This window comes from Dipodomys merriami, unplaced genomic scaffold, assembly GCF_024711535.1.
Source record: "Dipodomys merriami isolate MVZ:Mamm:240054 unplaced genomic scaffold, mDipMer1.0.p SCAF_650, whole genome shotgun sequence".
NCBI classification, from domain to species: Eukaryota; Metazoa; Chordata; class Mammalia; order Rodentia; family Heteromyidae; genus Dipodomys; species Dipodomys merriami.
Window position 1 is genome coordinate 310,511 of NW_027206236.1, and position 144,179 is coordinate 454,689.

Sequence of the window (144,179 nt, forward strand, 5' to 3'; positions counted from 1 at the left end):
GCTATCAGGCTTGTTTGTATAACTTACTTTTTGACAAATGACATATGAGAAGTGATGACGTGTCTTTTCTGAGTTTTAGTCATGTGGTTTTCACACTGTTCTCTTCCCTTTGGAACCTCCAGCAGTCAGTCTGAATCCCAGAATGGACACCATGCTGAGTGGAAGTGGACATGGATTAGGCTTGTAGCATGACAGAGTAATGAAAGTTGTAAGCTATTGCATCATTGGGGTTGGTTTGCCAATTAAGCTCACATTGAGGTCCCAAATCTAGGTAATCTAGGCCTTTCTCTCCATTCCCTCCTGTCCCCTTCTCATTTTTCCTGAATATTCCCTCTTCTACCAGCTTCTCCTCAGGTGACACAAAGTCCTGAGTCTCCTTATCCTAGACACTGTTTTTAGGCTTAATCATTATGGATTCCTTTCTTACATTTTCTCTTAGCTGTTTCTTCACTTTTGTCTTTCTGGAGTTTTCAGCCAGAAGCTCTCAAGTGTGATGGAGCCTCAGATAAAATCCCTCTGCCACATCTGCCTTGCTTGCTTTCACTCTTCTCATGTTGGCATACTATGAAACCAGAATAAGAAGAAGCTCCAGAAACCCTTTGGATAGAAAAAGAAACCACCGCATGGGAGTGAGGGGTGTGTTAGAAGAGATTGGGAGCTGAACACAGGCAGGAAGGCTCATAGCTTCAGCCTCAGCTGTCTTCTGAATCATTGCCCAGGTACCAGCTGTAATTCTTTGCTCCAAAGTCAATGTGGCAAATTCTGCCATTCTTATTGACTCATCCACATTCACAGACCTAGTTAGGCATCCAAAATGACTTAAAATATAGACTCCCCAAATCATAGAAATCTGTATCAGAGAAAATGGGCAGAAAGAACTTCAGTTAATCAGGTTCAATTCATTTTTACATGCTTATAATTTAACTGAGAGAAAAATATCAAATTCACTCAGCCTTCACAAAATCAAAATATCAAAGCAACTACTTCTTATAGGAAGTAAATATTCACATCATAAATCAGAATTTCTGAAGGGGTGGTGTTCTCAGAAAGTAAGGAATTAGGGCTCAGGACACATTTCAGACACATTTCACATCAGCATCAAGATTAAATTCATTAGCACAGGCTGCAAAAGTTGCTTACTCTCAGCAGGTAAGAACCTATAATTTTTTTTCTGGCCCTTAGTAAAAAAATGATGGAAGAGTTTGATTTCCTTTCTCAATTTCAATCTTCAAAGTCACATTGTCTTCTAAGGAAGTCATTTATCTCACTCACCTGAAAATACAGAATATGTCTTCAAAGGAAGGTCTTCTGGGCATCTGGAAGCAAAATAGGAGGAGTGAAACAGGCTGCAAGATACTTGATTGTTCAGGAATAGAATGTTTGTCTTCTTCCACAGCCAAGCTAGTTTTGAGGGCTTGTCCTTTCCACAAGCCAGGTGGGACGGTGGTTAGGTAGGACGGGAGAAATGTCATAGAGTTTCAGAAAAAGGCAAAAGAAAGGTGCATGGCTTTTCTTCTCAGAACAGAACCTTTAAATAGGATATGGTTTTTCTCTTTACATAACACTTAATTATACAGTAGTCCCCTTCACTGTAATTTCCCCTTATGTAGTTAGTTACCTGTGATTAACTGTGATCTGAAAAGATTAAATGGAAAACTCTCATATTTTGGAAGAGACCACATTCACATAATACCTTTTTTGTTTTTTATTTTTGGTTTTTTGGATGTAAGGTCTCACTGTATATCTCTCTCATTATCTTCCTGCCTTAGCTTCAGTTTCCTAGGATTACAGGTGTGCACTTCCACACCCATTTCACATTACATTTTTACAGCATATTGTTACAATTCTTCTATTTTATTAGTTACTGTTATTATTGTCTTACTGAACCTAATTTATAACTTTAGCTTTATTGTAGCTATAATTGTCTGGGAAAAAACATAGTATATATGGTCATCTTGGTATTAATATGGTTGCTTTCAGAACTGATTGAGCATACTAAAATCAGCATAGGATCCAATCCCATATAGAAAATAGCATATTTCATACAAAATAAGTTACACTTTAAATCGCATCAAGGTTATATCTATTACCAACATACATGTAAAGGTATGTAAATAGTTGCTATATTGTCTGTTTAGGGAACAACAAATTTTTCCTATTTTAAATTTCTGGTTGGTTGAACTCCTAGATGTGGAAATTCTGGATACCTACGGTTAACTGTATAAAGTACTTCACTGATTTCACGTACTCACTTGGAATGCATCTCCAGAGGCTAATCTGGAACTACTATAAACATCAAAAAGACAGAAACTTGACCTTCTTATTTTGCCATAATTACTCACTAAAGAAAATATGGATAAATTTCATTCTGTACCTTCTCCTCCTCTTCCTCCTCCTCCTCTTCTACCTCCTCCTCCTCCTCCTTCTCCTCCTCCTCCATCATCCTCCTCCTTCTTATACTTCTTCCTTTTTTCAGTGCTGAGGGCCTTGCACATGCTAGGCTTGTTCTCTACCACAGTTTTACATCCCAACCCTCTAGAGCTTCTCAAAAGCCTAAGATGTTGATTTGGGTTTCCTGAGAGAAATTCATGTTTAATTCCTTGTTTTTTTAAGGTTATCAAATGAATAACTTTATATTTGTAAGATGTTATTATAGTAAATATGAAATAATATTTTTATGTTACTAGGTGGTGCCCAGTTTCCTTTTAGATAGAAAATATGTGGCTGGCTTCCAACCAAAATCTTTACATCTCAGCTTCCTGAGTACCTAGGATTGCAGGCATCAGTCACCTCTCCTGGCTGAGACAAATAATTTTGGTAAGGAAAATCACTATGATATGGAATATGAGGCATGAAGAATGTGGACTAAACAGGAATATTTTGAAAGCTTGAACAAAACTGAAGTTATCACAAATTTGCAGTCTTCAGTGATGAAAAAAATGAAAAAGAAGTTACAGAAGCAGAGAATTGAAAACTAAAAAGAAGTTAGTGAATAATTCCTTGTTAGCAGAAGTACTGATGATTTCTTTTTAGAAAAAGAAATAAAAAAAATCTGTTTGATATAGTGGTACATGCCTATAATTCTAACTACTTGTGAGGTAGACACTGGATTTTTCTGTTGGTATGGTAAAAATATAATACTGAAGTGCCAATCTCTAAAACAAACTGGTGCCACATGTTGATAAGAGAGGGAGAAGTTGGAGGACCATGGTTTGAGGCAGTTAAGATAAGACTATCTGAAAAGCAAACTAAAGCTCAACAAAGTGCTAGGGATTTGGATCAAGAGCAATTATCCAGCCAGGTTGAGGCCCTGAATTCCATCCCTTCTACTGAGAAAGTAAAGACAAGAAAAAGGAAAAAGATTCTTGATACAATTTTCAAGGTATTTTCTATGCAATTTTCTGCTATAATTTCCTTCTTCAATTGCCTTAAAAGTTTTGAGAAGTCATTTACACAAATGACTACCATCATTTGGGGAAATCAAGGGAAAGTCTTTGCAACCAGTTTTGTAAGACAGAACAACTCTGTAAAACTGAGTTCAATGAGAATAAAATGAGAGGTAATGGTTTCATGAAAATGCACTTAATAACTACATGTCAGAAGGTGAGGAGCTCATAAAGAGGATTTACTTCTTAAAAGAACAGGAGGGTTGAGTTGATTTCATTTCAATTTATTTTTATTTTTATTTTTTGGGTCCAGTCGTGGGGCCTGAACTCTGGGCCTGGGTGTTGTACCTCAGTTCTTCAGCTCAAGGCTAGCGCTTTACCACTTCAGCCACAGCGCCACTTTCCTCTTTTTCTTTCTGCTTATGTGGTGCTGAGGAATTGAACCCAGGAACTCAGGCATGCATGGCAAGCGCTCTACCACTGAGCCACCTTCCAGGCCCTCAATTTTTAAAATTAGGGTAAATTTGGTTGGTACTTTAACACCTTTAAGCAAGGTGTTAAGACAATAAAATTATTGTTGAGATTTTTATAAACACTATAAAGCAATTGTTACATAGATTTTTTTTTTTATAGAAACTATTCAACAATTGTTGGATAAATCCCAACAATGTAAATGTGTTCTGTGTCATCTGATGGTGTTGCATATCTCATTATCTAAGGTTGGGAGAATATTATCTTCATTTTCAGAATACAGAAATGGAGGCAAGAAGTATAAATTACTGAAGAAGGATGAAGTATAAATTACAATTAAGACTGAGTAGAAACCAGAATCCATGGCTCAAATTCAATTCATTATTTGCAAACCCTGGGACTATACTAATATCTAAAACTCTTCTGCTAGCTGGGTGACATTGGACATGTTTCTTAGAGTTGTCATGTGTTGCTTTTTTTCTGTAAAAAGCTAAAAATATTGGTGTTTTCTAGAATTAAAGATTATGTCTTTTGTAAAGTGTTATGCATAGAACATGAAACAAGAATTCCATGAACTCTGAAGTTCTTTATGCAGTTTTTAAAAAAATTATTATTTGAAGAATCAAGATAGTGAAATTATTCACATTCCTTTCATTCCAGAAAGCATTATCTGAACACATTTGAGAAGAATTTCTACAACAGTCTTGTAATGTATAGGCTTTTTATGTACTTATTTGCCTTCTCTCTGTATCTTCTTAACGGGGTTATTATTGTCTTATTCATGAGTTTAAGAGTTCTTTATATATTATGAATAAAAACTATTTGTCAAGAACTTTATATTTTGCTTCATTAGCAAAAATGTCTGCTATGTGGTTGAACAGAAATGGATGACATCTTTGCCTGATTTCTGAGCAACTGGAATTCTTTCATTCTAATGCAGTACTCTATATCAGGTCAAGAAAGTTCCCATATAGGGGTTGGGAAGGTGGCTCAGTGGTAGAGTGCTTGCCTTGCATGCATGAGGCCCTGGGTTTGATTCCTCAGCACCATATAAGCAGAAAAAAAAGCCAGAAGTGGCACTGTTTCTCAAGTGGTAGAGCGCTAGCCTTGAGCTGAAGAGCTGAGGGACAGCGCCCAGGCCCAGAGTTCAGGCCCACAACCGGACCCTCCCCTACCCCCCCCCCCCCAAAAAAAGAAAGTTCCCATATAATAAGTTTGACAAATTTTTACCATCCTGCTATTTTGAACAGGACAGAATTATTTTAGGGTCACAAGTAGGGAATTCCCCTGTGACCTGTCTCCTGTACAGGCATGGAACCCCAATTTGCAAACTGCTGATCATACTGAAAACAAATTTTTGCTTGTTAGGACTGTCAGATTTTTTGCATATGTGCTCAGGATGTTTTTCCAGAAAACATAAATCCACACATAGAAATTAGATAGTCACAGCTGTTTGAATTGGCATTAGTAATAATATTTTTATTCTTGATGTGCCATATCTCTATATAAAACAGAATGAAAAACACAGTTTGTAACAGAATAAACATGAGTATATCACCTAGAATCTGGATATGGTTAGTAAACTCTAGGGGATTTTCTCATAGCTTTCAGACTTTTCATAAACATAAATAATAGAAACCAAGTGAGATGGTTTATACCTATAATCCTAGCTACTCTGAAAATGGACCTGTGGATAGTGGGAGTTCAAGGTCAAGCTGGAAAACATACAAGAGACCTCCATTTCAATCAAGAAAAGATGGGTCTGCCAATGTGTGGCTTGTCATCCTACTGGACATCCAACTAGGAAGTTCACTATCCAGGGAGTCTAGGAATAAACAAATGCAAGACTCTATCTCAAAAACAACCAAAGCATGCTGGATGTGGCATGATTCAAGAGGTAAGGTGCTTGCCTGGCAAATGCAAGGCTCTGAATTGAAACCCAAGACCCTACCAAAAAAAATAAAAATAAATAATATGAAATAATTCTCTAGATAACTACACACTTACTTTAATTATCTTATGTATTCTCCAAATAATCTTGTAGTGAAAGCAGCGAATTGAATAAGCCAGATCAATATAATACTCCAAAATCACAGAGTGTCCCAGAGGTCAGCTTTAAGATCATTCAATGTCTGGATCTTCCTGTTCTTAGATACACAATCTTATGTGTGTGTGTGTGGGGGGGGGACAAATGTATAAGAACAATGCATTTATTTACACCCTTCATCCAGTTTCACTTATGGAAATCCTATCTCAAATGTAATGTTATAGAAGTGGTCCTTTGTGTGTATGTGGATGGTAATTAAGTCATGGAAGCAAGCCTTCATGAATGGGATTTAAATAAACAAAACCAAATAGATTTCACTCCTGATCTTTAATACAGAGCATCACTCAGAAAAAAAAATCCTGACTATGCTGGCATTTCAATCTTGGATCACCAGGCTCCAGAATGTAGAAATAAATTTAGTATTTATAACCAATACAGTGTCTGGTAATTTGCCATCATAGGTCAAAAAGATGAACAGTAAGCCAGCTGAAAAGGACTGTTGTGGTTTCTCTATGTTTTATTCTTCCATCTTTCCAGAGTCCCTGTGATGTAGAAAAATGTGAAGATTCCATAGGGAAAAGTTTTAAAACTGCCTTCTTGTCCAACTCTGACTTCAAAACTTTTGGAATGTAAAGAATGACATCAAGTACTCAAGAGACCTAAGACAAGACAGTTGATCCTCGTCTGCTTTGCTCTTCAGCACCTGGTGAAAATTTACACTATATAAACAGGTCAACTAAAGGTAGTTATAATAAATTTTAAAATGCGTAGCCAGAAAACACTTTATGAACACTCTCACTATAGTCTCATTGGCTCCCATGTCCAAAATAGGAAACTAAGGCTGAAAGAGAGGTAGGTAATTTACCCAAGTTTGCAAAATTGGTATATTTGTACATTTAAATGCAGACTAAACTATATCCATACTTAGGCTGACATACCATGTGCATTTATTTTTCTGCAGAAATAAAAGGCTCACGAACTTTTTTCCATGTTCTACACTCATATGTGCTACCATGATATCTCTATCCTTGCTGCCACCAAGTCATATCAGCTGATGTTGATACATCTGTACCCACTCAAATACAAATGGCTGAGACTTGGGCAACTGTACTTTTAAATCTCCCATGCAGTAATAATGTGTAAATAACAGTATGAAATCCTGAGCTAGAGAATAAAACTTCTATGATGGTGCTAGATCCACCTCACATATCTTTGTCTCTTTCTTCCTTCCTTTTTAGTGCTGGGGATTGAACCCAGGGCCTTGTGCATATTAAGCAAGTGCAACAACAGTAAGCTACATGGCCATTTCCATCTCTCCAATTTGATTCACTGCTACCCTGTTCCTGGTACTTTGCATTCCTTGGTCATAATATTTGGAGATTAGTAAACTTCATAAGCTTTTCATGTTTTTTCTTCCTTCCCATGTATCAAGACACTGTGCAAGAAGGGTTTTCCTGACCTCCCAAGGCAGAATTCATGGCTCATTATCAGGTTCTATTTTACCATGCATATCACTCTATTATTACATTTATAATAACAACTCACTTAAATAATTGTTCTCTTCTTCAGACTATTGGTAGACTATTGTTCAATCTTATTTTTTATATAACCAGGAATAGAATTTTTTTTGTCTTGTTTTCCTCTTTTTGACTTGGTAAAATTTTCCTGATTTTGAAGAACTATTTATTCTCCATGAATATTGTCTCAGGACATTTCTGCATAATGTCTATAATAAAATTAAGAGATTTCCAGCCAAAGAAGACAACTCAGCATTCTAGAGGTTAATGACTGTACTCTGGATTCCTGTGCATTGGGCACTGCATTTGGCATCTCTGTTTTACAACAATGGACAATCTATATTGAAAGTTGCTTTTTTTTGTTTCCTATTTTGAGCCATATGAAGTATTTAAGGTGTACAGCAAGTTAATTGTGGAAGTATGAGCTGGTAATCTTTTTAAAATTATTATTTATTGTAAAGATACTGTATAGAGTTGTTACAGATACATGAATAAGGTAATGAGTGCATTTCCTATTGAGCATTGTTACCCTTCCTTTGTTTTCCCTCTATATTCCCTCCTCCCTACTTCCCCAACTCCTCCTTCCCCCTACTCCCGAAGTTGTAAAATTCATTTTCAATGTCTTGTACATTCCATTGTTACAATGGTCAACCTGAATCCTTGTTTCAGCATTTTTTTTATTTCCCTGCCCCTTCCCAAATTAGAAAAATGTATATACAAGATGCAGGGCACTGGAACGAGGGTTATATGAACTGGTAATCTTTAGCCTTCAAATCTTAAAATGAGAATAAGCAATGCATGATGAAATTTGTTCATGAGGATACTCTCAACCTCCTGATTGATGCTCTGATTCTACCATTAAAGTATAATCTTGTTAGAATCAAGTTTTGATCCAGGTTAAAATGCAAATACCCGTGGAAATGATGACATTAAGTTGGTATTAGTTAATTATGCCTTCCTATTAATGAAATAACTTAGAAAAGGTTTTTAAAAAACTGGATGATAGCAAGAGGGATTTTAGAAAAGGCTTTATAGTGGGTAATGTATATAAAATTGTACAAAACTGGAACTGCATGATGGGAAAAGAATAAATTCACAGGCAGGTGTAACTTACTTTTCTAGATGAGCCAAGTTAAGATGAATTATTATGTAAGAAGAAAGTTTGTATTTGGTTCTTTCTAACAACTAGCAGATACTTATTTATAAAAAAATAAATACTAGAATGAAAAATTCAAAAGAACTTTGATGATGCATTTAATATTTTGGGGACACAAAAGATTTTTAGTGTAGAGACAATTCAATAAATTATGGTATTTATAAGCACTGGACTCCCATGTAATCATTATAAATGATGTTCTTAGAACAGTGCAATTTCTTAGGATGTTATTAGATAGGAAATATATGCATGATATGATGCCATGAAATGTCAAATTATAAAGTAGGCTCACACCTATAATCCTACCTACTCATAAGGGTGAGATTTGAGGATCATGGTTCAAAGCCAGCCCCCGCAGGAAAATCCATTTAACCACCAAAATGCCAGAAGTGGACCTGTGGCTAGCCTTGAGAGAAAAAAAAAATCTGAGAACAATGCCCAGGCCCTGAATTCAAGCTCCAATTTGGCAATAAACAAATGAATAATCAAACAAATATATGACCCCAAAGTTGTAGGAAAATATGTATATGCATCTATGCATGGCAGAAAGGTCTAATCGTGTGTTCCAATGTTCACCTTGTGGAAGTCCAAAATGGGATCAACATAAACATTTACTTAAAGAAAATCAAGAGTGACAATATATTGGAAATGATCTGTACAACTTGTGGGGCATTGAGAGAGGGAGGGAAAGAGGAAAAAATGAGGGAGTTGGTAATAAGTTAGACAAGAAAGTAATAACTACCTTATTATATAACTGTAACCCCTCTGTACATCACCTTGACAATAAAATTAAAACAAAAAAACTAAAAAAGAAAACTAAAAGCTTTTTTTTTTTTTTACAAAAATCTAGGCCAGTTTTAATACTAATAATGATAATATGAATGATAATGAATGAGTAATAATGTTGCCTGACAACTTCAATCAGTTTCCACCAGAATGTAGAACTGTCCATTTCCCTTTTATTTTTATTTTTATTTTTTTTTAATATTATTTTATTTTATTTGAGAACATACTGTACAGAGGGGCTACAATTACATGGGCAGGATAATGCATACATTTCTTACCAAGCATTGCAGCCTCCTCCTTTGTTTACCCTTCACCTCCCTTCCCAGTCTCCCCCCTCCCCCCACCCAATTATACCCCCCTCCCCCCCCACATTGACATTGTAAAGCTGGTTTTGACATGACATTTTGTACTTCTCATTGTTGCAACAGGTCCACCTGAATCCTTAAACGACTTGTTTGCCCCCATCTCCTCCACATGTTATACTGACATCAAATATAGTGAAAGCGGGGGTTACACTGTGGGGGAGAGACATACAAAGCAACAAAGAAATAATCTTATAAATGCGTTAGAAACATATGCATGAAGGAAATGAAAACATTAAAATACATATTTAAGGGTTCATTTTCCTAACATCACATTATCTGACCTTTTCTGCTTGACTCATACCTATACTAGATATTGCAAATAAGGGAAACCATGGGACCTATGCTTCTTTGGGCCTGGCTTACTTCACTTAATATAATTTTTTCCAAGCCTTTCCATTTCCTAACAAATGGGGAAATGTCATTCTTTCTGATGGAGGCATAGAATTCCATTGTGTATATATACCACATTTTCTTGATCCATTCATCTACTGAGGGGCATCTGGGTTGGTTCCATATCTTAGCTATGGTAAATAATGCTGCAATAAACATAGTTGTGCTGGTAGCTTTAGTGTGGTCTTGTTTGTAAACATTTGGGTAAATGCCCAAAAGTGGGATTGCTGGATCATAGGGGTGATCTATGTGAAGTCTTTTGAGGAACCTCCATACTGCTTTCCAAAGTGGTTGAACAAGTTTACATTCCCACCAACAATGAAGTAAGGTTCCTTTCTGTCCACATCCCCTCCAGCATCTGTTGTTGTTAGAGTTCTTGATTTTTGCTGTTCTAACTGGAGTGAGGTGATATCTCAATGTTGTTTTGATTTGCATTTCTTTTATGGCTAGGGATGTTGAACATTTCTTCATGTGTCTATTGGCCATCCTTCTTTCTTCTTCAGAGAAGCTTCTCTTTAAGTCTTTCGCCCACTTATTTATTGGGCAGTTGTTTCTTTGAGGATTTGTTGTTGGGTGGTTTAATTTTTTGAGTTCCAAGTATATTTTAGATATGAGACCCTTGTCTGTTGTATGGCTAGTAAAGATCTTCTCCCAATCGGTGGGCTTTCTATTGATCTTGCTAGCTATGTCATTTGCCCTGCAGAAGCTCTGCAACCGTATGCAATCCCATTTGTCCAACCTTTCTTTGATTTGTTGTGCTTCCGGGTCTCTATTCAGAAAGTTTCGGCCTGAGCCAAGGAGACCTAAGGTTTCTCCTATTCCATCCTGTAATATTTTCAGAGTGTCTTCTTTGACTTGGAAGTCTTTGATCCATTTGGAGTTGATTCTGGTGCAGGGTGATATATAAGGATCTAGCTTTAGTTTTCTACATGTAGTTAACCAATTTTGCCAGCACCATTTACTGAAGAGGCTGTCTTTCTTCCATTCTATTGTTTTAGCTTCCTTATCGAAGATTAGATGGCTATAGGTCTGTAGGTTCATTTCTGGGTTTTCAATTCTATTCCATTGGTCCTGAGGTCTGTTCTTATGCCAATACCAAGCTGTTTTGATTACTATGGCTTTATAGTAGAGTTTGAAATTTGGTATTGATATTCCTCCAGCAGTGTTCTTTCCATTGAGACGCGTTTTTGCTATTCGGGGTCTTTTATTGTTGCATATGAATTTTTGGATTGCCTCCTCTATTTCCTTGAAGAATGAGGGTGGAATTTTGATAGGTATCGCATTGAATTTGTAGATAGCCTTGGGGAGTATTGCCATTTTCACGATGTTAATCTTGCCAATCCAGGAGCATGGGAGGTTTTGCCATTTTTTAAGTTCTGTGTTGATTTCCTTTTTCAAGATTTTAAAGTTTTCATCATAGAGGTCCTTCACTTCTTTGGTTAAGTTAATTCCTAGGTATTTTTTTTTGTGGGGCTATTACAAATGGAGTTGCTTTCCTAATTTCAGCCACACTTTTCTCATTGTTGGCATATAGAAAAGCCATTGATTTTTGGGGGTTAATTTTATAACCTGCTACTTTGCCAAAGTTTTGAATCAGCTTGAGTAATTTGGGAGTCGAGTCCATGGGATTCTTTAAATACAAGATCATGTCATCAACTAAAAGCTTTTACTTATTGTATTTAAAACTATATTTTAAAAGAATTATAGGCATGTTTAAAAGTTCTAATGCATTGCCCCACTCTACTGGACTGGAATATGGGGAGAATTATTTACACGAGTCCATGAGTAAGAGCCCCAATAAGAATTCTACAAAGAAATGTCAACATGACCAAAGGATCCTACTCATAATACCTTGCTTCTACAGCAAATCACACAACCCCCCAATCCATAATTTGATCATTTAAAGGGAAATGATGAACCTATTTCTCCATTTGTAGAAATACATACCTGTGACAAGGATGGAAAAGGCACTGAGAGCCAAAGTGAATGATACACAATTTTGAGGAAGAGTCCATAGATAGATGTGTCCCACACATTTCCAACCCTCAGTCTAGGAAAGTCAGTCATTCTTGTCATACTAATAAAAACCACAAAAATGCTAACTGTGGGATTCAAAAAGATTGCATGAGAACATGTGTTCATTGTGACAGCACAGCAACTTCAGCAAAAATTACTATGTCTCTCTTTCCTTGCCTTATTCCCACCTCATTCTTCAATTCTGAAGGTGAGATTCTGGGGAGCCACTTCTCTTTGCTCCAATAATTAATGAAAGGACACAGGTTATTGGAGATAAAATTTCTACACACATAGTTCTTGCATTCTCATTCTTTATTAAGCTTACTGAGTACTAATGGGATTCTAAAACACAAGAAAGTCTTAATTTTTCCACTAATTTTTAAAATGCCTCCTGTAAGAAGAATCAAAATTAATGAAAGAAATAACTCAGAAACAATATAAAGATATTTGTGGTGTATTGATACCAGGAGAAATTGAAATGTCACATGTAAATACCAAATGACATTTACAAAGCACAGACCATAATTATTCTGTGAGCTAATGTGGTAATTACAGATTTATACTTTCCAAAAAAATCACCATTGAGAATACCACAGCCAATTTCAATCACAGAAACAAAGCTGCAAAGAATTGCTGAAATGCTCACCTATTCAGTCCTAAAATTGAGAGGGTTGATTCTGTTGATGTGGATGGTTTGATCCTCTTCCTCCTCACAAATGAATATGCCTATGTAGAACAATATATAACTATATTTTAACTTTACGGGTGTCTTGCCTTTCTGGTCTGATCTTCAGTCTGAGTACCGCTATTGAGCATATGTAGTTTAGAAACATGGGCCATCCCTTAACAAGCAGAAGCACGCTCTAAAACAGTTCTAACAGAAACTCTGTGATAATGGCAATATTCTATACATGTATTGTCTAACAGACTAGCCACTGGCTACATGTAGCTACTGAATATCAAATGTGAATAGTGTCAGAAATTAATTCTTCCAATTTTAGTTAAGTTAAATGAAATTTTAAACTGAGCTGGACAGCTCAGTTTCCAAATAAGGAAGCTGAAGTTCTCGCAATGATAGTGATAAAATATAATCCAAGCTGGGCAAAGGTGGCTAACACTTGTAATCCTAGTTACTCAGGAGGCTGAGATCTGAGGATCTTGGTTCAAAGCCAGCCCAGGCAGGAAAGTCAGTGAGTCTCTTATCTCCAATAAACCACTAGAAAACCAAAAGTAGCTCTGTGGCTCAAGCGGTAGAGTACTCACCTTGAGCTGAAGAGTGCAGGGACAGCGCCCAAGACCAGAGTTCAAGCCCCACAACCGACCAAAATATCTATATCTATCTATATATATACATATATGTACATGTATATATACATATACATGTACATATGTATATATATATACATATGTACAAATATATACATATTTATATACACATATATACATATACATACATATATATATATATATATATATATATATATATATATATATATATATATATATATATATAATCCAAGTGAAGAAGTTTCCATTGGATACTAACTGCATGTCTGTGAATTATCTGAGTTTTTCTGTCTTATAGAATTCAGTCATCACTCACCTAGATTGACCGCTGGGTGGAAAGGGGTGGGGAGAAACACAAGCTACTTGGGATACTGAGAACTGCTCCTTGAAGGTGAGGGTTGTGCATGAATCTTTTCTATATTTAGTAGACAGCGAAGTGTCTAGAATGCTGTAGAAAAATGTATTTCAAAGTGTAAAACAGGTGCTCTGTTTATCAAAATAGGAGAGAAATCAGACAGATGAATTCTATAAATATACAAGTAATATATAGAAAATTTGCTACATTCTATTCCATGATAGGTTCTGGAATAAACTTTAGTTTTATGTACATACTCTGTAAATATTCACAGGCTAACATACAGAAATGTAATCCTTTATTACTGTTAAAATACATAGAATATCTTCATAAAATATATTTGTGGACCTATCTTTTCCTTAATTTCTTCCACACCTGCATTAAAAAATGGCTCTAAGAGAAAAGTTTCTAGATGTGTAAAATATGAACTCCATCTATTTCTTTTGTTGAATTTGTATTCTAGTTAAGATTTAAGTCCCTATTTCATCTTAAGGCTTAGGGCTAGAAAAAGAATAAGTAATCTCAACAAATTGTCATGCCTCATTTTTAAGGAGAGCTATATATTTATTAGGAGAAATATGTATGGGTCTTGGTAGCTAGGAACATTCAAGAAACAAAAGAAAAAGAACAATTCCACAGCAGTCTCAAGTATTTGCATATCTTCAAGTGAACACTAGTTGCTCTTTATTCTATAGTATATTTACAAAGATATTTTTACAAGCTATTTCTAAGCTAGTGTCATCCTCCAGAGTAAAGTTCAGGCATGCCTATTGCTCATTATATAGATTGCAGTTGCTCAAACTCAGAACCCGTTGTTTATTTAGGTTTCATCTGGCTATCTTTACCTCACTCAGTAGCACTGAGGGCTGGGATATTTACTTCAAATATATAAATACACACATACACATCACTAACTTTCACTATTGCTGTAAAAATTAAGTGCCTTTTGTCTCTGACCCAAGAGTATCACAAATTGTCTAGCATCCATGAAAATGTGACAAGTTCATTATTAACTTGCAAGTAGTTTAAATTTCTAGCTTCATGGAAGTCTAAATACTCATATGAAGAAAAATATATACCTAGAGTTTTGGTGTGCTTCTACATTACAAAGCTCTCAATTTTCATCTTTTTTTAAAATAAATTTTTAATTGTAAAAATACTGTACAGAGGGGTTACAGTTACATGAGCAAAGCAATGAATACATTTCCTATCAAGCATTGCAAAACAACTCATGGGTACAGTGTTTACCTTGCATGCATGAGGCCCTGGGCTTGATTCCTCAGTACCACATACACAGAAAAGGCCAGAAGTGGCACTGTAGCTCAAGTGGTAGAGCACTAGCCTTGAGCTGAAGAGCTGAGGGACAGTGCCCAAGCCCAGAGTTCAGGCCTTATGACTGGCAATTAAAAAAATATTCTGTATCAATTTTCATATTATTTGCCTTATTTTAGAAATTAGAAGTCACATATTTCAATCAGAACTAACTAAATTTAATGGCTGCAACTTTCTACAGGGTGTTTAGGTCCTAATAAGTTGTGGACATGCCCCCAAGGCTTTTTACTAAAAGCCGAGGGAAAGAGATCCAAAAATGGGAGCCGATAGGCAACCAGAGCATTATTATGTAGCTTTAGTTCATTGTTACAAAAACAGGTGTGCAAATCAATATGATGGTTCATAGTTACAGGACCAGAAGACATACTGAAAACTGACATCAGAGAAGGGTCAGTCACTGTAGGAAAACACAAAACAGGATGCACCAAAGGATGCAATCATCAATGTCCAAATAAGCAACACAAAATGGGATAAAGCCATTGTAAGCATATATTTGATGAGTGGTTCACATCAAGAATATACAAAGAACATCCTCCCAACAACAACAAACAACCTGATTTTACAATGTGCAAAGAACTCAGATGTTTCTCCAGAGAAGACCATTAAAGTGTTAACAAGCACATGAAGAAGTTGTTTAACATCACTATTCACCAGGAAAGTGTAAGTCAAAACAATGAAGAATATGACCATTTCATATGAATTAGTATAACTACAAAAAACAAAGTAACAATACTGACAAAAGTGTGATAAAATTGGAACCTTTCTATGGGAAATAGAATGGCATCTTTTCTTTTTTTTAAAATTTTATTTTATTTTATTTGTGAACATACTAGTATGGCATCTTTTCAAACAATTAAAAACAAGATCATTCATGCCTATAATCCTAACCACTCAGGAGAGGAAGCTGAAATCCAAGGATGGAGGTTCAAAGCTAGCCTGGGTAGAAAACAGGAAGTGGATCTGTGGTTTAAAGTAGTAGAACACTAGCCTTGAGGAAAAGTTCAGAGACAGTGACCTGGCCCTGAGTTCAAGCCCATGAAAAAGATAGAAAGAAAGAAAAGAGAATTGTCATATTATACAATGGCTCCACTTTTGGTCATATACTCTGAAGATCTAAGCAAGGTCTTGAAGAAATCTTTGAACACACATATTCATTTTTTACAATACTAAAACATGGAGGCAATCCAAATGGCCATCAACAAATGAATAGATAAAATAAATGTGGTTTAAACATACAATGGTATATAACTTCAACTTTAAAAAGGGTAAACAAAGGAGGAGGCTGCAATGCTTGGTAAGAAATGTACCCATTATCCTGCCCATGTAATTGTAACTCCTCTGTACAGTGTGTTCACAAATAAAATAAAATTAAATTAAAAAAAAAGAACTATGTTGTGACAGATGCTATATTATGGATGAATCTTGGGGACACTGCTAAATGAAATAAGCTGTAAAACTGAATTCAGAAATCCTTACACAAAAAACCATCAGAAACATTCACCAATGTAAAAGCAAAGGAGTTCTTATTGCAAGCTCCAGCTTGGTCCTCCACGCACCAGGTAATGTTAAGAGGCCCTGAGCCCAGGGTTATAGTAATTTTTATACACATTTTTAGGGAAGGCTGGGACTTTGTATACATCACAGCATCTTACAACAAATTATTACAAGTCGCGGGGAAATGATAATAAAATTCTATAGTATGATTGGCACACTACAAAGCAGAAACAGACTGTTGGGTAGATCAGAGGGCTGACACACTTTTTTTTGGGGGGGGGGTCCGGTCGTGCGGCATGAACTCTGGGCCTGGGCCCTGACCCTTAGCTCTTCAGCTCAAGGCTAGAACTCTACCACTTGAGCCACAGCGCCAATTCGGCTTTTTTCTTTTTGCTTATGTGGTGCTGACGAATCGAACCCAGGGCCTTATGCATGCAAGGCAAATGCTCTACCACTGAGCCACCTTTCCAGCCCCTAGGGCTGACACACTTTAAATGGTTGGCTTCCACAACAGGGAGTCTCATGGAGGTTTGTGCTAAACTGCAGAGTTCCTTTCTTAAACAAACACCACCTGTGGCCTGAGTGTTGGGGTCACCATGCCCTCCAGCACCTGCCTGCCTGCGATTTTCTCAAGGATTGTTCATGTTCCTAGTGGCCAAGAATTGCCTCTTCTGTTCCTTCCTATGCCAGGTTCATCTTCAGCTGCATAACTCATACTTCAGAAGATGACAGCTAGCTCAACAGGGAGTCACTCAGGCCTCAGTCTCCTCAAAGTCAGTGATAAAAAGATCAAATATTGCATAATTCTACTTATATCAGTTACATAGAACAGTCAAATTGATAGGAAGTAAAATCGTACTTGATGGAGATCTTGAAGCAGAGGAGAGTGGAAAATTATTTTAATGAATATAGAATTTTAATCTTGGAGGATGAAAAGAGTGTGGACATCGAATGTATACAATATTTTGACTATACTTACTACTACTATGCTGTATTCTTAAAATAATTAAGATAAGAAAACCTGGGAGAGGAGAAGAAATAGAATGATGAAGGAGTAAATATAATCAGGGTACACTGTATACCTATGTGGATATATCAAAATGAAATCCACTTATATAACTAGGTAATGCTAATACAAAGTGTAAAAAAGATGATAAATTTTGAGTTGCTTGCATTTGACCACAATTACTGATAAAAAAAGAAAAAACAACCCCAGGTTGGGAAAACATTTAAATTGCCAGTAAGCAATAAACCTGGGTTCAAAACTATATCTCACTTAAGTGTGTGAAGCTGTTTTTTTTTAATGTAAAGAGAGAAGGCTCAGGGAAATCATCTCTTTTGTACAAAATAGTCAATTTGCCGTAATTTGGATGTTATCATACACATTTAAAAAATATAATAGCATATGTAGCATCTGAGATATGTTTCCTCTTTTTTTTAAGCTTCAAAGTAGTTTCTAGTTGCACAGAAAATGCATCATCTATTCTGTTTACAAAACAGTAAAACATTAGAGGTGAGGTCCATAGCCCTTGATATACATGGCCAAACATCTCAGGTGCCTACCATAATATCCACCCTTCCTTTCTGAATCAATAGAGACACCTTTCCATTTAACTGAACCCCAGGCTAAGTAAAATAGTGATAACATTTCCCAATGGTGATAATATTTAGATAACGATACAGAGAAAAATGTTACCTGATAGCTTCTAGAATACTGTCTTAAAGGACAGTCTGCACATGTTCTGTATTTCTTTATTTCCTTCTTTCTGTTCCTTCACCTCACTTCCTGGAACTTGAAAGTGATTAAGGGCATTTTAGCCTTCACCTTGGGCCAAGACAGTGAGGGCTGTATCCTAACGTTGGGGTATGCCTCCATGCTCTTGGAATCTTCATGCTTTTACTGTCTTCCTCTGGACTTTCAACAGATAAGAGATTAAACCATTATTAGTTGTATTGTTATGATACATTTGAGTTCTCCTTTCCTTAAGATACCTACACTGTGGATATGCACTCACAGAAAATACATTGTATTGCTTTTATATATATATATATATATACATATATATATATATGTATATATATATATATATATATATATAATCCTTTAGGTAGTGTACAAAGGGTCATCACTCAACAAGTCAGTTATTGGTCCTTCATGATTTTTCTTTCAAAATGACATTACCGGTTATATAAAGAACACATGTTCTGCTACTAAGAACTTGCTTCATCTGCAGTTAAATTCCTAAGTATATGCTTTCAGATGCACAAATATGATCTTCGGCCTGAATTTAGCTCACAATGTACCTTCAGGAAAAAGTACTTCCCACAACAAAATACAGGACTATGAAGATAATACAAGCACTCAGGAATGGTGGCCCTTACTTCACCTGACTTTAGAAATACAGTCCAGTTATTTCTCTGCCCTAGATTTGCTAACGGTATCTTACCATATTGGCTCAAAGCAGAACTGAATTTGCCTTCTGTAAGGAGAAATCAAGTTGCATTCAAGGTAAGTATACAAGTTTATGTCAGAGGGCTTTGCTGCTTCAAACAGCTATTTAGCCATTCAATCTCTCTGTCAGCATGGTGTTTCATGGGAGACCAGAACCCTGTGAGTAACAAGTGTAGATGTGCCACTCCGAGAGAGTTGAACCACTTCAGCTGGGTAGTTATGGATAACAGGTGATGGTTGGAATTGGCTCCAACACGGCGGGGATGAATGACTCAGCAAAAAATACACACCTTGTTCCCATCAGGCTTCAGGTGCTAATGCATGTGCTGTTTCTGACTATGGTCTGGGGCGTGTCCCTTTACCTTCCATCCAACAAAAGTGTTTTCCCCACTTGTGCTTTGAGATGGGGCATCCAATAAGGAAACTTCCTACTCATGCTCCGAGACTGGGACACCAATCATGAGATGCCATGCAGCACAAGCCCACCCCTTGACCAATCAATCCAGGAACACGCCCTACGGGGCAGAGTCAAAGGGCTGTACATATACTCAGGGATGTGGGCTTCTTCAGATCCGCTTTTGGCTTCTCCTTTTGCTGAGGGGTCTCTTTCACTGCTCTCTTTTCGCTTTGAAGAAAACCTGTTTTAGGGGGGAGATAGGAAGGGAAAAATACAAATTGAATCAATAGGGATACAGTGAGATGAGATGTACAACACGCTATGGCGAAAAACAAACTTTACAACTTTTGAAGCAGGGTGGTGGTGGGGTTCAAATGGAGAGGTGGGGAGGTGAAATGGGGAGGTGGGGGTGAAATGGGGAGGTGGGGGTGAAATGGGGAGGTAAGTTGAATTGGGGGGAGTTTGGGTGGAGGAAGTGTAGTCGTGGAGATGGGAGGGCAGAGATGGTAGGGGAAAAACAAAGGAGGAGGCAACAATGCTCATGTAATTATAACCCCTCTGTACGGTATTTTCACAAGAAAAAACTTATCTTTAAAAAAAAATTTCTGCTCTCGAATTCTTTAAAGAAAACAAACCTGAGGGGCTGGGGGTTTAGCCCAGCTGAAGGGCACCCTGAAGAATGTAATGAGCACCCTGTAAGACTTCTTAAAAGCTGCTTAACTCCGGTAAGAGGGAATAGAAGACTGCCAGGCAGGCAGGATTGACTAAGATGTGGGAAGTGTTCTCATACTCTTCATCTAGAGGGCTAGAAAACATGTTGATCTGCTTGCTGCCTCAAACAATTCAGAAAGTGGCTTGCATTTTCTAAAACCTAAATCCAAACTTTCAACTTTTCCTTCCCACCAAGAATTCTCCTTCAGGCATCTTCCTACCATAGTGTCTTGGCAGCTTGGAAATGCTCTGCCTCAGAAATGTGGCATCAAGAAGGTGCCCTGTGGTCAGCCAAGCAGCTAGGATCTAACTGATTCATCTATATCTCTTAAAATGCTACAGCCCACTCTGTGTTCTTTGCTCTGTGTTCAATATGTATGCTTAAGTCCACAGCTACGTGCCTGCTCTTTCTAGTAGTCATAGGAGCAGAAGTACAAGGCAGGTTCTTTATATGAAGCAGCCACACACAGCTGTTGGTTTCATAACCATCCACTGAGGTGGGTTTGCATAAGGGAACCAAGGCAATATGTGAATAAGCTCATAAGCTTATTGTTTTTTTTTTGGTCCGGTCGTGGGGCCTGAACTCTGGGCCTGGGCGCTGTCCCTCAGCTCTTCAGCTCAAGGCTAGCACTCTACCACTTGAGCCACAGCACCACTTCCTGCTTTTTTCTTATGTGGTGCTGAGGAATCGAACCCAGGGCCTCGAGCATGCAAGGCAAGTGCTCTCCCACTGATCCACCTTCCCAGCCACTAAGCTCATAAGCTTATAAGCCTCCATTCCAAAGAGTGAGCTGCTGACAATAAATTCTGTCTGGGAATGGATTCTGTAGGAGTTAGAATCTTTTCTCTCAAAGTGATTGCTTGAACTAAAGCAACTAAGAGTAGCCATCTTACAAAAAGCTATTTTAACTAAAGTATATCCTGTTACTAGAATGGTTCTAGGGACTTTTTAGGCATGGATTAACTCATAGAGCACAAGCTAAGATTTTTCTAAAAATTTGTGGCCTGGTTGTCCTGGTTTAGTTGTTTGCTCTGAAACTGTTAACCCCTTTGAAAATAGCCAGCTGAGCTTCAAAATTGACAATTGAACAAGACTGTGAGCACAACTTCTGATCAAGAAAAGTAGTAGCTCATTAAGGGTAAAACCTGTTCAGAATCCCACTCAGCACTCTGGAACTGCATGTCCACCCCCTCCCCAATGCCACACCGGCCTAGCCTGGCACATACACAACCCAAGCCTTGGGCTGGCAGGGGTGTGCTTGTGAGAGGCCCGCCAGCCACACAGATGCGAGAGTGGAGAGAGAGCAAGGGGAAGGAGGAGGCCCCACCCCAAAAGGATGGATGGGAAGGGGACCGCCCCCAATCCCCACCCCACTGGTATGGGAAGGGCTCAGGACAATTGCCTGCCCATGTGGGGGTGGGGGTGAAAAGACAAACCCTTGTGTGGAGGGCTGACTTTCAATAGATTGCAGCGAGGGAGCTGCTCTCCTACTTATGAAACCCCGACTCAGAAGCAGATCGTCTATGAATGGCTTTGTGCCAGGTTCCACACAAAGGTGCATTGCATGACAGGAGGGAGGCAGTGCCCTTTCCAGCCTCACCCTGTTTCCCAGGATGAGAGGCTTTCAGCACTGGACCCCAGTCCCAACGCGCGGTGGTGGGGCAACGACCCCGTGTGGACGCCGGGCTGGTTGCTTAATTGGCTTCCTGTCAGTAACATGCCCTTTGACAGAACTAAACTTTGCCATGCAAAGTTCTTTCAAGTTGATGGTCTTTCTTGAGATATTGGGGTACACTATGGGAGTATTCCCAACAATTTGGGGACTTGTCCAGGATCCTTGTTACTCAAGGGGATCCTGGGAATCCCTCAGGAGGAGACACATCCTACCTTGTTGAGGTAGCTCAAGCTTGGTTAAACACCCTCCCATGTGGTTAATGATGAACCCAAGATGGAAAGTTTATCAGCCATGTCAGGAAGGGGCCCAAGGAAACACCCAATAAAAAGTAACCTCATGCATTGACCATGAGAAGAAAAATTGGACTAGAGTTTAGTACCTTGTTGGTGAGAATTTTCATGGGCTGAGTGTGTCTTAGGCACAAAGAGAATTTGAGTCTTGACCTGCGTGTTCATTCTCTGGCCCAAGAAAAAAATGTGGGAGCTGGAGGAAGACATACTTGACAAATCCCAATAAGGGGAGAGTTGAATATGAAAGGGTTGCACAAGAAACTTACAATAGGGAGGATTAAGTGCACCCAAAACTGAAATCACAAGAGACCTGCTAAAATGGGGAATAAGAATTGTAGACCTAAGGAACCCAAGAAAAATGGATCCATAGACCTGCTCCTGATAATCCACTGGAAGAATGTTGAAAAATGTCTGAGAACACTATGAATGATTTTCATTTTTGAGCTCTAGAATATGCACTTGTCCAAACAAAAACTTGTGTATATGTGCTTGCATGTTTGTGTTAAATCCTATATCCGGAAGGGAGAACTCAAAATATCCTACTCACTAAACTCCTTCAGCTGACCCACTTTGACTCTGAGGCTTGGATGGATCCTCTAGCTGATCCACAGATGTATGGCATTGGAAACTGTTTCAGAAGCAGACTTTCAGGGTAGACTTAAAATTTAGGTCAAAAGCCAGGTGCCAATGGCTTGCATCTGTAATCCTACCTACTCAGGATCTGAGGGTTGGGGTTCAAAACCAGCCCAGGCAGGAAAGCCCTTGAGACTCTTGTCTCCAATTAACCACCAGAAAACTGGGAGTGGTTCTGTGGCTCAAGTGGTAGGGCATTTGCCTTGAGCTAAAGAGCTCAGAGACAGCACCCAGGCCCAGAGTTCAAGTCCCACAACCAACAACAAGAAAAATGCTTGGGTGAAATGGATTAAATATTCTGTCCACCATTACTGTTAAGATTGTGTGGCACAAAGGCCAGAAAAACAAGTGGTCCACTTCCCACTGTGATGAACCTCTGACCCCCAAGGGCATGTGGTGCATGATCTGTTGGTCAAACACGGCCTGGGGAAACTTGTAAGACCCTGCTGTTCCTGTTCGCAAGAGTAAGGATCTAAGACAAAAACCCCATCTTCCCAAGGCCAACTATACCCCTTGCCTCTCTAGGTTGGGGGGACAATTGGCATTTCTGGGAAACTTATCAGGATGAGTGAAGGCCGATCCTGTGAAGAGATGAGCAGTATGCACTAACCATAGCCAGGGGAAATGTCTGATGGTATTGTGGAGGACCAGAGTTTGAGACCTTCCTGGCCAACTAGAGAAGAACCTGTGCTTTGGTTCAATTGGCCATCCCTTTCACCCTAGCATTTCACCTACCTGTCCATTCTCAAACATTTTATACTAGGTAAGGAGACAGCCCTTCCCTAGTGGGTCATTCATATCTCATATTTTCATGGGTGCTATTCAGGATTCCCCAAAAGTTTCCAAAAAGTTCAAAGCCAGAAACCAAATAGCAGCTTATGAATCAGTTTTATTCTGATGATTACTATAAATAAAAAATGTAGTTTGGGGGCTGGTAAACTATTTAACTAGCATTCATATGAAGTCCTGGGTTTTATTCCTCAGCACCACATAAACAGAAGAGGCTGGAAGTGGCACTGTGGCTCAACTGGTAGAGCACTAGCCTTCAGCAAAAGAAGCTGAGGGACAGTGCCCAGGCCCTGAGTTCAAGCCCCAGGACTGGCAAAAAAAGAGGGTTGTTAAAAGATTTTTTTAAGCCATAAACTAAATGCTCTAGTAGGATAGCATGGGAAAATTAGTTCTAGAAATGTTATCTGAAAAGGGAAGAGTTCATGTGGTGATTGGAGGCCAAAGCTGCACAAAGGCCTTAGAACAATTGAACATTGGAAACTAAGTTAACTAAAAACTCAGATGAAGTGCTGGGAAGTTGACCCAGTGGTAGAGTGCTTGCCTTGCATGCATGAGGACCTGGGTTCGATTCTTCAGCACCATGTAAGCAGAAAAAGCCAGAAGTGGCGCTGTGGCTCAAGTGGTAGAGCGCTAGCCTTGAGCTGAAGGGCTGAGTGACAATGCCCAGCCCCAGAGTTCAGGCCTCACAACCGACAAAAAAAGGGAAAATATTAAAAACCAGGATAACAACAGATGGCTGGAGGGGATGTGGACAGAAGGGAACCTTACTGCATTGTTGGAGGGAGTGTAAACTTGTTCAACCACTTTGGAAAGTAGTATGGAGGTTCCTCAAAAGACTCCACATAGAGCTCCCCTATGACACAGCAATTCCGCTTTTGGGCATTTACCCAAATGTTTACAAACAAGACCACACTAAAGCTACCAGCACGATTATATTTATTGCAGCATTATTTACCAAAGCTAATATATGGAATCAACCCAGATGCCCCTCAGTAGATGAATGGATCAAGAAAATGTGGTATATATACACAATGGAATTCTATGCCTCCATCAGAAAGAATGACATTGCCCCATTTGTTAAGAAATGGAAAGACTTGGAAAGAAATTATATTAAGTGAAGTAAGCCAGGCCCAAAGAAACATAGGTCCCATGGTTTCCCTTAGTTTCAATAACTATATATCTGAGTAAAGCAGAAAAGGTCAGTTAAGTTGATGTTAGGGAAATTAACCCTAAGATATGTATTGAAATGTTTTCTTTTCTTTCATGCGATTATTTCTAACACATAAGATTATTTCTTTGTTGCTTTGTATGTCCCTCCGCCATGGTATAACCCCTGATTCCACTGTATTTGATATTATAATTTGTGGAGGGGAAGGGAAAAAACAAATCGTTTAAATAGAGACACAGGTGGACCCATTGAAATATTGAGATGTACAAGTCGTTATGTCGAAAACGAACTTTACAACTTTGGTGGGGGGGGTGAGGAGAGGAAGGTGGTGGGTGGAGGGAGGATGGGATGGGAAGGGAAACCAAAGGAGGAGGCTACAATGGTTGATAAGAAATGTACTCATTATCTTGCCCATGTAATTGTAAACCCCTCTGTACAGTATTTCCACAATAAAAAAGAAAGAAAAGAAAATAGAAGTAACAATAAAAAATAAAAAAGGTGTTGGTTGCTCACACCTGTAATACTAGCTACTCAGGAGGCTAAAATCTGAGGATCACGATTCAAAGCCAAGCTGGGCACGGAAATTCCATGAGACTTTTTGCCAATAAACCACTCAGAAAACCAGAAGTGGTGCTGTGGCTAAAGTGGTAGAGCACTAGCCTTGAGCTAAAGGAGAGCACCCAGGCCCAGAGTTCAGCCCCAAGACCTACCAAAAAAAAAAAAAAAAAAAAAAAAAAAAAAAAAAAAAAAAAAAGCTACACCTAAATGGTTTCCGACAAAGAGGGAAGGAGTCTTGGGGGTTTCTATCTAGCAGGAAAGCAGGTTTCCCTTCTAGTTGGGAGGGGGATTGCCTTCTAGTAAAGAGGGGGCTTCTGATCAAATTGATTCAGTTTCATACTGCCCAAATAAGTGTCTAATGTTTGTCAGGTATTGACTTGTGAAAACATCCTGCATGGGGAACTCCAGTCTTAATGACCTTATGGTGACCATGCTTGGCTCCAGGGCCTCAATCCACCCTCTAGTTAATCCTACAATATGGTTGCCACTTCAGTCTTGGAGCAGACACTGTGTATGACTTCCAATTTTGAGTCTACCAGGACTGAAATTGAAACGGATAAGCGAGGTAAATACTGTGGTGATTCTGTCCACAGTCTAAGTACTGCTATGACTGTGTGGCAGGGAGGCCACACAAGTGGTCCTATTTGTGCTGTCATGGATCTCAGACCCCATGGGCATGAAATGCATGATAAGTCATCAAGACAATTTGGAACAACCTGTTGCTCTTCTCAAAAGGAAGAGTCTATTTCAAAAACCCCTGAAACTGATCAGCTCCATTCTTTCCAGGCCAATTATACCTGGGGAAAATTTGACATTTCTGGGAAACTTACCTGGATGTAGTGAAGGCCAACCCTTTGAGATGAGCAATAAGCACTAATCATAGCCAAGAGAAATATCTGGTGGTATTGCAGAAGACCAATGTAGAAGATATTACTGGCCAACTGGAGTGGAATCTGTGCTTTGGTTCAATTGTCCAACCTGCACCTGACCATTCTCAAATACCTTAGGTAAGAAGAGACTTCATAGTAGATCATTCAAGAATCATATTTACAAATATGGTATTTAGGAGCCCCTAAAATTTTCCCAGAAACCAGAAACAGCAGTTCAAATTAGTTTTATTCTGTTGATCTCCACAATCGATTATTCCAATATATGTTTTTATTTATCAGCAGGGTTTGTAATTGGAAATGCCGCCAAGGGGGGGGGGATTAGGAGCCACTGGAAGGATTGAGTGGGAGAAATTAGCTCTAAGTATAAGCATCTCCCATTACTTATTCTGAAAACATAGGCACCCATTGTTGGTGAGCCTGTCTGTTAGTGAGCAAGGGTATTTTTCATTTTATTGGAGCTTTGGTTCTGGTTATAGTTTATCTGCTTCTCCCTCTGCAATTTGCTTTTCGCTCTGCAGTCTTTCCTGGAAAAAAGCTGAGCATGAATGACCTCCACTGATGCACTTTTTCATCCTATTTCCATCCATTTCTTTGGCTTTCCCCCACCCTTCAGAAGATACCCTTGTGATTATAACATACATAATTAAAAACATATGTTTTTATTTCAAAGATGAAGTAAGAAAATGTATTTATCACAGCTTTATTTCTCATATTGATTTCTAGAAAGTTTGTCCTGGGATTTACTTTCAATGTGTCTCTCTTGGTAAATGTAACACCATAGTACTTTATAAATAGTAATTAGGTTAAGATAATGCCATCCATTTATGTGTTCCTGTTCATTTTTTTTTTTGTCGGTCATGGCCTTGAACTCTGGGCTTGGTGCTGTCCCTGCACTCTTCAGCTCAAGGCGAGCACTCTACCGCTTGAGCCACAGCACCACTTCCTGTTTTCTAGTGGTTTATTGGAGATATGAGTTTCACGGACTTTCCTGCCTGGGCTGGCTTTGAACCGCAATCCTCAGATCTCAGCCTCCTGAGTAGCTAGGATTACAGGCATGAGCCACCAGCACCCGGCTCCTGCTCACTTTTTGTCTGGCCATTCTATCAGTACAAGGATTAGTTCTCCAGTAGTAAAGGTAGATTAAAAAAATTGTATGGCCTTTTAAACGTGTCCTTGGAGACTTTGCTTTTCAGCATAAAACTTTTACTATTGAGATATATGACCTGTTCATTATCAATGGTCTGTGGTGTGTTCATACAATTTCTGCTGATGTTTATTCCATTTCATATTATCATTACTTGCATTGTTCATTACTGATTTTGCTTATGTTATCTTTGTATTTATTTTTATATTTAGTGTATGTCTCTTTTGATACATATCATAGGGAAACCATATTATTAATGACTAAGTTAAAATAGAAGCATACATTTCTACTTTGATATTTCCTTCTCCCATTGTATAGATTACAACACAGCAAGCTCTAGATATTTTATGTAAAACAAAAACATACATACAGGAAAATGAAATTCCAGACTTGGTGTTCTCATGATTACTTGATGTAAATGTACCCTTATAAAAGCTGTTGCCATTTGATGATGTAGCTGTGGACTTCAGCTGGGAGGAGTGGCAGGACCTGGACATTGCTCAGAGTACCTGGTATGGGGATATAATGATGGAGATCTACAGTAACCTGGTGTTCTTGGGTGATCAAAAGTCACATTAACTTGCTAGGGTCAAGTGGTTCATTTTTAGTATATATGTGAATATTTATCAAACTTTCAATTCTATTAGACATGAGTCCAGTCTGTAAGAAGTTTAATTTCTTTCTAAAGACAACTTCAACTTGATGATATAACTCCTGAGGCAATTTTATTCTCATTCTTCAAGAATACAAACCAGCAGGTTGACAAAAGTTCTAAACTATGTTCCACGGACAGGAGACTGTCTTCCCAAACCTGAGGTAATTTTTGTATGTTGATTACAATCTAGGATAGAATGTATATCACTATTGGAAGTATGCTTTGTAAATCACCAATTTAAAGTGGGTATTTATAATCCAAACCTGGCACTGGGTACAGTTTTTCATACCTGTAATCCTAGCTATTCAGGTGGCTGAAATCTGAGGATTTTGGTTTGAAGCCAGCAATGGCCAAAAATTCCACATAAGACTCTTATCTCCAATTACTCTTCAAAAACTGGAAGTGGGCCGAGTGCCAGTGGCTCATGGTTGTAATCCTAGCTACTCAGGAGGCTGAGATCTGAGGTTTGTGGTTCAAAGCCAACCTGGGCAGGAAAGTCTGTGAAATTCTCATTTACAATAAACTGCTATAAAACCAGAAGCAGTGCTGTGACTCAAATGGTAGAGCACTAGCCTTGAGCTGAAGCACTGAGGGAGAATTCCCAGGCTCAGAGTACAAGACCCACAACCAATAAAAGAAAAAAAACAAAACTGGAGTAGAACTGGGACTCAAAACTGGTAGAATGCTAGCCTTGAATGAAAGAGCTGATTTCAAGCCACACAACCAGCAAAATAGATCCAAGTCTGGGAGCCAAGGAGCCAGTGAGCAATGAGAAATATGATTTAGGAACAACATTCTGAACAGGATATCTGAGATCTTAGACCAATGATTACCCAGCATGAGCAACGGTTCTCCACTACTTCTTATTAACAGGGCACTGTGTTCCTAAGTCTAAATTGATTGTCATTTGGAGCATGGTGCAGAACCATGGATAGGAGTAGCCTCAGACAAGAATTTCACAGGTGAGTTAATTCATCTGGGATAGTGATGTTGGAGCCTGAGCCCAGTTGATAAGTTAATCTTGTGTTATACTGAGCAATAATGTTTGTAATTCCCCTGAGTCCTGTTTGTGGGAGAGAACTAGGTGATCCTTTGTCTCAAATACTTATGAATTAATACTTTATATGGAGACATACTGAACTCTATGTGGCAGTAGAGTTCAAGTTAGGAATTCTCTTTCTTTTTGTGGAAATCATACTGAAACAAAAGAAAGAAAATTCAAATGTAGAAAATGAGATTTCATTTTCTTTGAAGCTAGGACTATGCAGGTATAGTAATTGAGTACACCAGAGCTGCTCTCATATGATAAGGAAAGTAGCAATTGGTGATGCACTGAGACTGAGAGTTAGACCAATGCTTTTAGTCTACAGAGAATGATTGAGTAGGAGGTGAGCTGGCATATTTTTGGTCTTCCATGGTTGTGAGGGGATGGAATGCCAGAAAAGGAAATCTGAAGAGACTTTGTCTAAGATGGGGAGAAATGAATTTTAAAATTCCCACAGATACCCAAAGTAATTCTTAGTGAGAATTTAGAATTGAAGAGATGTAATTATAAATCCTTGCTCTCAGGAAACATTACTGCTTAAGCAAAAGCTAAAGGGATGCCTAAAACATCCTATGTTCTCCAAATCTACAAAATCAGAGAAGTCCAATGAGCATAAGCAATGTACAAAAGCTGCCTCTCAGAAGTCAGACCTGAAGAGAAGACACAGAAGAGAAACCCTATGAAAATGAGGAATGTAAGAAATTTTCCACCCATAAGTCAGCTCTTAGCATGCATCAGAGAACTGACACAGAAGAGACACCTCTGAATGTGGCTTAGACACTTGGCCAAGCTTTCTGGGGTCCTGAAGCCCCCACACAGGCCCCGTGGCCTGAACAGCAGAATCTAAGCCTCTGGATTGGCCACTCACGTGGGTAGGAATGAATTACCCAGTGTTGGATGGGCAGAAGTTACAGCACTTGATTAGGAGAAAGTTACCTTGGTGGTCCTCTGGTGATTCCATTGTAGGACCATGGGCTAAGGCCCAGAGCAGCTGGTCAGTACCCTGTCTGAAGTGGAGGGGGAACATATCTACTGGGGAACCTATCCCAGGTTTTGTGCACCAAATGTAAGAATCTGTCATGACCATCACAGGGGACCACAGGGATGCAGGCACAGGAGAAAGATTATTAGAGGGGCTATATCTGTTGTAAGGTAAATCATCCAAAAGCCACATTTTAAAAAATAGAGTATTGGAGTCTTTATTATACAGTGAACAGGCTGCAGGCCGCCAGTTGTTACAAAGGCCTACAGCACGCAAATACACATAACCCAGCTAGGAAACATACTAAAGAGGAAAGTAATAACAAGAACAATACCAACAAGCCAATTCAGCTCCAATGGAGAGCTGAATTGGGACTCCATGATGACAGGAGATAAGCCAGGAGACAGGACACATGACAGGATCACAGAGACACAAGTGTCATGGAGTCCAGTGGCTAGGCTGGTCCAGGCCTAAAATATGTTGGCACAGAGGGCAGATCCTCAGAAAATTCCCAGTCCCTGATTCAGTAACCTATCAGCCAAGTGCCTGTCCCTGCCTCCAGGGGTCTGAGCATGTCTATTACTTGCTAGGCAGGTGATGGGGGTGGGGGAAGGTTCCTTCCCCCAGCATGAAGATAAGATGCCAGACCCTACCATCCACCATGTGGCCAATATGGCACTGGCCAGACTTGGCCTCCTTACTTCATATCTCCTCAGGAAAGAGAGCAGTTGGCATCTGCCCCTATCCAGGTTGCAGGAGCGTCTAGAGGAGAAAGTGAGAGCTGAAGTGAGGTAAGTGCTTGCTAGGTAGATCTGAGTGAAGGGATGGAGTGGTCAGCTGCTTGGAAGGAATTCAAGGGCAGGGAGTGAAGTGGATTCTGAGATGGGGCCCAAGCTGGTATGATTCCATTTTGAGCTTTGTCTTTGTTTTAAGAATTTTAGACTTGATAGGCCTAGTTCCTGGAATGAAGAAAATGCATCTGATCCTCCTCCCCTTAACAACCTAACCCACTCTTGATTGTTCAGTTAAAGACTGACCCATAAGGGGCTGGGAAGGTGGCTCAGTGGTAGAGCGCTTGCCTTGCATGCCTGAGGCCCTGGGTTTGATTTCTCAGCACCACATAAGCAAAAAGAAAAAAGCCGGAAGTGGCACTGTGGCTAGCCTTGAGCTGAAGAGCTGAGGGACAGTGCCCAGGCCCAGAGTTCAGGCCTCACGACGGGACCAAAAAAAAAAAAAGACAGACCCATAAAACAGGTTGTAATCTGGCTCCAACTGGCAAGCATCACATGCTTATGGTAAACCCTTACTTTTGCACATGCTTACAGTAAACTCTGCCTATTGGCCACCTGTGTGGTCTGGTATGATTGTACAATCCTTTGTGTGTGTTACGATTCCGTTGGTCAGCTGTTCATGACCAGACTCAACCTCATGGATTTTGCCTTTAAAAACCAAAGAATGGGGGCCGCTTGGGGGGGCCGCTTGGGGTTGCAGTATCAGCTCCCGCAGTTGCTTCAGCCCTGACTGGTCCGTGTAGGAACCTTCTCAATAAAGTTACTTCTTTGTTAACAACTTCCTTGTGGTGGGCTCTGTCACTTTGGACGATTAGGTGGGCTTGCCTGCCTGAGTAGGCCTCCTACTATAGGAGGCCCCGGGTCTAGGTTGAGCTGAGGACCAAATGTGTGGATAATACTAACAGATACCAGTTATGCATTTTCCTGAATTGTTAGTGGCAAGAGATATTTTTGCCAAGCTTACTCCTGCAGATGACTAAGATTTAAGACAAACTTTTAAGCAAATTACCTTAGCTTGGCAATATTTTTCCAGGGTCCGCTGCTTGTGACCTGGCTCAACCTCATATTAGCATATTAAATACTTCTATTGAAGAATGCTGGGTGGGGATTCCCTGGAGCCCACCCAGTAACTGACTCTACTTTTTTGTCCCAATTGTCTAGAGCATTTTACATATCAATTGACCTTTGAATACCTTCACTTGGATGAAGCTACTCTCTCTACTCACCTGGCAACCTGACTTTCTTTTGCCAATTTTAGCAGGGAGCACTTTACAATTTTTAAGCTGCTAAGATTAGCTAGTTGTTTTGAACCAGGTCCTCAGCTTCTGGCACACTCTCAACTGCCTCCTGGCAGAGTAGGACACAGCACATAGCAGGATCTGCTTTCCCCCATAGAGAAGACACAAGACCAAACACAACAATAGGCTCAAGACCAAGACAAACACAGAAAAAAGCCAGCTAAGGTCAGGCAAACCCCAACACAAACATATCCAGATTTTTCTTCTGTATGAGAGCACTTTTGGTGGGACTTGATCCACAGATCTTCCCACTAGAGGCTGCAGAATTCTCCACAGAATGAGAGTCTGTTGAGTGAGTGACTCCCATTCAGGGCCACCAAAACATCTCAGCACCCATCAATGGGAGAACACATCACCCAATACCACTTCAGTTTACAGATGGACTGTGTGGTCTCAGGTTTCAGAAAAATACATAAACAAAATATAGGACAAAGAAACAGTTTCAGAAGATTTTTTTTTTAATTTTTTTTGGGTGGTCTGGTCATGGGGCCTGAAATCTGGGTCTGGGCGCTGTCCCTCAGCTCTTCAGCCCAAGGCTAGTGCTCTACCACTTGAGCCACAGCACTACTTCTGACTTTTTTCTTTTTGCTTATGTGGTGCTGAGGAATTGAACCCAGGGCCTCATGCATGCAAGGCAAATGCTCTACCACAGCCACCTTCCCAGCCCCTTCCAGAAGATTTCTAAGCCACTCCAAATAGATGTTTGGATGAAATTTCAAGCATTGATGAGTTGGCTGTCAGAGTGGTGGAAAGACTACTGGGCCCTAGAACTTCACAGGGGGGCATATCTTTCCTATATGGGTTTCCTTCCCTTGGCAGCTGACCCACCAAGACCATCTGCCAGTGGCTTCAAGGAACCCAGATGCCCTCCTTGGCACTGGGATCCGCAATGAGACCCCATTTTTTGTAAGGTGAAATGATCCCAGAAGGCACATTTTGGAAGATGGGATATTGGAGTCTTTATTACACCACTAGCAGTCAGCAGGCAGCCCATTGTTATGACGGCCTACAGGCCCCCAAATACACATAACATGGCTAGGAAATAGGCCAGAGAGAAATGAAAAAAAAAAACCAAAACAATACCAACAAACCAATTCACCTCCCATGGAGAGCTGAATTGGGATACCATGATGACTGGAGATGAGCCAGGAGACAGGACACAGTACACAATCATGGAGACACATGTGGTATGGCCTAAAGAAGGTTCTAATAGGGGGCAGGCCCAACAGAAATTCCTAGTCCCAGGCTGACAGGTTCAGTAAACTATACCTATCAGCCAAGTGCCTGCCCCTGCCTCCAAGGATCATCTGGACAAGCCTTCTCACGGGAGATGGGGCACTTCCAAAAACAGAGAATAGTGTCTCAAGGTGTAGAGTGAAGGACTAAGCTAATTCCATTCTAAAAGCAAGCCATCATTTCCTGTACAACTGGCCTCAGGTTGAATTTAAGGGACAAAACAGTTATTGGAAAAACCAGCTCTCGAAAAGTTATCAGAAAGCCCACAATTGAAACTGCAATTATACCCCTAGCAACCATCAGTTAGACAAGGGTTGAGAAACACAACCCCAGTTACTGGAAAATGGGCGGGATGGTCAGATTCCTGGTAGAAGAGGCTGTAGAGTCAGGGCCACCTAACCCAGCCACCAGGAGCCACCTTAAACAGTGAACTCCTGGCCACAACTGATAAACAGTTTAAAAATATATTGTTGCCTGCATTCCTGTGGTCAGTATTATGTATCCCAACTAATGATCTGCTTGCTATGTATGATTTAACGAATCCTGTAACTACTAAGTTGGAAAGCCCCTACCTTTACTGAAAATGATTATACTCCTAAGCAATGAGCCTACCCTGAAATTTGCTCTCAAAATGCTAACCAATTATGTAGAAACTCACGAACCTTAAACTCCCTCCTATATGCTGGAAACCCTATAACAACCCTGCTGAACATGTGGTCGGGGCTCACAACTCTGACACACTACATCATTGACAATTGTGAATCCAGGCTCAAGCTTGCAAATAAACAACTCTTTTGCCATTTGCATTGGTCGTGGTCTCTGGGGGTCGCTTGGGGGTCTCGAGTTCGAGTCTAATATAGAGTACCACCGTTGAGTGGAAAATATCAAGGAGAGACCTTAAATTCTGAGTTCAATCCCCAGTATTGGCAATAATAATAATAATAATAAATATGTTACCAGCTGAACTCCTTTGAATAAATGGGATGTTGTGATTCATACATATAATTCCAGCTATATGAGAGGCCTAAGTAGGAGTACTTCAGTCTGTGAACCAGCCCTTTTTTATAGAACACAGTTTATAGAAGACAGATGGGAAAGTGAATGACTCCCAAATGGCCATGTGTGTGTTTATGTGTGTATTTTTGCCTGTGTCTATGTGTATGTTTCTGTGTCTGTCAGTATGGTGTAAAAATAGAAGAGCCAAGGCTACATGTGACTGACTGCCAATCTCCCTATTTTTTGCTAAGGTTCTATAGAAGAGGCAGTGGAGTGAACAGGGTGACTGGTAGGAATAAGCTAGCAATAGCAAATCTTGCTATGTAAATCCACTGTCTTTTTCTTATAGATGTAGACATGGCCAGTACTTAAAGACTCTGTTGGAAAAAAATAAAATAAATATTGGAATTATGGTAGACCTAGGAAGCCTGAGGTGAGACTCTGAGTGAAACCTCTTTTTCCTAAAGAGAAAAGACTCTTTCAGCTTGCCCCTGAGGGCTCATGCTTTTATTCTTAGCTTCTCCAGAGGCCAAGATTTGAGAATCTTGGTTTGAAGCTAGCCTTGGCAGAAAAGTTAATTGACCACCTAAAAATTGTGAAGTGGAGCTGTAGCTCAAGTGGTAGAGTGCTAGTGTTAGTTAAAAAAATAGCCAGAAGCTGGGTGCCGGTGGCTCACACCTGTAATCCTAGCTACTCAGGAGGCTGAGATCTGAGGATTGCAGTTCAAAGCCTGCACAGGCAGGAAAGTCAGTGAAACTCTTATCTCTAATAAACCACCAGTAAAACCGGAAGTGGCACTGTAGCTCAAGTGGTAGAGCGCTAGCCTTGAGCTGAAGAGCTGAGGGACAGCGCTCAGGCCCAGAGTTCAAGGCCCACGGCTGGCAAAAAATAAAAAATAGCTGGGGGGTCTGGGAAGGTGGCTCAGTGGTAGAGCCCTTGCCTTTCATGAATGAGGCCCTGGGTTCTATTCCTCAGCACCACATAAGAGGGAAAAAAACCCCAGAAGTGGCACTGTGGCTCAAGTAGTAGAGCGCTAGCCTTGAGCTGAAGAGCTGAGGGACAGTGCCCAGGCCCAGAGTTTAGGCCCATGACCAGGCCCACATGCCCCCAAAAATAGCCGGGTGCCAGTGGCTCAAGCCTATAATCCTAGCTATTCAGGAGGCTGAGATCTAAAGATCATGGTTCAAAGCCAGCCTGGGAAGGAAAGTCCATGAAATTCTTATCTACAATAAACCACTAGAAAACTGGAAGTGGTGCAGTGGCTCATGCAGTAGAGCACTGGCTTTGAGCTGAAGAGTCCAGGAACAGCATTCAAGCCCAGAGTTCAAGCCCTATGACCACCACCACCACCAACAAAAAAGATAAAAGGTCAAGGATGACACTCAGGTCCTGAGTTTGGCACAAGAAAGAAAGAGTTCTTTATGAACAATTTCTTTTAATTCAAGCAAACAGTTCAGGCCTTATTAGGGATGACTGGGTTATATAGGATTTGGATTCCTGGTCTTGGTTTACTAAGCACTTCCTGAGGTTACACAAACATGTTTCTAAACTCCTACAGGATGTATTTAATTACTTAACCCTATAATGGCATCCATTTTGGTTCTAGGAATTCCAAACTTAGTTAATATTTCTGTGTATGTATAGATGGAAATGTTTTATTCTAACATTCCATAAAATATTTGATCCTCTATATTATTTTCAAAAGGGTTAAAGAAGTTCCTTCTTTTTTCTGGTCATGGGGCTTGAACTCTGCACATCGGCACTGTACTTCAGCTCTTCATCTCAAGGCAAGTGCTCTACTGCTTGAGCCACAGCACCACCTTCAGTTTTCTGGTGGTTAATTGGAGATAAGAGTCTCACAAACCTTTGTGTCTGGGCTGGCTTTGAACCATGATACTCAGTTCTCAGCCTCATGAGTAGCTAGGATTACAGGCATGAACCATTGGTCCCCGACAGTATTTTATTTTGTAAAAGCCATTTTTCTTGAGCCCAACCTCTAAAAGTATTATTCTTTTATTCACCAAAAATAAGAATTCTAACTGTGCACTGTGCAGTATTAAAGCCATCCTCTGAGACATTTAAAATTTTTTATTTTATTATTTTTTTTGGGTCCGGTCATGGGGCCTGAACTCTGGGCCTGGGCACGGTCCCTCAGCTCTTCAGTTCAGGGCTAGCCCTCTACCACTTGAGCCACAGCGCCACTGCTGGCTTTTTTCTTTTTGCTTATGTGGTGCTGAGGAATTGAACCCAGGGCCTCAGGCATGCAAGGCAAGTGCTCTACCACTGAGCTACCTTCTCAGCCCTCTGAGACATTTAAAATTTTTTAAACAAAAATGGATAAAATGTAATAGTATGTGGTGAGATCTTCTGGGTAGCTAATTTTCCCTTTTTTATTTTCCGAATTTGATTTTTTAAAGTAGTATGGGCATGCTCCACAATGCCCTGTCCTTGTGGATTATAGGGGATACCCATGGTAAGAGTAATATGTAGTTGTGAGCACAATGTTTTAAAGGCTTGAGAAATACAAGTAGGACCATTATTAGTTTTAATTTGTAGGGGCAATTCCATAAAGGCAATAGCTCAAATAAATGTTTAGTAACATCTCTATAAGCCTTTCCTATGAGATAGGAGGCAAGAAGTAATCTAGAGTAAGTATCTAAAGAAACATGAATATAGGACAAGTAGCCAAAAGAGGGAACAGGAGTCACATCCATTTGCCATAGCTGCCCCTGCAGAAGACCCTGTGGGTTAACCCCAATGGTGTGGGAAGCATGTGCAAGTGGATAACGGGCACATTGGTAAACTATTGCACAGGCTTGTTTATGAGTTAATCTAAACTGCTTACAAAGGGCAGCTGCATTTTGATGAAATTTTTGATGGGCCTCAAGTGCTGCATCAACAGGGGATTGAATAAGCATCACAAACTGAGTTAATTTATCAGCAAGGGCATTGCCAAATGTTAAAGATTCAGGTAAAAGAGAATGAGAGCATACATGGCAAATAAATACAGGAGTTGTGTACCATAAAAGTTGCTGTTGGTGGGTAGTAAAAAGATGTAACAATTCCTCATTTGAGGTGGGGATAATGGCATCACAAATGTGTTGTATATCAGAAACAACAAACTGACAATCTGAGTACAAATTTATAGCAAAAGGGTACTGTTGTAAAGCCAAAGTATCAGAAAACACCTCCACCCTTTGTGCAAAAGTGTTATTATATTGTACCTGTATGGTGGAAGGATTACAATACGAGCTCCACCTTTTTATTTTTAGACCCATCAATAAACATATTGGGGACATTAGCAATGGGCTTAGAATAAATAAAGGAAGGGCTGGGGAAATGGCTCAGTGGTAGAGTGCTTGACTTGCATGCATGAGGCTCTGATTCAATTCCTCAGCACCACATAAGCAGAAAAAGTTGGAAGTAGCACTGTGGCTTAAGTGGTAGAGCACTAATCTTGAGCTGAAGAGCTGAGGAACAGTGCTCAGGCCCAAGTTTAGGCCCCATGACAGACAAAAAAAAAATAAATAAATAAAGGAGCAGGCAGTAATAAAATGATCTCAGCAAAATGTAATGGTGATGTAGGCAAGTGAAAAAGTACTTGCCCAGAAAAATTGGCCATAGAAATTTGTCATTTTAAGGAGGTCTGTAATAGGCTATTAAACTCCATTCTAGTTATGTGCTAGCCCAAGGCATTAGGCTCACGCCCAGTCAATTGAATAAAATGCCTATGTCCCTTAGAAATAAGTAAGGAAATTGAAGCAATTAAAGGGTTAATAAAATTTATGGAATGCAAGTCCAAAAATATCCATTTAATTGGAGTATCCTGCCAAAGGACAGCAATAGGGAATTTACTAGGATTTAAAATATATAAAACAATTGTTTAGATCTATATGCACAAGTGGGCCTCACCAACTGTACATTTAACAACTTTTTTTTTTTTAAAGTTGGGTGTGGTACTTGAACTCTTTCTGGGTGCTGTCCCTGAGCTCTTCAGCTCAAAGCTAGTGCTTGAGCCACAGTGACACTTCCAGCTTTTGTTTGCTTATGTGGTGCTGAGGAATCGAACCCAGGGCCTCATGAATGCAAGGCAAGCACTCTACCACTGAGCCACATTCCCAGCCCCCATTTAACAACTTTTAGGGCTTTAACAGCTTTAGGCGTTGGGGAGGCTGAGTTAGAGTCATCCTGTAAAATCTGAAAAAGAGATTGTAACTGCTTTGAATTAATTTGTAATGAGGGGAGAATCCAATTGATGTCCCCCAATAACTTTTGAAAATCACTCAGTGTTTGTAATTGCTCAGTCCTTATTTTTAGTTCTTGGAGAGTAACTTTGCTGTGGAAAATGTGATACCCTAGATATGAAAGGGGATATTGTCTCTGAACATTTCAGGGGCCATAATCAGTTTGTACAGCCATAAAGACTGTTGCATATATTAAAAAATAAGATCAGCTTGTTTTTTATTTGATACTCCAATCAGGATATCATACATGTAATGGATTATATAGGCAGAGGGGTACTTTTTACATGGGCTGTATGGCTTTGTACACAGAGGGTTGGTATTCCATGGGGCTGTTGGCCATTTTCTGGGGCAGCACTGTCCATTTATATTTGTCATAGGGCTTAATCATATTGATGCTGAGAACAGAAAAAGCAAATATTTTCCCATTCCCTGTATAAAGAAGTATGGTTAAAAAAATAAAAAAAACAACAATCCTTTCAATCAAATACCATAGAGAAAAAGATAATGGAATAGCTGTTGGTGAGGGCAAGCCAGGTTGCAAGGCACCTATAGGAAACAGCTTTATTATTCTCTCACAAGTCCTGAAGAAGTCTCCATTTCCCTGGTTTTTAAAAAAATAATAAAGACAGGGATATTTCAGGAACTAGTGGAAGGTTTAACTAGACCCTTGGCAGCTTTAAGTTTTTTAGTTTTTTTAGGCAAGGGCCACTCAATGACCCATAGAGGTGTTGAGGTCTTTCAATGTATAGGTTTTGCATGTAGAGCTGCCATTATCAGTGAGGCCCTGTGGAAAACCTAAGCCCTGTCTGTCTGGGTTTGCAACAGGCTGGTAAGGTTTGAACCTTCCTTTCCCTCGTGGAACATTTTATCATACCCTTGATTAAGCATTTGTTGAGTAACAACTGGGCTGGGACTGTTGATGGAAGCACCCATCAGAGACAACTCGTTCTGGCCCCACAGATTTACTGGAAGATCAGGCAAAACAAAGGGTTGAAAGACACCCAGATGACCTTCCTTGGTCAGCCACCACAGCATGGCAGAACCTTTTTGAGTAACTTTGGACATGCCTGTACCCTGCAGCAGGGCGAGGCTATCTTCTTTTGGCCAGGAGGGAGGCCATTGTAGGTCAGATATAACAGAAACATTAGCTCCAGTGCCAATTAGGCCTGTAAAAAGCTTCCCTCCTATGTAGAGTCCAAACTTAAGTTGCTCTTGTCCAATTTTTGAAGTGAAAGGCCTTATCTGTGGAGCCAAAGCCTCTATCTTCCCTGTTAGATTGAAGAGACTTATTAGAAGGAGAAACTAAAGAAAGCAAAATCAATTGAGCAATGGAAGTATGAGCAGGAACAAGCAAGGTTCCTTTTTTTTAAGCCATCCATAATTTTAATCTCTCTGATATAATCATTATCAATACACCAGGGTAAACAATCAGTCCTTTTATAGTCCAGCTAGACTTGCTCAACACCTGTCCCAGGTAGCAAAGGTCCCCGACCCCTTTAGGAATGGCAACTGGAGTTCTCCCCCCCCAAATACAGCCTCTGTTGTTTGTCTCCATCTTGTAACACAGGAAAATGTTGGAAATCCCCAGTATCCTCCCACCACATCTTAAGCAGTCAATATAGATGATTGTACTGCGAACATAGGAGTCTGAATTAAGATCAGGTGGTAATTGCCTTCCCCTTTATCATAGGAAAAGTAGCTCTCACAGGGATAGGCATAGGAGTGGTTGTGGCCTTGGAGGATTTTTGTCTTTTTTTCTAGGTTGTGGGGCTTGAACTCTGGGTTTGGGCACTGTCTCTGTGCTCTTCAGCTCAAGGTGAGCACTCTACCACTTGAGCCAAAGCACCACTTCTGGTTTTCTAGTAGTTTATTGGAAATAAGAGTCTCATGGATTTTCCTGCCCAGGCTGGCTTTGAATCATGATCCTCAGATCTCAGCCTCCTGAGTAGCTAGGATTACAGGTGTGAGCCACTGGCACCTGGCTCTTTGTCTTCTTTACAGAGAGTGTCAAAAATCTGAACCAGATTTCTAATGTTTCTAACACTCCCACAGTAGGGCTGACAATCCTCTCTCTCCACATCTGATGTACAAAGGAGGGTCTCTTTATTCTTCCCCTCAGACAAGGATTTTATAGAAATAATTTCAATCTGGTGATTGGGACCAAGACTCTCTCGAATTATATTGCAAACAGAAAATGTCTGAGGAGGGATAGCATGTTTTCCTCTGATTTTTATATGATTTTTAAAATTCTTGATCTACTTTTTGCCATATAGCCAAATCCACTGTTCCCTCTTTGGGGAACCATGGGCAGAGATCATCCACAACCTCAAAAGATTCCTCTAGCCCATTTGAATTAATCTTGCAGCCTTTTTGCCTCACACGGGCCAAGAAGGCCATCACAGTCACCTTTCTTTGCTGTGTTTCATGGACTTTCCTGCCCAGGCTGGCATTGAAGTGGGATCTTCAGGTCTCAGCCTCCTGAGTAGTTATGATTACAGGCGTGAGCCACCACTGCCTGGCTTTGTTCTGCTTTCTAATTTTTTTTGTAAATGTGATGTTCAGAATAGTCATAGTTACATAGTCATGCAGTGTACATTTCTTTTTGAACTGTGCTATTATTTTTTATTTATATTAGGTGTGCAAATTAGTTTCATTTAGCTATTTCAAAATACATGTATTTACTTTAATCAGATTAACTCATTCTGTGGTCATCTCTTCACTTGTTCACACCCTCCTTTCCCACTTCTATTATTCAAATAATTTCAGTGAGTTCCTGTATGCAGTCTTCATACTTTAGAATCCTGTATATCAGTGTTATAATCCTGTATATCAGTGTATATCAGTATATCTGTCATTCCTGTTCCTTCTATTACTCCCCTTGGCATCCTGAGATATATTGGATATTATAATTTTGGGTTAAGGATGTGATTATATACACACACACACAGGAATGCATATGTATATTTTTAGGACTCCATTCCATATTTTTTTTGGTTGTGGGGCTTGAACTCTGGGCCTGGTTGCTGTAGCTGAACTCTTCACCTCAAGGCAAGCACTCTACTACTTGAGCCACAGTGCCACTTCTGGTTTTCTGGTGCTTACTTGGAATAAGAGTCTCAAGGAAGCTGGGCATCCATGGCTCACACCTGTAATCTTATCTACTTAGGAGGCTGAGATCTGAGGATTTCAGGAAGCTGCAGCGTGCTGGATCTGGGAACAATGCAAAGATGGCTTCAGAGCAGACAGTGGGAGGACTAGAGATCGGATTTTTACATAATTGGCTAATGCCTGTCTCTTTTTTTTGCCAGTACCTGAGCTAGAACTCAGGTTTGTGCTTCTTCAGTTTCCTCTCTCAAAGCTGTCTCTCTAGTCCCTGAGCCATGCCTCCCACTCAGCTTTTTGCTGGTTAATTGAAGCTAAATTCTTGTAGTCTTTTTGGCCCCCGCTAGCTTTTTTGATCTTTCAGATCAAAAGCTTTCCACATTTGTAATATTTTAAAGATTTCTCCCCTGTGTGTCCTATGAACTTGGATCCATGAATATTTGGTAAAGAAGGACTTTCCTCATTTGTTACATTAGTATTTTCTTGCCTGTGTCTGTTCTCTGATGCTGTGTCTTCCGGTTGAAGGACTCCACATCTGCTATATCTTAAGGTTTCTATCTTGTGTGGATTCTGTGTTGCAATCTCAATTTTCTTAAAGATGAAAGACTTTCCCCATTTGGACTTTCCTAAGTTATTGCATTTGTGTGAATCAACTTATGTGTGTTCAGCTGTGAGCTCCATGTCTTTCCACATTTGTTACATTCATAAGGTTTCTCTCCTGTGTGTTCTGTGATGGATGCTAAGGTGTGTCTTCCTGCTGAAAGAATTTCCATTTCCTGCTACATACATAAGATTTCCCTGGAAGCTAGTAAACACTGAGAAGTTCAGTTCACAAGACCTTCTCTTATCCTGCAATTTCTAGTTAGTCTCATTGAAGACTAGAACACACTAAATTGAGGGCATATTTTACTCCTTGCTAGCAGAATAGGCTGGGTGTGCCTTTCTGCTGTGCCCTTTCCTGTAAACCAACCCCAGCCCCCAATGTTTGAGCACCTTTGAAGGGGGAAGACTTGTAAAACAGTTGATTCTTTTTTCAGATAGTTGACAGGATTTGCCATAAAAGCTTTTCCATTCTTGGGGCACCTGTCTTTAGGTACCCTCCTATCGGGGCACAACAAGAGTGTTATACAGGAATTCAATCACAAGATAGAAGCCCATTTTGAGAAGTCCAGTTGGAAGTCTATCAGAAAGCTGGCGAATGCAAGCAGACATATGTCCCTAAAAACCTTGCAGCCTTGAATGCACTTAATACTGCTAGGAAACTGAGCCAAGAGGGTTGTAAAGAGCAGAAGAGTAGAAAAGCAATCTCAACAAACTAGATCAATTCTAATGGAGAGTTGAAAAAGGACACCATGGTGACCTGAGGACAGTAAGGAGACAAGGCATGACTCAATGGCAAGCTGAGTTGGTCAGGGCATAAATGGGGTCATGGTCAGGTGACAGGTTCACCTGGGAGGAGCTTGAGAATTCTCAAGTTCCTGGTACAGAGCTAGCAGGTGTGGTAACTTATTGTCCAAGTTCCTGCCCCTGCCTCTAGGAATTCAGATGAGCCTATTACTGGGGGTGGAGTTTTACCTCTACGAGTTTTCACACCAAGATGCCAAGATGGCACCAATCTCAAAAAGTGCAAAATTTTATGATTCAAGAGCTCAACCAGGTCTAAAGTTTTGGTATATATTGGAAACTGTTTTGCTGATAACCAAAGCTCAGTAACGTTCTCTGCTCAGCGATTTGCCCTAGAACAAAAAATTCCTGATCCACAAAACTTAACTATATAACCTGTAAAAAATAGAAGCAACAATTTTCCCTCAAACCAGGATTTCGTTTCAATGCGTTTTATTTGTTTTTAGTTTAATTTTGTAAAGGTGATGTATAGAATGGTTACAGTTACATAAGTAAAGAGTACATTTCTTTTTGGAAAATGTCACCCCTTCTCTCACCCAGCTTTTATCTCCCTGTAAGCAGCAGTTCTCCAGGTACCAACTGAAGCCACAATAGTTCTGATGTACTGAAATCAGCAGGAATGTTCTAAAAACAAAAGACCACTGGCAAATTGGATGCCACCGAACAAATCAACAAAACCTAAGCATTATCAAAAGGTAGTCAACAGAGGAAAGACATGGCAATAAGAGGTGTATAATGAGTCCTGGGGTACCCTTTGAAGTCAATCCCAAGTCTTTCAAGAAGAGAAAGGGATCTTAGTTTGCTAGGTGCTGGACACTGCTTCCTCTTACTCCTCATCCTCTTTCCTGTCTAGTTCAGAAGTATCAGATGACTCATGGAGCAAGACATACTCTCTGCTACTGAACCCAAACTCAAGGACATCCATCTCTTTGAGTTTGTAGTATCTCTGTGACTCAGTGCACTGATTTCATAGCGGCTCAGCTGCTCCTCAGAAAATGAAGAAACTAGGATCTGCATCTTTTGAATCTCCTCTTCATCCACTTTTTTCTTCCTCTCTTTCTTTTCTCTGGTATCTATCTTCAGCTTTTTGGCAGCAGGAGTAGGTAGTGATGTGTCTTCCCTTTCAGTTGCTGTCAAATCTGAGGCATCCCGACTCTCGCCTTCCTCCGCTGCTGCCACCTTCGGGTCCGCGTCTCTGTCGCTCTCCGTTTCTTCAGGTGCTCCTTCGGTGTCCGGGTCTCTGGGTGCCCTGGGTCTCTGGGAGCAGCGATTGTCTCCTCTGACTCGCCAGTCTCCCCACTTTTGTCTGCGGGTGACTCCCCTCTATCCATCTCCGGAAGTTGAGAAATCGCGGCTTGGTCGGGACATGGAGATGAGAGTACCACCACCACCACCACCGCACTCTTGACCACAGTTGCCATAGGAGTCGTGGTCCTGGCATCCTTCCCCCTCAGCAGCCTGGACCGGGAAATGAAGCCTGGGCTGTGCAGCTCTCCTTTATAGACAGGACGGGAAGAGCCCGCCCCCCCCCACTTCCGCTTCCCCTTCCTGGATGGCAGGCCCTGGCAGAAACCTCAGGCGGGCCCTGCCTTTAATCCTCTCTGCTCAGGGGCTGAGATCTGAGACATTGGGGCAGGAAAGTCTGAGAGACTCTCATCTCCAGTGCACTACAAGAGAAGGCAGAAGTGAGCTGGGGGTCAAGTGGTAGAGGACGAGCCTGGAGCACAGAAGCTTAGGGCCCAGGACCAGAGTTGAAGACAAAACCTTCACGAATTTGAGTTTGTTGAAAGCAAGGATCTCAGCTTCGGCAATGTAGACACGTCTCATTGGATCCTGATTACCTTTGGTAGAGACAGTCTTAGTCATGTTCTGGAGTTGAACGGCCTCCTGGGGGAGAAAGGAGGTGGCAGTAGAGTTACCACAGGTGTGATGGTGAGGGCAGAGCCTCCACTTGCCCAGAAGGTTTGGAGGCCACCTAGGTCAAGGCAGTCGTACGCCTAGCATCCACCTGACAGGTAGATGGTGCAGGAGTTTCAGTGACATTGGGTGTTGCAGGAAGAGGATTCTTAATTCCTGAGTGGTGGAATCCAGGTGCCATTTAGAACAGTCTTCTGAGATTATCCAAACCTCGGACACAGGTTTGGATTCTAGGAATGCTGGAATCTAGCAGAGCTGATACTGTTGACACAAAAATGTGTGTGGGGTCTGTTATCCACGGAAAGGTCAGGAGCCAATGTAGAAGATTCTGAAGCTTGGTGCCAGGTGTCTAGTACCCTTGGTGAAATGAATTTGGCACATTATTCAACTTAAAATACTGGCACAGTATAGCATATTCTTGATAAGATAGCTGTAGTGGGAGCGTGTTTCTTGAATTCAGGGTGTTTGTGGTGGGTGGAGCTGCTATGGAACCATGGGGAGTATTCCTTGGTTTTCTTGGATAATGACTCCTCATTCAGATCTTACCTTTACGGTGTAGTGAAGAAGAAAGTACTGAGTTCTGCAAAAAATGAAGCTTGCCTGAAGGAATGCTTGGGTAGAAATAGGATTGGGGCTGGGTGTGGCTGAAGGAGAGCTGAAGGGGGCCTCTCATGGCATTGAGAAAGGCTCTTGGGACTTCAAACATGATGCAGGTAGATTTAGATGGTCAGAGTTGCTACTGCAAATCATGTGGGATGGAGGAAATAAGACTGGAGACAGGAGGACCACTGTGATGCTGGACTGCTCTGGTGTGAGTGACTTGTTGCTCACCAGATGGAGACGAGACTGATATGTGGTCCAAGCTACAGCATTACATGGTCTTGAATGGGGATGGAGAGGAACTCATTGTTGATTGTCTGGTTTAAGTTGATAGGTGGGTGAGCCCCGTTATTTAAAGGCAAACCATAGCCTCAAGGGCCCTGACTGTAAGCACTGAGTTGACTATTCTGTGTTAGCAACTTCCCAGGTTTTTTTGTGTGTGTGTCGTATGCTTAAAAGCATACTATCAGCAAAAATGTTGCATGTGAAATGTTTGTTTAGAAGGAATATCTGTTAACTTTCATGGAATAATCATCACAGTTCCATGATAACAGCTCCATTTCTCTTACACTGAGGAATAATGAGTACTGGCATATGGTAGACTAATGGCAAAATCTTTGGGTATTAAAGTGATAGCAACATCAGCCTCTATCCTGGGCAGGTATCTGTCCCAGCAGGCAGGGAAACAGTCCTGCTTGAGTTATTTTGAGGTGGGTCCTGACAGTGCTCTTAAGAGCCTATTCTAGTGCTTTGTGTCCAGTATTGTCCTTACTTGGTACACATTGTTGAAGAACACTGCTGTCTTTCTGACCATGTACTTTGAAATGTGGCCACTTCTCCTGGAAGTCCTTCCATACTATTTTCAGTGTTTGTTGAATTTATAGTGGGAATGCTCTCCTGACTTTGATCAGAACTAAGATATCTGTAGACTTTGCTTTGTATTCTGAGGTTCTCCATGTCTCTGAAAGCATGGAGAATAAGTGGAAGTTTCTCTGCAGTTTTTTTTTGGGGGGTGTCTGGTTGTGGGGCCTGAACTCTGGGCCTGAGAGCTGGACCCCAACTCTTCAGCTCAAGGCTAGTCCTCTACCACTTGAGCCACAGCGCCACTTCTGGCTTTTTTTTGCTTATGTGGTGCTGAGGAATTGAACCGAGGGCCTCAGGCATGCAAGGCAAGAGCTCTACCACTGAGCCACCTTCCCACCCTCTGCATTTCTTATAAAGTCTCTTCTATGTGTTTCTGACCTAAAGCTTGTGTCTAATGTAAGCTCTGAAAGTCATCTTCAGAGGTAAACTCACATGTGGATTTTCCATGATGATAACTCCAGGAAGAGTGTTCTTCACAGCAGCCTTGAGTCTATTAATTCTCCCTACTGAATACCTTGTTTTCTTCTGTGTTGTTCATAGTCTGCAGGACTTGTGATTAAGACAACTTTGGTTTTAATTTTGTTTCATGTCCAATAGGGACTTGTGACCTTGAATGGACTAAGGCTTCTGTTCGGCTCTTTCATATCTTTATTTAAAAAGATAATCTGATATCTTTATTTAAAAAGATAATCTCTAGAATTCAGCCATAGTTGTATGCTGCACAACGAGAAAGAGTTCTGGTGGCACTCTGGCTGTGAGTCCACCAGCCACAGTCTGAGCTTCCTGGAAATGCTCCATTAGGGTGTAGGTATTCCTTGTGGAATTGGCGTCCTTCTGGGATATGAAAACCATTTGCTGTTTGAGATGGCTGTGGCGTGAACCTGTACTTCTTGCCTGGCCAATGTCAGAGTTGTCTTCTGCTATGTGAGGGGCTCAAGGTAGGAAACTGTGTTATAGGGTGTGCCTCTGGAATGAAGACAAACTTATCCTCATCATCCTGTTGAGGACTATGATCATTTTACAAATGTTTAAGATCACTTTATGAATGTTTACAGGTGTGTGGGCATTGGGATGCCTCTATATCAAGACATATCTAAATGCAATGCTTTATATCCTGGGATTCTCTCTGAATAGGAAGGTGACTATTGATATGAGGGACATCAGGAAGGGAGGGCCATGCTCTTTCCATCATCCTTGAAAATGGACTGTGCTCAGCTAAGGGCTCTTGAAGTTACTTTTTGCTCCATGGTCTGCCTGAGCAGACCTGGGGAGGTTCCTTCGGCCTGCTGGGGTGAGGTGAGCCCTTTCTTCCTATGTGGTTCCCTTATCACTTCTGAACAAATCTTCCTGGATCCCTGAGATTTCCAAGAAGTCACCGTTGATTGCTGTTCCTTACATAACTTGATGCATAAGCCCTTCTGAATATGAGTACTCTGGTAGAATTGTGTAAAGTGAAAGGAAAGGAGGGCAGTCCAGGTAGCCTATGGATAGTAAGTTGAATGTAGAACACCCCCCCACACCCTGCCACAGGTCTCTAGCCTAACACCCAGATTTCTGCAGTCACATGCTGGCATGATCTAGACAGTCTTCTGTATTGCTTGTAAGTTCACATACTAATCTGACTGTCCTAAGAACTTGTAGTTGGACAAAACTTGAGTTCAACTTGAAGATTCATGAGCTGAGCTTCATCAAGGTGATCTATGGTAATCCAGGTCTCCTCTGCACTTCCAGTAGTGGGATTATGATTGAAGAATAAATCACGAAATCCCTTCAGCTTAGATGTATGAGGCCTTTCAGCTCCACGACCTTGTCTGTTGACCTGTAAATGTATCCCATTCTAGATGGCAGTAGATGTGACAAACTCATCACCTTTACTGGCTTATATCTTTTTATTCTTGCTCCTCCCATTATTGTGGGTACATTTTAGAGTCTAAAAATGGCATTGCAGCAAGATTTTTCCTCCACCATGCACCTTGAATGAACACTAAATCTGTTGTGCTTCTACAACTCTTGTCTCTTTAACTTGGACTTTTTGGTAAGGACACAAAGAAATGTACTGTCTACTTGCTCTTGCATGATACAGTGGGTTTTAAGACTGAGGAATTTGGATATGCTATAAGCTAGTGCAATATACTCCTTGATGTGCTGCCATCCATTTAACAAAAGCTTTCTCCAAATCTCACCTGAATAACCTGGTTGGTGTATTCAGGGATAGTGGGAAATTTTCTGTGATAAGCAGATGCTTTGTTTCTGGTAGGCTCAGTCACCTTTGAAGATAAAGATCCTCCAATCAGGGGTGTTGTTGCCAGATCATCAAGCCACTCTACTCACAGGAGTCATCCAGAAGGGACCTGCAAGCCCTGCTCAACGTGATGGCTGGGTACTTGTATGGCAAGGCAAGCACCCATGGCAAAGCTGATGCACCTTTCTAGAGAAGGGGTTTCATGATCTCAGCATGTCTCATCTCCATGTATGCATACATAATGGGGGTGGTTCTTTGTATTTCCCCACTTTACTAGAAGTGTGGGCTCTAAGCTATGTGGACTAAACCAGTGGCAAGGAAGGATATATAGCTGGTACAATGAACATTCCCAGGTGTATTTTTGAAGCTGAGTAGCTGTTGAGTGGTCTAGGATGGCACTTGAGAGGAAGCTGTTGCCAGGTCTGGTGGTGCCGGACCTTCTGGAGAATTGTCTTCTGTGGAGTGTGCCATTTCAGGTACAAATTCTGCATTCAGTTTTGCATCTTCCCATTCAAAACTAGTAACTTCATGTCTTCCAGCAGAAAGCCCAGGCAGTCTCATGGAGTGTGCACAGGGACCAGGTGGCTCCCATGATCTCTGTGGGGTGGGTTGTAAGATTTCAGAATGACATGATCCCTATGAGAGCACTGTGTTGCAATCTACTCCATATTTGTGTGTACATTAAACATACAGACAGTTGTGAGCCACCCTGGTGTCTTACATGGTAGACATGGACTCTTGGAACATGAGGATACATGGACATATAAACACTTGATTTTAGGCTGAGGACACGAGGGAACCATCTGAAGAAGTGGCTTTGGTTTGTCTTCAAAGACTGTCTTACAATGGGTGTTTTCCATATCAGTGACTCCTTGCTCCTTACAGCTCTAATCTTATACAGTGATTATTCCTCAGATCACAACTTGGCAAGAGAGTTGCCTTGAGAGGGGGCAGCCCTGTGCGCAGCGGGCCCAAGGCTCATTTCTCTTGACTGCCAAGGGAGGGCCTTGCCTAGGTCAAGGGACCCTGGTGATCTGTCACTAAGAGGCTTTGCTTTCAGAGGTTGAGACCTGGCTGATGCAATGGTACTCCAGTTACTTCCTTCTAAAGGGGTGCTGTCTGTGCCCCTCTGCTGGGGAGACTGAGTTGTAAAAGAGCTTTGAAGTTGAATTTCCACTAGATGCCATAGGCTTTTCTAGATTGGATGTGTTGATGCATAATACAGCTCTTGGCTCAAAGAGTTTGTTAGCCAGATAGGAGTGCTTATGGCCAGGGAACATGGATTTCAGGTTACCCTGGAAATGTTCCAGCGTAGAAGAGATGAAATTTCAGGACAAAGTCATAAATACAGTGATGGAGGCATCAAGTAGGTGAGTTTAATAGCAGAGGAAAAATCTCTTCTATAGATTTCACATGGTACGCTAGACTAGCTTTTAGGTTTCAAAAGTGGCTTCACCTACAGACATTAGATCAGATAGAGGTCTGGTGGTAAAGTAGCTGTTACAGTGCATGTAGATGAGCCAAGATGACTTTGGCTGCTAGATCTGTAACATTCCACCAGGAAGTTCTACTGTCCACAGGATCTTCACGGGGAAGAAATGCAAACTTCTAAGGGTTTCCAGTCTCCATTTTTGTGGCTGTTTTACCTCATGGCCACTAAGTGGCACCAAAGGACTCCTTTGAGCTAAATGCCAAACGGAAAAAGGAAGGAATGGGCTAAGTGCTCTGGAGGGGTACGGAGAAGAACGATCTTTTGGATGGATTTGAGGATGACAGTGTTTGATATTTCAAACACGGTTCCTTCTTCTAGGAGAGTCTTCATCCCGTGTGAACTACTGTATTACTAAGCTCAGATCCTTTAGAAACACAGGTGATTCTGTCTTCTGGTGGAGATATGGCTAATGAGCAGGATGGCATACTCACAGAAACCTCGGCACATCACTTGGCCTTCTCGCTGCCCTGCCCCCTCTATTTGGTGGTGCACACTAAGCAGATAAACTTCTTTACTCTGAGTGGACATTTTGTGTTGGATGTTAGTTGTGACCTTAAAAGCAACTTGATCTTTATTGAGAATTTTAAGTATTGTAAATTCAAAGTTTGGCTTGGGAACTACATTTAAAAAATCTCAACTGGGCAAAGGTAAATTAAGCAAAGGGAGGATGTGATGCTATAGAATACACTCTTAAGAATGGTAAATGCCTATATGGTAAATTATAGCAATTCCATCAAGCAGCAATCACAACAGTGTATTGGTCCTAAGCCTAAGTCTTATAAGGTGTTGGGAGATGCTGTATAACAATGAAGTGCATACAGATGAGTAGGTAATAGACAAATGCTGGCAATTGCCTGTAATGATGTGAACTGGAGCTGAAACCTTTTTACTGATGTCTTACAAATATAAAACACTGGCTAGCCACACTCAGTGGTCTAGACCTATACTCAGTGCATGATGGCAGTTGGCTAGGGGTGGAGTGTTTGCTTTTCATCTGAATCGGTGACTGGCTCTTCTGTCTTTGAGGGCTGGAACAAAGAGTGCCACATCCACAGAAAGTTACCTTTTAGCCCCTGGGTTCTGGAAGTATACCCTGGCTGCTAAGCTTTTGCTGCTACATTCTTGCATCTCCTTGCTTAGATGATTTTGGGAAAGACAGATACAAGTGGTGGGGCTGTTGTCTCCAGACTTCAATCCTTTTGGGTGACATCACTAAGTAGATTTGAATGATGTGGAAACTTCAGATCTTGTTCTTAAATGCAATTGTATTACTGATATGTCCTGATAAACCCAGAAGGCCTACTCTATACATTTGAAGAACAAGATTTCCCTGATTGCAGGTCTCATTTGTATTATGGGACTAAAATAGTAGGCATGTGAACAGCCACTAGTGAGTAATTCGGGTTTCCTACAGGCAGACGGGGACATGACAACTCACAGGTGTTAGGCGAGTGCATGGAGACAGGAAGATTATAGCAAGCTTGTGGAGTGGGAGTCAAACCTTATTTTGCCATTCTCACAGCGAGCTGTGTATCTGTGGCAAAAATCCTGGAGTGAATATTCAAACACAAAAATAAGCATTCTGCTGCTGAATGGTATTTTACTAGCTTAATAATTTGGGCTTGCCCTTGGCATTGAGAAGCTTGAGCACTAGTCACGAGATTTTTGTTCACAAGTGGAGAACTTTTATTTTTAAAAAATGAATTTAGAGAAAGGGCTTCTCCAGGCCTGCTGTGGCAGTAGGCTTCTCTTCACGGGTGATGAGAATGGTGCGTCCTGGGCCAGAGGTCTGTTTCCTTGGCCCATTCAGAGTGAGGATCCCATCAGGGGGACAGGGTCATCACCGTCGTCGTCGGGGGTGGGATGAGAGGGTCCATTTCAGCTGGGATCCAGTATTTCATGTAGCTCCTTGGAGATAAAGCCAGGCCCCTCCTTGTCCTGAAGGCTTTTGTATGGGGGGTGGAGTCATGAGATGGCGAAGTCTCCTGCCTGGCGTTCTTCATGCTTGCCAGGTATCACAATCACATCTCCTAGCACCTTGATCTTGAGTTTCTCTGGAGAAAACTCCTTTCCATCCAGCTTGACAGAGAACCTATCTTTCTCCATGGTATCTACTCAGTTGGGAATGTTCTGCTGGTATTGCTTGTTCTTCCTGAAAGCTCCATCCTGGAAGAATGCAAAGGAACCACAACATATCTGACTAGGCTCAACATATTGCTGAATTGGACTCTTAATTCCAAGGCCACATCCTTCCTATGAAAGGTAACAAGCTGGAGGAAGGGAGCTTCTAGTGTGCCACCTCCATTTGCACCACTGGGCAGAATTCGCAGCAAGAAGAGCAAGGAGGTGAACAGACTGAAGCAGATATGGAAGGGGGAGAGCCTTTGCAATGCCTTAAGCCTTCCATCCTGTTTGTTCATACTCTTAACCGTCCTTGCTAGTGTAAAAACTTGCTCTCTATCTCTGAGGTTTACATCCAACTTCAGTACTCACCTTCGGTTTCCAATGAAATTCTGATTCTTCACACTTAAAAACCCAGACCACTCAAACAGCCAAATCCCAGGAAATCATCTTGGCTCATAATGAACTCGCTGTTTGTCTGGCAACTACACTTCACTAGATTGTAGTCGTTAAGTGGAGAAATGCTTATCCTGCTTGCCTTCTTGTTTTAAAATTATCCAGAACCCTCCAGTCTTGTCTACAGAAGTTTTGGGAAACACTATCTTGATCTTGGGAATGCCTTGGTAATTTGGGAGACCGACATAATTGAGAATGATGTTTCCTTCATTTTGAGGCTAGCCGTCAGGAAGGCTGTGTCCACATTCTGGGCTCAGGCTAGAAGGAGTTGGTTGTCATGGTGGAGAGGAAAGGCAGCCCTGGTGATTGCTTTTGAAACACTGTGCCATAGTATTTTCAGGACACCATCCTGGGGGTAGGCTACAGGTAGGCCACACTATTGGTGTCAGGACCTATTGTTTCATTGAATTTGTCCTGTACAATTAATATTTCATATGGCAGTTGTCACCAAAGCTAAGTTCTGTGATTTCATGGGCATCTCCGAATTCAGACTCTAAGCTGTGTAATCCTGACCTGGCGCTGCCTGTATTCTTTCCAGTAATATAGCAGACAAGCTCTGCCAAAGGCTAAGCATTTGGTAGATTCAGAATCTAAGCTTCAGTGTGTTTCCCACCAACTGGACAGACAACTGTAAGTGATGGAAAGTTGCACCTAAGTAGGTACTGCCTAGACAAAAGCCATCTTGCTTCTGGAGCCAAAAGTGTTCAAGAATCAGAATTCCATTGGAAATTGAAGATGGTTAGTGTTTAATGCTTGAGATTTGATCATAATACCAGGGAGGTTCAGGATGTTGATAGGCTTCAGCTCGCATGATAGTGAATATGGGCAGATGATCAGAAAGGATAGGCTCTCTCAGAAAATGCCTACAAATGGACTACAGGATTTTGAACATGGAATACTATGTCTCTACAGACATAGTATTGAAGGAAGAGCTGGTGAATCTAGGGAAGCTGACTTGGAGGCCAGATGTTGATTGCTGTATTTGAGCAAGTGATATGGTTTGTCCTAAAATGGGACACTGGGTATGAGGAATGAGACTGAACCCATGAGGCCCATCTCTGGTCAAGCAGTTTCTGTGGAGACAAATGGATTTAGGCCTTGTTAAGGTCTGGGTTTTCTGTGCTTGCTGTCCTGCAGTATTCTTCCTGTCATCTTGAGCTGGAAAACAGGTTCTATGTCCATTCTGTTCTGATTAGAAAGGGTAGGCCGCTTCATACCTTGGGAATGGAAGAGGTCAAGCTGGAAACCAGACTCGTTATCTACAAAACTGTTTCTCCACAACATAGTATCTAGACCTTCATAGGATCTAGGAAATACCTGGGTGGTTTGGGAGATTGCTGATGTCATTGGAGCATAATCACCCCTAAATCCATCAAAGCTGAAAGTCAACCCACTTGTGTGTTATGTTCTTCTGATTTGTCTGCTAAATTTTTGCCTCCTTTTTGTACTCAGAAGTAGAGGCAAGAATCCAGAGAATGTGGCTGGATACTTTAACTCCTTATTTTCCCACGACTTTTTAACTAGAGATAAATTGGGGGTAACTTTCTGGAGTTGTTTAGTATTTTCCTTTCACTTTCTTCATGATGGGAGATATGGCTACTATTTTTGCTGTAGGGCACTTAGGAGTTTGTATGAAACTTCTTACCTGCAGATGTGAAACTACTTACCTAATGATGTGGCTCTTCTGACCTCATCTTAGGCAACCTTTGTCCATTTGGGATGATATATTGAGTGGCAACTTGCTATAGTATTTTCAGGATTGCAAAGATGGCTTGCATGATTCTAAGATCAGGACCCAGGAATACCTTAGTTATCCCACAGGGAACAAATTTTCTCACCCTTTGCACAGAAGTTGCCTTCAATAACAATGATGGGTTCTTGGGACTACTGAGGAATAGACTCTGACTTCATACTGTAAAGTTGTTTCCTATGCTGGTCTGCTTATTTTCAGAGGAAATGCATGTAGTATATGGAAACTAAGCAGAACAAAGTGTATTTTGCAGAACCACAGGGTGGTGCTATGGGAGCTGACATCTGGTCAAGTGGAGTAGGTTCCCCAGGTTGTTTGCAAGAGGTTGAAATGTGGCTGGTCTGGAAAGTGGGAAATAGACACCTTCACACTGTTACCTTCATATGTATGAACTATGGAAAGTAGCATTGCTCAGCAGAGGACAGGTGTTGAGCAAATTTAGCATGAATTTAGCTGAGTCATCTCTGGGATGCTGCAGTCCCTAAGGTAGCAATTGTCTTTTTTTTCTTCAATAACTTATTGTCATAAAGTAAAATGAACAGACTAAGCAACTTCATCAGGAAGTGGCCATTTCTATAGAACCATCCAGGAAACAAGGATTCCCTCTTGTTCCTCCCAGGCTGAATCCACTCCAGATTCCTTTGTTGAGACCATTGTTCCTAGCATTGAAACTAGAAAGCAGAGGAAACTGTCCTCTTTTCTTTATCCTTGGGGATTGGCATGGGGTTTGTGACCCTTCTAGAAGGTACAGTGTCCTAAAGAGCACACTCACGTTCATTTCCAAGGGACTACAGGAAATGACATGGACTATTGACATGCACAAACCTACATTTTCTAATCTCCCTTGAAAAGGGATATATATTCCTCTGTGATTGCCCAGTTAGCACTGCGTGCAAGGTTGTAGAATTGGCACTTATTACAGCTCTTAAAGGAGTGCAGATCTGGACCTTAGGGTCTGGCTGTATGTCCCTCAGGATCTGCTTCAAGCTCACAGAAACCTGAGAAAATCTCTCCTTTTTTACTTCACACCGATACAGACATGGGTGGTCATAAGTCTCCAGAGGGGTTGGATACAACCCTTGGCTTAACCGGCTTAGTCTGGCTGTGTGGCTCGGCAGGTTCTGCAGGGAGGCTCTGGAGATGTGGTTCCCATAGAAACTGAACAAACTGAGCTGGGAGCACTGGCTTAGGGTGGGCAGGATGGCAGAGAGCTGGGCCTCAGTGACCCCACAGTGCTCTAAAGCCAGGGTCTCCAGGGTGCCAGCCACTTCCTCCAGCAGAGCTCGGAGGAGCTCAGGACTGAAGTGATCCATGCATGCCCTGCTGAGATGCCAGTGCTTGAGCTGACTGGTGCAGGGACACTGGGACAGATAGCTCAAGTCTGCACCATTCAGTGGACATGAGCTCAAAGTCATCAAGGGCTTCAGAGTCCTGAACACCTTAGGCAGCTCTCCATAAAGGAAGACATGATGTGTATGAAGTTGGGAGATTTTTGTGCTGCAGTAGTTGGATGAAGAAGGAATCGAATCCAGAAGTATGATGTTTGCGCTCATCTTGGAGAGAGAGAGGATGGAAAGTTTTGTCCAGATAAAGGACCATGTTTTCCATTGTTAATCCCACAAATCGCCCATGTCCGTCTCCAGGATGGAGTCCAGATGAAGCACACTCAGCATGCTTTGTATTTTAGAGGTGCAGTTTGACAGACTCTGCAGCTTCTTGGAGCATAGCTGAACTTGGACTTTTCTTGTCTTGACCCACCGGAGCAAGTGGGCTAGGAAACCCCGTATCGTCTTTGACAACATCTATGAATATCCCAAAGAGCGGCTCCCCCATTTCTGTACACTGAACTACTGCTTGTCGGGGCCATTGCTGAGCAGGCTCAAGACCCCACTATGTATCCTGAGGTCCAGATGGCCAGGGACATATTCCACAGATCTATCACCTGCTTTTTGCATTTACTGGGCCACACTCTCTGCTCAAGCAGCCTATCGAGCCCCTCCAAGGTGACTTGTAAGATCTCCAGGTCAGTCTGCCATCATGTGCCCCAGGGGAAGGCAGGCAAAGGGTCAGGTCTGCACCCTGGCCTTCAGTATCTCCATATGTCTCTGACAACCACTGCCCCTGAACAAAGTAGAAAAGAGATCCAAGGTTAGGACATCCAGAGCAGAGATGGCCAAGGCCCGGTCCTCTTAGCAGGCTCTGCTACAGTGTAGGCGGGGACATGGTGGTCAATGTGGTGGACCAGGTAAGAGGGGCTTTCGGAAGGCAGCAGGCTCAGGCAGTGACTTGCCAGCATTCCAGCAGTTACCTCTTGTCTGTCTGTCTGGCATACAATCTGAAAGATGGGTGGTAGTACATGTGAACCTGTGCATCTTACAAAGACTTCAGGGTGTTTCTCACTTGTTTATTGTCATCTAGAGTATAAGAACTGATACTTGAGAGAGAGTGATTCATGATCATAAAGCGGGAGGCAGGGGGCTGTCTTGTGCACTCTTGACAATACTCCCCAACTGACGAGAACAAATTTCTGCCATTACCATAACTTGAGAACCATTTTGATTTTACTTGAGCTCAGCTCCCACTGGTGCCTGATAGTCTTGTTTTTCCATGGTGTCATTATGGATGGAGTACTAAAAGCTTGTGTATTTTTTCTCAAAGTTGAAAGGAAGATATTTTAGAGAATACAACTCTAGAAATTTTGCCCCTGAAAGAATCCATTCTTCAATTTTTAGAAGCTAGGCCAGGTAGATCATTTACATAGCAAGATGGCAAGACTGTACTGGAGTCTTGTCATCAAACTCACAGCTCAGGGTTGAAATAATACTCGGGCACATCTCCATGTCTTACTTTTGGATCTGACTTTGACTGACCTTTTGGTCTTCTTGGGACTCACTCTGGGTCTTGATTAGAATGACACTAGTGGATCTGTTGTCTGCATTGGCCTAGATAGCTATGGATGACATGAAGGGTATCCTTGAACTGTTTTCCTTGTGCTTTGAGAAGGCCTCTTGTACTCAAATGGCCCCAAATAGTCTGTTAGTTGAATGTCAACAACCAACTATGTATCCTATTTGAAACTGTTTCTAATACAAGACCTATAGATCAGCTCTGCTTCTTAGCTGATAGCAAAAGAGGACATTTTTAGCATTTCTGTTTTCTTTAGAGAACAGCATTTCTGGGGGACAGAGTCAGTGATAGTTCCTTCATCCTCTAGCTCTTTGGATAGGGATATTACTGGGACTAAAAGGTATTTTAATACCACATGTAATATCAAGCCATCAGTAGGCTTTAGGGTCCAAGTAGGCTGGTGGTTGTACAGTATATCTGTTCAAGTAGCCTCTTGGTAGGGTTGGTACTTCACACCTTCAGCGCTCTCTCTGCTACAGAGAATAGCAGAAGCTCTAAGAATTGACTTCATGGTTCAGTGAAATGAAGACTGATAAGATAGTGGGGTGTTAGAAATTGAGCAAGCCTCTATTCTGTGCTGTTTGCTCCTGGGTATAAAGTTCATCAGGATGTCAGAGGATTGCCAGGTTTGAGGTTGCTACGACACATCTCTCCTGGTGAGTGGACAGGGTGTGTTGTGTCTTACACAACACAGCAACTCTATGGTGATCCTTGGTGGCAGTGGCCGGATGACTCAGGGATTCAAGTAGCTGGAGAGATGGGAAGAAGCCAGATGCATCTTCAGATGCTCTTAGGTTTGAATGTGAAATGTCTCCCCACAGGCTCCCATGTTATATATTTGGTTCCAAGGTGGTGGTGCTCTCTTGGGAATTCTGGACAGTTTAGGTGGTGTGGGAAATAGGTGGCTGGGGGGTTGGACCCTTTGTTTCTTGATGGCCACGATGTGAGTTGCTCTGCTTTTCCATGCCATCCTGACCCTTAAGTGCTAGTGGATGTTTTATATCTATTGGGTACGTTGGTCCCAGGTATGAAGACTTTCCATGAGGTTCAAGTAGCTCACTTGATCCTTAGTGATGCTCTCATAACCTCCACACGTGTTGGGCAGTATAGCTATATGGTAGCACTTCAGTTGAGGCCTGCAGCCTACGCTCAGAATCGATAAGATAGCAGTCATGTGAAATCAGCAGAGATAACTCCTGACACAGAAAGGATATGGCCCAGTGCTGTTTTTGATGCTGACCTGAATGCAGGAAAATGGTTTCGTTGTCACTTACAAGTGGAGGCTGAGACCAGTTGGTACAGGCCTTTTAACTGCCTATGTACATTCCTTTGAAGGCAGAAATGCATGGTATAGGAAGGGATTTTAGGGGGAAGTTTTGAGATGAGCAAAAGATGCTTTATCGCTTTTCTTCTGGGTACCAACAGTTGAGTTGGTTCTTGTTTATCTTCCAGCTCCTGGAGAAACTGCAAAATGTATGATATTCTCTCCTGAAAGAAGATTCTTGTCTAAGCTCAATACTATTGATGTTAAAAAGTAGGTCACGTCTTTGTAGGGTTGTGCTGTGTACTGTAGGAGTATCAGCATCCCAGACTGAATGCTATTAGCATCCATCTGTGGAGGCTGTGGCCACTGGCGCATTCGTGCATGGTGCAGACTGGGGTGGATAGCCAGTGGAAGCCAGCAATGTTCTTGCCTTTCGTAGCATTTCTTCCAAAGGACAGACAGTAGGAAAAGGCTAGATGATGGAATAAGTTTTCTATTGATTCCAGAAACTGGCCAGTTTGGTCTCTTTTATTTGTTGTTGGAAGCCATATGTTTCCCAAGAGAACAGGATCTTGAGCTTCTTGCATTTTTCCTTAAAACTGTTTTTCCTTAACCTGTTTTTCAAACAATTTTGAGTTTAAATGATACCTTCATGTTTCTTTACTCAGTACGGATTTAGAATTGGGATTCATTTCCTCATAGAGGCTGCTGTCATGTCCTAGCTGGTCTGAGTAAATGCAGCATGGGAGAAATACATGTGTCTTGTGCTGTAATTTGGTTATCTTAAGTGACAGTCTCTGCTTTCTAGCTGTTGCAGAGACAATAGCCATCCTGGGCTAGTGGCTGACCACCCCCAGGAACTTGATAGATCATCTCTGAGGACAGTTGTACAATTTTTTTCTTTCAACATTGGTCACAGTCTAGCCATTCCTAGCAGAATGATAGAAGTTCCTATTCCTAGTCCATACTTGCCTGGATGCTTTTGCTCATGGAAGAAGGCTTACTGAGAATAGAAAACGAATGTTGGGAAACATGGTAGTTGGCTATTCCTACCCATAGAGATGTGTTCTTAGCCAAGGGTAGATCAGATGTACTGAAATGTCCCAGAGGCTATTCAGTGTGAGGTGAGTGTAGAGGAGGGGGAGATGACCTTATTAAAATAGGTCAAAGAGCTACTTGGTCACTAGGCAGATGATTCAAGTGTTTGAAGAGCTAAGGAGAAGAAATCTTTAGTTGCCTTTGGATCACTTGGGCCTGACATGAGCCGATGAATCATTGCTCAGTGCAACGTGAATGATTGTTGGCAAGTTCATGATAAGATAAAATTGTTGGAAAGAAGTTGGTGATCATAGCACAGGTGTGGTCGTAGAATGCTCTAAATGGAACTGTGACAAATGTTCTGCTTTCCCATCCCTTTTCTCTCTGTCTCTCAAGTGTCACCAGTCACCACTCCATCTGAGAGTACTCTAGTGCTAGATTGCATAATGTTCAGGTAGATACTCCCCACACAGTTAAAATAAGGGCCTACTTGTTTCTCACACCTAATAGGAACCATGATCAAAACATGAATTCTGTGATTGTTGCAGTTGATCAATGTCTACTCCCTGACAAATGGAGAATAGTTGTCAGCTTGTGGAATACTTGGGATTCAAATATCCAGCCATCTCTCTGCGTTTTCCTTTATTCCCTCACACCATGTCCCTCCATGAATATAGGACTACTAACTTTATTTTAAAAAGCCTAGGTGTCATCTCATAGGTTTTGACCTCTGTTAAGAGACTTAGCTGGATCTAGAACCAAAGGATTCAGAGATATGGAATCATTCTGTGATGGTGGCAGAGCACGGGAGTGGCCCCTATCACCAAGCAGCTGGCATAGAAAGCAATCAGCTTACTCTGACAGTGGAGGGGGCAGGTATGTGACTGGAGATTTTCAGCTCAAAATGCTTGCTTTAGGGCAAGCAGTGGGGTGTCGGGACTTCGAACCTGATCTTCTTATCTTCCCTGATCCGTGGGGGACTTGGATTACTTATTCTGACATTTAAAGGTAACTTCTACCATGAGCTTTCAAGACAGGAGCTTTCAGAAGGTGGTAGTGGTGTCTGTAAGTGCAAATTATGGGCAGACCCCTTGTTAGTATGCCTGGGCTTTGGGAAGGTAGGGTATTAATGCACTTGAAGTACATCTGACTGCAGTCTGGATTCAGATAATCCTTACCTGAGCTCTGCAGTGAGTTAGCAATCACATGTTTATGATGGGATTTGTCTTGTGAACCAGACAATGGCCTGTTGAATGTGAGGGGTGATGGACTTGGACTCTGTACTCCCCAGGAGAGACCTCTGTGCTTTTACATGTGCAACATGACTGGTTTTGAGCTTCAGACACTGGTTCCTTTTCTATGTCTTCATGGCCAGTATAGCTTGAGCTCTATTTCCAACAGCTATGTGGCTCTTGGTGGGCTTGTGTGTAGGGTAGACTTGAGGTGTATGCAGGTGATTCTGAACCCCAGGACAAAGATCAGTTATATATAACTCCAAGGAGGCATCGAGACTGCCCTTCAGAGTAGAAGATACTTGTAGGAGATTTGCATCTCAGTTCCCATAGTGAGGTCCTGGGGGCCTCATCTAGCATAAAAACATTGCAGGCCTGAACTTGGGGGGAAAGAGAGCATGATGGACATAGATAAGATACCACTCTGTGGTCACCATCATCAGCATGCCTAGCGGGAAATGGAAAACACAACATGTTTAGTATACCTCAGTCTGTACCCAGATTCTCCAGGTTATAGGCCATGGCAGAGAGGAAACAGTGAATAGCGGGTGCTTCTCTCTAGACGAAGGCTTCTACAGGGGCTCTCTTGTGAACTGCTTTACTGTGCAGAGTTGTTAGAAATATTCAAGCACTAACTTTTGCCCCTGTATGATGCCAGAGTCTTGAAATGAGCATGCTTATCTGTGTCAAAACTGCAAACTAGCTCACAAGTATTTAAGTTCTTGAATGACTTTGAGCTGGAAGATTCTTCATTGTTACAGATGTCCCTGGCATGATGGGAAGTTCCAAAGTCCCCCTTCACTACGGCACTGTGTTTGTCAGAATCCCCCACCTCCCCAGCATGAAGAGGGTAATTTTCTTCTCACGTGGTTATATTTTTACTGGCTTGCAAATTATAGCCAGGCAGATAATACTACCTATAGTTTTTCCAAGGAATACCTGTTTGGTATTTTTATCTCATGGAGCCTTCAATAAATGGGTGCTTGAAACGTGTGCAACTTTCCCCCCATGATCTGAGGCAGGAAAATAGAAATTTTGAAGAGTCGTTAGTTCAATACATCCATAAAAAGTTACTTCTGTAACTTTTGGAAATGTCCCCTAAATTTGGGCACTGGGAGTTTACTTTGTGTTCCCCTTCAGACCAATATTGCTCATGGCTGATGTGATGAAAATGTTCTCATGTCTCCACTGTATGTGTCACACATTCTGGATGTCTTACAGCAAGGGGAAAGATGGCATCCCACGGGAAATGATCTAGGTAATTCTCATTCTGCTTGTATTGTCAGGTGCATGCTGAGTGAGACAAGTGTATCCCCATGATACCTTGCTATGTCTGAATCTATGTCTGAATCTTTGGTGGGTGACCAAAGGAACTTGACTTGCTACAGGCCTCACATGGCCAAATTATAGACCTTATTATCCTCATGTGGATTTGGGCTGGGAGCTCATTCAAAATTTCTTGATGGGGTTTCAGGGGTACTTGGGAAGGCATGGGCTGGGACTCTTTGGAGGTAAATGTGGAATCTCTCCACCAGCATTACAGGCAGGTCTTCAGGAAAGACTTGTCTCTGCTTTTCAGGCCCCTCAACTGATTGAATTGGGCCCCTCAATGCTAAAATGATCTTTCCAAAAAATCAACTGATTGATGACACTGATCACTTCTCCAGGTACTAATCCACCTTAGACCAGTGTTTGGTTAGAGTTCATGGAAATACAGTGATCTCTTTTCTGGAGAACCTAGTCTCTGAAGAGAAGACAGATCTGTTTTACGGTGTGACTCTTCTGTATAGCTGCATTTCGAACTCTCCAGTTATTTAGTTACCAGGACACTGTGACCAGAGCAGAAGTTAAAAATCCCAGTAGGTCTCCGACCTCTCTAGCAGCATCTCAGAATACTTGCACAGAATGAACTAGCTTCTGGTATCTAGGTGTGTGTACAGTGTATTTCCAGTTGTCCTGTGAATTATCCCGTATTGCTATAGCCAATGCCATTTCTAGAGGCATCTATGGATCTAGACCTATAGATGATACAGTAAAGTTTCAGTGGTAGATATTTAACTTATCTAGCATACTGTTGGGCATCTTTATTTTTTTATGTGATTAGTAGTTGTCTAGCTCTTAGGTGGTTAATGTTATATGGCCTTGGTAATTACCATGTGAGTAATTTCAGAACCAAGGAAGTAGGTTCTGTGCCTCTCTAGTGATCATATCTGGTTTGTATACTTCAGTCAGTCTTCTGTACCTTGCACATGTCTCTGGTCTACAGAAGTTAGCTGTTGACTGTAGGCAGACCATTAAGAGTTCTGGAATCATCACTTCAAAGATGAAGACTGACCAGGGGTGAGCCCTTGGAATGTGTGAAGATAGATCCAAGCACCAGCTTGGCCCAGGGATGAATCTTTCCTTCCCATTGCAATTATTTTTGGAGTACTGGTGAAATGCAATGGGTTTAAACATTCTGCTCAACTAATGTGGGGTTTCTTGCTGGTCTCCTGTACCTGTGCCTGACCTCTTGCCAGAGTGGGAAGTTCTCTAGTCACTTCCCTCTGGGAGATACAGCTAGTCATTCTCAGTGCAAAACCTAGGTGAGCTGTGTTAGGCCTTGGTGACATGGACTTCTTTCTGGGCGAATCCTATTCTTCTGTGTGTCTCCAGGAAATGTTGGCTTGAAAAGTATTTTTGTAATCTTACCCATGGCCATTCTGTGTCCTGCTGGTTCCACTCCTGAGATAGAAACAGAGTGAGGCTTGCTGGATCTATTTCCTATCCTTTTAGGAATGTCTATAAGGTGAATTGCAGTTTCCTGGCCAAATATGAAGCAGTAATTGCAGGCTAGCTTTGATAAGTACTGATTGATGTTGCTGATGATTAGGGCATACTGTTCAATTTGTTGTGCTCCCAGTAGGCAGAGGAAACAACTTGAACTATCCAAGAATGGACTAGTGACCTTCTCTTCGGTATCAAAAGACAGGAGTAGGCCCAGAGAGGCCGGTCTGTATTCAGGCAGTCTGTAGACATGGGTGGTGTCTATAGATGGTCTCATATCTGATTTTACTTAAGGTGTGGTCTTGCTGTTATCAGCATCATAGAACCTTCTCTCTGTCCAAAAATACCTTCTAGATGAAATTCTTATCCTATGACTGAAGAATAGACCACTGTAGCTGGAGGAAGTGTGTGCGTGGGGGGGGGGGTAGATGCATGCCTAAGCTGGCTGTGATGTCAGCTTCTAGGGATAGGTCATGTAGATGTTAAAATGTAGGCCATTTGATACATTTCTTTTCAGTGGTAGGGCTGGGAGAGGCCCAGTGCCTGTTAGGGTGACATAGCCTGGGTGGGATCTGTGTCTTAAGTGCTTGTAGATCTCTCTGAAAGAATGAAGATCTCTTCTGTCTCAAGATGGTTGGTATACTCTACTCTGTCCCTGGAATGGGTGACTTGTATGGTGGTTTAGTCTTCCAAATACCTAGATTATACATAAACAGTGTACACCATAAGCTATGAGGGAGGAGATGTCTACTAAGAATAAATATCTACCACAGCATTGAAAAACACTTCTCCTGGTTTAAAGGTCAGATGCAATCGCCATTCCAGTGAGAGGCAGTTGAATGATCTCAGTGTGGTACCTTATGGAGAGTTTGGAGTCTGTGTCATTTGCTGACAGAACCAGAGTGGGAAGTCTGAGTATGGACTCATTGGGTGCCCAAATGCAAAGCTGTCTGAGTGCTAGGCAAGTCACCCTGTCTACTTGACAGTAAGTAAAACCCAGGTTCTGGCCTTGGCACACCCTACTTTAAGTTACGATAATCCCGTAATTCCCTCTGTCTCTTCAGACTTACTTGTGTTTCATCTTCTAGGCTCTGACAAGCCAGCCAATCCAATGGCTATTAGTATACATGATTGACTATCCTTATGTTAGACTGTTTCTCTTAACAAAAGATGAAGTATATCTTTGCTCATTGGGTGGACTTTGAATAACTGTTTTGGGTGCCTTCTAAGAAGCCACAATATCATAGCAGCTCATTTTTGGTTCTATTTTACACTGAGCCAATCTATGTAACAGGACTCTTCCTCCTTGTCATAGAAATATCATCATGAGTCCAAAGGTGCAGACTGAGATCTGATAGCTGGGTCATTGGGAATCTGAGCTGCCTGTTCTTGAAATTTAAATGACAGATTTGCTACTTATAGTAGTTGTATTCATTGGAGCTCCCAATAGTCAGGAAAAGAGAGAATGGTTTGTCAGGTATACCTTTCCTACTGATTCCTGCATGGACCTCCTTCCAGTATTGTCCCCTTTACTCTGTCAAACCCCATGAGAGTTAGGGCAGAAAGTAAAGGTAAAAGACCAGTTATCTTTTGCTCCTTCAGACTGACCCTAGTTTCTGAGCTCACTCGAAGATGTCTTCGAGCAGTATTCCAAAATGTCATGTGTGCTATAAATATCTTCAAAACTGGAGAGTCCTTTGACTTTGTGGTAAAGGAAGAAAATGCATCCTTGTTACTTAGGTGGAAGTCAGAAGTGATATTTCTGTGTACCTTAGGCATCTAAAACCATCACTAAAGATAATAGGGCTCCAAGGCTTTCCTTGTAGCTCTATCTCCAATAATGTAGCATCTAGGTGCTTTTCAGAGCACTTGCTACTTCCTCATCCTAAAATCTAACTGCTGCAGTGTCAGTAACATGATCTGTGGTATACTAATGATCAGTGATTTTTCTATTGACCATGTTGGGACAGGGAACAAGAGAGCTGGGTGAAACTGAGGCCTCACCTAAGGCCTGTTGGCCTTCCCATAAAAACACCAAAGTAACACAGTCACTGAGGAATAAGAGAAGGTATTGTCCATATTTATTGATATGTACTAAAAGGCCGGGAGGATGGTAGTGCTCAAGGTTTCTTGGGCATGACAGCTATGAAAGCTTAATATGGGCTAGTATCTGCCTTTCAGCAAGAGACTCCAAATTCTGAACTGGAAAAAACCTGGTAAAATGCCAAGGGGGACTTCCCTTCAGCACTTAGCTTCTTTTTGTGCATCTCTTCCAATAGTTACCTTGAACCACCTTTTGAATGAACTTCCTCGTTCTAGATGGCCATAAAGGAAATGCAAGTCAAGACAATATTAAAATTCCCTTTCGCTTCAGTCAGAATGACAAGCATATGAATCTGATTTGGGGTGTGTGTGTAGGGAGGAATTTGGTAATAGTGGGAATGTAAATTAGTATGACCACTATAGAAGACAGTATGAGATTCCCCAAATTAAGAACAGAACCATTGCAAATCAGGATATAGTAAAGGCACCTGCCCACACGTTCATTGCAGTACTCGCAATAGCCAAGTTATAGAAGCAGCCCAGGTGCAAAAGGATCAAGAAAATATGTGTGTATATTTATATATCTTTATATAGATTGCCACTGACACCCTTGACTGCACTTGTGCTTATTACCTTGTACCTCCTCAGAATGAAAGCTTGATCTACATTTCATCTGGTGCAAAGCGTTTCCTGGACTAAATTGGGCTTGAAATATATGGAATATACTAAGCCTGTTCCTGAGGGGATTTTGCATTGTACAAGCTGACACATACTGTGAATGTGAGAGAAATTCTTCAACTACAGTCCCTACACTCACAATGGAAGGAGTGACCTTATAGTTAACGTCAGCTTCTTAAACTTCCTGAAGCAGACTGGGTACTTCCTGCAGTCATCCCATGGTTCATGACTAGTTTGGGTGAAGGGCAGACTCAAGTTGAGAAAGGCATCTCTCAATTGATGAAGATAAACTGTGTCCCTTTAGGAAGGAATCTTGAATGCCCTTCTGGGTGGGCAACTTTCTTCACCATGGGTCAAATTGCCCCGCTCTAATTTTCCTGTGCCTATTTTGAACTACCTGAGACTTGAACAGAATTATCTTGAAGTAGTTGTACAAAGGGGTTTCAATTCCACTTGTAAGTTTGAGTACAATGCTTCTTGGACAATTAGTCCCCTTCATCACTCTCCTCCATCTCTCCCTCCCACTCCTTTCTGTGCTAGTGAAAGAATGCCTGTGTGTAGCATTGGTTTTGTTCAGGAAGTAACACACTTGGTCGAGTCCTTTAACTTTACTGATGTTCTCACAATCTCCACAGGAGTTTTCACTCCTATGTTATCCCAGAATCAGAGTGAATATTACCTAAAGTGCCACATGGGATGAGGCTAAACCAAACTGCAGCAAGTCAGAACACTGGTGTCTCTTCAGGTATGTCCTATACCTAATTTCAGACATTGGAAGCTCCAGGTCAAGGGTAGATTACAATGCTGTTTTCATGGTAGCTGCCTTCCATTTTCTTCAGGAAATTTTTAATCTTTTGCCAGGCTGTAGAAATTGCCTGGGAGGCAAATTGGCAGGATCTACCGATAACCTGCTATTGATGCTGCCATTTGCAAACTTGAGGAATTTCTTTTCTCTGAATAGTCTGGTTGGTATTAAGCTGGGGCAGAATCTGGTATCTATGGCTATGGAGATTTTAATTCTGAGTAATCCTGGTAACATTAAACACACTGCAACCCAACTTCTGTATAACAAGTGAGTGTTTTTGATAACACGAGTCATTCTGTAGGAAACCAGAGCTGTCAGCCTGAGGTGCTCCTTTCTGAGAGGCTGGCAAAGAGCACTTTGGATACAGACAGCCAATAATCAGGTCCCTCCTCCTCACTTTGGAGTGACATGCCATTTGGTCAGTCACAACCATAAATGGTAAGAGGACCCCCTCAAGGTAGCTGACCTTGTTTGGTCAGCTGCAGCTACATGGTGGAAATGACAGGTCCCTTATCTACCATTTGGGCAGCTACCAAAATCTCAGCCACCATAATGAAGTCCTCTGCTCATATGGCTGCATGAATTTGCCCACATCTAGCATCTCCAGATGGTAAAAATCACCCCAGACGAAGACAGGTGAGAGAATTAGCCTTGTCTGTGTCCTTGTAGGTTTCTGGGCTGGTACTTTCCAAAGCTACTTTATTAAGAACAGATGTATAGTACATTGAGTTGGAGATTGCACATTAGCTGCTGTGTCAGTGACTTAGACTCTGGTTCCTACCTGTATAATAAACTGACCTGGGCTTCACTCATAACAGAATATGGACTAGTTGCTCCATAGTGGTATGCTGCTGGGGTCTTGAATTCTAGGATGTCGACTTTTCTCCTGTGGATTTCTGGATTACTTCATAGATCCTTAGTTTCTCTGTCACTCAAGACTCTGGGAATATACCAGACAAACGGCCTGAGTGATCTTGAAATATCATTCCAAGTGGGTGCTTGACTATGCATTGGGGTAAAGATTTTCTTGTCATTATGGATAAGAACAGAAGACTAAGGTAGCCTTGAAGGACAACTCACAGTTCCTTATGGGGCTAGGTATAGCTTCAACAGCAAATGAATTGCAGGTCATTGACAAAGCCTTTTTATTCTATTGAGATTACACGTATTTTCTACTGAAAAGGGGCCTCATCTTGGCTTGGGGTCTATTAGAATATGGGTCATCCTTGGAAGAGCTGCCTATCATCGCAGTACTCATCCAGATACCAGGAAAGAAGGATCTTTTTTTTTACCAGAGGAAACAATGTGCAGTGTCCATGGATGAAAGCTTGATAGTTCTCTGGCTGTGTCTTCCAGTATTTGGTGAGAAGTGTAGGCATGCCACTGCTTTGAGGACTGAGCACACTTCTTTCCAGGATTTTCAGAGTGTGTGTCTGTATCCTTGTTTTAACCTGTCTTCCTGATTTGCACAGGGAAATGCCTTGTGTTGCATCTAAAGGAAAAGCAGACAGGAAGTGGGCAGAGATTCTCTGGCTGTCTTGATCTAGTTCCTTGTTTGTCTAGAAGGAAGTTGTGTGGTTAGGTCAAACTGTTGACCTTTCTGAACTCTCTTGTCCTTTTGGCTTGATAGCAGACATTATCCCTGAATTTTAATTGTGAAGGGAACATTACCACCTGATTCTGCTTAGGTGGCCCACGTTGATCAGTGAAGTTTCACTTGGGCACCAGGAGTTGTTGAATGATTCTGGGTCACAACGTTTTTAGGACACCTTCCTGGGTATACGTTGTTGACATGACACTGTCAGTGAACAGATGTGGTGGGTCATTGAATCTATCCTAAATATTTGTGATCCTGACTAGAGGCTTTCGATACAAGTGCATATGTCCCTTCTGTATTCCTCTTAGCAATATGTAGTAGATCATCTTGGCCAAAGTCAAAGCACTTCTGGGTTCAGAATCTAAGATCCAGGTAGTCCTAGACACCTGTGGTATTGGGGAAAAAAGGGGACACTTTGTGATAATTCTAAGAAAAAAGTGTTCAGAGCAAATAGTGGGAAAGAAACTTGCTTCTGCAGTTGTATGCTGTTCTCTCCATAGATACTTTCTTTGGAGGGGGGCTGTGATTCTTCCACATCAAGAAACTTAGAAATCCTAAGCTGTATTCCTATGCATCCTTCTGTTATATGGGAAACTGATTGTGTGATACACAGAACCCATGTTTTGAGAGGTTGAATTGTGCATTTTTATTAGAAAGCCAGTAATGCAAATGGACCTGTGTCCTCCAAAGAATTTGCAGCCTCCAGTACATTTAATACTCTTGGGAAACTGAGATATGAGAGTACTGAGCTATGAAGGTACTAAAGAAAGAGCAGAACACAATCTCCGCAGACCAGATGAACTCTAATGGAGTGTTGAAGCAGAGGTAGAGAGGCTTAGCTAGGGTCACGGTTAGGGGGCAGGTTCCCAGGGAGGTTGAGAGTTCAGAGTCTTGCAAGTTCATGGCACAGGTCTGGCAGGTTCTGGGACCTATTGTCCGAGTCCCCCACCCCATCTGCCTCGAGGAATTCAGGTGCCAATCACCCAGGGGTGAGGGCAGGGAAGTGGAACCCACCTCCAGAGTTTTTGGAAAGTCCACATCATCCACCAAGATGGCACTGAGGATGAGCTGGCAACACTGAACCGTGTCCATAATTCTAACATTGCAAAGTGTTTGAACTACAAGGTCAAACTACCAATTTGGTAGGATTCTTCAGCCTTTTTAATGCTGACATTTTGGGGCTGGATCTTTATCATGGTAGGTGTCTTCTGTGCATACTGTAGGGCATTTATCAGCAGCTATTGACTAAACTTCCTAAGGACTAGCAGTTTATACCTCCCTGGTATGGCAAAATGACCTTCAGAAGTTGCAGGACTTGAGTGGTGTTTCAGAGGCCTGTTTGTCTAAGTCATTATCCTTTGGGATTTTATGACTGACACTTTGGATTCTTTTACTCATGATGATTGAGTTCGAGGCAAGTAGCACATGCAAGATGGTTCCCTCCTCAGAGCTGCTGATCTTCCTTGGAGAATTAGTTTAGTTTGGTTCATCCTCTAAGCTAGTGGTCCTTACTGGGGACTTTTTGCATACAGAGACAATGTGTACTCACTAGTCCTTCCACCAGTAACTAGCAGACTAGCTCACTCAAAGGCTAAGCACTGGCGGGTTCAGAATCTAAGCTTCAGTAGTGTTGTCTACCTGAAGCATACTGAAGCTGTGGGAGTTATAAAGGCCACACCTGAATAGCTAGTACTCGGAGCAAGACATTTTTCTTCAGCCCAAATGGTTCAATCATTTCCTTGAAGTATGAGAAGACATAGGTGGAATTCTTCATTAGGATATTACCAGAGGACCAGGGATGTCAGGACTGTTGTAAGGACTGTCTTCATGTGATAGAGAAAGAGGCAGGTGATCGGATAACGGGTCAATTGCATTTATTTCTATAGAAAATGCCTATAAATTGCCTATTTTAGCCATAGAATATGAATCTGTGTTGACTTGCCTTGAAAGAGCTAGTAAACCCATAGCAGCTGGTTATCAGGAATTATCTGCCTTGTGTTAGAGCAAGTGGCATGTCTTGTCCTATGATAGGCTCAGTGGCTTTGAGTTGAGACTGAACCCCGAGACTCATCTCAGATTGGATCAAGTAGATTCTATGTAGATACAGATGACTCCAGACATTGTCCTTAAAAATCTGTTTTCTTGATGGCTGTCATATGGTATTCCCCTTATGTTGAGCTGATGTGCAGGTTTTATATGTCCATCCTAGGTTCTGATTATGAATGGGTCAATGAGTAACATTGGGAATAACAGGAGAGGCCAGCCTGGCTAGATGTCTATAACATTGTCTTAGTATCTAGACCCTCATTTGATCTAGAAAAATATGGATGTTTTGGGGGTACTGCTGGTATTATTGGAGCATTATCACACCTAAAATGATCAAAGCTCAGTCTATGCAAGCACCAAAGAGCTCTGTGGGCTTCACTTGCTGTTAAGAAATAATCATATAGGCTCTTGTCTCATGATACCATCCCTATGTGCAGCCCCAGTGGCTCTCACACATGGCCTGACCTCTATTCTTTGGTGTCGCAGGATGTCCCTGTCATCCTGACGCTGGCTGGAAGGAGGGCTTATGTCCGCTTTGTGTCCTGTCTAGGAGTTGTCCATTGGAAAGATGGACATGCTAATTGTCATGGCTCTGTGGCGATGGGAGTTCAAGTACTGGCTCTTGGGTCTGCCCAATGCTGTGGTTTTGGTCAGGAAATCTTTTCTGTGATATGTCTCTGATCTTGAGTGACTGGTAGGAGAACTTTGGGATGTGGTGCTTTGTAAAGGTCGTTGTTCCTTTTCAGTTACTTCAGTAAGGCTGAGTATCTGGAAATTTCCTCATGTACTTGGGCTGAATTACCTATGATGATTTCCATGGGAAGGTCAAGCAGGTTCTCACTAGCAACAAGGTCAGACTAGTATTCATGTGCTGGACAGAATTAACCACATTTTCCCCATGCTTGTAATGAACAAACTGTGCATCTCTGTCTGATGTTGCACAAAGGGAGTATTGTGAACAGCTTATGGGTTTCTTGGGTTCCTGAAGAGTATCGTGTTGGTGGAACTGAGTCTCTTCAGAGAAGTGTCCCCTAGAGTTGTTCATGCTCTTACAGTGAGCAATTCCTCATGATGATGAGCTGCATTACAAGTGCCTTCTGCACTCTGAGGGCCCTATATCCACTGTGAAATGCTTACATGGGGGAAGACATCCAGTTTCCATAAAGGACTTGCTATTTCTCTATAGTCAAAGATGCGGCTGTTGACAGTCTGTTTTGTTTGGATTTTAAGAAAGGTAACAGAAGTATCTTTTCAGCTTCCTGATTCCATGCAGGTGGTGAACCTGCTCTTCAGGGTCTAATGACCTCAGCTCATGTTAGCTGGCAGCAGCCTGGCTATTGTATTTTCAGGACATTATCAAGCATGTATTCTGTAATGTGCTACATTGTCAATCTTGTAACCATGTCAGCATCTTGAATTCTGTGTGAAGTGAAAGAATCATTTCACTTGCAAAGTGCCATTGAAGTATTCCTTAATTTCCTGAATGCTTGAACTATGAAAGGCAAAAGTGACCTTACTGTTCAGAAGCTCTTGAACTAAGATGTCCTACTGATTGTTGGATAAAACAGGTTTGCAGAGAAAAGGCCGTTGGTTAAGACTGCAGAGCTTGCATTCCTGGGGTCTAAGACTTGTCCTAACACTAAGGAGTAGCCCAGATGGAAAGCATGATGGGAAATGGTCCCTCATCATAGCTTGTAAAGACATCACTGTTTGGTCACTGCATTGTACACATTCCTAGAAGAACACAGAACACTAAGCTTGCAATTATGTGCAGTGTCCAGAGGACAGCAGTCTATAGCTGAGGGAACTGTTGAATAACAGTTCAAGGAAAATGAGCAAAAGTTGCTTAATCTCTCAACCCCAGAAGCATAAGCCTCAGCAAACTGAGTGTGGCTGTGTTACCTTTGTGAACTCCCTTAATGCCTCCTATTCATGCAAAGTAGCACGGCTTCAAGGAAATAACAAAAGCTGTTGCTCTGAACGACCATGGCTTAGGAACAGATTCAAGTTAGGAATGATAGTCTTGCTTGGCAAAGGGTACTTGAGCTTTTGAAGTCATAAAAAAGTAGGTGGGCACTCCAAAGAGGGATTCTGATAATTGCCTTTACAAGGCCAGAAAATCTATAGGACTTAACAGATTTTGTCTTTACAGGGTGAAGAAATCTTTTACCTAAGTTGGATGTTCTTCAGTAGAAGATCTCTGGCTTTTTCCCCAGAGAACTCTGCTCACAATACTGGTAATCAGAGTTTGAAGGCACTGCCTGTGGTCCTATGCAGCAAAGACCTCAGAGTATTTGGCCTTTCTGTGTGAAAACTGACAGCTATGTCAGGACCCTTCTACCTCATTAGTGCTGGGCTACCCTTTACCATTGGGACCTGTCCTAAGTATTAGTTTAATTCACATCTTCTGGATAATGGAGGTATATTCCATTGTGACAAAATGTCTATAGACATCTAACTGGTGGAGGGGTGAGTGTTTGCAGAGAACTGGGTGAGATACTTCTGGAGCACCTCTGTGGTAAGACATGCTGCACAGCTCTGGTATGGTGCTAGATGAGGTACTAGAATGTAAGCATTTCCTCTATAAATTAGGAAGGAAAGTCTAATATTCTAGAGAGGATGTGTCAGTTTCTCCACTGAAAATAATTTAGACCCCCTTGGAAATACTTTCTCTTTTGGGCCTGAGAGTTATTTCCTCTTCCCGTTTCCCATTCACTGCTAATTCTTGTGGAACTTGTTACTCATGTCATGTTTTCTGGACTGGGCTATGCACAAATATACCTACTAAGGAATCTGAATGGCCATGAACTTCATAGCCTTGTGTGGGCTACTTTTGCTCATATCATCTGCCTACAGGATCTAGATAAGAGGTGCTGGGCCTTATTGATGTTTTTCTCTGCCTGAGTGACATGAGAACTGCTTCTTAACTACCTTGCCCAAGCCAGCTTCACAGTTTTTCACTCCTCTCAAGTCGTGGTGCTACATCTGTATTGTGCCAGAGGAGCAAACATCAGGCAACTTGCTTCAGGGAGCTGTTTGATAGTTGTGGGGGCTTCTTAGCACATGTTTGATATACTGGGACTGGGGGGCATTCCTTGCTGGAAAGGGCTTAATTATTACAGTAGCTCCCCCCCTCCCCTTACAAGATATCTGTGGCCTGAGTCGATTTATTTGGACCTCAGAGTATGAGAATGAACCATGAAGTTCTAGTGTTACTAAGAGTTCCCTTCAGGTAGAGACGGATGTCTTTGGACCTGTGCCTCATTGTGAGAAGGTCGAGCATACATTCTTGGTTTGTTGTATGCCTGTAAGTGTTCCCTGAACATTCTGGTTGGAAGAATTCCATCCTGTCTCTCACCAGGACAGGCTACCGTGGCTGGTGATAACAGAAATAGGCAACAAACTGGTTGTGTGTAGATGTGAGCTTGGGTGCATTTGTCAGACTCCTTGGCTGAAATGACACATCTCTCTAGGGTAGGATTTTTCCCTGCTCTGTAACTTCCAGAACATGGCCCAGGTGAGGGCTGCCCTGTGAGAAGGTTTGGGATTCCATGCTCCTTTTTCTGCTGCCGCCTTGGTTGATTGCTATGGAGCTGAAATGTCTTCCTGTGCTAGGCTTGCTATATGTGCTGTGCTATTTTGAAGGAGAATGTCTTTTGTCAGGCATGTGATGATTTTTTAAATAAGTTTTTTTTATTGGGAAAATACTGTACAGAAGGTTTACAGTTACATTAGAAGGTAATGAGTACATTTCTTATCAAGGATTTTTGCCTCCTCCTTTGTTTTTTCCCCTACCATCCTTTCCCTCCCACCTCCACAACTTGTGATGTTTTTATATTAATGCTGCTAGGTGCCTCTTGACTTTCCTATCACAGGATTAGGGCTTCACGTGCTCATCAGGTTGTGTTGCTTTGTGAAACCATTGTCATGTGCTCCACTGTACCCAAACAGAACATGATTCATTCTTGGTGCTGAAAACCCAGCTTTGTGTTAAGGACATCTTTTGGAGTCCTCCTTTTCCATTCAGTATGACAGATCTGGTTCCAGGTTTGATGAAAACTTGGAACTCAGTATTCTCCCTTTTAGGATGTGGCTGATTTTTGAGCACATGGCCAGTTCAGGCTCCATTGATCTCACTCCAGCCCTCTAAATGCAGGCTTTATTTGAAACAGGGAGTAGTATAGCCAGATCGATTAGCAGGCCAGCTACTTCTACCAACACAATTAGCCAGGGGGATCTATGGTCTCTGCTTGGGTGTTGTCACCTCAGCTGTGACCCTCCAAAGTCAGACTTCGCATGATGTGGATGCTGCTCCAGACTTTTAGCTTGGTTGGTACTTCGGGCACATGAGATGTTGTAATGGTATTGAGAGAATAAAACACAAAATGGCAACAGCCATTTTGAAGGATGGAGGACTGCTGAGGTTAGAAACTGAGGAGCCTTTAGTTCTGGGTGTTTCTAGGACCTGATCATCTACATCAAGGAAAGGGAGGACTTGGTCAGGCTTGAGGTTGTTGCTAAAGACAGCTTCTAGTGAGTATATGGGATATTTAGTGTCTTCCATATTGATCTGTTCCCACTGCTATTCAAAGGGTTATGATTTACTGCATGGTAGGAGACAATTGCAGCTTCTGGAGGTGGCCCATTCAGTTCAGCTTGGCATAAAATGGTTTGAACCTTATCAGAATGAGGAGGATATTGTCACCTGACTTTGTAATTTTGGACCAATGTTGGCCATTGAAGTTGGCCGATTGAGGCCATTTCATCTGTGCCGTCCAGCACATCTATAGGATTTGCAGGATGGCAGCTATAGAGAGGCATAAAAGATCTCTCCTTCCATCAACGTAGCAAGACCCAGTACTGCATTTGATGTTACCTTGCATGAAAGAGAATGATTTTCCAATTACAGTGGAGCATTGTGAAGACTGCAGAAGTACCCTGGTCTACTGAAGCTTAGAATTTGAATCGCCCTTAAAGAAGCCATGGTTGGAAGTGGCACTGTGGCTCAGTGTTAGAGTGCAAGTTTTGAGCAAAAAGAGCTTAGGGGCAGTGGACAGGTATAAGCCCTATGACTGACAAAAAAATGCCTTGGTCAGTACCTGTCTGCCTCCAGTTGGGGAAGAGAGACAATAAACACAAATCTCAGCACAGAAAGGGCACCTGATTGGGTCTGGGTCTAGCCTGTGGTGGATGAGTGACTTGGTCCCCTTTGATTTCTAGATGGCATAGAGGTCTCTATAGACTGAAGAGGGTAGCAGGGAGCACAGTTTTCATGATCAACTCTGATTTGTTTGTCAATTGTTGAAGGCAGCAGTGGCTAGCACAGAAGAGTCTTCAAACTTGGTGTAGAGATAGGCAGGAGGCCTTATCTTGCTGCTCTGACCAAAACCGGTTTTGGCATTTGGTTGTAGAATTCTCTATATTCCTCTCCTGATTTTTAAGTAATATTTCAAAAATTGAAAGGTTTTCTTGGTCTCTGGACAGACTGAAAAGTTGGAATTGTTTAGATTTTCTCTTAAAGAACCAGTTTGTCTATCCCACTACTGAGCTGCTCGGCCTGCCCAGTCTTGTCTTTTAGGCTCCATGCTTTATCTGTGGAGATGTTACAAATGACAGGATTTTTAGCAACATTGTCCTCTTCTTCCTGATGCCATTATGTAGATGCTGTACTAAAACAATATCCCTCTGGAATCAAGACAGTCTGTGCGGTGGAGTTGATGTCAGTGCATTGTTTTAAAAGGCCATGTCATGGGCAGAAGCTGGATAGAAATTTCCAATGATTTCTAGTAATGAGAAAGTCCATGTAGCTTTGGTCAGATGCCAGGAGAGTTCCCCAAGACAACAGGTTCTCCATCTCCTTTGCTGGTTTACCTAAATGTCTAAGGGCTATAGCAGTTGTCTGATTTTTCTTCCCCTTCTCAATTTGAGGGAAATCTCTGAAGCTGATGAATGTGACTAACAACTGGAAGTCCTTATCCTTCTCCATGGTTTAAGTGCCCTGGTTTCCTTTGTTTGCATGCATATGTTCAGACACATTCGGATATCTCAGTGGCTATGTGACTCCCAGTTGGCTTTTGAGCAGAACAGATGCAAGTGTTTTCATGCAAGTCAGAACAAAGGAGTAATGGGGCTTGTCCTTGTTTAAGCATTTTGTTACACCCCTTCCCCAAATGAGATAAACGTATATACAGGACAGAGTACCGAAATCAAAGACTGATTGCCAGGGATAAGCCAATGGAAAAAGAAAAATGAAATAAAATTAAAAAAAAAAACTAGATACAGCACATTGGTTACAAGTTCAACCAAATAAAGACAAAGGAGTGGGTAACAATGTTTGACAAGAAATATCTTACTCATGCAACTTCATGTAACCGTAACCCTTTGTTAGCACATATTTCCAATTAAAAAGAAAAAGTGAAGGAACATCAAGCTCTGAACAACTTGAGTTGAGCAGGGTTTTTTCCTTCTGGTGTTCAGATGGTATCTTTTGTTCAAAGGGAGACAAGAAATGGGAAAGGGCCCATGAATCTTCTCATGAATCTTTCAGCTTTTACAAACAAATACTCTAGATCATTCCTCGGGTCATCTAGCAAACCCTTGGCTGATTCTAGATTGTTCTAGTTGGTTTCCATTTTGAGAGGATGTGACCAAACTATCCAGAGTTCCTGAGCATCTTCAAGTCCGACTCCACTTGACTCACTGAGGATGTCAGGTTGCCCAGAGAAGCAAGTTTGGCCAGGATCTCCTGAGGAAGCAGACAGGCGGCCTGGGCCGGGTCCTGGCCAAGCAGTGTGTGCACCGCGCAGGGGTCTTTAAAGGCAGAAAAGCTTAGTTGTTGCCAGGTAGGTACTGACCAACCAGGGAGATACGTACTGACCAACCAGGGAGATACGTACTGACCAACCAAGGAGATACGTGAGGCAGTAGGGAACTGACCAGGCCAGGGAGGTGGTGGTCTTTTCTTTAACTCCAGATGGACATTATCATGGCCCTTTTTTTGTGAAACTGCAGTCAGTCTCCTAGAATGGAGTCAGTCCTGTTTGGCATTTCAGAAGGCGGAGAAAAGTAATGTTCTTTTTTTGCCTTAAGATTAAAGTGAACTTTATCTCAGAGTGAAGGGTAATTGGGGTTGTCTACTAAACGTGAGACTGCTTTCTCACTGATTCTATTTGTTTGAGGTTTTGGTCCTAATATAATATCAAATCTGCACTTTGTGCCCTCGGATGTGTGATGGGCAAGTTATGTCCTTGTCATAGCTCGTAAGGTTACATTCTGGCTACTGTACCAATAAACCCCATGGGAGGAGAGACTACATATCTGTCATGATACCCCAATGTCTAGGGCCTCAGTAAACTGAGGAAATGAAGGGTACTTCTCTCTGGATATTGCCTCAGTAGCTAGGGTGGGGTTGCTGTGTCTTTGTGTGCTGCTTCAGCTTGAAAGGAAGTACTTCAGAATTTTTCCCATGCTGCTGGAATGCTCTAGAACCTTCAAATTCTGTGTACACCCTGTGTCTTTGTAGCCACCTAGCTCGTGAGTACTCATCTTTATCGGCTAATGATGCAAGAATTGCATTATTGGAAATTTAGCAGCCTCCCTTGACTATTGAACAAGACATTTAAAGAACTCTTCAGTTTTCGAAGGGAAACATTGTCTGTGAGGAGCCAAATATCCCCTGGTGGAGAAGCAATCCGAGGTTCTCAAGGAAGATCTATCTTGTTCCTGCGTCCCCGTAGTGCCTTCAAGGATAGAATGGTAGATACTTGTCAATTTTCTTGATACCTAGAAAGTTGGAAGGGCAGACTATTTTTGAGAGGATATATCAGTACCTCCCACAGATAATACCCTTCTCTGGAAACTGTTGAGCTCCTTAGTACTTATTTCCCATTCTATGTGGTCTGGATGTGAGGAATCATTTTTTCCACTGACCCCTGTGGTGAAATGCAGCTCAAATCTGTCTCAACTGGGTATCTTTCAGCTTTCCTGTTTGACACCAGGGTCAGAATCTGAATGACCTTGGTATATTGCTGTAGGATACCTTGAGGATTCTGGGTTGGTGCCAAGGAAAAGACCACTGAGGATTGAGGTACTGCAACTTGAACACTATGTGCTTGCCCCTGTGGGGTTTTCTAGCAAACTCTTTGAAACTGCTGGTGAACTTGGGTGTCCAATGGAAAGAACACCAGGAGTCTGCCTCCTGTTCCCATTTGGCCTATGCTAAGTAAACCGTTAACTCTTCTTTGTGATATTTGTGAGGTTGTGCTCTGTTGGTAGAGGATACGGTATTAAGATGGAAAAAAAGACCCTGCTAAAGGTTCAAATACTAAAATCTGAAAAGAGGTTAGAAATTAGGATTAGGCAGAAGATGTCAGATCAGAGTGAACTTGGGGGGGAGCTTCAGATAGAGCAGCAACCACTGGAATTGTCACATGCCAGGGTGGCTAGGATTTCTACAGTAGTTCAGCTTGTAACTCACTGTGGTCTGCTTGTGGACAGACTGTTTTATGTGCCAAACACAAGACTCTGTCTTGTGAAGGATTTGTCTCATGCATTTTCACTTCTTTCATAAGTACACCATTTTGCACTTCAGTTGCAGGCACTCTCCCGACTGATACTTTGCTTGGCATTTAAGATGTAGCAATATTGTCAGGCCTGCATGATGTATAATAGGAGTCTGTCTGCTTCCATTGTCTCACTATAGTATGGGGTGCATGTTCCAGGTGAGTTGTATGGGATTTTTTGTAGTAAATGAGCTATTGTGAAAATGGTGGGATAATGATGTTGCCATAGACAGTTAGGTATGAGAAATGTAAACTCCCATGCAGAATACATATCTGTCATGGTAGGATGAATGTGTCCTTCTCCAGGGTGGAAGGTGAGATGTAATTGCCTTGTCAACCAGACGTGATTTGGTCTAAGTAATGGCATTTCATGGAGAGCTTAGCTTGCTTCTGGTGATGGGTCAGGACTATAATGTGGAGAATATGGTTAGGTTAACTGCTAAATGCAGATGTTGTATCCTTCCAGAGAAGCCATCCTGCCAACTTGATGTTACAGTGCATTCTTTGCACTGAGTGCATCATGCTAAGTACTGAATGAGGTACATCTCGCTTTGGTCACTCCTATTCTGTAGAGACCTTTTGGCATATCTTACTCAGATTTCCTTGACACTCATGTAATCTTTAGTCTCTGACAAGACAGTGAATCATTTGCTAATTCACATGATTGCATGCACTCCTCTTGCACGCCTTTCTCCCCTTAACAAATGAGTGACAATGAAGTGTATTGGTTATTGAACTTTTGTCCCTGGGGACTTTTCCCTTAGAAGTCATAAGGGTGTCTCCAAGGACCCATGCTGTGATAGTGGTCTATTTTAGTTTGGTTTTATATATGGAGTCATGTGTAAAATCATGCATGAGTCATAGATGAAGCAAATAATTTTTTCCTAGCTTCTCACTGAACTCAAGCTGAAGTGAGTTGACAGGTCTTAGAGGTACAAGGGATTTGGAACCAAGGAGCCATCTAACCTTGTAACTGGAGTCCTCTTTACAATGCACAGGTCTTTGAATTCATGGAATGGAGCAATATTTACCTGAATGATGAATGTTTCTCAAAATCTAGAGACTGCCAAATTTACACTTCATTTCAGAAGAGAAACAATGTTGCCATCTGTCCTTTAATCTGAGAGTTGGAAGTCTTTGGATGCCTTTAGATAGGCACTGTGAAGAGCAACCTTCAACAGCTAGGTGAGAATCCTTTGTGTTTCTCCTGCCTGAAGAATTTTAGAAATCTTAGAGGAACTTCTATTTGTATCCTCTTAAGATTTCCAAGTATTTGGACTTCAACAGTTGGTTAGGGCTCTTCCACATTTTCAGTGTTGACATTCAGGGTTGGATGATCATCACAGTGGTAGAATGTTCTGTGCATTTTATGGTGCTTATTCCTTGACTCCTATGTACTGGAAGTCTGTACTCCAGTAAAATATGACCAATGAGTTGCACTTTCTAGGCATGTCCAAAGAAACTATCTCTAACCCCACAGGTTGGGGCTTGGCTTAATGGTACTCAAAAAAATGAAGTGTTTTGAGTTAATCCTCCCTTAGGCTTTTATGGATGGTGTGTTAGATACCTAATACTTTTTGTCCATAACCTTATCATTCTAAGAAAGTATATTTTCTAAGTTCTGGTTGGTGTCTCTCTTGGGGAAAGCTCCCTTAGTTTGGTTCCTGTGTCTCAGGACTTGATTTTTTTGTGTGTTCTTTTTTTCCTAAGGAATTCTTTGACCGTTGGACTTTTGTCATGAAACTTGTAGGTCTGATGTCTTCATTGTGCACATTCAAGACCACACCAGTTACTATTTGGGGCTCTGTACCTGAATGACTGTGGTCTCCATTTGTGTGACCCATTCTGGGTCTTACATAGTTTGGGCAGATGCCAAGTGGAGAACTGTGCTGCCTCTGGCTAAAACTGTGGCTGACATAAAGACAGTTCCTGAAGTAGTATTGTATGCAAAGCTCTTGAAATCAAGAAACAAATGTTTCCTGTACAACTAAAAATGTGCCATATACCTATCACGAAGCAAAGTTCAATTTCATTGGAAAGTATTACAGATTGGAGGGCCTTGCTCAGTGGTACTCAAGGAGCTGTGAGTCTTACAACCATTCTGCCTTGGGCTTTTATGGCTAATGTGCTGAATGCTTTTAAAGTATATGTTTAGCATATTCAGAATTGCTCATCAAAGCTGACTTTCCTTGGAGTCACCTTTAGTTTGGCTTAGGATGTATGATCTTGACTAGGTGTTATCTTAGTACAAAGATATTCTCTTGGTGTTCCTCAGAATCTAACCTTCAGTTATGCTGTGTATGTACGGAATGTTTAAGTTGTGATTGTAAGTGTGGTACCTGAATAAGTTTATAAACCAAAGACATTCTTGTTGAGCCCATAACAGCTTCCCTGTGTATCTGAAGCTGGAAAGGCATGAGCAGAGCTTTTGATCACTTAGGATCACACAGAAGAACAGACATGTCAGGGCATTCATTGCAAGGATTGACCTGACATGATTTGACTGAAAGGGTAGGCTGGATCAAGGTTTTCTCTATACAAGATGCCTATAAATTGATTGCCTACTGAACACTAAATCTCTGCAGACTCAGCTTGTTGGAGGGGCTAGTGAACCCTGGTAGCTGGTTACTAAGGATTATCTGCCTTCAAGACATGTCCATTTGAGTAAATCAGGTTGATTTTCACAATGTAGTCTCAGTGGCCTTGACTTGGCCATAGGAGGTCTGAAACAACCATAAAGACCTATCTCTTGACCCATTGTAACAATGAAATGTACAAGACACTATATTGAAAATGAACTTTACAACTTTGGTGGGGTGGGGAGGGTTGTGGAGCTGGGGAGGTAGGGAAGGAAGGGAGGGTAGGGGAAAAACAAAGGAGATGGGAAATGTACTTATTACCTTACTCATGTAACTGTAACCCCTCTGTACCGTATTTTAACAATAAAAAAATTTAAAAAGATCCATCTCTCTTGAAGCAGTCCATCTTCAAATGAAATCTACATTTTCATGTTACTGTCATGTGACTGTCCGTATCGCCTTGAGCTGGCATGTAAGTTGTATATGTCCATTCTATCCTCTGGTTAGGTCATTGGGTGCCATTGGGGATAATTAGAAACTTGGCTAGCTGCGACTAGATGTCAACTTGATATTACCACAGAATCTTCTGAAATCCAGTATAATCAGTGGGTTCTCTCCTTTCAGATATCCTGTGACTTCTTGGAAATCATAGCTTGGGAGAATACTTCCATTGGCTATGATTGCCTTTACACTATTTAAAGCCATGATTCTTGAGGATCATCACTTAGTAGGATCTGCTATAGGTAGCTGTGCTATTTCTAGAAAGGTCTCTCTGAGGGGAAGATCCTAACTATGGACTGTAGTCCTACTAGATTGGTCATTGGTGTGGCCTTATGTCTTTGATTTCTTCATAGACCTGTAGGATTTTTCTCCAGTAGATCAGGTTGCTTCATAAATGTCTTCTATTCTCCCATGGCCCCAGTATTGTGCATTTGTGGAATGTCTATGGTCAACTATGATTTCTTTTAGGAGTCTCCTCAAATACATTTGCCTGGCTTGCTTCTGAGCTAGGGAACAGTTGACCATGAATAGTCACTTGGAGTGGTGGCAAGTGAGCTACTTCTGCCTTTGTCCCTTGGTGCCAGATACTCTGTTGAATTGTGACTGTGCTACTTAAATATACTTGAATGACAATGTGTGCTACTTCTTGGAGTGCAAATGTTGAATGCATAATTGAGAACCATTTTAACTCTTGAGTTTTACAGCTGATCATACAATTGTTGGCTACTCATGTAACTTTTCCAGCAAAGTGTAAGCCCCGATCTGTGGGCCATCATTATTTACAGGCTGAATAGAATGCTTAGGGAGCAAATCTGGTTAAGTACTTATGGGTAGGGAATTAATCTACTGGGAATGTATCTGTGTTGAAACCATATAACTGGCTTTTCTAGGACTGCAGAATTCCACTGTAGCTAATCTAAGCAGCCAGTAGTTTAGCTACCATGAATAGAGCTATTGTTGGAGTGTGTCACTGATCATTTGAGCTGGAAGGTGCAGAGGTGGTAGTAAGTAGATTAGTGTTCACAAATGGAAGTTCTTTCTACTGAAGCCATGTCCAGCTTTCATCTGAAACTGTGGCTGTTTTGCCTTCAACCACTCTAAGCTGACTTGATGGCTATATTAATGCATATCAACTGGTAAAATCAGTTTGTCTTAATTGGTCATGCATTCTTCCCAGAGGTAGGTGTTCTCACTAGAGAGCAAATAGTGTAATCTTTTCATGCCCTTACCCAAAATAGAAATTCATAGCCTAACTTTGGACTACTTTTTTTTAACGTGTATTAATCTCTTAGGAATGTCAATTCAGTGAGACGCAATAGGAACAATATTATAAACCCTCTCCAATGTGCAATTAAAGTCTGAACTTTGTTCCAGGTAGGAGCTGAGGAAATAGGCATGTTCAGGTTGCATAGGATGTTTTCAAGACTGCTGACCTTTCTACTACAGAAAATGATTGAGAGTACTGATGTCGGAGTAACTTTTATATATGGTCTTTGAAGGTCACTTGTTCTAGCTGGCAGCCATTTTAACCTAGCCTTTTTTATCCCTCCTGCTATCTGTATTCTCAGGTTTGGGAATAGAGGTAAACTAGGAAAGAGGTTACTGGTTTAACAGTGGAGCCAAGGCAGGGGGAGGGGGGCCTACAGCTTGTGTCCTCTAATGCTTTTGCGAAGTCCTCATACAGATGATTGTTGCTGGGACCTTCGATCTCATGCAATCATGTGGTGGATAGAGCTCAGCTAATGATAACTTTAGGCTCTGTGGTCATTTGATGCTGCATGGTTAAGTGTTCCCCCTCTACCAGGGTCTAGCTGTGGGCTAGAGTGGATTTTACAAAAGCTTATGGAAAAGTTAGGTGATGCCACTCATGATTTTTTCCTATACACTTGGACACTTCATAGTGACCTATATGATACTTTCCCCCCAAGATACTGATAGGTGGCCCAAGCTTGATAGTTCACTGGATCTTTAGAGATAAAATTGCACTGGGCTTGCATTGATAGATCTCTGCATCTAGGCTACTCCCAGAAGGAATTACCTTAGGTAAGGATGTCTAAAGCTGCCTGCAGATGTACCTAAAAGCAAAAGACAATCTGCAGATGACCCTTGCAGCAGCGGGGCGGGGCACAGGGGACATCATGTCCTCTCTTGATAAAATATCTGGGTGATATCTTGGAGTGCTACAGACCACGATCAGCATTTGCTCTGCTGCTGTCCTTTCCATCCTAGATTATACTATGGATCCCTTACTTGCTGATCTTAATGCTAGCTCTCTTCCCGTCCTACATTTATAACGGAGCAAACCAGTGTTGAGCAATGCCAGTAGTGATGGAGCCATCACAAATGCTGGCTATGAATTTCTGCTGACTGTCTGCCGGTCATCTTGTTTTAGAGGGAAGAAAATACAACTGGGGAGTGTTTTCCCTAGAGTGTTAGGGTAAGATTCCTTTTAAGAACATTTTCTTCAGGTTGAATAGACTATTATTTCTAAATCTATTTTTACTAATCTTGGCCATCTGCACAAGGTACACTGTGGTTTTTAAGTATGGAGAATATGATGAATCCTTGGATCACAGCTGACATGACCAACAAAGGATGGAGTCCGTTAACTTGGGCAGTCTTCTAAGACAAGAATGAGACTATCCTCAAAGCACAAAAGCCCAGACAATATAGCCAAACAGACATGTATACCCACAAGTATGGGAGATTTGGAGGCTCTAGGTAAAACACAACTTTTAATGTTTAACCTTACTTTCTCACCAAATAGCCAAATGGTTACCTTTCTCTTTGGCCATCTTCAAGAGCTAGACCTTCAGAAAGGGAAAATGATCCTTTCAATTATGTGTACTTTGGATGTACATGGACCTGCTGGGCTACTTCATGAACAGACTTAATTTTTCTGGTGATTTGTCCATAAATCTTGGGCTTTTTATTAGCAACCATTTTCCCTTTCTCTTTGAATATACTTGTCTAGAGGCTTATAGTAGTACCAGAACATGAGATTGCTTCTGGCAGTTGATGTTTCTGGCATTTGATACTTTTAAAGGAATCAATTTGGTGCATGTCCTCAAGTTATTTAGCGGGCACAACTCTTGTGTAGTTGGATTTGTTCTTGCTCTTGTTCTTGGTTTGGAAGGAAATACGGGGACCTATGTCCCTGGAAAGCTGCCTTTTGTCATTAGCTTCTTTACTTGTCTAATTCTTTGAGGTTTTCTGGACTGGATGCAATGTGGATAACACTGTAATCCCAGTTTCTGGGAAGAGAGAAATTGAGAGAACTGGGCAAAAACTTAGGGAGATTGGATATCAAGAGAAAAATAAAAGTGGTCCTTGCCACTACTATGTAGGAGACGTACATAGGAGAATCCAAGCCCAGCCCCCACCCCAAGAAGGGAAACCTTCTCTGAAAAGTAAAAGGGGGCTGAAGGTGTGGCTCAAGTGGAAGAAAGCTACTTAGGAAGCGCAATGCCCTGTGTTCAGAATCCCTGTACTACCAAATTGAGATAGAATTACTTCATCATAATTTTGTATGAACCAGTACTACTTGTTGACAAGGCTTTTATCTAAGGTATGATTTTTGGCTTGTCAAAAATCACCTGACTGTTGCTATGTGGGCTACTTCTGGGCCCTTCTGTCCCATGTCATTGTTCTTTGTGTCTGTTTCTGTGAAGTAACACTGTTTTTGTTACTGTGGCTTTGTAGTATAATGTGAAGGATGGTATTGGGATACATCGAGTATTACGGTTTTTGATTAGGATAACATTTTCTATTTTCAATTTCAGTACTTGTTTTTCTATTTTAGTGAAGAATGACCTTGAAATTTTGATGGGAAGTGTGTTGAATCTGTAGAAGACTTTCAGGACAACATAGCAATGTTGACAATATTCTGCCAACCATCTTACTGGGAGATTTTCTCCATCTTCAAATGAAGCTACTGTCCATGCTTCATAAGGCTGATAGTTGTATCCAGCCAGCTCTGCTTCCATCCCTTTGAAGCTACAGGACTGAAATGAGTTTTCTGTTGGCATCACTGCCTATAGTCAAAGGGCTTCTTTAATCATTGTCTTAAAATAAGGCGTTCTATGGCCACATTTATGGAGAAAGAGTTACACTTAAAAATTTTCATTTCCTTAAGTGGTAGATTTTTATTTAAAAGCTTGATTTTCTGGTGCTTACAGAGATCTCTTACTATATGCTAGAAATCCATGATTGTAGGTTTGGGAAACTATTTGCTCCCCAGCTTATAAAGGCTTCCACTTTTTTTTTGACCTGCTGAGTACCAGCTGGTTACATCAATTACTAGGTTCTTAAAGGTGTAAAATGGCACGTAAGACTTCGTATTGATAGTTGAGCGGATGCCAATGTTCTCTATCCTTTGTCTGGCCCATGAAACTTCCCTTACCCTCCCCAAACCACTTAGTGGGTCTCTCATATCCTATGTATTCTAAAAGCATCTCTAGTTCTGGTTAATTCCTGGTCAGTCCTAGAGAAAGCACTCACTGGGAGCACTGGGTGCCAGTACTCTTGGCTCAAGGCTCTTAACATGAGTCAAAACAGAAGATCAGAGCAGGGAGAACTTAAGCTTGACAGCCTCGCTGGTGCCTCTATTTCTGACTTCCAGTGTTGGTTTGTTCTGTTCATGTTTATGCTAGCAGTACATAACAGGGCATGGCTCATATTGAGCTAGCACCTCTTGAGGTGGAAGAGTTGACCTTAGGGAATCCTTGTTGCTAAAATTTCCTGTTGCTCCCAAGAATAGAGCAGTTGTGTTCAGCAAAAAACCTGATTTTTTTTTCAGTCACTAGGAGGTCATCTCGGGCAAGGAGTTATTGTAAGTCCCCTAAGTAGAGGGGATGCTAGCTTTCTGTCTGTGGCTATATTAGTGGGTCAGGACCTGTCTGTGACATTCTTTGGCAGCAATAACCTATTTTGTTGCTCCTTAGCAGAATCATCTTGAGATTGCAGGTCTGCTCAGTTTCTCCCCCTGTTCTATTCTGGATCTTCCCAAGAATATTCCTCAATGGACTTCATGCTGTAGAGTACCTTTTAGTTGGCCACTTGGGGAAACTATCCTGCGATACAGCCTTGATGCCCACCACCATGATCAAGCCTATAAGCAAGCACTGAGTGATGCAGGCTAACATCCCAATCCCCATGCACATCTCTACCCATCGTCTGTTTTGTATTGCCCAGCAACATTGCTAGGTGTGACAATGAACCACCTCCATGCAAAGCAGATGCAGTACGTACTGTCTGAAAGTCTGCTTGTTGTAGCTTTCACTTCCCCAACCTTTCAGTCCCTTCAGTGAGTGGGGATATGGTCCAGCGACTGTCAGCTTCCTAGTGTGGCTGGCATACCCTGAAAATGGTATCACCTACCCATCTTGGCATATTTCTTCCAAGTGAACACTTTGAAAAGGTGTAGTAGGTTGACAAAAATGGAAGCAAGAAGAAAAGGATGCCTTAGGATTTTAACTGAACTTCATGTGAATGCCTGTTTCCTGGGGTTATTCAGAATTGATATTCCTGAGTTTTCTTTTATAGTACCTTATCCTGGTGCTTGCCTAGCTTTGTGAGCTGAGCTGTCCATGAAGTAGGTTTTATCTGAGCCATAACTGCCTCCCCCCCCCATCATAGTGTACTTTGACTTTGGCTTCTAGTAGAGTATCCGGAAACTCATTCAGGAAAAGAGGAATGAAATTATTCTAGTACCATCAGTATCTAGATAGGGTCTTCTTAAACTATGATTGTATGAGTTTCCGTACAACATTTTTGATTTATGAATTCCTTGTTATGAAAATTTCCTTTTTAAACTCACAAGAAATGAGTAGCTCCACTCAGAAAAGGTCTTGCTTTTTACTCAGTAAGAGGCCATCTGGTAGAGGAGTGCCCTTAAGTCCCAGAAAGGGAAAAGGATGCTAGTTTCACTGTTAGTCTATCTACAGGCCTGGGAACTGAGTTCTCTATTCGATAAGGCCCAAGTGGTCAAACATCTTATACCTACTATTGAGTCCACTCATGCTCTTGATTACACTTCAACCTGGCAACATAAGGATTACTTGGTAAATGGGTCTGCGTTGTGCTGAAATATGTGTAGGCATCCAGAAGTTCATGTTACCTCCAAAGTCCAAAAATTCTTGAAACACATGTACTCAGTGCCAGATGCAAGGTAGAGACTTGTGACTAACTTCAGAAGATGTTCCCATAGGCACAGGCCACTGGTACAGCAGGACCAAACCTTGGGGAAACAATGGTCTTCTCGTAGTACTTGTATATCCTGGTAAGTCGTGCAAGGTCTTTATGAAATGCTGTGGACCCAATGGAGTAAAGAATGAGAATTGATGTAATCAACTTTGAAAAGGCATGTTTATGTCCATGTCCATGGTATAGCTTTTATTTTAAATAAGTTTTTTTTACTGTGAAAATACTGTACAAAGGGGTTACAGTTTACATGAGCAAGGTACAGCTTTATATGAAGGCAAACTTTAGAGTATGGTAAATAGCCCTTGCTAGCCTATTGTCTTTGTATATCTTCATATTTCATCAAGGTCATAATAGAAAAAGATAAGGCATGGAAATATTTAGTCTCAACGGATTAAATATTTTTTGTGTCTGTCCTGGGGCGTAACTCAGGACTCAGGAACTGTTTGAGTTTTGTTACTCAAGGCTGGTGCTCTGCCACTTGAGTTTGGCCTTCTTGGGGTTGATGAAGATAAGAGTCTCAGGAACTTGTTGTCTGGGCTGGCTTTCCACTGAGGTCCAGACATCTTGGCCTCCCACCACTAGCATCTGGCTGAAACTATTTTTAATGTCTCTCACTTTGACGTTTCTTGCCTAGTTGTATTTCTTTAAGAGGCACCTGCAAGCATCTTTTGAGTGTTATCACCTATATGAACTGGGGCAACTACAATTACATTTAGGCATGAGTGTAGCGGGTCAGGTGTATGAAGGTCTATATTGAGTTCAATGTTTTCAGTATCTGTAGGTTTCTCTCACTGAAGTAAAAAAAAGTTTTAAAGTGCTTAAGGAGTTCAAATCTTAATAAAATTTCAAGTGCTCCATGCAGTATGAACTGTGGTTAAGTGCAACAGTTCTTTAGTGAAAGGACTTAGACGAGGAAAGAACACACAGGAGGTTTTAAAGGTGAAAAGTTTACTGGGTGATGCTCCCGGGCAAACTCCCTGGATGGATCAGAGAGGTCGCCCATAGTCTGATTGTAGCAGAGTTTTTATGGCTGGGGTCAGCAGGGACTTGTAGCACATAACTTGTTTTGCGAGTTGGAACAGTGTCAGGCTAGTGCCCCTGAAGAAGGATTGGGATAGGTGCTGTGTAATTGGGACAGGTGGTGTATAAGGAAGTGAGTTTTTCTCAGCTGCCTCTGTCCTCCAGTAGCCTGTCATTTAGAACTTGCTATGTTTAACTGAAGACTGAGGACTTACTAAACAGTCCCATTGATTCATGGTGGCTTCCTGGTACCAATGGTAAGAGGGATTTGGGTGAGCAATATTGCTACCAATTGCAGAGCTCATTGCCAAGCTCACCTTTGCCTATGGAAAAATAGGCATCTTTGGAGCAAAGTCGGCTTGGATCTCATTTTAAGCAGGGAGCAGTTGACTTTCTGTTATGGAATCCTGCATGTCTCAGGATGTGTTGGGCTCAGCATCTAATGTTGCTTATTTGCAGAAGTTCTGGATAGATCAGATACAAATGATAAATGATTTTCTGAAAATGGTAGAAATATGGTTTCATAGGTCATGGTATAATCTTGACATGGCATCATTGCAAAGCCATTTGCTGGTCTTTGGACTTGGAATCATATGTATGTGGCTCACATGTAAGTTAGGGTCTCAGTTATTCCAGGTGATCCAGAAGGTAAATGTCCACCTGGAATATTGGGAGAAGGATATTTCCTTTTGAACCAGAAAAGTTACTGCTTTATTCAAGCTTCTCTAGTGAAGCAAAGAGGATATATAAATACATAATTAGGGGGGCTGACAAGTTTCAACCCCAGCCATTGGCGAGCTGGAAAGCCAGGAAGGCTCAAGATACAATTCAGAGTGGGTACAAAAGCCCAAGAGCCAGGGGATCTGGTGGTGAGAGTCTTACTAGGGAGCTGCTTAGGAACCCAGACTTCTAAGATGGATATACCAGCTTAATGTCCACTTAGGTTAATTTATAAGGATAGCTCTTTATTTACTGATTCAAATGCTAGTGCCTTCCAGACATACCCTAAGGTAAAGTGCTGACCAGCTTTCTGGATGTGCCTTAGTCTCACTAAGTAATTAACTTCTAAAACTACACAGCAGTGCTGTTGCCTTAAATATTGACCACCTTGGAACTTCAGTCTCAGCTCCTGAGTTGGGGTAGATCTCACAGATATGAACTTGAGAACATGTTGACAGAACTTGGGTTCTGGACCATGATTCTGAGTACTTCTTCAGACCTAGCAGTTTCTAGGGAGACTCCTAGATGCAATGAGCATTAGCAGATCAGAGATGGCTGCTCAGCTTCCAGAAGGGTGTTTTGCACCTCCACCTGCTCATGGAGGTATCAGGCAGGATGTATCATAAAACGGCAGGTTCTGAGTTTTGCAAACCTTTTCTTCATGACTTTTAAAAGGATATAAATAAAATTATAGTCTAGTCTCACCCTGAGATCTTTATCCTGAGGACTCTGTAGACAGTGAGAGGAGCCAATATTCTGGGGAGAATAAAATAATAAGGGAAAGGCCAGGACAGTGGTGTGTACTAAGATCACCATTTAGGGACAAAAGCAAAGAACCTGTGAGCCACAACAGCAAACAAACCTGAAGGCTCAGTGGTCTACAAATCAAGACTGTTGATATCTTCTCCTGTCTATACAGTCTGTGGGCTGGTGGAGTTTGTCTGTGTATTCCTGTGGTCCCCAATATACGTACAGCAAAAATGCTACTGAGCATTTCTGAGTGTGGAGTCATTTGGTTAGGTTTTCCCTAAGTGTTCTTTCTTTTTCAGTATGCTCTGGGAGAGAGACTGCACAATGACATGAAGCAGTACTTTTGGAAGAAGGAGAGACTCAACAGTCACATTCCAGACAGCACTTTAGTACTCAGGTTTTAATAGATGCAAAAGTGCATCTTTGGTGGCCGTCTTGGGAAGGAGTGTAGGGAAGAGATTGTTCTTCCACTGAGAGGAGGATGGCTACCCAGAGAAGGCCAAGCTTGTGGGTTTGGATCCCTCATTTTCTCCCCTACCCCACATACCTTCCTCCGAAGGAATAGAGATGGATTAAAGGGAACCTACATTTAGGGATCAACCTTCCACCTGCTTTGGGTCTGACCAAGAAGCCATTACAATCTTGACTAGCCAGGGCTAGGATAAGTGGCATGACTGTGAACACAGGTAAACAAAATCTCAGTTTCTGATGGTCAGTTTGACTATAGAATGCTTAGAAGTTTTTTCTCTTCAGTCACCTTGACTGTAATGTTTCTCTCAATCCTCTATAGGTTTTGATGAGATGCCAGCAGTTGTGCTGAGTATCCGTTGTGTGTGATGAGCCGTGCCTCTCTTGTGACTTGCTGTGGATCTGAATTTATCCCACGTGGTCTTCAGTGATTGACTGAGGTGCGTATGTAGGGAATGTTTGCTATAAAATGCAGTAAAGTTTTCAGCCATGGCTACTTAAATATTCAGTCCACCTTATTCTATCCTTTTGGAAATACCATTATGAATACGTTGGCAGGTTGGGTATTCCAAAAGAATTCCAAAGGCATTCCAAAGTCTGGGACTGTTGAATTTGTTAGGCTGTAGGATCGCAAATGACTTACTGTTTGATTTACTCTTTAGTTTGAATCTGGTGTTGAGTCCCTCTAGGAGTTGGGTCATTTCAGTTACTGTGTTTTTCAAATTTAGAGTTACTATGTGGTTTGTAAAGACTGTTTTCAATTTCCTTATTGATACTGAGCTACTGGCTCTCAACTATATTTTACTTCAATGGCATTTAGAATGTCTGAAGTTCTTATCTAGCAAATAGAAGATACAGGCCTCCTCATTAACCCCAGTAGTGGCATTGTGGACTACCTGTTTTATGGGCCACATGTTCTTAATTCTTTGCAGACCGAATAATTTTAAAGTTGAGTGACCTCATCATAAAGCTGGAGATTTGACCAATAGCTACTGTTTTGACTAGGTCTGTAAAGTGTGTTTTTGTGTAGTCATATAATCCTGAAGTTATGCTTCACCTTTCTAATTATGTAGCAGCTGTTTTGCCCCTTTTCCTTCAGCTGTGAGGAGTCTGAAGGTCAGCTAAAAGTGAGCTAGAAGGGTTTCACAGGTTCTTACTGGATACGTGCACAGCCAAGAATATGTATATGGCCTTTGAAAGTTTACCAAAGCATGCAGCTCTCTTAAGTCCCAATATTATCTATGAAAGATCTTCTACCCAGTCATAGTTTGATAAGAATCATCCTTGACAAGAAAATGAAAAAAACGGTAAAGGATAGAATTTGGTGGCAATTTGAATAGCAAGAAATGAGCAAGACTGACCACCATAAGCAGAGTTATGATGTTACCATGTGCTAAACGGGAATTTGATATTTGATTGTGAGATAGAGAAGCCACATTTTGAGAGGTTGAATTGGGAGTGTCTATTACAAAGCCGTCGACTGTGAGCAGACTCAGGTTCCAAAGCCTTGCAGCCTGAAATGCAGTTAATACTGTTAGGAAACTGAGCTATGAGGGCATTAGAGTCAATAAAGAGCAGAAAGCAGTTTTAACAAACCAGATAAACTCTAACAGAGTTGAGGAGGGACACCATGGTGACCAGAGGAGAGTCAGACAGGAGGCATGGCAGAAGGGTGGCAGGGGTGGGGAGGCTTAATGAGGGTCATAGCCACAAGGACTTGCCAGTTCATGGTAAAGGTCTCTCAGATGGCATTTCTTAGCCTGGGTATCCACATTTCCTTCCCCACTGGTTTTACGTACATAAAATCAAATCATTGATGCGTCAGTGAGTGAGAGGGATGTATTGGGTTCTTAGAACCATGAGCTTAACTGAGTTAATACGATTTTGAGCATAGTTTACATGGACCTACAAGGTTATACCCAAAAGAAGTACAATTAAGAGCCCCATGAGTGTAGATATCAGTTGCTAGTCACAGGGACCAACAAAAGTTTCTGAAACCAGCTGTGGCAATGCGCCACAGCTTTGTTTCTATGTTCTGTCTCATCAGAGAGGCTCTCCTGTATTAGACCTGTTAGCATAAAAACACATTTCTCCTAAAGCTGTGAAGAAGTCCCCCTCTTCAGTTTTGCCTGGGCTGATCCCAGCTGCAACCTGAGGTGTCTCCAGCAGTTAAAAGTTGGCTCAGTATAACTGATGGCCACATTATAATGAGGATTTGAACTTAAAGATAACTAGCAACCCTTTCCCAGATCAGGAGGGAAAATGTTTACAAACCTATGTACTGCAGAAATAGTGTCACACAAGACTCTGGCGGGGTGGGGGAGGGTCTTAGTTGTTCCCTGGTGAGTTGCTTGGTGTACCTGGTCACTCAAGGTTTAGCCCAGAGCTTTGGGTAGAAAATCCTATGGTCTGGCAAGATCAACCACTGTCCAGAGTCTTATTTTCCGTTCATCTTCTTGGTTAGATAATTTTTCCTCTGAGCAAACTGGCTTGGATGGCAGGCTGGGTTGGGGCTGCGCTGGCTTTAAGTTAGCTTTTCAGGCGGTGGCTGTACATTCCCTTTACTACTACAGAATCCCCTTTTGGATTCCCTAGACAATGCACCAGGGGAGCGGCTTTTGGGGACCAGATTTCCTCCAATAAGGCTAGGATTTCCTGGGCGGACATAGAAGACTTAGGTCTGTAAGCATTTCTCCACGGCAAGGGAGTCTACTTGGCACCACTGTTGCTATCACTTCTTGATTTCCAGAGCATGTCTGCCTCTTCCTTCCCTCACAGTATTGTCTCTACTTTCTGAGAGGAGTTAAAGAAACAGAATGCAATTATTCTTCCACAGCTGTCATCTTTACATTCACTGATACTAGGTTGCTGTAAATGTCTAGCAATACTTCTCTTAGAAGTTTCTCTGAGAAGGTTCCAGAAAATTTTTCTCTTAAAGCCCAGTTAGGTCTTTAAAAGTGCACCAATAAACCCATCTTCTGTTCTTAGTGCAGTCAGAGCAGTTGGATGTGCTTTCTAGGATGACAGCAGGACAACTGATGCGAAGAAAGCAGATGATAGTTCAATGTGGAATATGGAATGTAGTCTTCCTCTAGTCTTTGACTTTTAAAAAAGTATGTCTTACTTGACTTTGAACAATTGATCCTTATCTTCGACAACAAATTCTGACATCTAACTCCATAACCATGAACCTTAGGGTGGCTGCTTTTCTTACCTATTTAGCACAATGTCTTAACAAGTTGTGACATTGCGATCTGGTTGCTATTCTTGGAGAGTTAACTTCTTCCTTTTGCTCAAAAGTAGTCCTGCTTATCCCAGAATACTTGTGTTCTTCAGGGGAGGTTTACCTGACAGGGTGAGGTTTCATACAATTTCCTCTGAACTGGCATTCTCGATGGTGACGGCACAGGTCAGTATTTATCATGCCTGTTACGGGGTGGGGAACTGGCATCTTGTCTAGGATGTCTCTGCCTGGGCTTCCAGTGAAGGGCTTGAGGTTCAGAACCCTGTGTTTTTGAGCCTGAGTTTGTGTCTAATAGTGGGCTGACCTGGCATTCAGCTGAGAGCAAGGGCTTTCCTCTGCACTGCTGGTCTTAAGGGCAGCTGCTCTGTGGTTTTCTGGAGGACTTGACGGTGTGTGTGGGGGTGTCTGCCCTGTCCATGTGACATCTCTTAGGTGTGGTGAGTGGGTTGAGGGAAGCCTGAGTGAACTTAGAGTGAGAAGGACACTTTAGAACACTTCGCTCGATTTCCTATGTGGAAAGACATATCAGCCTCCTGACAACAGAAGTCACAAACCACGTGCTGGTTGTGGAAGAGGCCCCAGGCAGCTTCTAGCCTCTGTAGCCCCAACTTGTGCTTCTGTGTGTGTGTGTGTGTGTGTGTGTGTGTGTGTGTGTGTGTGTTGCTTCATATGCAGGGGATGGAGTCCTACCTGCCTTCTGGAGCCACAGCTCGCAGTATTTCAGGAGCCAGGGGTTTTCTGATCCCTTAGCAGTGCTTCGGAAGGGATTAATCAAAAGTCTACTAGAGTGCATTCTATTGTTTTTTTTTTTTTTTTTTTTTTTTTTTTTTGTCGGTCGTGGGGCTTGAACTCTGGGCCTGGGCGCTGTCCCTCAGCTCTTCAGCTCAAGGCGAGCGCTCTACCACTTGAGCTACAGCGCCACTTCCGGTTTTCTGGTGGTTTATTGGAGATAGGAGTCTCATGGTCTTTCTTGCCCGGGCTGGCTTTGAACCGCGATCCTCAGATCTCAGCCTCCTGAGTAGCTAGGATTACAGGCGTGAGCCACCAGCGCCCGGCCCATTCTATTGTTTTTTAACAAAATTATTCCTTATAATCCTGATGGCTCTAAAGTGGACTTAGCTCTAGACAGAACGGGAAGCCTCTCTAATCGCTCGACTGAATTTAGATGATGTTGCAGGCGCGATGCTGTGGATGGCTACTCTCAGGTTCTCGGAGCCTGAGGCAGCAGCAGATTGCTTGGAGACGGGAGCTTCGGGCTACATTAGCATAGCGAGACAGTTTCAAAGGAAAATATCATTCACGTTGTTTATTAATGAATATAATTTCTAAATACGCAAATGGGGATTGTTCACGTCCCACTCCCTGCTATCCAGTGTCCTCTGAGCTGCCTCTGCACAGATGATTCTAAGATGTTGTCCATGCCCACTCCAATTTTTTGGATACTCCTCAAAGTGTGTATTACAGTAGGGTCTCCACAGGAGGAAATCATGGGTAAGCACAGGCAATGGGCCGAGCCCAGAGCTTCCCCGCTGCCTCAGGAATGGCCCCATCCAGTGTAGAGCACAAGCCAACCTCCCAGGGATTTCGACCTTGGCCATGGGAGAGGCTTCAGGAAGAAGCTCGGTTCCTGTGGCCAAATCAGCTGGCTGATCCCTCCGGAGTCTGGATCAGCATCCTCTAAAGAAGGCTCTTTCCTGAGGCTTGTCCTGCTATTTCTTGTGAATCATCTCCTGCCTTTAAGAACCTCTCCAGGACAATATTGAAGGGGTAGAATTTGGGGGTTCTATCAGTGGAGAATCTCAAGATAGTAAAGAATTCCTTTTAGCAGAGATAAGGACATATATGTTCCAACATCCCTACTTGACAGACATATTTTTGCCTTTTGTGTCTAAAATATGTCCTCTGTGCTCAGTCACTAGGTCTACCTGATGCAACCTCCTGACAACTTGGTGCCAGGTAATCCCTGATGGTTAAATGGCTCCAGGACATCCATCTACAGATGTCCTTCGTCAGGCTGCTGCCCAATTGGGCTCCATCCTTCTTTATCCTATTCCTTCACGTTGCTAAAGAGAGGCAATCTAAAGCTGTAGTCTATCACTTCCAGAAAATGAATGTACTGGTCACTAATTCCAGTCTACCAAAAGTCATGTGGACCAGTTGAATCTCTAACCTTCATGTTTTGATGAAGTGAAAACAGTGCCTATATATGGGCTAATCTGAAATGTAAACCCTTGATGTTTGACAGGTACCTTGTAGGTTTACATATCTGACTCCACAATGGGACCTCTGCTTACACAGTACCCAAAGCTAAGGAGCACTAATGTAAAGTGGTTTCTGTTACCTCAGATCCCATGGAGGAGGCAGAGGCAGGGGGCCTGGGCCCAGTTCCTTGATGGCGGAAACCTGAGTATTCTTAGCATATATTATTTACTCTGTCTGCCTGGCTGGGGTGGAAGTGGGGTTCACTCTTCTAAGCCTGCTCATCTTTGCACGATCAAGCTGCCATGAGCCTCATAGAAGCTCAGCCTCTCTGGCCTGAGAAGGTTGGGAAATCTCCATTCTTTAAAGTCTGGTTGGTTCTTAGGGGATGACCTCAATTGTGTATGTATGTATGCGTGCACATGGGTACGTACTAGGCTTGGAGATTTTGCCTCTTGCTTGTATCTTTTCTGCTCAAGACTGGCATTCTATCACTTGAGCCATACTTCTGACTTGGCTATTTGCTGGTTAATTTGAGATGGAGTCTTGAGGACTGTTTTGTACAGGCTGTCTTTGTACTTTAGTCCTCTAGGTTTTGGTCTCCTGAGCTTCTAGGGTTAGAGATGTGAGCCACCAACACTGAGTTTAACCTTAACGTTTGAAGATTGTTCTTCCTGTATGTTGTCTAGAATATGTTGGATAGAGTGGTGTCTTTGTACCCAATTGGGTGGGTAAACTCCAGTAAGGAAGTTTTGTAGGTCCAGAGAAGGCTTTGTGGGAAGGTTTGTGCATGTTTTTTTTCCCCCACGGAAAATCCAAGTATTTTTTCCCACATAAGGTTTACTAATGTGCCTCGAATATTTACAACTTCAAATTCATCTGAATTTTTGAAGTTCAACACTGTTTGTAATTTTCAACATGATTGTGGAAGAAAGAAGATTTGTGTGTTTATTTTCTGGCTTCCAGGGAAAACCATTAGGAAGCTTCTCTTCTGAAATACAAAGCCTGGGTGACTTTCTGATGTTTCCTCTGACAGATCTGAACAGTACTCCCCAATTTCCCCTGATATACCAAGTAACCACTGAGTTAGAGGCTGAGCTAGCCTTGGAAGGGTGGAAATGGGTCTCATATGAATGAAACCAGGATGGTGGCAGGGTTGGGGTCCCATCTGGTTGCTCTATAAAACATTTTCCTTGTTCTGCCCACCTTTTGAGAGGTTCCGTGGTTCACCTTCGAACTTGGGTCCTCTTCCATCTCAAACCTGGCAGCTCATGTTACATTTGTCTGGCTCTCACCGGCACTCCAGCCTCCAGCCTACCATGTTTGTTTTTCTGTTTTGCCTCAGGATCCCTGGTTGATGTCAGCTAATTTTCAACTTTCTTTCAGTATGCTCTTAATTCTCCCTTGGCATGTGATGTAACATGTTCACGCATCCGAAGATCAGGATGGGGAGATCTTGATCTACCTCTACCTAGTACCTTCATCTAGTGCCATTGTGGAAGTGATCGCAGGAAGCCCAGTGGAGGGATGGTGGGAGGGGCAGGAGGGAAAAGAGCTACTGAAAGGGATAAAATTGCAATGGTATCTTAGAGGTTCAGGACTCTACTGAAGTATCTGAGGATCATATACAATATGTTAGAATGTCCCTCCATGAGGATAGGTCTGGCTTTTTCTTCCAACAATTTACCATGACTATAACTTCCCCTTCTTCTGTAAATGAAGATGTTGAACATGGCCTGGGGAAGTCCAGCATTCTAACCAAATGTCAACTTTCTGGCTATATTCAATAGCATGCAGCACTTCACCATAGCAAGGACTTCCCTAGGCTATCATCCCCTGAAATTTAGAGAAGGACTTTCCACCTCTGAGCTCAGCCACGTGCCCATCTTCACCTTCCTCAACCACTACCTGAGTTAAACACCTACAATGATAAATGATTTATCTTAATCCCAAGCCTTAAGTTCAGTTCCACAAAAAGCAGGTGATATTGTGAGTTTAAATATGTCAAATTAGATCCACTTGTTGACAATGAACTCTTGCAAATCGTAAGTTGTACATTTCTTCTACCATATTTAACTTAGAACAGCTCTCATTCTTCAGGCATGATGGAGATATAGATTCCACACATAAGCATGTATGTATTACCTAAATCAATGACTGCATTTCATTTAGGCACATATTTCTATGAAGTTTTGGGGATCGTATTTCTGACAGGCTTTATTTTGTTGAGCATAGCTCTTGCAATTTAATGGCTTTTTATTGGAAACTAAGACCCAAGAACAGTCGGCATCTCATGTAAATTCTAACCATGGGTGCTCTTTTGTCTATGAGACATGTTTTTCTCTTCTGCTATATCATTCCTTAGTTGCCTTGAATTCTGAGAAGCACATTGCACTTCCTATTCTCTCCTCAAGATGCCTGATAACTGGCTGAAAAGGAAAGATGAAATATATGTGAAACCTGCTTTTTTGCTGACCCTAGAAGGTCTACTGAGGAATGTAGAAAAGACACTCTGAACCTCATGTGGAAACATTTGGCTTTGACTTTGCCTCCTGTGTGGAGGTGTTTAATACCATCAGCTCCTTTTCTTCTGGATGCCTGACCTAAGTCATGCATTGACCTTTGTTTGCTAGGTGCTCTGTTCGTGAACTTTGCTAGGTAACGCTGTTCCTTACAGTTCATGGGTAAGTGTGTGTATGTGTGCGCACATTGCTAAGCTAGAGCAGTTGGAATTGACTGGGTATGGTATTACTTCTCTGGGGAATGTATTCATTCCATATTCCCAAAGTTGTTCCTCAGGATACTGGGGAAAGGTGCGGGGTTCACTGGGGTCCTGGGTCACATTGGTTTTTACTTGGCTCCCACATCCATGGTTCTGTGATCTCAGGTGGTCTGCCTTCTCTACTGAGTTCATTTTGTTATGGTGAAGAGCTGAAGGGATGTTCCAGCAATTCATCTCTGACAAAGGAAGTTTGCCCTTTGGCTGTTGATCTCAGGTGAGCTCCCAGTGTTTACCGTGAGATGACAACCAGGGTCTATCTACCTTGTGACCACAGTCAGGGTTTCGTTTTCTGTGGGTAATGTTGGTTGAAGGTAAATGGAATGTTTTATCCAAGTAGGAAAGCTTTGCTTCATACTTACATAGTGTAGAATATGGGGAGTCTTGTAGTTGGCAAAGAATGGTCCCAAGCCTGGGATCTGTATCAGGTTACAGCAGCTCAGGGCTTCATGCTTGCTAGGGAATCACTTCTCTACCCTATAGGTATCCGGGCTGGACATGTGGCTTTTTGTCTTCCAGATAGTGTCTCAAAATTTTGCCTGGGATTGGTCTTGATCAGCAGTCCTCCAACCCTTGCTTCTTGTGTAGCCAGGATTATATAACAATGATAAAATCTTAGTTTTTCAATGTGCAATAAAGATGGGTTTTCCCTCTACTAGCAGTTCTTGCGGCTGACAACCAACAACAGTCTATGACTGAGGAATGAATTCTTGTAGTGAGATGAAAAGCCTGTTGAGAATCCAGTCAGACCTTGAGTTGCTTTCCTGACTTAGTTTGTTCTTTCGGTGCTCTTTAGTTTCCATCCTTAATTTTGGAGCTCTTCTCTGTCTCAACTCGGAATATGCTAATCAAATTGTTGCCCCGATTCTTCTCAGTGTTGTGTGAATGAAGCTGCTAGTTTCAGGATTCTAGGTTGCTTTAGGTCTCCAACGTGTTCCAGGAGAGATTTCTCTGGACATCTAGAAGCTGTGCCATCTCCCCAGTGAAGGTCATGCATAATGACCTTGAATGACAGCCTCACCAGTAGACCCAAAGTCTTTGCTCTTGGGCGCACATAGATGACTGGGTTGCAATTCCTAACTCCCAGGTGACCAGGAGTATGCATATGGATCTCCTAGTACTATCATGTCACAGATGATGCAGCGAATGACTCTGTACACACACCTGGCTTCCTAAGCAGAGCAGAATTTAGTACATAGTGTTGTAATGTGATGCTCTTCCTATCTTTGACCTACGTCCCATTTGAATGACTGATGCCCCTTTTGGACATTCCACTATTGGCACCAGGAATGCTAAGGAGCCTATTTGACTTCCTAAGTGCCTACTCACTTGAACACTTCCCAGGATTGAACATAAAGGTAGCATTTGATCCTGCCCTATGTATAGCCTCTGGAAAAGTTATCTAGAAGACATATGCATCTGATTTTGTGCTGACCTCAAGTGGAAGGAGCTGCTTCATGTCTTTGGCTTCATAAATCCCCAGCCATGTTGGCCTGTTGGACACTATCAGTTCAGCTGCCTCCTGTTTTTATCCTTGTCTGTCTGGTGCTCTTATTATGTCTTTGTATGAACGTCAATCCTAAGGCAGAAGGGTGGCTAAAGGTTTTCAGTCTCTATCATCGCATGATTTTAAAGTATTGATTTATGAATGACATGTATCTCACTGTTTTGGGAATGCCCAGGGAGAGGCAATCTGCAAATTTTATGGTTGAAAAATTTTAGTATTGGAATAATGTCTTTAAGCACCTGGAAGTTCAGTTGGATTTGTGGCCTCCAGTAGGAAGAACTTAATTCTTCAGGAGGATTGCTTTGAGCCCAGAATTCCAGGAGATCTAGTACCTTGTATCGAGACCAGGCCCGAGAATACTCCAGTCCCACTGACTGCTATAGTTGAAGGAAAAAAGTATATTCTAAAACCACATTCTCCACTTGTATTATTAGGCCAAGTCTAACCCTGAGAAGTGTTTGGACTAGAAGCTTGTCTTGATTTCATAAGGAATAGGTTGTCAAACTACTTGGCTAGAACTCTAGTCCAAAGAGGTGTGCATTTGTAGAGAATACTCACATTCTCTATAAATGTGGCCATTGTCACCATTTTTCTGCTCTGATGATTCTAGGTGGTCTCAAGGTTACTTCATTACAATACTCTAAATTTGTCTCAAAATATGTTCTTACTGAGCCCAGGGCCCTTGTGTTGTTCAGGGGGAAGTTCTTCATATTTTAACCATGTAATTTCCTCTGCACAAATCCTGTGGGTGGTGACTGAATGTGCAGTACTTATCATGGGCTGGGAACTGGCATCTTACCTAGGATGCCCGTCACTAGGATTTCCCGATCTCTGAATTCTCCGTTTTCTTCCCTTTGGGGCAGTGAAGCACTCGGCTCCAGAACCCAAGAGCAAGTCTGGGTTGATATCTACCAGTTGTCCATCCTGGCCCTTGGCCCTAAACAAGAAGTCATGAGCATGTGATGGTGGAAGCAGCCACAGGCAGCGTCTCGGCCTCTGCAGGTTTCCTTGTGCTTCTATATGTATGCTGCTCTGTGTGCAAGCTGACAGGATGCATCATTTCAGCAGCCAGATTTTTTGTTTAGAACTTTGCAAGTCCCCTTAGGTGTCAGTAATGCTTCAGAAGTGACTACATCAAAAACTTAATGCTGTGTCTTCTGTTCCTGAAAAAAAAAAAACGTATTCCTTATAATCCTGGTGACTCTATGGGTCCTAGACAGAGGGGAGCCTCTCTGATTATTCAGTGGAATGTAGATGAAGGTCTGCCAGGTTGGATGTGTGATGGCTGCGGATGGGTACTTCCAGCTACTCGGGAGCCCCAGGCAGGAGGATGTTTCGAGCCCATAGCTCCAGGCTAGGTTGGGCAGTATAGTGACACTTTGATTTCCAGGCCACGTGGGAGTTACTTTAGACAATTAAGGATAGGTTAATACTTATATGCATGAATTTTGAATATATAAAGCAGGAGGCGGCTTCAGGAGCTACCTAATACTGTTTTACCCTGTTCTCCACAACCCGAGAGTGGGATGTGTTGACTTGACACAGCAGGATGTCCAGGTGTTCCTACTCCCTGCTCCATGCTGAACTGAGTCTCGTGTGTGCTATCTGGTGACCAGGTGCTGTAGAAGGGGCTTGTTGAGTCTGCTTATTTGGCAAAGCTACAGGCTGCCCCTCCTGAGTCTCTCCATAGCACTGAAGAAAGGTCTTCTCCAAGACAGGTAGTAGATGGGGCCATGTGAGTAATATCCAGATTTGACTTCAAACTTCTGAAGAAAATGGTGAGAATTTTGAGCTTGTAACAGTGAAGTCTGGACAAAAATAGCCTCACTCAGTGGAATTAAAATGTTAGTGTTCAGACATCCATACTCTCTGACCTTTAACTTTTAATCTATGCCCTATGGGCATAATCAATAGTGACCTGAGGTAGACTTGTATAGTGGCCAACAACTGCTGTAACCAGATTCAGCATGTGTGAGAGGCATGAGGCTGAGAGCATGTCTGGTGAGTAGCTCTCCATCAGTCTTTAGCCATCTGTATCTCTATCTCATTCCTACACATTGCTAAATGAATAAAGGGTACCTACGACTCCACAAACCTTTTGGCCATCTCAGATCCTGTAAATTGGATCTATGTAGACCAATCCTTGCAGACATTTCTGCACCATAATGTGAGTCATTCAGCACTGACAACCAAATCCTCATGGAATAGAAGGCTCTGTCTGTGAACGGAGCTGGAAACCAAATCCTTGCTTTTATATGTAACAAGGAATGTTCACCTCATTAATGTTTGCAGCTCTGACCTCATCTGGAAGATCTGCTTACAGTGGTATAGAAGACTGAAGAGCCTCAAAAACACCTGCAAAGAATGTGACACATTTGTATCACCTGAGAACCGATGTATCCTTAGTATAGATTAGGTGACCTCACTAAGCCAAAGGGCACGGCTGCAGGTCTGAACAGGCTTTTCCCCAAACTGACTTTGCCATTTGCTGGATTGCTGAATTGGTGTGCTTCTACTTTTAATCCTGTTGATAGGTTCATAATCTGCTGCAGTTGGGAGATACTCTTTGTAATGACGTTAAATAGGTTATCAGTGAAGCATTTGGACGACTGCATCCATTGGAAGTACTCAGCACAGGCGGCAGCTCTAGAAGGCTAGACAATTTATGGAGCCTATTACTATGTTTGTTCTCAAAATACCGTGGGATATTTCTGAACAGCCACTTTGTAAGTTGCTTTTGGTTAACTTCTTTCATCTACTTCTACCGCTGTGATTATAAGAGTTCTCTTCAAAGTGCAGCTCCTACACTGCACATGAGAAGAATTGAGGCAACAGTGGCAGGAGGATACTTCTCCATCTTGAAACTCAATGACGCCAGGCTACTCTAGGTCTCTAGCAATCCCTTCCCTTCGAAGTTTCTCTGTGAAGATTTGAGAAACAGCCTCTCCTCCTAAAGTTCAGACAGGCCCTCAAAAGTGCACTGATGAACTCATTCTCTTTGTTCTTAAAGAAACAAGAGGATTTGGCATCCATTACTTTCTGGTGTTGGGGTGAGTTGTATGCTCCACATAGATCCCCCAGCACCTGTAGGTCATAGGACGGCAGGGGCCGTCCCAAACACTGGGCCCTTCTAAGCCGAGGACAGATCAGTAGGCAATGTTGTCCTTAACCGTGCTCCAGTTGCTTAAGAGCTATCTCATTTAAATTTGTAAATCAATGTGAAGGGAGAACAATTTTTCTTTATATTTCTCTGCTTTACTTCACATTAGATATCTAATATAGATTCCTCAAATTAGAATGTGAAGAAAGGTGGTGGCAGAGACTCTGCTTACTGCTTCATGATAGAATCCATCCTTTTGTGTTTCAGCAGAAACTTACTTCCTCCTTCGTTTGTTGTGATGGGTTGTTTCTCTAGCTTCATGGGGAGAGGTTTTGTACAATTGACTGTATTGTGGGATCTGTAACTAAATGTTGCTTCTCTACATTCAAACCAGTGAGTGCTCTTGGCCTTGCTCAGTGTGTGAAGGATGTCCGTAATACCACTGGGATTCCCACTGACCTGGGCTAGGTAGGCCAGCGTGGACCAGCTGTGGGGTAGATTGTGGGGATGCTGGGTCTGCCTAGTAGGAGCGTGGGAATCCAGTTTTGACTTTTCTGTGACGTGCTTGGAGTTAGGGCCCAGTTCTTTTCTTGAGTCTGGCAGCTGGGCTGTTTTCCTCTAATGGGGCCATTTGTGCCAGGTCCTTCCTTGTGTATTGAGCTAGGGTGGTACTCTCAGGTGATGGCTGCAGTGCCCACTATTCATTGAGCTGAAAGTGCATGGCCATAGGTCTGCCCTGCTTTGTGCTTTTCTGTGGAATGACTCCAGTTTTCACTTGGCAGAGATGACACTGAGTTATTCTTGGAGAAGAGGTCGTCTTTGGGTGATCATTGGTGAACAGGTGGTGAGCACTTCTGACTTTAACAATCTTCTAGCAGGCCTGTGGAAATAGGTGGTGTGATATCCAAAAGATGTCTATGAGCAAGTGCTCTGGAACTTAGCTTTCATTTTCTGACTGGGAGAGGTCTTCCTCAGCCTGGGTGTGGTGGTGGTGGTGGAAAGATGACTTCCTTTTTCCTGAAGTACAGGGGGTACTTGAATGGAAAGTCGATAATGATGGAGAAGATGTGTCTGCATCCAGGAAAAAGTAGAGGCGAGAGCCTAGGTCAAGGTGGCAGAAGTGATTTAAGTCCTGTGTTATTTTAGTAGGTAGGTTTGCTCATGATTTTCTACCCCCCTCATGAGTCTGTGCTGCTGTAAGCGTGGCTAAAGCAGATATTGGTTATTTCTGTCCTCAGAGACCATTATCTTGAAGGCACTCTCAGTTCCAGATGGAGAATACTTGACCCTGATTGTTTTAGTCAGATCCAGAGTAACCTGTAAAACTTTTTGTAAGGGTAATGACTCTTAATGTTGTTGTGTACCAATTACTTTTTGACTATAAAAATGGGAAAGATTCTGTTGCCACGTGCTGCCTCCCTGTGGAGTTCTCTTGCTGAGATTCTGAACTAGGCAACTCAATCTTCAGGTGTTCATCACAGCTGGAGAGGGCCCTGGTGGAGAGGGGGTAACGATACAACCCAATGATGGAAGCTCCTGAGCCACCCTTGGGAGAGGAAAGGGATTTCTGGGAAGGCTGAGAGTTTGGTTCTGGAGAAGAATCAAGAGTTCTTGTATTATTGCCTGGATTGGCCTCACATTATGATCCTTCTACTTTCATCACCCGGGTAGTTGGGAATATAGAACTATTGAATGTGACCCCAAAGATTGATATAGGAGACTAGAGCAGCACTGAGGAAATGTTTTCTTCCTCTCTAGACCTGGCAGATCCCAGAGAAGGAGGGAGCATATGACCCTGATATCTAGAGAGTCCTCAGTGAGCCACATCTGTACGAAGGTCTCCTCTGAGATGGCTCTCTCTCCCTTTAGACTACATATTAAATGCAACAGACTTGGCCCAGGCCCAGTCGCCACTCCTCCCAGGGGGAGTGGGCATGTCCTCTGCTCTTGGAAAAGTTGATGGCAAAGTGTGGCATCTTAGACATTTACCAAGATGAGGTAAAATATAGGAGGACCTGACCTTCTCCCTTTTCCTTCCATGGTATCATTTCTCACCAGTCATTATCTTAGAAAGCCTGGAGACTGTTATTCATTTAAAAATTTTCTGCCCAAGATATATTTTTGGATATGCATTTCATCTAGAGATGTTTGACCTTGGTCCTGGATGAAGGGTTATCCACTCTGGCACCTTGGTATCTTTGCTGAGACAGTTGTTTGAGCCTTTCAGGCACTCAGCATATGGTTCTGAGTCTTTCAAGTAGGCACTTCAGACTGAACGCACGTAGACTGCTGTCAACTGCCCTGAATTTTCCAGTTGTGATACCTTGGAGCCTCCAGAGGGGACTGCCCCAGGCTGATAGCTTGGGACTTATTATGTATGGTCAGGAACAACGTGGTCTATGAGCAGGCCAGGCCTCTGTCTGGACACTTGCAGAGACATTTGAGTGTCCCATTAACAATGTCGTCTGGTTGGCTCAATGACTGCATGTGAGAAGGTTGGGAGCAGTGTTATTCTTGGGGTTGGAAAGCTGCTTTTTATGGTATTACGGTTTCCATGGATTAATTTTTGAGGGCATTTTTCATGTTTAAATGAAGACGGGCACAGGAGAAAAATCATTCAGGTTATCAGATAAGTGTGTATTCTCTGAGTGTGAGGAGATGCCTTCAGGGCCATCTTTAATTTCTGTGATGAAGGGCACCTTTAGCTCTGAACATAGGGCCTCCCATCCCTTCTTATATTCTTAGCTTAGCAGCGATCACATGAGTTGATCATCATCCTAACGGGTGAATCGGAGTGCTGTGTCTAATGTAGGTACAGAGAAGCAGTTGGTCCTTCAGTCTAACACTTTCCTTGTGGAAGGTCACATGATTGAATATGTTTCTGAACACTAATGTGTCCACTGTTTCTCTCAGCTTTTCTAGACCATTTTGCTGCCAGTCCTTGGCGTGAGCTACCATGACAACATCTGAAGAGGGGATACAGCTCCTGTTGTCACCATCTGCTTAGGTCAGGGTGACATTTTGAGAGGCTTCTTACATCTTGAACTTTAACAATGACCATCCAGTAATAGAGATGTATTCTGCATGAGTTTACCCTGCTCACACATCACTTTCTACCGCTAGGACCCTTGGCCTTTGATTCTACATAGAGAATCTGATCACAGAGCAGTTACATGCACTATTTTCTGAGTGTGTATATATAACATTGGCATCTACTCCAGGGAGTTCAAGGGATTTCTGAGCATGTTCTCCACAAAGCAGGAAAAACTGCAACCAAGGGATGAGATGAATTCCTCGATGACTTTCGCCATTTCTATTCAGGCAGAGGTACCCATCTGCTACAGGGGAATGGTTTGGAGGTGGTTGTGGACTAGGTTGGAATTCTACCTGAACTTTCAGATTTATGCCTGTTTTTTCTTCCCTCTCCTGTGAAATGATCTCCTGCAGCCTGATACAGCATGTGTGCAGACTTGCTGAGGCAGAATCGCTCAGATACCGGAGAAGAGTTGGCATGAGCTGGGGGAAGGGGAAGCATGAGGGTTTGTCCAGTGTAGACTCTCAACTAAAATGACAGAGGTCCCATAGCTTTCACAGCAGTGTTCTAGAGAATAGGCAGGGACGAGTTTAAACTGTGTGTTCTACCTTCCTGGCTGTGATGGGCTTCACATCAAGGCAAGTTGGAGTGTACAGAAGGGCCTAGGGAGGTGGCAAGGCTTTGTTTATGGCTTTGTTGGCTTGAACCCCTTGGCTGTGTGTGCTGAGGATCCAAGCTTGCTAATGAAATAGATTGTATCTGCTGGAAACCTCCATTTCCCTGTAAAATTCTTGTCTGAGTTCCCTCCTTTTGCACTCTTATGTGGGTCTGAGCTTCACAGGGACTTCTCTGGGTGAAGGCATGGGGTTTGTAAGCTTCTCCCAGCTTCCTAGCTCTACTGATCAATGTACCTGGGTGCCTGAGTTACACCAGCCCACTCATGCGCAGTCTAGCAGATAACGCTGTCCCTCTGCTGACAGGCAGTGCCATGGAACACACGAACATTTCTCGATCTCACAAGTCCCATGTTCATGACATTTCTTTTTTTAATTTATTTTATTTGTGAACATACTGTACAGAGGGGTTACAATTACATGGGCAGGATAATGCCAAATCACTGGTGAGCGGTTGTGCATGTATGTACACACATTCACACTAAGGCATGTACATAGTGTCAGATTTGACTGGTTATGTACTATATATTATAGTACCCAAGTGAAAGAAGACTTGGAGATTCCTTGGAAACATCTTCTGTTGGTTTGTGTATTTTTCTTGCTGGTGGCAATCAAATTCAGAATTTCATGCAAACTAGGCATACTATCACTAGCCATAACTGGAGTTATTTTGTCTTCTATTTATTTTAATTTTGGGGGCTGATTCTGGGACTTGAACTCTGGGTCTGGGCACTGACCCTAAGCATTTTTGCTTAAGGTTACTACTATACCACTAAAGCTACAGCTGTATTTCCAACTTTTTGGTTGTTAATTGGAGATAAGCCACATAAATTTTTCTCCCTTGGGTCAGTTTTGAACCCCTCTGTACACCATTTTTACAATAAAAAACATGAAAAAAACATTATCCTGGAGTACTTTAAGTTCAAATTTCCTAAGTGGTCTGTAAATTAAGACAAATTTTGAGTGGGAAGAAGGTCTCAGAAACATTTATTTGTGTGTGTTTTGCATTATTTCCCAAGTATACATAAGTTAACAGTAGGAGAAACAATAAGAATAATTGGAGAAAAAGAAGTTCTATGTTTAAGTATAATGGTTCAATACAGAATAGAAGACTCTGCAAATAAGACAATTTTGAAATAATAAAGCCAAGGCCAGTAGGTAGATCTATGGGTGTGATATAGAGAAAGCATTACTACTAAGTGGAATATGAAGGATGAGGCCACTCTGTTTCTTCTACTAGTTCTAAATCATGACAGCTAATCATGGAATTTTGTGAAAAGTAGAAGGGAGGAATAATTCTAGTTCCAAAGCAATTCGGATATAAGAGCATGGAATTAACTGGAAATAATGCCATGTTGAGAGAGCAGGAATTATACTAGCAATGAATTGGTGGATAAAATCACATTTCTTTTTTTTCTTTTCCTTTCTTTCCTTTTATTGTTTTTTTGATGTTTGTGGGCCCGGGCACTCTCCCTCTACTCTTCAGCTCAAGGCTAGCATTCTACCACTTGAGCCACAGTGCCACTTCCAGTTTTCTGGTGGTTAATTGGAGATAAGTTCTTCAGAAACTTTCCTACTTGTGCTGGATTGAACTGCAATCCTCAGATCTCAGCCTCCTGAGTAGCCAGGATTATAGGCGTGAGTCACTGGCACCCCTCTTAAGATCCCATTTCTAACAATGTACACTCAAGGTGTGTAATGTGTATGTTCATCTATCTTTATATGTATTATTGAGTTAAAAATCTGGGCTATAGCTTAGACTTTACACTCACAAAAATGTAACTAGTTTAAAATCTGATACTCTTGGAAAGATAAAACCTAAGAATGTAAAGGAGTTTGGGAAGTTCAGTTTGCATCCAGCCTGGGCAGAACAGTCTTTGAGACACTACCTATAATTAACCAGCCAAAAGTTGCATTGGAGAAATGGCTCAAGTGATGGAATACTAGTTATGAGCAAGACTGTTGAATAAGAGCTTGAGGTTTTGGCATACATACATAAAAGCATGCACATAAACAGAGGCACTTATATGTGCAAACACATATATATGAAACAACTCTCAGAATGTGTAGAAAAGTTAGAAAGTAATAGAAAATATGTCCTGAGTAAAACTAGAACAAGTGATAATTTTTTAATATTAGAAAGCCCTCAAGTGAACTTTCCCAGAAAAGCTTGAGAATATTACAAAGTTACGGAACAGAGATAGTAAGAAAATCAAGTAATCATTATTAAAGGAATCAGATCCATGGAGGAATGAAACAGAGACCCCTGCAGGTGCATCTGAAAATGTTCATATCCTGTGTCAAATGTTAGAACGTCTTTGAAAATTGTACATAAACAGTCTGAGCAGTCAGTCTAGTGAATAAGATCATTGGAGAAATTCAGAATTGCTAGCCTGTTTCTAGATTAAATAAACCAACAACATATGGCAGAGCAATGTGATACAAACCTGGGATTCTAGCACTCAAATTAAGATAGGAGATTAGAGAGTGGAATTATATAACGATACTTTCCCTCAACCAGGTAGTATAATTTTGCCTCAATAAAACAATCCAAAAAACAAGAAAGGAATACAAAGTTGGAAATTTGGGTTAATTATGTCATTATGTTTTGAGAATTCAAGTTTCCTATATACAACTCATACATAATCCTCACCTGTGTTTTAAATGCTGTCTTCATTACAGAACATTCCTCGATAGAAAATAGCTCATGATTACCAACCAAATATTTGAAAAAGTAAGCATCATTCTGTTGGATTACAAAGAAATTATGAAGGAATACAAAAGCTTAAGCCTGGAGAAATAGCAAAGTTCATCTCATGTAGGACTTTGTAGACCTGGCTAAATTAGAATTTAGATTTTAAAAAAGTAGTTTTTGCTTGTAATTTCATATTCTATAGGATACTACAAAATTGTTTTCAAGTAGAAGATTTAATTTAGAAATTCACAAATGATTCTGGCATTCTATTTGCCTAGAATATTCTTTCAAGTGAGGTATAATTAAAACTTAGTTAATAGATAATTCCAATAATTCATGTATAGCATGATAATGTGAAAAATTTAGCAAGAGTTGCTAACAAATGGATACTATTGATTTATAAATTTAGAAAAAGAGCAATTTTTTGAGACTTTGGTGTAACATGGTATGAAGAGAATAATTGTGTCATCCTTTTTCTTCTACCTATACATAGCACAGGAAGAAATTTCCTTAATTACATACATCTGTATACAATGAGTAAAAAGCTAAGTTTGAGGTGTGTTTTTATTTCGTTTTTGTTGTTTGGTTTGTACTAAGGCTTCACCTCTGGGCCTGGGCACTGTCCCTGAGACTGTTTTTGCTCAAGGCTACTGCTCTACCACTTGAACCTCAGTGCCAATTTTGTCTGGCTTTTCTTTAGCAGTTTATTGGAGATAAGAATCTAAGAAAACTTTCTGCCTGAGTGGGCTTTGAACCATAATCTTCAGATCTTAATATTCAGATATTCAGATCTCCTGAATATCTATGATACATAAAATAATAATATATAATAACATAAAAATAAATAATACTTGCAAGTGTTCTGATCTCAAGAATACCGCTGGAGGGAAATGATGCAGCAAAGTTTAGTGTAGTGTTCTTTACACAACTGGGAGTGTATCTCAGCAGAAGTGCAGTATATTTTCACAGTAGTGATAAGCTAGTCATGATATAAATTTAGGGAATTTTAAGGTGCACCTTACAAGTTGTAAACTGTTGGGCATAAAAACTTGGGATTTTTGTCATCGAAATAATAGCTTACTCTGATGAACAAATGTTAACTCTTCAGGAATTAATTGTTATAGATAGGTCATAGTTTTATCTTCTACCAGAAAATGGCTATTTTATCTGTTGACTTTTAAATGTGTAACATCCCATTGGAAACTGCATCTATTGCAGAATTAAATAAAGTGCAAACAGATACTGTTTTAAATGTCTCTGGTATAGCATGTTCAGAATTTGAAAATGAGTATTTAGTAGTCATAGGAATTTTAAAGAACATATATATTCTGTCCTCTTTACAATTATTCAGTTTTATAAGTTAGGAGTTTCCATAGAATTGAACATTTTCGGGTTAGTATGTGATAATATTAAAATAATGTTTTGTTCCAAAATAATGGCAAGCATATTGTGAAAATATTGTATAGTTTGATAACCTTCAAGTTGATGACCCTTTGATAAAGAAAGGGGTAATAGAATAATATTTACCATACCAACACATTGAAATTATATTTTTGTAGCTTATTTTTCAATTTAATTTTATTGTCAAGGTGATATATAGAAGGGGTTGCAGTAATTGTAAGGTAGTGAGTACATAACAAGTCAAACTTTTTACCCCCCCTCACTTTCCTCAGTTTTCCTTGACCTCAATACCCCTCACAAGTTGTAATGTATATTTCAAACATGTTGTGTTGTGTGCATTGCTACTGCATTAGTTTGCTATTTGTCCTTTGTCTCACCATTTTATTATTCCACTTCCCTTGCCACATTAAGATAAATGTATATACAATGACACATGATACTGTAATCAAATATAGCAGGGGACAAAACATAGGGGAAAACACAAAAGAAAAAAGAAACCACATAGTACATTAAAAACAACAACCACAAAGAAAAACCTCTGTTTCCATATGTAGGACTTCATTTTGCTCAGCATCATCTTATACATAGCTATTGAGCCATTCTGTTCAACTTCTAGGACTATCCTAGATATTCCCTACTTATTACAAATTAGGGAAACCATGGAATCTTTCTTTGTGTCTTGTTTATTTTACTTAGTAGGATTTTTCCAAGTCATTCCAATTCCTTATGAATTGTAAGCATAGAATTCTACCGTGTTTGTATATACCACATTTTGTCAATTCATTCATCTACTGAGGAGCATATTGGTTTAAAACATGATTGCATGTAAGTATCATTTATAGTCATTCTAAAATGACAGATGCCACCTCCTCAGACATTCTAAAATCACGATTTCTATGTAAGATAAGATTTCATGGTGGTACATGTGTTGGGGATATCTGGATGAGTCTAATGTATATCTTGCACTGAATTAGGCAGGAAGATATCCAATATCATATGGGATATGTCTCTTTAAATAAAAATTATGTAAGTGGAAGGGCAAAAGATGGGGAAGAGAAGAAAATAACTGACAGCAGATCATTGTCCCAAGTTAGAGTATAAAAAGACATAATCTATAATTTCCCAGTTAAAGAGAGACCAATATAATACATCCCAATTAATTTAGGTACATGCAAAATATTTACTTGGCTTTTTCCTACTGTAATGCTCCAAAATAAATGAAGACTTATAAGAAAAATTATGTGATTTCCACTACTTCAACCTGAACACTAAATGTAATGAGCCCTCTTTTTCTCACTTTGCACGTGGAAAATAGTCCCAAAGTTGATGATGTTGTGGCTGATTAGAGTCAGAGCTAGGGGCTTCTACTTGTACAATTATCCCAGAATAGTTTAAAGCAGTGTTTCCCCCAAAGATATCCAACTACATTTTCTGAAGCTATACTTTGAACACACCCTCACACCTGAGCACATAATTTGAAATCACACTTCTGCATTTCCTTGGCACATTCTACTTTGTGCTTTTGTCTTTTTTGCACATTCCTTTTGAGTTCATAGTTGCTCTATTTCCATTTCATCTTTACAAACTGCTAAGAACATTGTTTAACTACCACTACTTGTTTGCACACACCCAGTCTATGTATGAAGGTACTTTGTCTATGTTAAGCAATAGGGCAGTACTCACTCTCTGAGGAGAAAAGTTGCACAGTATAACCCTACACCCACAGTAGAGGATGTAGAATTTAAAGCATTTTGAGATGAACAGTGATATTAGAATTGAAAGGCTCCTTAGGGACATTTTCTTGGAGCTCATTAGTTTTCCCTGTAGAAATATAAATATCCACAAAATCTGGAGCTAATTAGTAAGCATCTGAATTTACACTAGATCCTACATGTTGTGTTAATACAAGTTACCATTGTATTATTGTTATATCATCATCCTTCCCTACTTGAAAATGGGTATGAGAAAATGAAAGAAAGGCACTAAAGCAAAATGTCTTATCTTTTTAGGCATTTAATCCTAGTGGTGAGGGTAATATCTGAACTCTTCCATTCAATAAAAGCTTGAAGTTTATAAGAGCAATGGAATTTGTGGTAGGTTGATTGATAGGGTTATTTCAACATAGAAATATCCCTAATAAGAACTAGAGTTTAAAATAGACTATATGGCAGTTATGATGTTTCAATGGCTATTGAGGAATTTTCTATTCTAAAGAAGAATAAATTCAGAGAATCTTCAATCACATCAGTAAAGCTGTATGTTCAACCTAATACTTAGTGTTACTTGTCCGACATTTATTATGAATAGGCTGATAAGATATCCAAACATCTAAAGATATTTCAATAATATCCCAAACTTATGTGGATACATGGGCCAAGAATTGGAACTGTAGGACAAGTTAGGTTTGTCTGAGTTATAGTTCAATGTATAAACTCCTGGCTAAACAAAGGCTTCAAAAATATTCAAAAAAAATGGGGCTGGGAAGGTGGCTCAGTGGTAGAGTCCTTACCTTGCATGCATGAGGCCCTGGGTTCAATTCCCCAGCACCACATATGCAAAAAGAAAAAAAAGCCAGAAGTGGTGTTATGGCCCAAGTGGTAGAGCACTAGCCTTGAGCTGAAGAGGTGAAGGACAGCGCCCAGGCCCAGAGTTCAGGCCCCACGACCAGACCTCCCCCCAAAAATATTCAAAAACGAATTTTACAAACTTTAGGGGGGGATATGAGAAGGGATGACAAGGGGAAACAAAGGAGGAGGCAACATTGCTTGATAAGAAATGTACTCCTTATCTTTCCCATGTAATTGTAACACCTCTGTACAGCATTTTCACAATTAAAAATTTATACAGAATACCTCTAAGTAAAGTTCAGAACAATTGTATCTGTATAATTCTTTTTTGTTGTTGTTCTTTTTTGGTAGTGTTGGGTGTATCCGTTGGAAAAGAACAGGCCTAAACAGTGCCTTCCACATTCTATAAGCTACCAAAAAGGCACCATAATTGACATGAGGGATGCTTCTTTTTTTCTTTTTCATTCCTTTTTATTGTGAAAATACTGTACAGAGGGGTTACAATTACATGAGCAAGATAATGAGTACATTTCTTTTTTATTGTGAAAATACTGTACAGAGGGCTTACAATTACATGGGCAAGATAATGAGTACATTTCTTATCAAGAATTGTAGCCTACTCCTTTGTTTCTGCTTCCCATCCTATCATGGCCCCTGTATAATTCTTCTAAGATCAGGATGAAAGTGTTTGTTCCCAACATTTAAAATCAACAGGATATGTTGAACTCATGGATCCAGAATTTTATGGCTTCACATTCATATTTCAAAAATTTTATCAATATGACTTCACCAAAACTCGGTTCTTATTGAACTTGTCTATGTCCTCTTACTTTTCAAATCCAGGTGGCATATTTCCTTGAATATCTTCCTGCAAATTCTTTCCTTCCTTTACTTCTGAAAATCTTTTATTACTTTTTTCTTTCCTTATTTATTGCTTTCTTCCAATCTTGTCCACACTGTTGCTCACATTGCTCACAGTTGTGTCCGAATTTCCTTTTTCTCTTCCCTTCAATAATACCCCCAATTTTATTATTGTTTTTCATATTCCTGGCTGTACACATATTGATGATGTCTAAACAGACCTATTTTGTATCTGTTTAATATAAATTTTAGAAATATCAGACAGTTTTTTCCCCTAAATCAATTATTTCCACCTGTGGTCCTTATCACTAAAAATATCACTAATATAACTGCCAGCTATATTAGTGATATATATATATATATGTATATATATATATACATATATATATATGTATATTGTGGAAGCACTTTAGATTTCTTCTTACCACTCTGCCTGTGCCCATTAGATAAGATGAATTATCAAAATTTTCTCAGTAAAGTGTTTTCCTTTTCAATCACAACATTGTCATTATCAGGTTACACTGTGGTCATCATCATCTTCACCAAAATTATTATTAGCATCGTAAGTGCTAACTTTTGAAAAGTCTGATATGTATCTATGATTTTTGGTTATGAATCTATGTTTTTGGTTAATAATTTTATTTTATTTTATTTTATTTTATTTATTTATTTTTTTTTTTTTGTCAGTCATGGGGCTTGAACTCTGGGCCTGGGCGTTGTCCCTTAGCTCTTCAGCTCAAGGCGAGCGCTCTACCACTTGAGCTACAGCGCCAGTTCCGGTTTTCTGGTGGTTTTATTGGAGATAGGAGTCTCATGGTCTCTCCAGCCCGGGCTGGCTTTGAACCGCGATCCTCAGATCTCAGCCTCCTGAGTAGCTAGGATTACAGGCGTGAGCCACCAGCGCCCTGGTTAATAATTTTAATGTTACCACTGTGGTTGAATCCATATTAAAATTTTGAGCAAATAAAGAAACAAAAAATGAAACCATAAGAAGTAGTTTGACTATGTGCATAAGACAAATTAGGGAATAGATTTTTGAAGTATTGCAAATTCCTAACCAGTATGATATAACTTCCTCTCTCCCCTCCACTTCACACAAATTTTTAAGTTTGAACAGAAGTATTTCATGTAATATAATATAAATGTTACTACAATATCATGTGTATATTTTAAATTTCCTTGAAAGTAATAAACTACATTCTATTGAAATATTAGTAATTTATTGCTAGGAAAATTTTGGAAAAGTAGACTATATCTTTGGAAAGATAAAGTCAAAAATAGTAGCATAAAATTTATAAAGAAGTCTGTCTTCAGAAATATGTATATATATATTATGTATAGAAAGATATACATTTTTAGAGATTATTTGTCATCAGAAATATATACATATGAGCCGGGCGCTGGTGGCTCACGCCTGTAATCCTAGCTACTCAGGAGGCTGAGATCTGAGGATCGCGGTTCAAAGCCAGCCCGGGCAGGAGAGACTGTGAGACTCCTATCTCCAATAAACCACCAGAAAACCGGAAGTGGCGCTGTAGCTCAAGTGGTAGAGCGCTCGCCTTGAGCTGAAGAGCTGAGGGACAGCGCCCAGGCCCAGAGTTCAAGCCCCACGGCCGACAATAAAAAAAAAAAAAAAAAAAAAAAAAAAAAAAAAGAAAAGAAATATATACATATATCAAAATATATGTGTAGAACATTGTACATTATAGTGAAACAAAAATCTTAAAACACAATTAAAATTTACAAAATACATCAAACAAAATGCCAGTGACTCACGCCTATTATTCCAGCTATTCTGGGTAATGAGATCTTAGAATTGTGTTCAAAAATAGCCCAGAGAGAAAAGTACTTGTTAGGGACTGGGAAGGTGGCTCAGTGGTAGAGCACTTGCCTTGCTAGCCTGAGGCCCTGGGTTCGATTTCTCAGCACCACATAAGCAAAAAGAAAAAAGCCGGAAGTGGCACTGTGCCTCAAGATATAGAGTGCTGGCTTTGAGCATAAAAATGCTTAGGGACAATACCCAGACTTTGCAAACTACAACAACAAAATATATCACATTAATTTCACAAAAGCATCTTTTAACTGCTGTGAATGTTTTTTTTTTTGGTCTGATCATGGGGCCTGAACTCTGGGCCTGGGCACTGTCCCTCAGCTCTTCAGCTCAAGGCTAGTGCTCTACCACTTGGGCCACAGCGCCACTTCCGGCTTTTTTCTTTTTGCTTATGTGGTGCTGAGAAATCGAACCCAGGGCCTCAGGCATGCAAGGCAAGTGCTCTACCACTGAGCCACCTTCCCAGCCCCTATGCAAACAATTTTTTAGAGACATGAATACATGCCCCTGGAAAATGTTAAGTAAAATGTATAGAATATTTACGACTATGTTAAAGACATGACTATTTAGATATTTTAAGATATTTAGATAATTACAAATTAAAAATAATGATAATATATTGAGACTGGTCTTTTATTCTATTTTACAATAGCAATTAAATTATATTTGTAATGATTATTTAAAAATACTCTTGTTTGGTATTTGAATTATAATAAGTGATAAACATTTTTAAATGATTTCCATAGGAAAGGATCATTTTCTTAATTGTATCAATTCTTTTGTAATTTCAAAACAATTAAGAAAATTATTCCAAGACCTGTTTGCTTTAAGACTACATTTGTTTTGTTGTTCAAGTGTTCATATGTTGGTAGAAATTAAAATTCCAAAATTTCAATGGATGTTGGCATTCAGGAACATCTTCATAGATACTAATATTGGAGTCCCTTAAGTGAAATTGTTTTATTTCATTTGTTATTTTCACAAATAAATCAAGATGATTGTTTATTTTGTATATATTCACTGCTTTTGGCTCTTATCTTGAGAATACTTTTTTTCTTAGCAAAGTAGAGAAAAGCAATTGGATTGAGCAAGTAACATATGGCTTTCATAAAATGCAGATGCATAGATTTGGGTCTCCTCTCATTTGCTAAAAGTTTCTTCCAGAATATGTTATCAATTACTTATAAGTGATGCATAATTCCTAGTTATTCCAGTTATCACATACACTTTTTGATTGAGTTATCTCTGCATAAACTAAAAAAAAAACATATAAAAAACCTAAAAATAAACAGAAATCACATCTTTGTTTTAAAAGCTATAGTTTACGAAAAGTTTTTACCCAACACCGAAAAACATCCTTTTAGGTATTCTGCAATTTGTGTGAAGGATATTAAATGATAGTTTTTTTCTGACATGAAATTCACATGCAATATATTATCTCCTTTTATTCTATACATTTTAGTGCTTTGGAAGTGAATGGTACAATCATAGGTTTTCCAAGCCTAATTTACACAAATTTAACATTTCTTCAAATAGAAATGCTGTAAATTTTAGAACAGACATTAAAATAGATATAAAATTAAGTTACAGGAATTGGTCCAGCATACATCCTCAATAGTGTGTTTTTTCAAAATTTTTACAAGATTGTTCTGACTGAACTGTATTCCCTGAATTTACACACAAGTTTATTGAGCAGGAGGACCAATATTATACAGAGATATCTAGATGTTTGATAGTCACACATATTCCGCACCTTGTGAAAACACAAGGCCCAGATATTTTATGTAGAAAAATGTCTTTAGAGAATGTTTGAAGCAACTAAAATTAATTTAGGAATGAGTTAAGATTTAGATAACGTTGTAGCATAATAAAGCTTAATAATAACGACTTGAGCTGTACTACAGACGAGAGTTGGAGGGGATAGAATGATGGACCACATAGGAGCAGTATGTCATTGTTATTGTGTTTCAACAAACAAAGACTTAAGAGAAGAAAAGGAAGAAAATAATCAAAGTGTCCTGAATCAAGTTTCTTTTTAATCCACCTAACAGTGTGGACTGAGTCAGAGAAGGTGGGAAAAAATAAAGCATTGTATAGACCTCTTACAATGTAAAGAAATTGTAATAGGAATATTATAATTAATTTCCAAAGAAATAAGGGAATGAATAGGTAAACTATAAAGGCAAAAAGAATGGAGAGAAAAAAAGGAATGTAAAATCTTTATCAATAACAAACACAAGAGTTTGGAAGTAGAAAGGCAGTGGAAATATTCTAAATAACAATAAAATAATAATGAAAATTGCTGATGTGGATCAAATATGGATCACATTTTATCATATATAATTTAAAAAAACATACTAGGAATGAAAATTTAAAAGTTATAATTTAAAACACTACTTAAATTATAGCTAGACAGTACAGTTCAGTGGTAAAACCTTGGCCTAGCATAAGTGAAACAATGGTGTGATCTCCCAAGCATTACAAAGTACACACAAAGCACATACATACACACATAAACCACATAAACACACACAAACACCCCCCCCCACATAAGTGGGGCTAAAGACTTACCAAACCTAATTTAAGCCTTTTATAAATCTCTGATTTAACATTTTATACTTTAGTTTTCATTTGTATTTTGAAAACTCCTTTGAAATCTTGAGGATATGTACCACTATTTCCTCTTGGCTACTCATTTTAAAACAGATATACATTAAAAACTTTTGAACTCAAATGACCATTTTTTGTTAATGCAAGAATTAATCACCAGTACTGTACCAAGAAGCTAGACTTAACACCTATATGCCTTTTTTTGGTGGGGGGTGTCTGGTTGTGGGCCTGAACTCTGGGCCTGGGCGGTGTCCCTCAGCTCTTCAGCTCAAGGCTAGCACTGTACCACTTGAGCCACAGTGCCTCTTCTGGTTGTTTCTTTTCTGCTTATGTGGTCCTAAAGAACTGAGCCCGGGCCTCATGCTTGCAAGGCAAGTGCTCTACCACTGACTCACCTTCCCAGCCCACCTATATGCCTTTTAAAAAAACATATCCAATTGCAGAGTATCAATGAAAGCAAATCATATACTGATAAATTTTCTAACCATATTTTTAAGGCTTTTTCAAAGTTAATACATCCAAGTGGCAGTTTTAGGAATACCAATCAGATCATGACATCACTCATTTTTACCATTATGTTTCCTGTGTCTGTCTGCAAGAGAAAGGGACAGGACAAAGATTGGCCACACAGCCCCTCCTTAGGAATGTGCATGCACCCAACTCTTCAGGGTTAGTTGAACTGCCTTTGCGCCAGCTTGCCCTCTTCTACCATGCGTGGACTCCCCCCAGGGCCTGTCCCACCCTGCATGACTGGCTGAGCTGCACGTCTGCCTCTACATCCCTCACCTCAAAAGACAGGTCTTCTATTAGAGTCTAAGTTTTTCCCTTTTTTTTTTCTTGGTTCTTGAATGAAATAGTTTTAGACAGAACAGGTAAAGTTTTAGACAGAACAGGTAAAATTTTTGACAGTGTTAAATAAACCTTTATATTTAAATTTCTAATAGTATCCCCAAGTTTTAGCAGAGGGAACTAAATCCCAAACAGCCAATGCCTTTTTGTTGAGTCAGATAACTTGATTACAGTGTAAACAACCTTTGCATTTTAAAATACCGAATTTTAAAATACAGATTTTGATTTGTAAATTAAAGAATTCTTAGAAAGTTTAACTAAACTTTCTGTTTAAAACAATACAATAATCCTTTAAGATATTTGGCATACAAATCTGATGACCTTCCTTAGAGGTTAAACTCTTTTTTTAACAGCATGCTGATTTTCATCTTGAACATGTTCCAACATACTCATACAAAACTTAAAGTGCACAAAAATGAAAATCAGTCCAGAATCTTCATCTAAGATTTAAGATTTGTAAAACAAAGTGCCTTTGCTGAGCTTCATTTACCCAGGGCTTGCTTGTTTAGCAATGCATTTTACCAATTGGCCTTGTGAATACCTTCAGCTGGAGGAAGGCTAGGTGGGAGTCACCTGAAACGGAACTAGCCTATCTTTTATCCAATTTTCTTTTTAGACAAGAGCATTTTACAATTTTTTTAACTGTTCGGACAAGCCAAATGTCCAAACGAGGCTCAAACTGTCTATGCCCTCACCTCCGGCTGCCTCTGCAGGAAAATGCAGCCTGAAGCTTGTAAGGGCTTGTGACCTCCCATGCCCACCTCTTGACTGCTGCAACACAGACAAAACAGAGCAGGTCTATGACCAAGCCCAGACAGAGCTGGAACTTTTATTCCCCCAGAGATGTCCAAATGAACAAAAAGAACAGATTCTAATAACTTGAATAATTGTCTGGGTTTTTTTTTTTCAGATAATGGTGAGCTCTGGCGTTTAGGGGACCTGAATTCGGTGACTGAGAGCCCCAAAATAACTCTCTGAACCTAGAAGAGAGGTGTTAGTTTAGAGGAACTCTCCTGCAGCCATTTTACATTAAGGGAGGGCCAATCTACCTGGCAGAGGGTGCAGAGATGACCTTGGGTAACAGTACTCATATGCCCTGGCTTTTTCCTGAAAATAAGAAAAGGGATCTAAAAGCATTTCCAAAAGTGATGGATAAAGAAGTTTGGTGCATTTCTACAAAAGGAAGATATCAGTGATCTCAGAATTAGCTTAAAGAGAAGTTGTTTCTTACTTTTCCTGCTTGGGCCAAATAAGCTTTCCCCTTGGAATTTTATCAGCACCAGAGTGGAGACCTAAGTTTGAGAGGAGATTCTCCACCTCATCCCAAGGTTTCTCCAACAACTGAGGTTGGGGTTGGAGACATAGGTTTAACAGGAGATTCTACATCTCATCCCTTTCTCGATGCTTGTGGTTCTCAGACATTTAGACAGAAATGTCAACTAAAACAGACACAGATAGGTGGCTACACAAACCAAATGGTCAGACAGAACAAGTAAGACAACCCAAGTGAGGCAAGACTCCAGGTTAAGAACCCTAATCTGCCTCCACTGGGGAGAGGAGCATCCCAAACTCTTCCGTGGCTGGGAGTTCTGCTGCATCCCACCTCCCCTTCTGCCCCTTCCACTATACCTGGCCAGGCATTTCAACTTACCTCTAGAGGCTTTTGAGTTCTAAGTTCCTGCTAGGAACTTCTCTCCACAGCTGTCCCCTAGGGAGTGGCTCTTCTGACACCAGTCCAAAGTCTCTGAGCTCAAGGCCCGGGGTCCTGGATCTCACTTGGGCCTACATCTATTATATCCTGGGTCCAAAAGAGACTTCACGAAACCCAGATAAAGGTGCTAGGAACTTTATTGTTTTTTTAAATGGAGGGGGGGGGGGTGGCAGGGGCGGCTAGCTTGGCTTGCCCAGGACACCGCGCTGGGTGGCCACACTTCCCAGGATGAAGCCCACGGCCAGGGACATGGTCTGGTCGAAGGAGCCGCGCAGCTGCTCCACGTGCTGGTTCTGGGTCAGCAGCTGGTCTTGCAGCGGGCCCAGCATGCCCACGATGTCGCCCAGGTGCGTCTGCGTCTGCAGCAAGGCAGCATTCAGCGATGGCACGGCGGTGGGCTGCAAGAGGTTGGCGGGAGGCCCAGGGCGGCGCGGCACCTGCGGGAGGGAGCGCGGAGTCGGTGGGGGCGGGGGCTCTGCAGCTAGCCCGCAGGCCTCTGACCCTCCGGCCCCAGCTGCCCCTTCCAGCCTCCCGCCCCATCGCCTTTCCCCTCCCAGCCCCTGCTGTCCCTTCCCCTCTCCCGCCCCGCAGCCTGCCTACCTGGCTCTTCCGGGGCCGGGGCCGGCGCGGGCGCAGAGGGCGCGGGGAGGCAGCCGCAGTGGGCGCACCTGTCCTGCTGATCGTTGCCCAGCAGCCCCATGAGCTCGCGGATCTGCACGTCGAAGTGTCCGGAAGTGCCCGGGGGGCTTGCTGGTGAGGAGTTTGCTCTTGAGGAAATTGTAGCGGCGGCAGCACTGTGCAGGTGTCCTTCGCACCTGCCGCAGGGCGAGCGCGGCGGACACTTGGCGGTAGGTGGGCAGTGTGTGACACACAGCCGACCGCAGCATCTCGGCCAACAGCAGCTCTGTCTCCCAGGTGCTCCAGGGCTTGTGCTGCGCCGAGCCAGGGGACACGGGCACGCTGGGCCTGAGGGGCGAGCAGCCCTTGTTCGCCACCAGGCCCCGGGGCCGGGTCCCCGGCTTGTCCTTGGCCAGTGGCAGCAGCTCGGCCACCAAGTCGGTCCGCGAAGGCGGCGCAAGTGGCAGTCACCGCCAGGGCCGGGGCAGCATCCTTGCGGGCTGCGTGGACTCCGGGGTTGGGGCGGCACCCGGGGGCCTGCAGGGGCGGGGGTTGTGGGGGCCTAGAGGCTGGGAGACCCGGGGCGGCTGCGACATCTGGGCTGCCCGCATGCGCTCTGCCTAGGTAGGAAATCAATCACGGTCAATCACAGGGAAAGTAGGAACAGCCTTGAGCTCAGGGTAGGATGCGTTTTTATAGGGGTAGGTTAGATAGAGTTATATATACAAGCCATGCAAGGCAGGTTTGGCCTATTTTTCATTGGTTACAATTAGAACCTTTAAATTAATTTGTTCTTTGTGCTCTGCCGAGCTAGGAACTTTATTACCACCACATGGGACCACTTCCTACCACTGGGAAAGTAGGAACAGCCTTGAGCTCAGGGTAGGATGTGTTTTTATAGGGGTAGGTTAGATAGAGTTATATATACAAGCCATGCAAGGCAGGTTTGGCCTATTTTTCATTGGTTACAGTTAGAACCTTTAAATTAATTTGTTCTTTGCGCTCTGGCGAGCTAGGAACTTTATTACCACCACATGGGACCACTTCCTACCACTGGGAAAGTAGGAACAGCCTTGAGCTCAGGGTAGGATGTGTTTTTATAGGGGTAGGTTAGATAGAGTTATATATACAAGCCATGCAAGGCAGGTTTGGCATATTTTTCATTGGTTACAGTTATATGACCTTTAAATTAATTTGTTCTTTATGGTAATATCATATGTAATCATTTGTAATAGGTCAGTCATAGTGGGACCACTCAGCTGTGGTCTTCAATTGGCGGGCTGAAGGCCTTGTTACCAAGGCAAGCAAGCAAGGTTATAGAAGCAAAACTTGGCAGAAACATAGCCTTGACTCACAGAAGCATAGGCAAAACATAATCTTGACTTGGTCAGCATGATCAAAAGTTTCAAAGCTATTGACACTACTTTAGAAATTATTTTTATCATAAGCTCCTAACTGCTCTTTAATGCAGCTGGTGATAAGCCTCAGTTGTCAATAGCCTTTTGCAAAGCTGCCAGTTTGGTAAAATTGAGTAAGGGAGCGATGTTCTTTTGCTTTTTTATCAAGGATAGGGAAAGGACAAAAGTTGACTATTGGTCAGCCTTTGTCTGGGGTTTTTCTTTACCAGGAGGTTTTTTCCCTTTATCAATAATTTTGTTTTGTTTTCTGATTTCACAGTTTTGTACCCATGGCTAGTCTTTTCCCAGGGAAAAGGGGGTTCAGGGGAGAAAGTAAATTTCTAAGAGCAGGAGGGACTGAGGCCAGACAACAGAAGAAATTTCTGCCAGTGAATAGTAACTTGGATATTACAGAAAACCAAAGATCTGGTGTTTTAATGCATTAAGCTGTTCACATTGTAATCAAATTATCTGACTTCTCAAAAATGTAAAGGATTATTGCATTATTTTGAAGAAGAACTTTAGTTAATTTTCAAGTTTTTGCTAACACCAAAACTTGATGACTTTTCTTGGGAGTTTAAAACAACTCATTTATGTTTTTACATGATGATGACAGGCAGAAATTTACTGGTAGAACAAACTCCAGAGTTCATTTCATGGGTTTCACAGAGCAAGGGCACCTGGGACTGAGGAATGTCTCTCAAGGCCTTCCACTAAGTGCGGCCATGTGGCCAGTCCCCTGACACAGGAGTCAGGTCATGACAGGAGTCGTCCTGTTCAGGCGAGAATAGGATCTCACTGGGGCATCCAGATGAAGTGGACTCACCCCCTGGACAAAGTCACAGACGCTGACCAGTATCTTAAAAGATAGTTTATTCAATTGATCAGCCAGGGTTAACTCATCTAGGGAATGAGCAGTCCCAAACTCAAATAGCTCAGGGTTTATAAAGGTAAAAAAAATGCATTCTTTTAGAGCAGATTCAAGCAAGGTGGTGTACAGAAGAACTTCGCAGTTATTTTATTTTGCAAGCTCTTAAGTCACAAACATTCCCCAAACAATTAAAACTGTAAGTACTCCTGTAACAATTTCTTGACCTAAAGCAACGGGCAGTTCCTAGTTTTGGGGCCAGGTGTTTTGCTTTTTCAAAACTAGTAATTAAGGTAGAAGGAACAGCTAGGGGGTAAATAGGCCTAGTTCTTTCCTCATAACTAGTTGTTCCAGTTCAATCCTGCCTTGCATAGTTTGGCCCTATTCTTAATGAATGAAGTTCCTACAAGAATTGTTTAAGGCTGGGTGCCCATGGCTCAAACCTGTAATCCTAGCTACTTAGGAGGCTGAGATCTGAGGATCGTGGTTCAAAGCCAGCCCGGGCAGGAAAGTCCATGATACTCTCATCTCCAATAAACCACTAGAAAACCAGAAGTGGCACTGTGACTCAAGCAGTAGAGCACTTGCCTTGAGCTGAAGAGCTGAGGCATAGCGCCCAAGCCCAGAGTTCAGGACCCCTGACCAAAAAATAAATAAATAAAAATAAATAAATAAATAAAAAATAAAGAATCATTTAAGGAAGGAGCTAAGAAAAAGAAAATACAGCTAAGAACAAAAGGGAGCAGCAGAGATTACTAATCTCCATATCTAATAGTTATAAAAAACATTTAAGTTTAAAAAAAAGATTTCAGCCAGGTGTGGGTGGCTCACAACTGTAATCCTAGCAATTCAGGAGTCTGAGATCTGAGGGTCCTGGTTTGAAGCCAGCCTGAAAAGAAAAGTCTGTGAGGTTTTTTATCTCCAGTTAACCTGCAAAAAGCCAGAACTGCAGGTATAGCTCAAATGGTATAGCACTAGCCTCGAGCAGAAAAAGCTTAAGGAGGGGCTAGGAAGGTGGCTCAGTGGTAGTGCGCTTGTCTTGCATGCATGAGGCCCTGGTTCCATTCCTCAGCATCACATAAGTAAAAAAAGAAAAAAGCCGGAAGTGGTGCTGTGGCTCAAGTGGTAGAGTGCTAGCCTTGATCTGAAGAGCTAAGGGACATTGCTCAGGCCCAGAGTTCAGACCCCATGACTAGACCCAAAACAAAAAACAAAAAAAAAACTTAGGGATAGTTCAGTCCCCAGTTGAGTGGGGCTCAGTGTCCCAGCTCTGAGTTCACTCTCCAGTATTGGCACCAAAATAGGAATAATATTAATAATTACTTAAGAAGAAACAGGAAATACTTAGGATGTGGTAGATGTTTGAGTCCTGAAGCTCCCTGTTGAGTTGCCTTGTTTCCCTTGTAGTACTGTTGCAGTGGTGTGTGTGTGTGTGTGTGTGTGTGTGTGTGTGTGTGTGTGTGTGTACACAAGTAACCCTATTAGTTATTTTATTGTAACCATTAGGACCCATGAGCAAGAACTATTATAAGAAAACAGAAGTGTTGAACAATACGCTGTAAGCTACAACAGTAGATGGCCAACCCAGGTGGGCCCCAGGTATCCTTGATTCTGGACTGTGCACAGTTAACCAATCACAGACAGTATTGGCTCCTTGGTTAAACCCCAGAGAAAAAGCTGCTTTGTTCGGGATGCTGCAAGATAGACTGGCCAAGTGAATATCCTGTGTTGAAACAGGGAGAGGCAAGTCAGTAAGGTGAGGGCTATGCAATGCTCTGAAGGAAATGGGCATAAGTGAGAGTACCTGTCTTAAAGGGGCTTGGGGTATTAGTCTTTCCTCACACCACCATCCTAGAATTGTCCCTCAGCTTTTTGTTTAAGGTTAGCACTCTGCTACTTGAGTCATAGCTCCACTTCTGGCTTTTTTGTTGCTTTATTGGAGAAAAGGAGCCTCACTGACTTTTCTGCCTAGGCTGGCTTCAAAGCATGGTCCTCAGATCTCAGCATCCTGATTAGGATTACAAGCATGCGCCATGGGCCCATCTATAATGCTGTTCTTAATGGCAGTGGCTGTCAGACAGGGCCTTCATCCGTGTCTTATATGGTCTCATCCTAATAGGTACTGTCCTCAGGCTAGAGTGTAGGGGACTGACTGGAAATCTCAGGCCTGGCCACAGTGACAATTGAGTGAGTTACATTTCTTGAATTTGGATGCAGGCCACCTGCTTTGCTTCTTGGGTTTCTGCTTTCGAGTGCTCTGCTGGACTATACCTGGGGTCTCTGTTGAGACACCTGGGTGAATGTGGGCACTTTTCAGAATGGCTTAGAAGCAGCTCTTGGTGGCTTTGAAGCTTGGCTTTCATTTCTGGCATGACAGTGCATTGGGAAGGTTCTGGATCCAGAGTCAGGCTTAGCTTTGGGCTCAATCTCTGCCACATGCTAGCTCTTTCTTCCATTCCAGATGAGTCACTGTCCATCTTAGGCTGCCCTGTCCTGTCTCTTCCTCATATACCTGTCTCGGACTTGGGGCCAGGGTTCTGATGAAGAAATTCTCTTCAGACAAATAGAGATTCCATGGAAAGAAATTGATCATGTACAGCTGGTTTCTCCACTGGCAGTTGTTCAATTTTATTTCCCTTTCATTTTTCTTCCTCTTCTCAGGGATCACTGCCTATAAGAACTTCATAGCAAGTAGACTTAGATGGGTAAATGTAAATTGGAGCTGGCTTCTGAAACTCCAGGTGAGGTTCTTCAGGCTTGGGAGATTTTTCAGAGCCCTATGCACCTAATGCATTTTAGCCTTTATTTTTATTTTTCACCTATATTTTTCTTCTTGTATTACTTCTAGATGCCTTTTATTTTCCCTTAGGACTCAAGCATAATTTTGGTTGCTTTTAGGTGTAATTATAGAAGGCCCAACTCATTTCAGTGACAGGAAGATTTATTATTTCACATAATAATAACCACGGTGGGGCTGGGGGTTTAGCCCAGGGGAAGGGTGCCCGCCTGGCGCGTGTGCAAGGCCCTGGGTTCGGTCCTCAGCCCTGGAAAAAAAAAGAAAAAAAATAATAACCATAGCACAAGGAAGACGGTAGAATTCATTAATTCAGTGGCTCAGTACTGTCTTCTTTTTTTGTCTTTTGTTTTGTCAGCCATGGGGACTGAACTCTGGGCCTGGGCTTTTTCCCTGAGCAACTCGGCTCAAGGCTAGCACTCTACCACTTTAGCCACAGGGCCACTTCTGATTTTCTGGTGGTTTATTGGAGATAAGAGTTTCACAGGTTTTCCTTCCTGGGCTGGCTTTGAACTATGATCCTCAGATCTCAGCCTCCTGAGTAGCTAGGATTACAGGCCTGAGCCACTGGCACCCAGCCTGTCTTCTTATATTTATATTCCTACCATCTTTTGAATTGACCATACTGGGTATATTCTCCACATGCTAAAGTTCATCATCCCAAGTTGGCTGTTGCAGCACCAGACATCCCATGTAAACACAGAAACCAACAGAATGGATGATGAGACAAAATTAGGATTTGTTTGTAAAGAGGACTGAGAAGTGACCACTGAGGTGGTATCAATCCTTGATGAGAAACATGTACCTTTTCTCTTTTGCTTGACAGGTTAAGAACAAATATCTTGTCATTGCATAATGAGATTACATACTGTTCCCTCAACTATTATTTCCTCATTTTATTTCCTTCTGCTCTCTACACTAGAAGGCCAAACAAGACCACTAGCTATTGTCAGAACTACGTACACCTCATTTGTACCTCCTTGTTCTAGGCAGGCTGAGCCTGTGCCTGAACTACATCCTGCCCATGTGGCCTGCCCTGCAGCTGTAGCATAAGACAAAAACGGCTAGAGTCAACAGTACAAGCAGAGCTTGTTCCCTCCCAAGTATGTATTTTGAAAACAATCTTTTTATTTTTATTGCATGATAAAACAGAAAATATAGCTGGCGCTGTTGGATCATGCTTGTAATCCTAACTCATCAGCAGGCTGAGATTTTAGGATTAAGTTTCAAAGCTAGCTTGGGCAGGAAAGTCTGTGAGTCTCTTCTCTCCAACAAACCATCAAAAAGCCTGAAGTAAAGCGGTGGCTCAAGTGGTAGAGTGCCAGCCTTGAGCGAAACAGCTAAGAGCCAGTGCCCAGGTCTTGAGTTCAGGCCTCAGAACTGGCACTCCCACTCAGGATCCATCCAGGATCCTGCTTTCCCTTGATCTGTCAGACCTCCTCTGCCTCCTCCAGTCTGTGACATTTCCACTGTCTTTTCTTTAGTATGAGCTTGACACTTTTGAAAAGGGCAGCTACTGATCCTGTGGGAAGCCTCCCAGTGTGACTTGGGTGGGTGTTTTTTTTTTTTTTTTGGCTGGTCCTGGGGCTTGAACTCAGGGCCTGGGTGCTCTCCTTGAGCTAGTTCTAGGCTATCACTCTACCACTTGGAGCCACAGCACCACTTCTAGTTTTCTGGTGTTCACTGGAGATATGAATGTCACAGACTTTTCTCTCTGGGCTGGCTTTGGACCAACATCATCAGATCTGAGTCTCTTTATTGGCTAGAATTCCATGGGTGAGCCACTGGAACCCAGCTAGGCATATCTTGGTTTATTTGTTTGTTTATGCCTAATTTTATAACTGAATGAGAAAGCTCAGTTATGTCATATCAATTTCTGATGTCTCATTGCCTGGGTGTATCTTTGGCCATCTACTTAAGGTGATCCTTGTCAGTATTTTTCAGGATGAGGCCACTGTTTCTTACATGGTAATTGGCAAATAATCTGAGTCTATAGTTCAATTGCAAAGAGATTTTCTTCAAAGTGTATCTCTGTGCAGGTTTAGCTTAGGAAACAGATGGTTTGAGATGGACATAGGCCAGGTTGGTATTCCAGCAAGATCTTCTGCCTCATCTCTAAATGGCCCAGCTTGTGAAGTGCCTGTGCTTCATCCTCAAGTTCTGTTTGAGAACCTAGCCTGATGTTAGAGATTTGCCTATAAGCTTTTCTGCAAGATAGTTTCCTTCCAAACTGACATTCACAAAGTGAGTTAGGTTTAATATAAGCAACACAAAATGGAACTGGTATCAAGCAGCATTTATTTAGTGTCTCTGTGTATCTGCTACTATGTTAAATCTAAGGAAGGTGAAAGTCGTAGTCTCTGTCCATGAATCCAGCACCTTTTCTTCAAAGTATGATCCTTTGATCTCCTGTTCTGACACAATTGTTTAACTACATTGGTTTTACAGTTCTCTTTAAATAGCTTTTCACCTGTGACACTCATCTTCAGTGAAACACCAAAAAGAATCTGGAAGTGGAGCTGTGGTTCAAGTGGCTAGGCCCTAGGCTAGAACAAAAAAGCTCAAGAGCAATGCCCAGGCCCTGGGTTCAAGCCCCAGAAATGAGGTAAGAGGAAATTAGCAGCTACTAGATAAAACAGAAGGTTAAGAGGCCAGAGCTAGAGTGGCTCAAGCCTACGATTATAACTACCTAAGGAAATTGAGTCTGAGGATCCAGATTTGAAGCCAATCCAGGCAGACAAATCGAAGACTTATCTCTAAATAACCAGCCTGGGTTCAATTTCATTACCGGACAGAAACAAAAACAAAAAAGTAAACAAAATTTCTGGGGAAGGTTTATTTAGAATGATGGCTCTACTGAAACCACTGAAGCAGTAGAAAACATAGATTCTCTTTTTTTCTCTCCTGTCTCTCTTTTCCTTGTTCTTTTTTTCTTCTTTCTCTCTGCTTTCTTTCTCTCCTAGCACATGCTAGGCAAGACATCTAACCACTGTGTTTGATACCCAGCCACATGTTTGGATTTTTACATAATCCAATTCTCTCCAGGTGCCGGTGTCTCACGCCTGTAATCCTAACTACTCAAGAAGCTGAGATCCAAGAATCAGGGTTCAAAGCCAGCCCTGGCAGGAAAACCTGTGAAAGTGAAACTCTTATCTCCAATAAACCACCAGAAAACCGCAAGTGGCGCTGTAGCTCAAATGGTAGAGTGCTAGCCTTGAGCTGATTTGCTCAGGGACAATGCCCAGGCCCAGAGTTCAAGCCCCAAGACTGCCAAAAAAAAAAAAAAATCCAATCTCTTTACCTCCGAAAAGTTCCATTTTCCTTATATTTATAAACTTATACCTTTCTAGCTCCACAACTCCAGACTTCACACATTTACACTACTGAAGGATAATGAGATGCATCTTTTTTAATGAGGGAAGGGGGGCTCATCTTAAAAACCACAAATCAAAGCATCTTATTCATCTGCTTAGAAACCTACTGCCTTTTCCCATTAAGTTCCATATTAAGAGTTAAAACTATCCTGAGCTGGGCATAGGTGGCTAATGCCTGTAATCCTAGCTACTCAGGAGTCTAATGTTTTGGGATCATAGTTCGAGATGAGCTTGGGCTAGAAAATCTGAGATTCATCTCCAGTTAACCACAGAGAGAGAGAGAGAGAGAGAGAGAGAGAGAGAGAGAGAGAGAGAGAACAACAACTTTATCCCATCTCATAAGCTGGACGAGCCATGGTGTTCAAGTCCCAGGCCTCCTCTTATTTATCATTTTGCAAACCTCCTCCCCCTCATTTTTTTGTGCCAGTCCTAGGGCTTAAACTCAGTGTCTGGGCACTGTCCCTGTGCTTCTTTTTCTCAAGGTTAGTACTCTACCATTTGAGCCACAGCATCACTTCTGGCTTTTTCTGTGTATGTGGTACTGAGGGATCAAACTCAGGGCTTCATGCATGCCAGGCAAGCACTCTACCACTAAGCCACATTACAATCCCCTTGACCCGTTTTTTTGCAGCATTTTTTTCTTTTCTTGGATTACTAAAATTTGTTAAGGCCTTTGCATTTGCTAGTTAGTCCTCCCTCACCTTCTCCTGCCCAATTCATATAACTAAACGTCCTTGCAAACACTTTGCTACTGGCCTGGACAGCCCTGTTCTGCCCATTTGGGCCTTGCCAAGTCAGTGGCTTGGGTAATCCCTGATCTCGGGATAGTTGGGAGGGTACTTAGCACTCAGTACCTGTTGGAGGGTCAGATCTTCAAAAACACAAATGCAGATGGACACTCCCAGTCTCCTTTTCCCAGCTGACATCACTCCAGTGACTATGGTCAGCCAAACTTTAAACCACCTGGTTGGTGCCCAAACTCAATGAACCAGAGCCCAGCCACTTCAGAACAAAGAAGAACCCAGACCCAGAAGTATACCTGGCCAGACCCACCCCACAGGGGGAAGTATTTCCCAGGCATTGGGAGCACACTTTGTAGGCATCTGCAGTGGCTATGTGCTGCCTGGGTGCAAGGTACTCTCTAAGTTGAGGTTGGCAGGAGCAAGGTGCTGGTAAGCCTTGATTGCTGAGAAGGGTAAAGGAGGGAAAAGGCAACCTGATGGTAGGAATGAGAGACACAAAGCATATGCATTTTGGTTCCTTAAAAATATGAATCCCTTTGGCTTATTTTTTTTTAATTTACTGGCATATTTCTCTTTTCCAATTCATCATAAAATACCCAGAAAACTTAGGAAACCATTAAATAATGCAATTTTACTTTCATCTACCTGTTATTTATTTATGTTTGCAGAGAGATGATGAATTTATTGAGAGTAGAGTATCTACATTACTTCTACTAATAATATTAACAGTATAAACAATATAAACTCTTTGTCTTCCATCCTAACACATTCTAGATGATGTTTTATTTTCTTTTTTGGTCGGTTCTGGGGCCTGAACTCTGGGCTTGGGTGCTGTCCCTCAATTCTTCAGCGTAGGGCTAGCACTCTACCACTTGAACCACAGTGCCACTTCCGGCTTTTTCTGCTTACGTGGTACTGAGGAATTGAACCCAGGGCCTCATGCATGCAAGGCAAGTACTGTACCACTGAGCCACCTTGCCAGCCCCTCTAAATGATTTTTACTCATGTAGATTCAAATTTAGATGGTGATGACCAAAGTATAGAGATTACCATTGTTTCCTGTTTCAGAGTATGTCCTAATCTCATATGAAGTTAAATGAATTACATTTCTACAATGATATATTTTGTATGTATTACATATAATGCATGCATTACACATAGTATACAACACATACACACACACACACACACACACACACACACACACACACACACACGTATTCATACAGCTTAACTCCAAGGTATCTTAAAGTTGCCTTCTGATTTCATGCCTCGTCATTCTTTTTCTCCCCGGTATTTTAATGGCTCCAGGCAACTGGTATCATGTATACCTTTGAGCTTTCTCATGGATTGTTTTTATACCTTTGAACACTCTCTCTGGCATTTTTTTTTTTTTTTTTTTTTTTGCCAGTCATGGTGCCTGAACTCTGGGCCTGGGCACTGTCCCTCAGCTCTTCAGCTCAAGGCTAGTGCTCTACCACTTGAGCCACAGCACCACTTCCAGCTTTTTCTGCTTATGTGGTGCTGAGGAATCGAACCCAGGGCCTCATGCATGCAAGGCAAGCACTCTACCACTGAGCCACCTTCCCAGCCCCCTCTCTGGCATTTTCACCTGTCACAGTCTGATGTATGTCTCATGGCAGGTATTTGCAGATGACTATAGGGCTAATCAGTTAACATAAATGAGTGAATTGAATTCGAGTGCCAATTTTGAGGTGCAGGAGCATTGCCTAAAAGGACCAGTAGCTATTTGGCATGAAGTAGTTATTAACCAGTCACTATATAGCCTTTGTTGCTAGATCTTTCAGTTTTCAAGGGAAATTGGACACTTGCACTTTTGTATGAAGACTGGTTTTTAAACATGGAACTCATTTAAAAGTTTAGGCACTATATAGATAAATTAAAAACATCTCTAGGCTAGATTTGACACTCCAAGCTCTAGACATGTGTTTGGTTCTTTGTGTATGAATCATGTCTCCTGATTCAAATGAGTGTTTTCCTTTCTGTTAGCATTTTTGGTATGTATCTTAATTATAGTAGTGTGCTGGTCTTTCTGCCTTAGTTGTTAATATGTTTATAAAATCTGTTTGAAACACATATTGGCTCTTTCCTACATGTAGTCCATCTCTCTATAAAATAGGTTTATACATACCTGTGTGTATGGGTGAAGGAGGGTGAAAGAGAAAGAGAGAGAGCACAAGAGAAGAGGGTAAAGGAAAGGGGAGGAAATACATTTATTCTCTCATGCTATTTGATTCTCCTCTTCTTCTGGAAGGAATTAGATTGGGTAATTGAATTGCTGCTTAAAAGTTGATCTGAGGTGCAGGGAATGTGGTTTAGTGATAGTGCTTGCCTACCATACATGAAAGCCCATTGTTCGGTTCCTCAATACCACATACACAGAAAAATCCAGAAGTGAGGCTGTCTCTCAAGGGTTAGAGTGTGAGCCTTGAGCAAAAAAAGCTCCAGGACAGTGCCTAGGCCTTGAGTTCCATTTCCAGGACTGGCAAAAAAATGTTAAACTAGGAATTCAATGGATATAGCCAAATGGTGGAGCTCTTCCCTGGTATGTGTGGGGTCCTAAGTTCTATCGCTAGCACTGTAAAAAAAAAAAGTAAATATAAAATATAAGTCAATCGTCATCTCTTTTGTCACATCAAATGTTCCAATACTAACAGAATTTTGGTATATTTATGATGAATATTTTTAAAAATAGCAAAAGGCCCAGAATAGTGTTTTATATTTATAATCCTAGACACTCCAGGGAAGGAGATAGGAGGATTAAGGTTTAAGAGCAGACCAAACAAAAAGTTAGTGTTTCAGAGATAGCAAGCATGGTAGTGTATGCCTGTAATCTCAGGTACTTGAGAGGCAGAGGTAAGAAATTCATGGTCTGAGGCTTGCCTAGACAAATTTGGGAAACCCTATCTAAAAAACAAAAGCAAAAGGATTAGGGACATCTTTTATTCCCTAGGGCCACCACTACAAATAGGAAACAAAACCCTAAAAAACTGTTCTGACAGAAATGTTTTTTGATAGATTAAATCTCTGGAAGAGTTTTAGTAGGAAGTGATTACTAAAGATTTTAAAGGATAGTCAGTAAAAGGGGAAATAGATAATGAACCTCCTCACAATGAAAAACTTGCTCAGGGAAAGACTCTAGGAAGACAGGAAAAAAATAAACTATAAAGTAGCATGAAATATTTGCAAGCCATATAGTAGAGGAATTAAATCTCCAATAAACAGTGTTCTCAAGTCTCTGTAGTACATTATGATAAAAACCAAACCAGAATGATTGGATAATGACCAAAAGATACAAATAAATGTTTCACTAAAGAATATATACTCAGCAAATAAGCATATAAAAGGATGCGTTGGTCCCAACCGTTAGAGGAATGCAATTTAAAATGCTCAGTGAGGTACCAGTACACACCTATCTGAATGGTTCAATCAAAATAGTGACAACACATGGTTGATCAGAATTCAGGGGAACTTGATTATTCTTACATTGCCACTTGGAAAATGAAGTGATAGTTTACATGGGAAAAGAATAGAACAATACCTTGTTTTGGGACAGTCCTGTGGATTGAGCTCAGTGCCATGGCACTATCCTTGAGCTTTTTTGCTCAAGGCTAGCGCTCTACCACTTGACCCACAGTGCCAGTTTCCGTGCATGTGGTACTGAGGAATCAAACTCAGGGCTTCATGCATGCTAGGCAAGCTTTCTACTGCTAAGGCACATGTCCAGCCTAACAGTAACATTTAAAACTAAACTGAGTAGCTCAAGAGAAAGCTTTGGTTCCCATAAACACCTATACATAAGGTTTCTGAATCATCTTATTTCTGTGATAGTCCCAAAGTACATTTACACCAAGGACTATTCAGAAACAATAAAAAAAAGTCTTAATACAATAAAAGTGGGTCTGGAGGGACTTAAATGCTGTGTAAAAAATTCTTAACAAGTGGCATGCTATGTAATTTCATCTATATTTCTTGAAGTGAAATAGGTTCAGTTGAAATCTGTTGAAATCTGAAGATTGGTGGATTCTGCCACAATGAATTATGCTTCAGTTATGGAAGCTGTTACTAGGAGAACCTGGGGGAAGATCTGTGGGATCTTGTCTGTATTAATTTACTAATGTTTCTGCCTGTGACTCTGTGAAAGTGTAAAAAGATTTAGACAAATAATGTATACTAAAAAAGCTGACCTCAATCACGTTTTTCCCTTGGGCTTTCTGATAAAGATGATCGTTGAGTCTCCAGTGATAACTGAAGATGGAAACTGGGAGTCAGTGGAGAATTCTGAGTCTGTGAAGAGTAATGAATCTGTTGACCAACATGCCAATCAAGAAAGTTAATGGAAGCTGTAGTGCCCGGTTGAAAAGACCAGATGTTGGGTCTTCCAGGGACCCTGAGACTTCAGAAGTTCTCCCTTTTCAGGTATTACAGACAGCCACTGACTAGAATCTCTATTTTTTTTTTTTTTGTGGGTCATGGGGCTTTGAGCTCTGGGCTTGGGCGCTGTCCCTGTGCTCTTCAGCTTAAGGTGAGCACTCTACCACTTGAAACACAGCACCACTTTCGGTTTTTCTAATGGTTTATTGGAGATAAGAGTCTCATGGACTTTCCTGCCTGGGCTGGCTTTGAACTCTGATCTTCAGATCTCAGATACTCAGCCTCCTGAGTAGCTAGGAAAACAGGTGTGAGCCTCTGGTGCCCAGCTAGAATCTCTATAAAATATTGGGATTTAAAAATATTGGGGTTAACCTGGTACCCCTGGCTCAGACCTGTAATCCTAGCTCCTGAGGATGCTTAGGTCCAGATGAAATGCAGATTCAATTTCCAACTAAATTCCAGCAAAATGCTACACTAGAGGTATGGCTCAAGTGGTAGAATGCCAGTCATGAGCAAGCAAAACAAACGTGTGAGGCCCTGGTACAAGGAAAAAGAAGTTGGGGTTAACAGACTCAAGCTCAATGCTAATTTAGGATTGAAATTCTTTACTTGTTTTTACAACCATAAATAATAGTTTTTCAGTTCTATAAATGCCATCAGCAGTGATTACCTTTGCTGCATGGTGCCTACATGATGAAAACATGCAAGTGTCTGTCAGTCAAGCAGTGCATTAAGCAAATATTATTTGGTTCCCCATACTTTGGCTAATAATTAGATAACTTACGTATATTATACTTTTTCATACTTTCTTGTGTCTTCCCTCCCCCGCTCATTTACTGGGACAGTAGGAAACTTTCCAAAGATATATCCCAGGCCAGATGGGGATATTGGAGCAGCTGGGGCAACTCATTGCTCTCCTCAGGCTCAGCTGCAGTAGCCATTGTGTGTAAGATCATCAGTCATTTCATTACTGTGTGTGTTTATATTGTTACAAGGGACTTTGTTAATAAATCTCCTTCTACATTTGTTCAAGGGATTTAATTGTTTGAAGACAAGTGATCATGAGATAGATGATAGACATCGCAAGTAGAATTGGTAGCATTTTCTTATTAGAATGAAGTCTAGGAATTGCTATAAATGTCTGTTCTTTAGTGATGATGTATCAGAGTTTTTGTATAAAAAATGTTATACTAAGGAGATATTTCCAAGGACTAATAACCCTAATTGTTAAAAATAAACTGTCTTATAGCTATCATGATTTTAGATGCATGGATTTTGATATTACATTTTTGAAATTTAGGTTGTTTAGTTTGGTAATAAAGAGCAACACATTTTGATTTTTCTCTAGGACAAGATACTTCAAATATCATTGAAAAGGCAGAGACTTCCCTTGGGATCCCTAGTCCCAGTGAGATTTCAGCCGAAGTCAAACATGCTGGAGGTCTGTATATGGAAACATTAAGTCCTAGGATACTTTGGATTCAGTAGCTAGCTTGTGCATTTTTGATACTAAGGACATGGGGATATTCTACAGGTGTGGTGTGTTGTCTTGTGAATCCAGCTGCCAGTTAGAGATCTGTGTCTTATAACTGCTCATATCCCTCTACTCTGCATCTGAAGTAATTTCAAGGACTGCTACATATTAAAATGATATTGTTATATATGTTGAATATAAGAATTGCTTAGCACTTTGTTTGGCAACCAAGGCTAGGTGAATTTAAATCTGTCACGACCAAAAAGTATTTTTGTTCATTTAGGGCTATTTTTTGCCTTTTGTTTTTTGTTTGTTTGATTGTTTTTCTGCCTTTTGTTTTCTGATAACTGGGAATTGAACCCAGGATTTTGCACTAGCTAGGCAAGTGTTTTGCCATTGAGCTGAGGTACATTCTAGACTTTTTTTCTATTTTTTTTTTTTTTGCATTTTCTTTATCTACTGAGGGGCGTCTGAGTTGGTTCCATATCTTAGCTATGGTAAATAATGCTGCAGTAAACATAGTTGTGCTGGTAGCTTTAGGATGGTCTTGTTTGTGATCATTTGAGTATATGCCCAAAAATAGGATTGCTGGGTCATAGGGGAGCTCTATGTAGTCTTTTGAGGAACCTCTATACTACTTTCCAAAGTGGTTGAACAAGTTTACACTCCCACTAACAATGCAGTAGGGTTCTGCACATATCCCCTCCAGCATCTGTTGTTATTAGAGTTCTTTATTCTAGCCATTCTAACTGGGGTGAGGTAGTATCTCAATGTTGTTTTGATTTGCCTTTTTTTTCATGGCTACGGTGGTTGAGCATTTTTTCATGTGTCTATTGGCCATTCTTATTTCCTCTTCAGAGAAGTTTCTCTTTAAGTCTTTAGCCCACTTATTTATTGGGCAGTTGTTTCTTTGAGGATTTGTTGTTGGAGGATTTGATTTTTTGAGTTCCAGGTATGTTTTAGATATGAGACCCTTATCTGTTGTATGGCTAGTGAAGTACTTCTCCCAATCGGTGGGCTTTCTATTGATCTTGCTAACTATGTCCTTTGCCATGCAAGAAACTCTGCAATTTCATGCAATCCTATTTGTCCAATCTTTCTTTGCTTTGTTGTGTTTCTGGGTCTCTTTTAAGAAAAATTTGGCCTGTGCCAAGGTTTATTCTTGAAAGTTTGTAATGATCAAAAGGAAACCTGCACTTCTAATCCATATGGAAAAGTTTTGAAGACCAGTCTGTTTTCTTCATCTCTCATAGCCCTTATTGTTTCTCATTTAAGACTCTTTACTCATCTCTATCATTTTTTCTCTAGAAGCAGATTTATTCTACCTGTCTTTCTCCATCTTCAGAGTTATATTGCGTCTTGGCATACACCTATCAGATACTAATAGGTTCCACTATCACTACTTGTGAATACCTAAGAGAGAACTGGATTGACCTACTTTCGGGTCCATAGTGCATGGGTCAGTAGAATGGAGAGATAACTTCATCGGACATGGCAAATTACTCCATATATGAGGCACTGTCCTTAATGATGCTTGCATAAGTGAGTCTACTTTGTCTGTGACTAACACACTATGTGTTTAAAAATGAGTTTATTTTTCTCCCTGAAGAACTCTACAAATAGAGTATTGCATGTTATTTTGGTGAATGTAGGGTCCTGGTATCTTCACTTTTATTTGTTAGGTTCTTTATAATTTTGTAATTGTTGTCAGATCATGCTGTGAGTGCAGGTATGGTATTCTCAAACAGATAAGCTCAAATTCAGGAGTTACAGAGACAGGAAGTTTCATTTCTCCTCATGCTCCCAGCAGCTAGAATGGTTTAATGTCTAACTCTGATGCTTTGAGATGTTGGAAGATTAAAGTGTTGGCATTTTCAGAAATTTTTGTCAGGAATTGCTTTTAGTGGGCAAGGAAAACAGGAGTTAGAAGTATGTTTGGATAGTAAACAGCAGTGATTTTATAAGACTTGAAGGATATTTGTCATTCAGAGCCAGCCATATTTTAGAAGGGGAATAAAAATTATGGAGAACCCTGGGAAGAGTGGCTAGTATTAATGTATTAAAAAGTTAGAGAGTTAATGGATCATGAATATGAAAATCTAAGGAAAGGTGATAGGGAGAATACACCTTTTTTATACCTTTGAAGACTAGCATGGAGAACAGAATTTAGGTTGTGTTTACTTGTGTCTCATGAGTAGAGAACTCCCACTACTCAGTGGAAGTTTTATGGACTTAGATTTTAGTTGAATATTAAGTGTACCAGAATAGAATGGGTGGCTTTTTTATCCTAACGTCTTTCTCATCTTCTAAAATTTCTAAGCATTAATTTCACTGTGAAGGAAAGTATACTGGCGATGGGTTTTTTTTAGAAGTTTGAGATAAAACATACCAATGAAATCACTTGGTCATCTTTTTTGCAATTTTGTCATGTTCCTTTAAGGATGTTGTCTTCTGCTTTCTGTGTGTGTGTGTGTGTGTGTGTGTGTGTGTGTGTGTGTGTGTGTGTGTGTGTGTGTGTGTTTAGTGTTCCTGGAGCTTGAAGTCAGGGCCTGGGCGCTGTTCCTGACCTTTTTGCTCAAGGCTGAGTAGCTAGGATTATGGTTGTGAGCTACCAGTGCCCGGCCTCTTTCTTTTTTAATGTGTATGTTCTGGCACTGGAGCTTGAATTCTGTCTTCACAGTCTACCTTGTCTCCCTCCTCCACAGATGGCATTTGAACCCTGCCTCTGGTTTTTGCGGGATAAATAAATGGAGATGAAAGTCTCACAGACTCTTCTGCCCTGGTGGCTTTCCATTGTGATCTTTAGATCTCAGCCCAGAGTAGCTAGGACCATAGGCATGAGTCAACAGTCACCCTGTCCTGCTTTCCCAATTCAGATTGATACTTAAAAACTTTTTAACTGTTATTAAAAGATACTGGTTACAGTTATAGAAGTTGGGTAAAGAATACATTTCTTTTTTATCAGTCATGGACATGAACTCTGGGCCTGGGCGCTGCCTCTCACCTCTAGAGCTCAAGGCTAGTTAGTGCTCTACTACTTGAGCCACAATGCCACTTCTAGTTTTCTGATGGTTTATTGGAGATAAGAGTCTCACAGACTTTGATGCCAGGGCTGGCTTTGAAGCACAATCCTCGGATCTCAGCTTCCTGAGTAGCTAGGATTACAGGTGTGAGCCACTGGTGCCTTGCTATGAGTACATTTCTTTTTGGACAGTGTCACCATTTCCTTCTCTGTTAGGCTTGTTTAGAGGGAGTCTAGTGTGGCCTTCAATCTTTTTTTAATTTTTTATTTTTTATTGTGATTGATTACATAATTTCCCGAATTTCACAGTATTGTGGGATAGTGATGCTGTTAAAGTCACAAACACATTCTAACTTTCCTGGAGCAAATTGTCTATTATGGTCATAACATTTATGAGTTCTATGAACTTTGTGATACAGTTATTTCTTCGACATTGGGTGGTATGTACATTTCTTTTGTTTTGCATAGCATCAGCTGTTCCCTCTTTCCCATTTGTTCCCTCCCTCACATAGCTGTCATTAAGTTGCTTAGTTCATTTTGGTCAATGTCCTGTGCAGATGATGGGTCCTGCTGTTGTATGTTTTCCCCTGATTCCCTCTAGTTCTGTGTCATCTTCCTGGTTCCCCTCTGGTGTACACATATATACCATACATGTGATCAGCAGCATGGAGTTATTTAGTAGTGGTTTGACCAGATGAAGTTCTTTGTTTCTTAAGTCTTGTTAATTTTGTTGTATCACCTAACATTTTGGATTTAACATCCACTTATCAGGGAGACCATATACCATTTGTCTCTTTGCTTTAGGCTTACCTCACTCAACATGCTTTCTTCTAGCTCCATCCATTTCCCTGCAAATGTCATTATTTTGTCATTTCTAATGGCTACATAATATTCCATTGTGTATAGATACCACAATTTTTGGATCCATTCATCTGTGGTGGGACATCTGAGTTGTTTCCATATCCTAGCTATTGTGAACAGTGCTGCAATAAACTGGAGGTGCATCTGTCTTGTATACTGGTTCCTGTTGTTCAGGGTAGATGCCTAGAAGTGGTATGACTGGGTCATAATGGAGGTCAATATTTAGCTTTCTGAGGACCCTCCAGATTGCTTTCCAAAGTGGTTGCATAAGTGTACATTCCCACTAGCAGTGTAATAGGGTTCCTCTTTCTCCGCATCGCCTCTAGCATTTGTCATTGCCTGACTTGTGGATGTGGGACATTCTGACTGGGGTAAGGTGGTATCTCAGGGTTGTCATTATTTGCATTTCCTTCACAACCAGGGACGGTGAACATTCCCTCATGTGTTTCTTTGCCATTTTTATCTCTTCATCTGAAAAGTCTCTCTTTAGTTCACTTGCCCATTTAGTAATTGGTTTGTTAGGTTTGGGAGGGATTAGTTTCTTTTTTTAATTTATTTTTTATTGTGAAAATACTGTACAGAGGGGTTACAATTACATGGGCAAGATAATGAGTACATTTCTTATCAAGCATTGTAGCCTTCTCCTTTGTTTCCCCTTCCCATCCCTTTCCATCCTCCCTCTGGCCCCCTCACCTAATCCTCCCTGCCACCCCCAAAGTTGTAAAGTTCATTTTTACATAACAAGTTGTACTTCTCATTGTTGCAATGGGCCCACCTGTATCCTCATTTAAACGACTTGTTTTTCCCCTTCCCCTGGGATTAGTTTCTTGAGTTCCCTGTATATACTGGATATTAACCCCTTGTTTGATATATTGCTGGTAAATATTTTTCCCAGTTAGTTGGTTGTCTTTTTAGCTTGGTTGCGATAGCTTTAGCTGTGCAGAAGCTTTTTATTTGAATGTAGTTCCATTTGTCGAGTCACTCTCCCAATTTGTTGTGACTCTGGGACTCTGTTCAGGAAGTTTCTTCCTGTGCCTATAAGTTCAAGTGTCTCTCCTACTCTGTCCTGCAGTAGTTTCAGAGATTCAGGTTTAATGTTAAGATCTTTAATCCATTTTGAGTTGATGTTGGTGCATGGTGGTAGGCTGGGGTCCACTTTTAGTCTTCTGCATGTGGCCGCCCACTTTTCCCAACACCAGTAGTTGAAGAAGCTTTGTTTCTTCTATTGTATGTCTTTTAGCCTTCAGTCTTAAGGACTAGTTTATCTTTACTGCTGCGCCCTGATTCTTCTGAATTCACTCTTATTCCTCAGGATTTCAGTGAAATCTGTTCACTTTGGTTGTTTAAAAAACCAGATGTTTCAGCATAGCTTGAGCTATGGGGATTGTGTTGCTTACTACTTATGCTACTTCTTCTCCCAACTGTGTGATGTTACCTAGTGTTTGAACAGTGCATTACTCAGATAAAGACAAATCAACACATCTGTAGATTCTTGGAACATTTTACTTATATAGCTGTATCCTCTGAAGTTTTTTGACTTTAAAGTAGTAGCTGCTTCAGCCTTCCTTGATGCCAGACTTTATCCCTGACTTACATTGCCTGTGAGTGTTCTGTTGTCTGTAGGTTCTCCTCTGTGTGTTGGGGTTTGGAACTTTTCTCTAGGCAGAAAGCCCAGCTGTGGGGCTGACTTTGTTTCTCTTTTCTCCTGGACCAAAGTGGGTTTTTTTTTGTCTTTTGTGTAGTATCTAAAAATAGTTCTTTCTTCTATTTTGTCTGGTTTTCTAGTTGCTGTATAGGAAGGCAAGTGTAGAACTTGAAAGCAAAAGTTCTCTCCATAATAGAGTGTTTGATATAATATAGTTAAATTACTTGGTGTACTAGTTGATC